We start from the raw sequence: 144,179 nt of genomic DNA on the forward strand, positions 1-144,179 counted from the left end.
ACTTCTAAATTAAAAGCTTTTATGCCAAAAAAAATCATTTTCTTGATGACTTATTGTGTACACATAAAATTGGCTATGAGCAATTAAATATGTTTATTTATTTAATATTTATTCTTCTATTAAATAGTTTTTGATTAATTAAAAATAGGTTTTAAGGGACCCGAAACCCATTTACATACGAAAGATATTCAGGAGAGAAACAAAACACAACGTCTGCAAAAGACCAGCAAAAAAACCAGCAACAGAGAAAAGGACAGCAAGAGGCCAGCAAGAAATTGACCCCAAGCCCAGCATGAAAAGAAATCTAGAAATTCTTCATGGTTTCTTCAGCATTCTGCACCAAGAGCATCATTGCCTTAGCCACTTCCCTCAAGTCGGTATTTTCCTGAGCAATCTGACTTTCTTTCATCTTCATGTCCTTCTCTGCCGTAGTCTGCCCGGTTCTGCGCCTAGGGGTCTGGTGGCTTAGGCTGGAAGTAGGAGCATCTTCAATAACTACCAGGTTCTTCTCTTGGTTTTTCTTTTCCAGATGATTCACCAGCGCATTCATATTCTGGGATGAGACTTTAAGAACCTGGAGGCTGTGGTTCATAAGGCTTTTCAAGGCTTTCTCGTTTCGAGCCATTCGGGCATTGACATTGTCCTTATCCTCCTCCACCCATTCCTTCATGATTTTATTCTTCTATTAAATAGTTAATTTGAAAAGATTAATTTATTTAATTCATTTCATATTCTTCTATTAATTAATTTAATTAATTTTTTTTATTAATTAATTCATTTATCCTTTCTTCTAATCAATTAATTAAATATCTTATATTTAATTATACTTATGTCCACTATCCTATAGTCTCATCAATTAAATAATTTCTTAAATATTTAATCTTCATTTTCCAAATCACCTTCATCTCCACATCACTTCTTCTTTTCCAACTCATCAATCATGTGGCTAAGATATTAATATTTTTAATATTAATATGCATCATTATCTCCAACTTCCAAATTTGTTCTTCAAATAATGTGTACGTACACACATTCCTCAACCTCCCTATATTTTCTGCAACTTTCCTACATCTTTGGAGGGAGTTGAGTTCACTTGTTCTCTTATCCCTAAATCTTCTCCAACTATCTTATATTCTCTCAAGTCTTCTTCTCAGTCAAGGTGAGATGAATGACACTTGACTTCTCCTTCCACCTTTTCCTCCATCCTGTAGGTGTAGGAGGAACATCTTCAACCTTTCTCTCTCACACTCAACCTCTTGCTCATAGCCATCCAAATTGCAAGATTTAATCAAGACCGTTGATCTCTGCCACCTAAGATCATGCACTTAAAAATCTATAAATAGAGGTCTCCTAAGCCATTTTTGAAACTAATAGCTAATCTTATAGTTAATGAGGAGTCTTTATCTTTGCATTCATGACTTTATTTGCTTAGCATTTTTAGAGTTATTTTTGAGCAATTTAGCATAAATCATTATCATAGTTTAGTTTTGCATATCATATCAATTACCAGTCCATTCCACACTTGCCATCTTCGAAGCTACCAGTGCTTGTCTGAGAGTGAAATCATCTGCAATCAAGAACAATGGGGTTAGGACACAATGAGACATAAATCATGAAGGTATAATCTTTTATTTGCTTTTTCATGTCATGTTGTTTCATTGGTTGAAGCTTGAGTTATATTTGTATGATAGACTAATGAGTTTGCAGGTTTAATCTTTGAGGTGAAACTTAAGTCGATAACTTATCAATTGGCCTCATGTACTTCGCATATGTATGCAGGTAGAAAATATACCAATTTTTTTCCTAATTGACCTTTCACACCTCTTCGGGGTACCCATTGCACACCAAGATGCGATTGCTAGTTTTTATATATAAAAAAATACATTTAAAAAAAAGCACAAATCTATTTTTTTTGTTGTTGGTAAATATTGTATTTGTATTAATATAGAAAAAGAATACAAAAACTATAATGTATTAACAGAGATTGATCATCTCTCTTAGAGATCAACAAATTCAAAAGACTATATCTAGTCCTTTTCCCTTGGTTATTTGTCTCTAAACCATCCCAAAAATTTACATTTACACATATACATAAATATATATAATGAATATACAACCATCTCGCCAAAAAATAATATAACAAAAGCCACCTGCATGTTAACAACTATTACCCTACTAGCACAATCGCCTTGCCTTTCCCACCAGAAGACTCCCCTTGTTCATTTGTTGTTCTAAGTTGCTCATCTTCCATATGCGACTTTGGAGGAAAGCCAATCCAAAGGGATTGGCCTGTTTTCTTCTTCTCACCCTTCAGTCTACTACATTGCCTTTAGGTAGTCCTTCACCCCTATCATGCCAACTTGGGCTGAATCCCATTGGACTTCCTTGCTACTGTTTGTGCTCCTAACAAGGAATGGGCATAGGGGTGGGATGAATTCACTCATGTGGATCCATACACCACCTGGGCAGACAAAACCTTGCCCATCTCGCACCATTTCCATGAAGCTTTCAAAACCTCCCCACCATTCTTCTCAGACACAATTCTCCACCATCCGCCAAACTAATTTCTTTGACTCTAACTCAAAGCACCACATCATGATCATGGATGCAACATCAACATTGCAACAATACTTGAAGGAGGCATTCACATATTCCTCACCAAGAATGATCTTGACACACGTCAAGAAATCCTTGTCATCAAACCTGAAGATGTTTGAGAGCCTCTTGTCTAATATCGACCCCCACTAAGCCACCATTGGCTTTGAGGCCATTAGTGAGGATTTAGCCTCCATCGTTTTAGCATAGAGTAAAATTATTTTTCCTACGTCTCACAAGTTTTCTAAAAGGACAATCTGAAATGGCTTCTACCATCTTCATAAGGAAGACTCAAAACCCCACGTACTATCTGCCACCCAAGATCAATGAATGACAAATGCTTTACAATTAAGATCCCACTCATCTGTAGCCATTTAATATCCAACTCGACAAGGTCCTAAAATGGACAAAATATTTCGTGTTAAGCCATCTAGAACATTGACCAACCATAATCCTCCATCACTTGCAAAACCCGTACATCCACTAGGGATATTGCCACCTAAATGTCAAGTGTGACGAAGCCAACAATGTCGCAAAATTCACCATAGGTCACAACAAAATTTGGATTAAATCCCAACGGGTTGGACACCTCAGAGCAATTAATCCACCATCCTTCTTAATGGCCATGAGCCTAGACAAGAGGCAAGGGGAATATTCCAACTCCGAATTCCAATTCAAGCCCAAGCTTCTCAAAACAAAGACCATTTGAAATCAAATTTTTTCAATCGCTTGACTGTTAGGGTAACATCTAATAACTTGTGTCATACCTTCTAGGATTTCAAAAGCTTGATTAGCACAAGCATCCGCCTCCTGATTTCCTTCCCTTCTTATATGGGACACCTGAAACTTTTGAAAGGTGGCAAGTAGATGTCTTATTGATTGGATATCTTTGTTATTTTTCTAGTGTTCAACTCCGCCCTTAAGAGTAGCATGGATAATAATCCGTGAACCACCTTCTAAATGGATATTGGCAATTCCCGATAATCTTGCCAATTGAACAAGGAAAGAAGCTTTAGTCTCCACAACATTTGTTTGTACCCTTTCCTAGGTTTTGGAAACATTTGACAATCAAATTTCCTTTGTCGTCTCTTGCAATACATCCTACACTTGAAGGACTCAGGTTACCCCTAGCCGCACCATCAAAATTAATATTGACCCATCCTTGATCTGGAGGTTTCCACATTGTCTTGCTGTCTAAATTGTGAGAAGGATTAACCCTTGAAAGCCCATTAATGAGCTAACACAAATCTATTTTAATCACTATTTGTTTTTTATTAGAAAAGCAGGGATTAAAGGCCCTTACCCTTTACATCGAAGATGGGTGCTCACCCCAAAAATCTATTTTAATCACCATTTGTTATTATAATTCAAAAATTACATATTATCATTAAAATTTTGGAATTTACAATAACATATATTTAATTAATAGAACGTTTACTTTTATAACAAGAACGCAAAGCGTCAAGTTCCTACCATTAGAAAAAGGAGAGTAATAGATAAAGAGATAGAAAGATGTAGAGGTAGAGGTAGAGGTAGAGGTAGAGATAAAAATAGAGAGATATAGATAAGAAGATAGACATATAGGGAATAAGATGTATAGGGGGAGATAAAAGTAGAGAGATATAGAGAGAAATAGATAAAAAGAGATAATTGTATAGGGAGAGGTAGAGATAAAGAGGAAGAGATAGCTACATATAGATGGAGAAATAGAGCTACATGTGGTACTATGATAGAAGAATACAGAGAGTCGACTAGAGCGAGAGAGAAATATAGGTAGAGAGAGAGGAGAGGGGGAGAGGAGAGAAGTTATTGTTATCAAACTTTAATCTAAGTAGTGAAATTAAATTAAAATTCCTTTTTAATATTTGAAAATAATATTACCAAAATTTAGTTAAAATATTCTCGTGGTTGAAAAGATTTATTTCTAAATATTGAAAATGAGTGCTACTAGAATATAAAAAATAATGTTTTAAAATTTTATCCATAATTCAACTAAAATTAAAAATTTATTACAAAATTTATATAATATGTTGATTGAGTTATCATGTCACTATATACATTGGAATATTTGTAAATGGATATATAGAATAAACTTATTTATAAATTTAATCTTTCAATTGTTAATTTTTTTTTATAAAATTACAAATTGTTACTTTCTAATTATTCATTTTTAAATAATTAAAATAGATGTTAAAATTGACTATAATTATTTTTGAACCACAATTCTTAATAAAGATGAAAATTAGTCCAAGGGGTTGAGCTTAATTGGTTAAAACAATGGGTTCTCACATCCAATCAAACATAATAATAATAATAATCGGCTTCGCCCTATTACCTACCAAAAAAAAAAAAAAATGAAAATTAAAAAATAATAAATTAATAAATCAATATTAACAAATTATAAAATATTATAAAATTAAACTCTACTCCAAACAGAACATTTTAAAAATATACAAAATAAAATTTAAATTTAAAATTATAAGTAAAACTAAATTTTAAAAAGTAAAAAAATGAAATACAATCTATCAAAAAATTTAAAATAAATATTTTTAAAAAGAATATAATGAAAAATCAAATATTTATATTGGTTAATTTTTTTTTAAAATATAATTTAATTATTAGTAAAAAATTATGAAAATAAAAATATTTATTATAAATTTAACTATAATACAAATGGAATAGAGGTGGCTTCATTTTATAGATGAAGTACGTTTTGGTTATTAATGAGAGTTAAATGCATTTACGTAAGGTATGAGCAATTGGAACGTAAACCGAGATTAATAATTGAAGTAAATGTCTAAAGTTTGGAAACTTATTATTATTTTTAAATAAAAGCAAATAAATATAATTTTTACACTACTGTTACTCCTATTAGCCAATAAGAAAACAGACAAATAATTTTATTTAAATCATTTAAATATACATAAATATAAAAACTATAGAATGACACTCAAATTTTTAAAACTCTGGAAAATGATTGAACAGTTAAAAAGGGAAAATGCATCGAACGGATGCATATGTATCCTGCTCTCGGCAGGAACAAATAATAAAAATAACAATTTATAAATTTATTAGCCTATAGTATATATCATTTTTACCATTCAAATTTCCCAAGTAGCAGCTTTCACCGGGGAAGGTGTCTCACGCCGGGGAAAACAACTTTCACGCAGATGAAACATTCTTCGCCCCACGCCTGAAAATAAAGTATAATTCGCAACCAATAGCTTCGTTTAAAAGGCTGCAAAAATCTTGTCTTGAGGCAGCAGCTGGAGGGAGAGTGGTTCTGATTCGTTTCATTTTAAAACAAATTCTGCTCTGGTAGGATTTCGTAATAACTTTCCTGCAACTCTGCCCATTATTTCACATCAGCATCGTTGACAGCACAACTCAATTTGTGAAGAATCTTTAGGTAAGTCAAAACAATTCTGTTGTTATCTGTTAAATAAATGGCATTAGTTCTGTGGTTTTATCTATGGCTATTTTCATATATGATATTATATAATACCTAGTGCTATATTCCTATTGATTTCTTCACGTAGATATATTTTGAACTGTGAAATGAATTTTACGTTTATTTGGTGGTTTTAATTCTAATTTTTTAAATTTTGTTTTCCTCGCTCATGAGGTTATTTTCGTGACAATTTTCCTTGAGAGAATTATTTAGTATTGAATGGATATCAGCTACTGCTGATGCTGCAAATGCAATCGTTGCCAGAGCTATTATCACATAAAGTGAATAGTAAAAGATCAGATAATTTTTGTTTGTTAAATTTATCACATTCTTCTTCACAAACCTTATACATTGTACAGCATATTTCTTCATAGTTTTGTGCCATTATACTGGCTCTTGTAATTTAAAGACCGAATGTCACTAGGCAAGGGGTTGGTGTGTGTAATGCCCCCTTCTTAAGCACTATTAGCTTGTTGACCGTTAGCCTACTTAGCGGGGCAGGTTGCTGTAGGCTAATGAGTTAGGGTTAGGGAACTGTTGGGGTTTGTTGACCATTCAATCTAATTAATCTGGTGTTATCAAGTGTTGCTTTGAGCTCTATCAGTTAAGATTTACATGATGACACATTCTGAACACTTTGTCCGTTTTTACTATTTTTAGTTAATGATAGTTTGGACACCAACTTGCTCAGTTGGCAGTGTTATAGTCGGCAATTGCATTAAATGATGGCATTATTTTAAATAATGTTAAAATATTAAAGTCAAATTAAATAGTTAATTTAATATTTTTGATTAAGGGATAAATAGGTTTTGAAGGGGCCCCAAAACCCTTTACAAGAGACCACAGTGGGTTAACTGCAACATAAGAAAAGATAGGAAAAACCAGCAGCACAACAGCAATGAAACAACCTACCACAAGGCAGGCTCCAAAAAAACAAGAGCCAAAGGCCCTAAACAACTAACCAGACACCCAAACAAAGCGATCAAGCCTCCAGCATCCTAAAGAAATCAAACAATTAGAAAACTGGAGCAGTGGGTTTTGAAAAGGCTCCCATAACCTTTAAATGTAAAACTGGGATAAGGGCAGTAAAAACCCCCTTACATCAACTCCTTGAAGCATAAATCCTTGGTATCAAGAGCCCTCTCACAAAAGCTTAGACCAAAAGAGGGTAGAGCCCAACAAAACCAACAACCCCCATAAAGAATCTCCACCTCTATAGGAGAATCGCAATTAGACTCTGGGGATAGGATGATAACATCCTTCTTACAGCTAAACCACAACTACATAGGCAAAGTCGAGCGATCAAACCAAAGGGAAAAGAACCAGCGAAATGAGGACCAGCCCTTAGAGGAAACCTCCTCTATGTCATCCTCCTTAGGCCCCTCAGAGGCAACCTCCTCTATGTTAGCCTCTAGAAAATCTTCACCAAAACTAGCAAACTTCATTTCACCAAAAACACCATCTTCTTTAGCACTCAACGCAAACCCAAGCATCCAGGGAGTATATTTAATTCAGCATTATTTAATTTAATAAAGCGACTTATATTTGGCACCTAGGGAGTAATGTAATTTTAAAATATTAAATAAATTGATCACTTAAGAGTGGGCGCCAACATGGGAGACATAATGTGATAATAAAGTAAAATAAAATTTTACAAACCCTAAAAGTGGCGTGGGGTCTTGGGGTGAATAAAAAGGCATTTTGGAGCTCATTTTTTAGTATGTATGATTTGGAATTTGATAACAAAACTCTGTTGGAGTGAACTTGTTCATCCTTTGGCTTTGTGAGGACAAAAACATTAACAAAAAACTTCTTCTTCATTTGTGAAAGATCTAACCTGAAAGATTAATTGGTGGTTTCATGCAAGAATCACATTTGGGCTTTATCTGAGATTATTTTGCTGGTATCAATAGAAGATTCAAAGTGCAAATTTCCAGAAGCAAGGAGGGCAAATTTGGTTGAATATTTATTGCTTATTTCACCTCTCATTGCTGGCCGCTACTCTTCCCTAGCTGGCCGTACTCTTTCTTGGGGATGTGGTTGACCTAGGCTTGGCCTCTAGGGTTTTGATGTAGTTTTGGCAAAGCAAATGGAATGTCTAGGGTTGGAAATCGATCATGCTTTCTATAGGAGGTGTTGGAGCTGGTTATTTTGTATTTTGATATCATATTTGGTGATTTATTTGCTGATTTCAGACACATATTGGTCTCATTCGGTATTTGCAGAAAATGGGTATGTGTGTATTGTGATTTTGAAGCATTTTGGCTACCTAGGTAGTGTTCATTTTGATGTTATATTGTAATCCAAATTCTGAAATCAAATCTGAAACTATTTCTAGTTGTGTGTATTTTGAATATTGTGATTTGAAGTGTTATTTCTTAAAAAAAAGTTGCAAATAGTCTATTGCAACTGTTAATGTAATAGCGACGGTCAGTATCCTTCAGGCCGACATAGAGAACTAAATTGTCTAGTTGGCCTATCGGCCTTGGACAATTTAGTCATAACGATTTGCTAATGTGCTGATTATGTGTGTTATGTCTAAACCACCACCCTTGGATTATAAGACTTATTAAGATGTAAACTTTCCCTAACTAAAGTCGTGTTAATTAAATATAAGTGAAGAGATATGATTGTTAATAAGGAGCCAACTCTTGAAGGAGACGTGTTGGTTGACATATCCAATGTGTGGGTATATAGTTCGGTTCTTCTTCTCTTCCAAGACATACAATCAACAATCATTTCCAGCAGTTCATATCATCTTCCTACAGTGGCTCGAATCATTCAAGAAGCAGATCGTGTTCTCTCCATAAGCATCGAATCATCTTACCTTCAGCAGATTCACAACTCTCCTTCAGCGATTCATATTGTGTATATCTCCAACAAGATCATCTACAGCAGTTTGAGAATTTATCAAGGAAGATCGAGCTCATTGCAGATCATACATTCTATATAGCAGATTGGATTTTCTATATAGCAAATTGTTGTCATACATATATAGCTTCAAGTGTGAAGCAAATTCCTTGTAAAGTCTCTTGACATAACTGAGATAATAAAGACATATTTCATTGCTGGGTTTTTCACCTTCAAGAGGAAGGTTTTCCAAGGTAAATTCTGTGCATTTGTGTTTGATTTACTGTCTATCTAATCTGATCACTAAAATTAACATGGTATTAGAGCCACGATGAAAGAAAGATTGTGATTAGATTTTCTACAACTTCTAAGCATTCTCTCCTCTCTCTCTCCTTCAAGTAGTATCTACTAAGCCTTGAAAATGGTAAACGGTCTTAAAGTTGACGATAGGCTTGAAGGCACATCTAACTTCACCTCATGGAAGTTTAGAGTGCTCAGTGCACTTGAAGAAAATGATCTTCTTCAATTTGTGGAGGAAAAAGATTTATGTGGTCCAATGTCAATTCCATCCCTAAGTGGATGTTTTTATTATGTAACTTTCATAGATGACTACTCTAGGAAGACTTGGATTTATTTCTTAAGGTCTAAAGAGTCTGATGAAGTCCTAGGTAGGTTTAAAGAGTTTAAAGCTCAAGTAGAAAATTTATCTGGAAAGAGAATTGAAGTTTTAAGGTCTGATAATGGAGGTGAGTACACCCTGGGTAGCTTTTGTGATTTCTGTATTGAGGCAGGGATCAAGAGGGAGTTTTGTGTCCCTTACAACCCTCAACAAAATGGGGTTGTAGAAAGAAAGAACAAATCCATTGTTGAAGCTGCAAAAGCTATGATTCATGATCAAGACCTTCAGACTTTTCTATGGGCAAAAGCCTCTAGAACAGCAGTGTATGTTCATAATAGATGTGCTTACCGGATATTGCAAGATATGACTCTTGAAGAAGCCTTTTCAGGGATTAAGCTTGATATCAGTCACCTGAGAATCTTTGGTTGTCCTGTGTATGTTCATATTCCCAAGGACAAGAGGACCAAGTTGGAACCTTCTGGCAAGAGAGGGATATTTGTGGGCTACAGTGAAACCTCCAAAGCCTACCGTTTTTACATTCTTGGTCAGAAGCAAATAGAAGTAAGAAGGGATGTCACATTTGAGGAAGATGTTGCATTTAGAAAATCAAAGGGTTCATGCATGGAGATAGATGATGAAAATCACGACACTCCTCAAGACATGGATGTTGATCATGTTCCTGAGATTCAAAGGAGTCTATAGAACCTGAAGTGAATGATGATTCAATTGAACTTTTGGATCCTACTAATGGGCCTAGAGATATTGCTATGACTCAAAAGAGACCTCTATGGGCAAGAAACACTATGTAGGAGGCAGAACAGTTTGCAGCTCCTAGAGGCACATTTAGAGAAAGTAAAAGACCACATAGATTCTCTAGCTATGTTGCATTGATGTGTAGTCTTATTGAGACTGAACCTTCCAGTGTTGAGGAAGCCTCAAAACAACAAGTTTGGAAAGATGCAATGGATGAAGAGCATCAATCCATTATCAAGAATGATGTGTGGGATATTGTTCCTAGACTAGAAGGGAATTCCGTTGTATCTTCCAAGTGGCTGTACAAGATTAAGCATGTAGCTGATGGAAGCATTGAAAAATACAAGGCTAGATTTGTGGCTCGTGGTTTCTCTCAGAAAGAGGGAATAGACTATGAAGAAACATTTGCTCTTGTTGCTCGCTATACTTCCATCGGGATCATCATTGCCATTGCAACAGCGAAGGGATGGAAGTTACATAAGATGGATGCGAAGACAACTTTTCTCAATGGTGTAATTGAGGAAGAGGTCTACATCGAGCAACCTGAGGGGTTCATGATTCATGGGAAAGAGTCTCATGTGTGCAAATTGAAGAAAGCCCTATATGGCCTTAAATAGGCGCCTCGTGCTTGGTATGAAAGAATTGACAGATACTTAGTGGGTTTGGGGTTCTACAAGAATGATGCTGATCCGAACCTTTACTTAAAGGTATTTAATGGTGATATGTTGATCTTGGTACTTTATGTTGATGACCTATTTGTTGCCAAAGAATTCATAGATGCAAGAAGGAGTTGACTTTAGAATTCAAGATGAAGGACTTAGGACTCATGCACTTCTTTCTAGGTTTGGAAGTTTGGCAGAGGCCCAATGAGATTATTCCAAGTCAAGGAAAATACACCATTGATATCTTGAAGAGATTTGGAATGATAGATTGCAAATCTATGTCCACACCGATGGAAACTAACTTGAAGAAATTGAGGGAAGTTGCAGCTAGTTCAGATCTTGTGGATCCTACTATGTACAAACAGTTGATTGGATCCTTGATGTATCTTGTCAACACTAGACCAGACATTTGTTATGCAGTTAGTGCACTGAGTCAGTTCATGTGTGAACCGAGACAAATACATCTAGTTGCAGCCAAGCATATCTTGAGATACTTGTTTGGCACAATTAGATATGGCTTGAAATACTCTTCCAGTGTGGACCCAAATTTAGAAGGCTATTCTGACTCTGATTGGGCAGGGAGTGTTACTGATCGAAAGAGCACCTTTGGTTGTTGTTTCGGTTTGGGATCTACTATGATTTCTTGGTGTAGCAGGAATCAATCTTTAGTGGCACTAAGCACAACAGAGGTAGAATACATTGCAACACGTGTGGCAACTCGTGAAACAGTGTGGCTTCGGATGCTCCTTGCAGGATTGTTTGGACAATCGTTGGAGCCTACTACTATTCATTGTGATAACCAAAGCTGTGTGAAGCTTTCAGTCAATCCAGTGTTCCATGACAGAACAAAGCATGTTGAGATTTAGTACCACTATATCAGAGATATGGTACAGAGGAATGCTGTTCAGTTGAGATACATTTGTATTGAGGAGCAGACTACTGACATTCTCACCAAGCCTCTTGCCAAAGTGAAGTTTGTGTATTTTCGAGACAAGCTTGGAGTTGTGGAGAATGAAGCCCTTGCTGAGAGGGAGTCTCAGCTTCAGTGATTACTTGAAATGTATTATAATGCATTCTTCTCTACGAGAGAGAAGTTTGAGGTGCAAGCCCTTGTTAATGCATTTTTCTATGTGAGAGAGCAGTTTGAGGTGCAAGCCCTTGTTAATGCATTCTTCTTTGTGAGAGAGAAGTTTGAGGTGTAAGCCCTTGTCCCATCCTCTGCGAGTAGGCATGGTGGATCCACCCTCTGCGAGTAGGTATGGTGGATGTCATGTGAGAGACTCCATGACTTGGCACTTGTGTTTATTCACCCTTTGGGAGTAGCCATGGTGAACATCATCACGTTGAGTGTCTCCGTGATGAGCACTTGTGTTCCTTTGCTTTTCCATACATGGGTGCAGCCATGATAAACCACCCTCTGGGAGTAGCCATGGTGGATGTCACTATGTGACTCAGATATTGAGAAGGATACCTCCTTAGCTAAGAGGGAGTGTTAATGTAATAGCGACGGTCAGTATCCTTCAGGCCGACATAGAGAACTAAATTGTCTAATTGGCCTATCGGTCTTAGACAATTTAGTCATAACAATTTGCTAATGCGCCGATTATGTGTGTTATGTCTAAATTGCCACCCTTGGATTATAAGACGTATTAAGATGTAAACTTTCCCTAACTAAAGTCGTGTTAATTAAATATAAGTGAAGAGATATGATTGTTAATAAGGAGCCGACTCTTGAAGGAGACGTGTTGGTTGGCATATCCAATGTGTGGGTATATAGTTCAGTTCTTCTTCTCTTCCAAGACATACAATCAACAATCATTTCCAGCAGTTCATATCATCTTCCTACAGTGGTTCGAATCATTCAAGAAGCAGATCACGTTCTCTCCATAAGCATCAAATCATCTTACCTTCAGCAGATTCGCAACTCTCCTTCAGTGATTCATATTGTGTCTATCTCCAATAAGATCATCTACAACAGTTTGAGAATTTATCAAGGAAGATCGAGTTCATTGCAGATCATACATTCTATATAGCAGATTGGATTTTATATATAGCAAATTGTTGTCAACTTGTCATACATATATAGCTTCAAGTGTGAAGCAAATTCCTTGTAAAGTCTCTTGACATAACTGAGATAATAAAGACATATTTCATTGCTGGGTTTTTCACCTTCAAGAGAAAGGTTTTCCCAGGGTAAATTCTGTGCATTTGTGTTTGATTTACTGTCTATCTAATCTGATCACTAAAATTAACAGCAATATCTATTTCTGTATCTTTTTCTACATGCAAAGACAAACTTAAATCAGAAAATATACAAAAAATAAAATATAAGGGTGTTGTGATGCCCCCATCAACAACTTTAGTTATAGTAACAATAAAATGATCAAGGGTGGCAACCTTGATAGTAACTTCCATTAGTTAGAAGTTAGCAAGGGTAGTCGTACAGCAGATTAATAGTTAGAATACATGAGTGAAAGAATAAGATGTTAGGAAGCCGCGTGGTCTTGTAAATAAGACGGTGTCCTAGTTACCTTAGGAGGAATAAGAGATTAACGTATTATCCAACCATCAAGGAATAAAGACTTGCAAGCATCCAGGTTCTCGTGATAATGATCTCGCTAACAAGTCTCTCACCATATGAGGATCCAGAAATCAGTTAAAAGTTATCAGTGGTAACAAACGTGCATCAGAGATAAATCCAGAATTATGTACATCCGATTTGTGTAAGCAAGATCACAAGTCTGTCAGCATAGCATATACACATCAGTATGTCATCAAGAGATCTTCAAACCAGCATCCTTAGGATGATGATCAGATCCGTAAAAACTTCAGCACCTTGATCAATGACAAACAAATAATAATCTGCCTGTGATTCGTATCCAGTCATTAACAACCAAGATTGCTGTGACTATGCTTAGTAGATGAAGCATGATGATAACCACTTATCATCAGAGAATTATGCCTTACCATGCAATCCATTAAGGATCCCAAATTATGTGTTAATGATCACTAACTAAGAGTGTGATTAGATATTTATGAGAGGACACAATTGGGAAAAGGTTTATCTGCAAACGTAAGGGCACAACTCTTCACCGTCTCAACCTTCCATCACATATTAAAGGTGTATCACATCCTCACAAAGGTATCGTGGAGTTTATACTTTATTTTTTCATCCAGTATTAGATTGCTCTTTGAGAGCAAACTGCCGTAGGCACAATATCGGGTTTATAAGGACATAGACATCAATCAGAGAAGGCACCAATACATTGCATATTTCCCAAGTCACAATCAGAAACAGCAATCATTCTACATCACTGTAGGTGATAGAAGAAGATTAGCAGCATATTGTTATCACCATATCAGACGCAGCACTCCATAACATTATTGCTATCAGCAAGAAGAAGATCATAGCATACATCTCACGTTGACACACCAGAAAGAGCAGAGATCTCTCTACACTTCTGCGGATACGAATCTCCATAATTTGCACAATTCCTCAAGTCATACCTGATACAGCAGTAATCTACCATCCTAACCACAGATTGTTATTTGCAGAATATATATATATTACTTACATCATTTTACGTTTCAGAATTGATACATTATCATTCTAGTAAGGATTTATTATCAGCAGTATCAGTATTTCATAAGAATTTAGAGTTTGGTATGAAGGAGTTTCTTACAATTGATTTTTGAAGTCAATTGTCCCACATTCCTGAATATTAATATTAAGGGACATTGCAGGTGTATGTTAAATTGGTTCAAAATGAATAAACAGTGACTTGTCTGGGTTTGAGCATCATCCTTTCACACATCATTATAATACCAAAAGAAACAGATCTAATCCAAACTTAGTTGCAGAAGGTGAACAATGAGAAGAAAACATGTGTGAAAGAGATGCGTAAGGGGAACACACAATGAACCTTTTGAATACTTTGGTTAGGGGACAACAGGAGACAAATCAGTGTGCACAAGAAGCAAATCAGCATGCCTAGGAAACAAATCAGCGCATTGCTCAGTTGGTAGGCATGATGGCTCAAAAGTCCAGGGGTACCACCACCACCAACAACAACAACAACAATACTGGAGGCAATAACGGGCATGGAGATAACTCAGTTAACAACAGAAATATAAATCAGCGTGTGGGAACAAATAATTCTAGGCCATTCATGCCGGTCTTTCCTCCTAGAATACAACCTCAGGTTGATAATGAACCCTCAATGAACAATTTGCAAGATCAGTTCCTGCAAGATTTGATGGATGGAGGTCCAAATTTTCAGGCTGCAATATCTCTTAGAGATTACATGGACCTTTAATTGAAGCATAGGCCTCGTGCAGGTGGATGAACAAATAATAATGATTTGCAGAAGAAGGTTGGGAAACTAATTCTTCCTTATTATGATGGATTTGGGAAGACAGCAACGAGAGCTTAGGTGCAAAAAGTGGATACCTATTTTCAGCTTAATCCCATGCCAAAAATGAAGCCATTAAATGTGTTGCTATTCACTTTGATGGTATTTCTCATGAATGGTGGCATCATGGGATGATCACTATGGGACATGATCAGATTACTTCTTATGCAGAGTTCAGTGAGAGGCTTATTGATAGATTTGACAAAAAAGATCCGGAACTGCATTTTAAAGAGTTGGCACAATTAAAACAATGGGGTTCAGTGGATGCTTATGTTGTTAATTTTCAGAGGTTGTTGGTTTTGGGATAGATATCTCAGAGAGGAGACTTGTTGTTCTATTTATAGATGGGTTATTAGATCTTTTGAGGGGATGGATTAAGGAACTCAATCCACCTACTCTCTAGGAAGCCATCAAGAAGGCTAGGAACATGGAGTCTTCCACTTCTAGAAGCAAGCTTTAGTCAAAGGGGTTCCCACACAAAAAAGACAGAGATAAAAAACATTTTCACAGGAAATCAAATCAGTCAAAGCATGAGACAAACAGATTGGATAGTGATTAGTTGAATAACCTCAAGTGGAGGAAACTATGTTTCCATTGCAGGGAGCCATGGGACCTATCTCATAAGTGCAATGTTAAGGAAAAGGCAAAGTAAATAGAATACTTTTCAGCAGATGAATCAGTCTTGGAAAAATTAGACCAACAATTTGATTTTGAGAGTAGTGAAGAAGAAAGTTCATCAGAAGACACGGAAAAAGAACAAGGGTGTGATGGAACCATTGCCTAACTCTCTAGTTTTCAAAAAGTTGGATCATTTAAGGTTAGAGGTGTTCTTTAGGGGCAGCAAATAATAATTTTCATTGACACGGGGGCTACCCATTATTTCATTGATGAGGGCTGTGTGGCCAAGAGGAGACTCCATGCATAAGAATTTGAAGGATTCAAGGTGATGGTGGCAGATGGGTATGAGCTCACTTGCACTTGCAAGATTTCTAATCTGAGCATATAGTTGGAGGAGTATGAGTCGAAAGATGATTTCTATGTAGTGAATGTAGGAGATACCAATGTGGTTCTAGGAATGCATTAGAGGCGGACACTTGTGGAGTTCACAATGTATTTGCATACTATGGAGATGAGATTTGTGTGAAATGGAAAGAAGATAGTGCTAAGAGATGGTTGTCTGAGAGTAGTCTCCCTTAGAAGGATGGAGAGGCTAATCAAACATGATTAGGTGGAATGGACAACATATTGTATCATGATGCCTACAATCATGGAGCAGTAAAGATTTGTTATTACTCGGACAATCAAAAATTGTTATCCAAGCATAGAAAGATGTTCAGTAGCATACCTCTTGGAGTACCACTAGAGAAAGGCTTTGAGCAGGTGATAGAACTAGAGTGTTCTAATCCAGTGGTCACTACACCTTATAGACATCCAAAGAGGCGCAAGGATGAAATAAAAAAGGCCATCAAAAAATTACTGGAAACGGGACACATTAGACCTAGCAAGAGCCCTTTTGCTTCTACAGTAGTGTTGGTCAAGAAGGATGGTATGATGCGTATGTGTATTGATTATAGAGCTCTTAACAAGAAACCTATAAAGAACAGGTATCCAATTTCCTAGATTGATGAGCTGATTGATGAATTGCATGATGCTTGCTGTTTTTCTAAGATTAATATGAGGTCAGGCTACCACTAGATTAGAATGAGGAAGGATCTTGATATAGATAAAACAAATTTTAGATGCAATTTTGGTCACTTTGAATCCTTGGTAATGCCTTTCAAATTGACTAATGCATCGACTACTTTTTTAGTCATTTATGAATCAGGACTTCCACATGCAACTCAAGAAGTTTGTTCAGATATTTTGATCTTTAGTAAGACTTGGGAAGAACACATGAGACATCTTGAGGAGGTATTGAGCATTTTAGAGAGTGAGTCACCATACACCAAGGCGTCTAAGTGTGATTTTGGCATGACAAAGCTTCTCCACATTGGCCACATCATCAGTTCTAAAGGTGTAAGGTTAGGTCTTGAGAATATTAAGGCAATTGTTGATTGGCCTCCACCTATGAATCTCTCCCAGCTTAAGGGGTTTTTTGGACTGTGTGGATTCTACAAGAGATTTGTTAAGGGATTCTCGCAGATTGCAACTCCACTTATAGATCTAATTAAGAAGGGGGCTTTTGAATAGTCAGATGTAGCACAACGATGTTTTGATCACTTCAAATTGGTGATGAGTACTTGTCCAATTTTAGCTGTTCCTGATTTCTCTAAACCATTTGAGTTGGACTGTGATGCCTCAGGAGAAGGAATAGGTGCTATACTTATGTAGAAGAAACATCCAATTGCCTTTGAAAGTGGGAAGTTGAGAGGTGTGGAGAAGAGTTATTCCATATATGACAAACAAATGTTGGCCATTATGCATGCCTTGGCCAAATTTAGACTTTACTTGGTGGGAGGCAAGTTCATTGTTAAGACTGATCACAATAGCTTGAAATACTCCATGAATCAGAAGGACCTAAATGATAGACAATAGAAATGGGTAAGTAGACTTTAGGCATATGATTTTGATATCTTTTATGTTAGGGAATGAAGAATGTGGTTGCTGATGCACTATCCAAGAGACCCCACTTGTGCTCTTTAGTTGAGATTATTGCTAATTGGAGGGAGATGATTTTAGCAGAATATGCTAAGGACTCGTGGGCAACAGGTATAATTGAGGGTACTATACAGGATGAAATGTACACGGTGGTCAATGAGCTGATATTCTTTAAGGAGAGAATTTATTTGGTACCCAATTTAGAAATTAAGTTGAAGATACTGAGGACTTTTCATTGTGCACCTATGGCTGGTCACCCAAGATTCTTCAAGACTTATAGGCAAATCCAATAAAGGGTCACATGGGTAGGACTTATAAATGAGGTCCTTAAGTATGTTTGAGAGTTTCCCACATACCAACAGAATAAGAATGAACATACTTATCTAGTTGGTTTGTTACAACCCCTACCTATTACAAACCAGAAGCTGGAATGCATCTCCATGGACTTCATCGCTGGGCTACCTAAGGTATAGGGTAAGGACTACATATGTGTTGTTGTGGATAGATTAACAAAAAAATCACATTTCTTTGCCATTTCCACAATGTACACAACAAAAAAGCTATTTGATTTATTCTTCAGGAAGATTTCCAAACTTCATGGGATGCCCAAGAGTATAGTTAGTGACAGGGACAACAAGTTCCTGAGCTTCTTGTTGCTGGAACTTTTTAGGTTGAGTGGGAATGAGCTCTCTCCCAACACCAATTACCACCCACAGATGGGGAGATAGAGATAGTGAATAAAAGGGTGGAAGGGTATCTCAAAAATTACATCTTTGGGCAACAAAGAGCGTGGGGTAAATGGCTGCACCTTGACAATTACTGTTATAATTCTACATATCACATGTTTATCAGGAAGTCACCATTTATGGCAATGTACGGGTACGAAGCTCCAAATTTTATCAATTTTCTCTTTGGAGATAGTAGAGTGCCTAAGGCAAGAGACTTGTTTTAGGAAAGTCTGGACATTATGAAACCATTGAAGAAAAACTTGCAATAGGTACAAAAATCAGCATAAATTGTATGCTGATCTACAACGCACAAAGTGTAGCTGTAATGTTCCCTTTTATCTAGCCTAGAAATATAATTAAATAATTAAATTTATGTTTCAATTATTTATTAAGGTCATTAATTCTTAAGATTTAAGCGACCTCTTTAATGTCAATGGAAAAATATAAGAGGGCCACTTTATTATTTTCCAAGCTAAAGTCAATAATTAAAAAGAAAGGGAAATATGAAAAGAGGGAAGTTGAAAAGGAGAATTCAAAGAGTTTCTCAGAAGATTATAAAAAAGGAGTGAGAGGTTCATTTGAGTCATGTTGAGTTTATTCTTTTCTTTGTTTGAAACCTTTATGGTTGCAAATTTGGAAATCGTTTCATCTCAGCCTCTTGAGGATGCAAACCCTCTCGGGAAGATCAATTTTGGAGGTAAAAAGTTCCTTCTTAGCCTGTAATTAGCAAAGTCAATTAGATTTCGCAATTGGAGTTCAATAATCCATATTCAAAATTTTTGTGAAGTCTCATAATGAGATAAATTTTCAGATATTAGAGGTTTATTAATATACATTTGGTGAGTTGCAATTTCCATCTCTGTAAAGAAATGATATTTTATCTAAAAAGGGTTGATTCATAAGTAAAGAGCAGCTACACTAATTTTAGGTCGAAAGGAAAAAAATAAGAATATTTTTTTTTGCCACGACACTTAATAAAAGATTCGCTTTCAAATCATGAGGTAATTTTGGACATGGAATTTGAAAGGATAGCCGATTCATCTTTTTGAAACCGTGGCTTGAGTTTGGGGACATTTAGAAGCACTGGGCAATTCTTCTTACTCAAAGATTACTCAGGAGAGATGTTCATGGGAATTGTGCCTTGGCGCGAGTTTTATTGTAGGATTTTGGAGTTCTTGTTGTAGCCTGAATTTGTGAAGTGGAGTACACACCAAGCCTTGGAGAAAAATACTATTTTTTATGAAAGGCATGGGTAATGTTGTGTGACTATTTTTGAGCGCATGACTTATATGATTGCTTGGAGACGGAAAGGAAAAACTTAGTTGTGCTGGCCGTTTAGTATTTCTGTTTGGTTGAGCAGATGCTGCTAGAGACATGTGAGTAAAGACTTATTCTTGGTGGCATTAGGAAGCCTTTCTCCTAGCTTGGCGTGAAGATTGTTTTGAAGGCTTGTGCAAGTGCCATTATAATCGACGTTAGGATTTTTTGTGTGCAACGATTGGACATAATATGATAGCAATTGCACTTTGAGGTGCGATTTCCCTAAGTTTGGTGTGGAAATATAAAGTTTGGTCAGCTCAAATTAAATAACTTGGCTGGGTGAATATTTCACTCTAACTTGGGCGTGAGCCTTAGAAATCTGTGTGATTTGGTGCTGGGCGTTTGAGTTCACTTGCTGCCATATAAATTTCTTAAATGAATGAAAGGATATGAATGGGCCTATTTCCATTAATTGTGTGAAATTCCTCTTTCTGGCATGTGTTTTTGAAAGTTTATCCTTTGGTTTCCTTGTGCATAAGAAGACATTCTTTGTTGTGTGGCGTATTACTGTTATGTATTAAAGCAAATTGGTTGGTTCAGTTCGTGGAGCTCTTGCAAGCATTAGCGTGAACATCTAAAGATTATCGCAGCCTTAAAGAAGCATCTACTACTATTGTTATTTTGAGACTCAATTTTCTCATTATCGATGCTATTTCTAGTGCTTGCTTCTACCTTCCAATGTGAGCTGAAGTACTAAATTTGCTGGCCACATCATTGTTCCAGTACACCGTAACTTATATAATAGAGTTATTAGCAAGTTATGGGCTTTCATGGTGAAAATATTCAGTCAGCAAGATCATGAGGAAACCTTATATTCTCGTGTGCCTCTTAATCTCATAGTGGTGTGGAGTCTAATTTATATTTGTAGCACTTGATATACTCATTGGATATTGAGGAGATATCTTGAAGAGCCATTGCTATCTGGGCTGCCAATCTTCTTGGAATTTACTTTTGATTTGGTGAGAATTTATGTTTAACGTTACTTCCTCAATATTTTGCAAATCATGGACTGCTTTTGGTAGTGGATGGTTAAGGTTTGGTATCACATCTTGGCAAGGAGGTTCCCTTATGCCAGGAAAATTTTATGTTAATGGAGTCTTCATTGCTGCTATTGAGGTTAGAGATTGAATTTTCGTCATGATATTTGTAGCAGATTTATAGTTACAAATATCTATGTATTCTATTAAATAACAACAGACTCTTAAACTGGAAAATTGAGTAATTATTTGTTGATTAGTAGTTGCAAACTATTTTGTGTTTAAATGCTATCCTTATGAATGTTGTGTGAAACCAATCGCAAGTGGAAAATATATAATCCTGCAAATAAACCTAATCAGATGATTGCAAATTGTTTTACAGAATAATTGTGAAAGGTTAAAAAAGTTGGTCAAATATACATTGGGGATATTATAGTGGTATTAGAGCTGTGCATCTTGCTAGCCTGAGGGGACAAGAAAAATTAGTTTCATAACTATTCTAATCAGTTGCAGCTGGTTTGGTGAAAAAAGACAAAAACATTTGAAGAGCTATTGTTAGAAGACCTGAAAAAATTGAAACAAAGTGTTCAAAGAAGTGACGAGATATTAGCCAAATTGGGTGATCATCCTGAAAGGTTGAGTTCTCTCTTTTCAGTTAAAAATAAAACAACAGATAATGAAAAGAGGTTCATGACATATCATTCAGATAAAAATGGTGCCTTGAGTCATGGGAGCTATGAGACACAGTGTCAAGGTGATTCTTTGGTCATGCAGGTAGTTACCAATGTTGAGTCGGTGCATGAGGAGCAATACCAAACAACAACGTTGGAATCTAGTTTTGATTCATCCGGTTTTGACTTTAAGTTTAATGACTTCACTATTGATCCTAGTGGACCAGATGTCGATGGTAAATTCACTGATGTTGAGCATGGATAAAACAATAAAGATGATGGCTTCAAATCAGCTGATTCTCTATTTCATTTCAATGACATGGGTGGTTTTTGGTTTGTCTTCCAAACCAAGCCTATGGAGAAAGATGTTCATGAAATTCCTTTTGATTCTGTAATATCCCTTGTCTAATCTGACCTTGTTTTGTTTATTTGAACTCCAAGGAATATTGTCAAACACTTGTCTTGCAAAGTTTGTACTTGCTGTTCTTGTTTCAGTTTGTTTGGAATGATGTCACATGTTATTTAAAATTTTAAATGCTTTCAAAAGATTACTAAGATGTCTAGGCAAAGAACTAAAATATAAGTGCGCAATTCTTTTGTCTTTTTGAATGCATATAGATGACCCATGCTATGTAAATATGCATCTACAGCAACTAGACATTAACTCAAACAGTTGGCATGCAAACTATTATGCTGTCTATGAAGATTATAATTTATAACCATAAGCACTAAATAACAACTTTTGCGTCCAAAAAACAGAAACTGAGAAAAACATTTATTTGACTGATATAAATGTTTTCAGACTGAAATATACATCAAATCAGCTTCATACATTAATTAGGTGAGTAGACACATCAAATTTTACATACCCGGATATTATTACTTGAAGTATGACCATAAAATGTAAAGTTTGGAGCTGAATACAATCTGATATAAATTCTGAGAATTCTTGGGACTGATAACAGCCAATTAGAACCCCAAGGAATGTGCCAACCACCTCCAAATGAAGCCGTCCAAGCTAATGATGAGAAATATAAGCTCTATGCTGGATATGGATGTGAAATGAGGCCTTATTGATGGCCAAAACCCTCCCAGAATTCTCTGAGCAAGTCTGATCACAAAATGCAACTTATATCTTCAAACCCTAGTCACCCAAATATAGCAAATTCGTATAAAATCAATAAATCATAGGCTGCTTCGAAAATCATGAAACCACCATCAAAAGGCTTCAACTGCACTTTGGAACCAAAACACCTTAGCTGGAAAAGTTAAATAAATCACTTTGTCCTCCAATTCTGCCTAGGACTTAAATGAGTTCTTACAAATTTAGCACAAATAGAGCCTCTAAATGAAACTCTCCCATAAGCCAAATTCAATGGATATTTCACCACCTCAAATGGCTGCAACACTGAAGAATTATCGTTCTCCAATGGCTGGCTGAAGACAGAAACCTTTAGCTCCTTCTTGCAGAGAAAACTCATGAAATAGATGCACAAAAGAATGAATGAAATCCCTTTTCAAAAGCCTTTATATAATATTTAATTTGCATTTGGCTTCATCTCATTTAATTTCACTTTAATTTCATTTACTTTTCCCTCCATTTGGTGTACAATATAAAGTATACTTTATTAAACACTTATATCTCCCTTAAAATAACACTTTATCACTTATAATAAAGTATACTAAAGCATTTAATATATCATCTCTTAAAGTGGGCCCCCAATATAACTTAATGCACTTTAAACAATTGACTTCATAATTCATTAAATAACCCCCTCATAATAAAGTCAATTAGATATTTAAATGATGCGCACTTTTAAATTAATTAATTAATTATTATTATTAAAGTACAACTTTAATAATAATAAAAATGCCATAACTTCCACAATACTGCATATAATTCAATTCCGTTTGCTCTAGGAGGTAACCCACTGCATTCATTTCGCATCCAACTACCTTACTAAAAATAGTAAGGGTCCCTCTCTAACATCCACTGACTTACTATAAAAAGTAAGTATAGCAAACGGAGCCCTGGAAATACCAAACGAAAGCTAGGACTGAAAACCACTAAACTCTGGAGACGATACAAGTCTTAGGAGACCCTCTATCCATACTCATTAGCCTATGAGGGTCAGAATGATAATGCTAATCATCCAAAATCCATGTTTGCTAAAATGGGGACATTACAGTCCGCCCCTCCTGAAATTGCTTGTCCCCAATCAATCTCGACTGCAAATAAACTCCTCCACCTGAATCCCAATGCAACTGATACTCATATGCATCCACCATAAGGAGATAAGAATAACTGAAAACATCTGCTACACAACATCTCTCTACAACCTCCGCTAAACTCCCATGGATGTGATATCCAACTAAACCATCATGCCTACTGTCACCATAATCTCTCTAAAGCCATGTATCCAAAGATAGTCTCTATGTCATAGGAGTAACAATCTCCACCGGATACACATTAGCATGATGGGAAATTGAACATTGCTCCAGCAAGTAGCCCCCAACAATCAACTGAGTTGGGTACTTGCAACTGCTAGTTCCATCTACTGAAGATGGTAACTCTTCATCCCACAATGGATGGTATAACCTCAAAGCCAATCCACACCGATGCATCAGCAAGTCCTCCATGTGTGGATCAAAAGAAAAGTAATGAGCACTCCTCACTGTGTAGTTGCATTAAAATGCTCCAACCTCGGTCAAGGGCTCATCTCTAACAATACAGGAATCAAGAGACGGCTCCAACCTCCGATCTTGAATAGCTAATTGGGTAGGGGCTTTGATTCCAATGTAAGAACCCAACTGACTCTAACTACTGATATTGGTATTGTTTTGTTTTTGGTTTTGAAGTTTTATAATTGTTTTGTGTTTCGAGAGGGTTTAATATTAAAAAAGCAAATGCACATAAGCTGATAAAACTCATTAAAAATGGATATTCAAAGATTTCTATATGTAATGACAGCTGCAAACATGTAACTTTATTATTCTTTTAAAATATGAAACCTTTACATAGACATGCATACTTGGATGAGAGGATTATCATCTGCTGATTCAATATTCTGCTAAAAAGCAACTCTTGAAGTAGTTCGATCCTTCCTTGTATGTGCAAATCAAACAAAAACTCCCCAAAAAATGGGATGGCTATCCTCTCCAATGCTGGCCAACTTTCTTCTACCCAAATTAAATGTTGTTAAAGGGCCTCCATTAAATCGTACCACTCACAGTGCAAAGGGGTTCGGCTGTAATATATGCTGATGTACGGCCTGCTGTTTGGTGTCAATACTTCGAATTTCAATGATCAAAATCCGCTCTTTAACCTGCTAATAAAATGTAATGTCCCCTAATAAATGTTGTCAAACGTTAAACAATATTAATTATTTTATATTAATATCCCATTCATTAATATAAATAATTAATATTACACGTTCCTATTATTAAAGCATTTTAATAAAGCTTTTTATTAAACACTGTAACTATCTACTTAATAGTTCTTAACTATTACGGGAAATAAAACCAACTTTTGGTAAATAAAAGGATGGCGTTAGAAGATGGAAGGGTATGCCTGGAAGAGAAGATTGGATTCCTATGAGTGTTATTACACATCACGAGATTAACCTGCCTTTCGTCAGTCACTGAACTGACCTATTGGTTGCTCGAGTATGGAAAAGAATCAACGTTGAATACACAGTGTAGTACTGTCGGCAGATCCTTAGTGTGTGTTGCGGGGAGTGCGTTCCTACATGCAAGTCTGCAAATGCGTGGGATATGGGTATGGCATAGCAACGACTTTCACCACATATTCCATGTTATTGAAACCTGAAACATGGCGACGTGTATTACCCACCGTGGCCCAGTGACCCGATATCAGGTTGGAGAGTAAGGTCCGTTATTGCCGTAACAGAAGTTCGTAGTTCCCCAAAACAGAAAAGGAAGGAATAACGAATGTGTAGCACGCCAGGGGATATCGTAACACAAACCAGTATGTGTAAATCGATTTTTGGTGGTATTTAGTTCGGGTGAATCGTTGCCGTTGTGGACATCTCTTTCTACATTGCCTTCGGTGAATATATGAAAACTCCACGAGTTTGGCATCAACAGACATCGCTTAATTATCAGGTGCACTATGAAATACACTTCTTGAATAATGAATGCCCTGTTCTATGTTAATAAATGACATGTTTACCAACAAGTTGGAAGTCAAACTGAGACTGTGCAAATGAATAATAATACTGTTTAACGTTGTTCATTGGTATGCCAATACTTCACTAGCTGTGTTGAAAAATATGTTTCTGTATAACTTGGACATATATCTAATTGTAATCAGTTTTGAGTTAAGGAATTTTACAGTGGTATCAGAGCTTAGAATTCTTGCCAGCTTGTAGGGTGTTTTAGAGTTGGAAATTCATGTAAATCTATGCACAGCGGAGTATGCACCAGGGAAATTATAATTTCCGGAATACTAGGGTCTGACAAAACAGATATCAAAACTCTCCCTTAGCCCAAAGTAGTTCTTCTATTCAGTTTGAAATTGAGGACAGCCATACTGAAATTGACAAGGAGATTATTTTTGAAACAAACAGTATGGGGGAACCAGAAAACAATAGGGATCTCATAACAACTTTAATTAGAAGTCAACAAGATATGCAGGACAACGTCAACAAAATGACTAATTTAATGACCCAATTTATTAATCAACATCAAAATAATGGAAATAATGTTGGGGCAAACAATGGGGGTAGAGATGAGCATTTTGTCAATAATAATCAGCCGGAAAGAACAGGAACAGCCAGACCTTTTATGCCAATGTTCACTGTTAAAAATGTGCAACCAGAAAACGAACCGACAATTAGAGAATTACAGGGTGAGATACACCAAGATTGGTTATTATCAGGGGATGATTTTAGATCAACCATGACATTTAGAGAGTACTTGGATGTCAGAATGACACATAGGCCAAGGGGACAGTGAGGGAATAACAGTGAATTGCAGAGGAAAATAGTTAAGATGTCTATCCTTCTTTTGATGGGTCAGGGAAAACAACAACTAGAGCTTGGATGCAGAAACTTGACACCTACTTCCAATTAAATCCTATGTTGGAAGATGAAGCAATCAAATATGCAGCATTACATCTTGACGGTGTAGCACACGAATGGTGGCACCATGGGCAAGTAACCTTGGGTTATAATCAGATTATTACATATGTTGAATTCACTGAGAAACTTATCGACAGATTTGACTTTAAAGATCCTGAACTTCATCTTAAAGATTTAACTCAACTTAAGCAATTTGGAACTGTTGAACAATACATTTCTGAATTTGAAAAATTGGTAGTTTTAGTAACTGAAATTTCAGAAAGACACAAAATTGTGATACAGAAGACTTGTCAGAGGTTTTTCATAGCTCGGGGCACCGTTGACAGATCTTACCAAAAAGGGGGCATTCTGATGGACGGAGGAGGCACAACAAGTTTTTGAGAAACTGAAAGAGGTAATGAGTTCTTGCCCAGTACTTGCGCTTCCAGATTTTAATCAGCCTTTTGTCTTGGAATGTGATGCATCTGGTGAAGGAATAGGAGCCATCTTAATGCAAAATAAACATCCTATAGCATATGAAAGCAGGAAACTTAATAATCTAGAGAGATTATATTCTATTTATGACAAAGAAATGTTGGCAATCATGCACGCATTGGCAAAATTTAGACAGTATTTGGTTGGTGGCAAATTTGTAGTCAGAACTGACCATAACAGTTTGAGATATTTCTTGGGACAGAAAGACTTGAATGACAGGCAACAAAAATGGATCAGTAAGATCCAAGCTTATGATTTCGAAATTGAATATGTGAAAGGTAAAAACAATGTTGTTGCAGATGCACTATCTAGAAGGCTTGAAATAAATGCATTATCTGTAATAACAGCTGATTGGAAATCTTTATTGCTGGTTGAATATTCTAAGGATTCTTTTGCCTGTGATTTGCTAGATGGTAATACACAAGATGATAAATATAAGATTGTAAATAATGTTATCTATTACAAAGACAAGATTTATTTGATTCCAGGATCGAAGTTGAAAGAGAAAATCCTCCAATCAGTGCATGATGTTCCTTTAGTAGGGCATCCCGACTACTTCAAAACTTACCGGCAGATAAGAGAAAGATTCACCTGGAAAGGACTAAAGAATGATGTCCTTTATGTCAAAGAATGCATCACTTGTCAACAAAATAAAGCAGAGCATACTTATCCTGCGGGTCTATTGCAGCCATTGCCTATACCAGAACATAAATGGGAAAGTATATCTATGGATTTCATTACAGGCCTACCACGATCTCAAGGTAAAGATTGCATTTTTGTTGTGGTTGATAGATTAACTAAATTTGCACATTTCTTATCTATCACTATAGAATTCACAGCTGTTCAGCTCGCAAAACTATTCTTTCGAGAGGTGTTCCGTTTACATGGTTTACCAAAAAATATAATTAGTGACCGAGATAGCAGATTTTTGAGTATATTTTGGGGGAAACTTTTTAGATTGACAGGTACAGAGTTAAATCACAGTACGAGTTATCATCCACAAATTGATGGACAGACATAAATAGTAAACAAGTGGATTGAAGGATACCTTCGTAATTATGTGTCTAGACATCAGAAAGCATGGGTTTGTTGGTTATATTTGGGTGAATACTACTATAATACTACATATCATATATCCATCGGTATGACTCCTTTCAAAGCATTATATGGGTATGATGCACTATCTTTTATTGATCTTGCTTTCGATTAGAGTAATGTACCCAAATCTCGTGATGTACTTCAGGAATGCCAAGATATATTGAAAGCACTTAAGGAAAATTTGCAATGTGCACAGAATCAACAGAAAATTTATGCCAATAAGAAGCGTGTTGAGCGTCACTTTGACATCGGAGATTTGGTGTATCTCAGACTACAACCCTATAGGCAGTCATCTCTCAAGCGTAGCGGGGCTGAGAAATTGAAGCCTAGGTTTTTTGGGCTGTACCAGGTAATTCGAAAGGTTGGTGCAGTGGCATATGAATTAGAGTTACTGGTCGAAAGCAGAATACATAATGTGTTCCACGTATCTTGTCTCAAAAGAGCTTTGGGTCAATAGGTGAAAGTTTCAGAAAATCTACCACCACTGGATGAGGAGGGAAAATTAGCAATGATACCTGAAGTGATTTTGGAGACCCAAGACAGGCATTTGTGGAATAGGACAATCAGGGAATATCTCATTAAATGGCAGAATTTACCATTAGATGATGCTACTTGGGAAAATGAGCAGGTTCTTCAACATCAGGAGTTACAGTTGCTTGCGGGCAAGCAACATTTGGGCAGGGGAGATTGTAATGTCCCCTAATAAATGTTGTCAAACGTTAAACAATATTAATTATTTTATATTAATATCCCATTCATTAATATAAATAATTAATATTACATGTTCCTATTATTAAAGCATTTTAATAAAGCATTTTATGAAATGCCGTAACTATCTACTTCATAGTTCTTAACTATTACAGGAAATAAAACCAACTTTTGGTAAATAAAAGGATGGCGTCAGAAGATGGAAGGGTATGCCTGGAAGAGAAGATTGGATTCTTGTGAGTGTTATTACACATCACGTGATTAACCTGCCTTTTGTCAGTCACTGAACTGACCTATTGGTTGCTCGAGTATGGAAAATAATCAATGTTGAATACGCAGTGTAGTACTGTCGGCAAATCCTTAGTGTGTGTTTCGGGGAGCGCGTTCCTACACGCAAGTCTGCAAATGCGTGTGATATGGGTATGGCATAACAACGGCTTTCACCACATATTTCATGTTATTGAAACTTGAAACATGACGACAGCATGTATTACCCACCGTGGCCCAGTGACCCGATATCGGGTTGGAGAGTAAGGTTCGTTACTGCCGTAACGGAAGTTCGTAGTTCCCCGAAACAGAAAAGGAAGGAATAACGAATGTGTAGCATGCCAGGGGATATCGTAACACAAACTGGTATGTGTAAATTGATTTCCGGTGGTATTTAGTTCGAGTGAATCGTTGCTGTTGTGGACATCTCTTTCTACATTGCCTTCGGTGAATATATGAAGACTCCACGAGTTTGGCATCAACAGACATCGCTTAATTATCAGGTGCACTATGAAATACACTTCTTGAATAATGAATGCCTTGTTCTATGTTAATAAATGATATGTTTACCAACAAGTTGGAAGTAAAACTGAGACTGTGCGAATGAATAATAATACTGTTTAACGTTATTCATTGGTATGCCAATAATTCACTGGCTGTGTTGAAAAATATGTTTCTGTATAACTTGGACATATATCTAATTGTAATCAGTTCTGAGTTAAGGAATTTTACATAAAACTCCTTCAATTCACCTTAGAACCCTTGTTCAATAAGCACAATTTTGACCTCTATTTGAAGCCAACTTTGAATGCAAACTTCAGCTGATGTTCCACAACTTCAGAATGATGGTCAATGAAGAATGTACGTTCTCCAATGCCTGAGAATGCTTGAAAACCTGCAGAAACCCTTGGTCTCTCTAAATCCCAATGCTCTCTAGAAACAAGTTGAAAGAAATAATCTCATAATGAGTTCGATTTCTTTAGCAAAGCTTCATATTCCTTCATGAAGTTCAATTTCCTCCAAAAAGCATTTTTAAATAACATTTAAATTGTTATTACATTTTAACTTAGAAAATCTTTAAATTCTCATAATATTGGCCTCGTTTTGATGATGACTTGACCCTTAATTATTAAGTTAAGTTATAACTTAATAATATAACCTTTTAATTAATAATTATCACTTAGGCCAATTAAATATTAATAACTCCCCAAATACTTATTATTTTGCTATGCCGTTTGAAATGGGAGTCAACATTGCTAATCACCATGTGACCAAAATGCCCTGCTAAAAATAGAAAGGGTCCTTCTCGATCAACCTGTGGCTTACTATAAATAGGAAGTATAGTAAATGAAGTCCAAATGAAGCCAAACAAACGTCAAAACGAAACATACTAAATACTGGAGAAGACAAGAACTTCTTGTTGTGACGTTTTCACACATCGCCCCATTGCAAATGGGGACGCCCTACTTTTTTAGGCCCTCCCGGTCTTTTGGCTTGCGTTTTTGGGGTCTTTTCGCAATAGTCTCGTCAGTCTCTCTGCTTTGAAGGTGTTTGAGGGTCATTTGGGTTTAATCTGCTTTTCGTTTGAGCGAGTTTGGTGAAGTCTAGGGCTTTTTTTGGTCCTTTTTTAGGGTTTCTGCCTTTTGTCCTAGATTTTAGGGGTTTCTGTTAGGGTTTTGGAGAAACCGAACATACGACTGGAATTAGGACCCTTCAAGGAGCCTCCCAGCAAAATTTGAGCTAAAACAGAGGAACTTTCTATTTTTAGAAAGCCCCTATTTTTTAGGGATTTTTCTGAGTCCCGAAATGTCATCATTTTGCCAAAAATCAAACTTACTGTTTTTAGTAAGTTCTTATTTTAGTAAGTGCTTTTCTGACCTATTTTGCCCAAACCTTGACATTTTGAAACTCTTACTATTTGGGAAAATCTATTTTTGGCAGGATCTTCACAAGAAAACACTGAAAGCTGAATATCTTTGAAGACGTTGAAGACTGAACGTTCCTGAAGACCATTTCTAAATCCGGAAAAGTCAAAAGGCAGACAAGTTGGATCAAAAAATGGTTAAGTTAGGAACTCCTATTCCAGAAGAGGAAAGCATGCAAAATCATCCAAGTCTAGAAATTCACATCAATCCACCAATGTCATCCTGATCCGAAAATGGCCTGAAATTTGACTGTCTGAAAACTTGAAAGACTTCTAAAATCCAGAATTTGCATTATGATTCCTATGGACCTGAAACCACTCTCAAACATCCTGACAATATATATGAAATATAACTTAAAAGACATATTGAAGATGCCACTTATACTTAAATGTTATATTTCATATATATATCCCGACGAAGAGCCTGAAACTTGTGAAAAGCATCAAAATCCTCCATGCATGAAGAATTCCGCCCAAGGAAATGATTGGGTGCTAGATGAGGTAGGTTAGGAAATGTTTGGAAATTCATGAATCCTCCACAGTGGTGAAATTCCGCCCAACTGTGGACTTGGGCACTAAAAAGGTCTCAAGGATTCACAAAAAAGTTGTGAATTCCTCCACTTAGTGAAAATTCTGCCCTACTCCAAGGGAGGATGCCAAAGTGGAGTGCTCAAGGAGAATGGAGAAAGTTTAGAATTCCACGCCGAAAGGAGATTAGCGCCCAAGGCATGAATAAGGCACTGAAATGAGGTCCTCAAGGAATTCATAAAATATGAAGAAATCCATTGCATAGTGAATTATAGCAAAGGTATCCATGGAGAGCAGGAAAGAATAAATATCCTCCATCAAAGTCAAAATTCCGCCCAAGATGAAGGATAGGTACCAAAACCAAGGAGGCATGGAGGATTCACAAATTCACTGAATCCTCCACCAAGTCAAAATTCCGCCCAAGATGAAGGACAGGCGCCAAAACCAAGGAGGCATGAAGGATTCATTCACTGAATCCTCCACCAAGTCAAAATTCCACCCAAGTTGAAGGACAGGCGCCAAAACCAAGGAGGCATGGAGGATTCACAAATTCACTGAATCCTCCACCAAGTCAAAATTCTGCCCAAGATGAAGGACAGGCGCCAAAACCAAGGAGGCATGGAGGATTCACAAATTCACTGAATCCTCCACCAAGTCAAAATTTTGTCCAAGATGAAGGACAGGCACCAAAATGAAGGAGGCATGGAGGATTCACAAATTTCATTGAATCCTCCACCAAGTCAAAATTCCGCCCAAGATGAAGGACAGACGCCAAAACCAAGGAGGCATGGAGGATTCACAAAATTCACTGAATCCTCCACCAAGTCAAAATTGCGCCCAAGAAGAAGAAATTCCAAGAAAGTGAAAAAATTGGCAATCATGAAAATTGGCTAAGGCATGAAGAATTTCCTTCCTCAGGGTAAGGAACAAATTCCTTTCCAAAGGAGAATTCCTCCACAACAAGAAATCACACCCAAGGATGAATTGAAGATAAAATTTCTAAGGCAAGGAAGGAATCAGGGATGAACTGAACAAGAAATTCCCCCCCCCCCAGGGAAAAATTTGAAAAAATCTATTTTCAGGGCTCAAATGACCTCCAAATTTAGAAATTTTTGAAGATATAGATACGTGAGAGAATTCTCTCTCTCCTGGACCAAAACCCTAAAATTGTGGAAATTTTCCTAAAAACTAGGAGATGGTGAAAATTGATGGAAAACCTTCTCCAAGCAAGGAAAATTGAAGAGACTTAAAGAAAATTCTTTCTGAATCAAAATTTCTCTCTCCAACAATTCTAGATGTGCAAGAGTGAATATACGATGGCAGGGTCGACTTGCATGGCGAGGATCTATTGAACGCATGGCAGTATGGTGGCGCATTCATTGTTGGAATATTTGACCAGATGGCGACCCGGTCATTGCATGTTGAATTTATGGCAGATTCCTTTTGCATGCATCCACCGCATGTGGAGATGTTGGTGCATTTATGGCATCATGGGGCGATTTTGCGTAGAGGCATATTTATTGCATTTATGATTTATTGGGCGAGCTTGATGGATGATGGTGCATTCAATGCACAATGGATGCCATTTTTGGCAGGAATGTAATTAATTGTATATGGGCATAATGGGCATTTATTGTTTATTCCCACCTTGTTGCATCTTGAGTGGAGAATCTTTTAGGGAAAGCCCTAATTAGGGTTTGCATGTTATCATAGCCTGAGCCTATATAAAGGGGTGACCCCCCTCATTTGTAAAGAGAGGGAGCTTTGCATGAAATTGTTGCGATAAGTTTTTGAGAAAATAATAGTGAAACATTGTTCTTTGATGGTGTCCACTTAAGTTATTTTTTTCAAAACTTGCATGGTTTCACTTTCCTTGCTTAGATTAGAAATAGTAAAGTGCTTTGATTTCAATGGAGAATGTAATGGTGTTTGATGAATTTCCATGGTTCATACTTTTTGCATCTTCCTGATTGTAAGTTGCAGTGTAAAGTTAGCCTGAACCACCTAAATTTGTGCTAAGTTCGATTGTAGATGGTCATTTGGATTGCATCGTTTTTTGGGTATTCAAATGTACTTTTTTGATTTAAAAATCCTCTAGCATCCCCAGAAGATTGCACCGGTTCTTGCAAAGTTGTAGTTAATCTTGGCGAAGCGGAGCTTGGTTTATTTGGAATTTGTCCACTAGAGCACTATTCATTGTTATCACTGCCCTTAGCAGTAGATTTAGATCCTTCTAACCCGTTCCCTTTTACTTTCAGTTCATTTTAGTCCCTTCGAAGTAGCAGCATCGCAAAATTGCCATATCCGATGATGGAGTTCCAGCCACAACAAAGAAGTGTAAGAACGATGCAAACGTAAGGCCCCTTGGATTACCAACAATCACATTAGCCAACTGAATCACGTCCATAGCATAAAGGAACCTTGGAGTCGATTGTTTGAACTTCTTGCAATCTTAGCATGCAATCGTACTTTGATCAAGAGAGAGTGAAGTGACCATTAGGCAACTTTATTCTATGTTCGACGTAGTCATAAAAAACACGTCAACACCTCTGTTGACCAAGTCTCTGCCTCAGAAGACCCTCTGTCCACACTCATTAGCCTACGAGGGTCAAAATGATAGGCTAATCTACCTGACACTGATGTCTAGCTAGAAGGGGACATCATAGGTTCTAATGCTGTTCTTACTTCATCTCAAGAGCCATGCATTGAGGATGACATTGAAGGAGCTAATTCTATTGAAGACACATCTGATTTTTCCTTGCTTGAAGCTGATCTAGAGTGAAATCTTAGTGGCCTTGATGATTCAGATTCTTAGCTTTCTATTGAAGAGGAAAGGGAAGAGGCACAACAAATTTGTGACAGCTATAGAGAAACAGTTGAGAGGAATTCTGATTTCTTCATGCAACATAACAACAATTCATGATCTTTGTGTGATCATGATTGGAAAAACCATTTCTTGGTAACTGCTCAAGATGAAGTGCAAGTCATATCAAGAGTGGATGACACACATAGGTATGTGGAAAGCTTAATTCAAAACACATCAAGAAGTCAAAATGAGCTTAACATTACCATTGCTGACTTGCAAACAATGAAGAACACTATGGAAGAAATCAAAACAGCCTACTTGCACACAATTCATGATAGATATATGGCTACTAAGGTTGCAAATGAGGCCGTAGATTCATGCAAAGGAACACATGCCAAATTGAAGGATGTTCAAATGACACTACAAGAAACTGAAAATTAGTTTATTGTTATTGATCATTTCAAGGAGCAAGAGAACAAAGGAAGGGTTGAGGAGATCAAGGAGGTGACTAAGGAACTTGACAACATATAGGAGACCTATGATCTAGACCATTGTCCCAAAAGATTAGGTAATAGAATTTTGGACTAGGAGGAACATTGGTATGAGTTTGGAGTTAAGGATAATCTTTAGTTCATTGATAATCCCATGTTTGAGGTTTAAGCTGATGACTTATGATAATCCACTCTTTGAGTTGGATGATGGATTTCCTTCCAATTCGAGTGATGAAATTGAAGTTGATCACAAGATTTGGGACATAGGTGTAGAGTCCAACAATATGGTGTTGGGATATGATTGGAGTTGTGGGCCAAATTTCAATGATGCTACCGCTGCCCACTTCTCAATCGGTTTTTACAAGACTACAATTCGTGGTATGCAGTTGAGTGGGATTCCCTCTTTTGACCAGTGGTGGAGTATTGTATGGATGAGTCTAGTTGGTAGAGTTCATGGGTTGATAGATTTTGGGTTGAGTTAATCCATTTAAATACACAATTATATTGTGATTTTCATGTGTTATAAAATAAAAGTTATTTGTAATTATAATTGTTCAAGGAGAACAAGCAATATATGTTAAGGTTTGTCAAATTTTGATTGGTGATTAAAGAGTTAGGGGTATCTAATTGGTGTAGGTCAAGGAAAATTTAAAAAGTAACAATTTTTAATACTAATGTTGATATATTTGTAATGGTGAAATTTGTGTATATATGTTATTTTTATTTGGTGTTGTGTTTTTTTTAAGGGAATGTTTTGATACATTTATATTTTGATAAGTGACCTAATTTTGTGCAAATTTAACCTTAATTTGTTTCCTCTCTTGTCCACTCTTTTCTACTATGCACTAATCAAGTTGTACTCTCTAACATATTAGCTTACATGTAGTTTTCTATGGGTGTAACCATTGCGCCTCCTTTGGATGCAAGTGCTAGTTTTTATAAAACAAAAAAAGAGTGACATTTAGAAAAAGGAGATTTTGGGTTTTGTAAATTGCACAAATGCCATAAATGTTTTGCCCATGCATTTGGCACAAATGTGATTTGTTAGTTTTGAATCCCTTTGTTCTCACATTTTGTGCTTGCAACTATAAATCCCTTTATGTAGATATGTAGAGTGGTTTACAATTAGGATCTTCTAGCAAGATAGGTATTTATCCTTCGCAATTTTTGACTGTAATTGCATGTGGATTTATGTTTTTCACGTAGTTGAGTATGACTAGGAAATTAGGGTGCATTTTTGATGAAACTCAACTGAATCACGACAAATATATGGAACAAACTCAACAAGTTAGCTATGAAGGATCAATGTAGTTCAAGTTTGTGTGAATTTTCCAACTATGACGTGTACATGAAGCTTCTAAAGTAAGACAAAGACAAGGGTCTGTGCAAATAATAAAAATGCACAATAAAACTACAATACAACCCATGTGATTGGTATCGTCCCTATGTTTATGTCTCACCACATTGGTTTGGGGTCATGCATCTTTTGATTCAAAATAAATTCTTGGTAATTGATATTGTTTGACCTCCACTTACTGGTACGTGTCACTTGCTAGAGAATTTCTCTTCTAGTTGGGCTTTGAATTGAAGCATTCCACTAAGCATGCGTTATCTTCAAGACATGCTTCTCTTGAGCTCAATAAAGCAACAAAATTCATGTGATGCTTAAATTGTTGAACCACTATTTATTTTTTGTTTTGTTCAATTTAATCTTTGATGAATGCCTAGTTGTTGGAAATATTGCTTTGTGGTTAATGATTTTTTCAATCTTATCAGCTATGTTGTACCCCACCCTTTTACCCACCTTCAATTGGTTTGGGTCTGCGTGACATGGGTACACCTTGGGTATGTCTGAGATGTACGTAGGATGCCCAGGGTGTGCCTCAGCTATGCTTAGTTGTACTCAATCCCCAAAATGCCCATAAACAGACACAAAACTAGAGCTGAAAACCACATGCAAAAAAGTGCATGGCTAGAGTCTCATGCATGTAATCTACATTCTTTTTCCAGTCAAACATGTTGTACTCATATGAAACTTTCAATAATAAACTCTTTTGTGTATGTTTTGTCATGATTGTGTTGAAGTGCTACATGCAAAAGTTGCATGGCATTACTTCATCGATGATCTAGGTTTTTGCTTATTTTGTTATGAGAAATGGTTGCCATCATTCAAGATTGTTTTGTTTGTTTTCCAAGCTACAATTGAAGTAGGAAATGATGAAGGGTAGATTGGGAGATTGTAAAAGTAGCAAAAAATAATAGTAGTTGATATAATTCTTCCAAAAGCATACCAAGCTTGGGGACTTGTCTTTAGATAGTCAGACACACTTGAAGTAGGTGCCTTTCTATGAGAAGTATGACTTTAAGTGACAAGCCTTGTCAAAATGTGCACGTAGGAGGTGAGTTAATGATTGGATTGAGCTAGATAGGCGCCTATGAAGTCCTTAGGTAGACATAACATCCTACATCCTACATTCCTAGGATTAGATAAGACTCTCTAAACCCTTTCCTTTTGATCTTTCTTTGTTAGATGAGTTAGTTTTGAGTTCTAGCAATGTCCAAGTATTCAAGTATTCATGTACAACGTAAGTCCCCTTGTGATTCCAGCATTATCACATCAACCATTGAGCTTATCCACAAGTCAAGACCCGACATTTCGTAACCTTGGAGTTGTCTCATTTGATCGCAAAGCATAGCATTTGAGAGACTTTGTTCAAGAGAGGATAAGATACCTTGGTATTTTATTCTGTGTTCGTATGTGCATAAAACACACATCAACAATACGAAGCAAAATGACTTTTTCATTCAACATAGGAGATGTAGTATTGAATTGTTTTGCAAAAGAGAGGAGTTGCAATTGAAGCTCTTCCTTCAATGAATATACATAGAACTAAAACAAACAATTGAATACCCACACGTGCATTAAATTTCAATGCAATTCAAACACCCACCAACACTATATCTTTGAAACTATATATATAATGGACACCTCCTACCATGATTTAAGCATTGCTTTCTCTGTCAACACACCCATGGCACCTTTAGTGGTGATAGTGTGAGGTATCCTTTGGCGTAGATGCCGTGACTAAGAGCTATCTATATTGTCAAAGTCACCGAGGATTTGCTATTGTAGTCATCTTTTGGGTACACAATATCTATAATTGGATGCAATTGTGTACCAGTTTAACATTTAAACCTGTAACATGATTCTTGCTGATGAACATGAGTCTCCACTATGCAAACCATGATGATTGCCAGTGCTAGTTGATATGATTTTTATCGACTTGTTTATCTAGAAGAGTAAAGAGGAGACTCTACCCAGTTTCTCTTTAACCTGTGCATGTGTCTTTTAGTTAATGCATACCATATACAATTGCATTTGCATTATAAGCTTAATCTGTTTTCTAAATTTTTACATCAGCTTAGAATTGATTTCATGTTTTATGGATAGGCTGAAGTTGGTTTTTTATGAATTGAACATACAATATTCAGGTCTAAAGCATCCTTGACACCTGTTATAACCTCTTGAGGGAAGGGAAAGACAAATTTTCAGAGAAAAGGGAACAGATGTATTATTGTTTAGTTCATATTGTATTTCTTTTTTATGTTTATTGGGATATGAATCCTAATAGATATGATTATTATCAGCTTATTTATTCTGGAGTAAATAGGGGATATTGCCCAGTTTCTATTGAACCTGTCTATTCATCTTTTCGCTAATGTGTAAAATATATTTTCACATTTGCATTGGAAATTTAGTCTTTCTAAACTTCAAGTTCTTTCTACTCATCCGGTTTGCAGAAGAATAAAATTTAAATGTATGAATTTATTCAATTTATTTTTGATGGGCTAATTTTGATTCTTAAAATCTAATAGTACATTGTGAAGGCGGTTTTTAGTCAGATTATTCTATTTGATTGTCTCATATGTTAGTAGGATTGAATAATAAAGAATGAGATTGAGAGAGCAACGAGGCTTGCACAGTATGTTTGGGCCCATTGTTTATTTATTGTATCAAAATGGGGAGTTACATACAATGGTTATAACTTAATGTTATAACAAATATGTACAGGAATATTAGATTAGAAATGTTTATATAAACAATTTAATGTGTGTTTATGTAAACTTATATCATTTTAATATCATATTGACTTTAGATTTTGGTCTGGTTGCAGATTTTGGGTCCATATTGTTGCATCTCTGAATGAGACAATGTTTGGTTTCTCCTATGGAGAGGTGCTGCTACTTTTAGGAGCAACCGTTGCTGTTATTGGTGGGAGAAATGTCCTTCTCTTGTATATTTTCTTATCATGGTTTCTTATTAATTATGGTATCTCTAAACTTCCTTGTCTGGTTGCAGGGCCAAAAGATTTTCCGAGGATTGCTAGAGCGGCTGGCAGGTTAGCTGGTAAAGCAGTAGGCTATGTCCAAAGTGCTCGAGGACAGATGGAAACTGTCTTGCATCAATCTCAAGCTACTCAGGTCCATATTCCTCTATTTGCAAAACACTTTCTTTTCATACTTTCTGGAGGAAATATTTTGTAGTGGGATGGAATGACTTTGAGCATGTATTTCTTAGTATTTGCTTGCAGTTTAAGAGATTACATCATGTGTATTTCTGAGTGGCATATTTATTAAATAACATTTTCTTTCTGATCAAAGAAAATTAATGTGCATGATGCATTTTTGGGAATGTTGATGTGGCTTTTTTAATACTCTGAAATAGTACGTAAATGACTCGTGCTCACCAAAGACACGTCCCTAGGAGGGGCATAAGAATTGTGACCTCTCCTAACTTAATAACCTATCAACTTTAAAACTAGAAAAACCAAAATAGCGAATCCTATAAGAGTAGGGGTCTCAAATACCAAACTGTACTATAAACATTATCTTCTAACATTGACGATATAAAACATGCAACAGATGTATATAAAAAAAGTTAGACCAATCTATAAACACGCTGTAATGTATTCGCAACATTCAGCTTGGCTTTTTTATAGGTAGGAGTATACCATCCAACTATGACACCTAGTAAATCTCTAGGAAGCAATGCAGGAATGATGCTACAGATGGGATTTGCCATGCTTCCATTGGTAGTTAGCATGTCTGAAAGTTGAACAATGCAAAGACCTAACAATCAACACTTCAAGATGCTCTATCTTTAAACTTTGAATTAATCCATTTCATTGCAGGCTCTAAATTGCAGGGAACATTTAAGATAGACAACCATTTATTTTTGGCTAAAGAAATGATATTAGAAGAAAAAACTACATATTAGTGATCATCATGAACACCATATGATATACAACATAGTGAGCTCTTCAATTATGGCTTTATTTATGAATATCTATCATGAGTCATGCTGATCACACTTGAAAACAATTGTTCTCTCATTTTAATTGTGAATCACTGCAACTGATTTGAGCCAAGATCTCCCTATATTGCATTGTAAGATCTTTCACTGTATAGCACAATTACTGCAAAATCAATTCCTTAGAGTTAACTGGCACCAAGTAACAGTTGTTGGCTTAAGCTTCTTAAAGGATGTTTTCTGAAGTGTTTGTCATTCTTAATTTAAATGGCGAAGCTTCTAAAGATGGTTTATTTATTTTAGTCAAAGTCTGTTTTGATCATAACAATTTTTCTTGTTTCATCATATAAAACAGCACAACCCAATTGGTTCCAACTATATTAACCAAACTAAGGACATTGGCTAACAGACTTGTCAAATCTCCAACATAATTATTGGCTCATCATCCAAAAGCATGACATCAATATTTTTTTCATGTTCCACTAACTTAAGAAATGTGTTTCTGTTAATTTTCAGCAGCAGCCCAATTGAAACTGCTATAGTGCTTTGATAGTTTGGTTGTAATTTTTTGTGGCTTGCGGTTGCATCCCATCCATTCATCTAATTATATAGTAGTTCTTTGAATGCCAGGAGCTTGAACTTTGGTTGACATGAACTTCTTTCTCAACCAAGGATCATCTGTCCTTATCATTCCTTGTCTTCTCTTAACTTGTTCCTGTATCATGTTTGTGGACATTAAATTTTTCTTAACAGCAGTCAACTTCAGATCCTGGCCCTCTGAAAGAGCAGATTTTAACCTCTTGAGTGTTTATTTAAATGAAAATTTACTTTCATATGTTCACTTTATTAAACAAATGAGATTTCTAATAAAATGCAACACTAAGAGGAATATTCAGATCTGATCTTATATATCAAAGTGTGTGAGCTTTGACAGGTATAAGAAATGAATTAAACTATTGAAATAAACTGAGAATTAGGACAGATCATGTTTGGTCAAGAAATGAATGCTGGAAATGGACTCAAGAAGGCTACAGGATCATCCTTGACAAACTTCAACTGATATTGATAACTTTGGTCCCGGGGTTACTGGTGTCCAAGTTTCAGGTGCTTGTGTTCTGATACTGGGCACATGTGTCTAGGTGTTGGGTGTTTGTATCCTCAAACACTCGTGTTCATGCCTCCAAATGCGATGCAACTGACAGGATCTGCTTGTGTGATGTCCCCATCTAAACAATCAAAACATGATAATGCCGCTCTAAAATAAAATTTAATAATAAATAATAATACAATTATAATATATATATATCCAAATAAATAAATAAAATGAGCTAAATAAAATCTTAATAATAATAAATAAACAAGATTTAATATATAGCTTATTGGCATAACAGTGAAGACTTATCATAGCTGAAGATAATTCCTATTGATTAAACCATTAGCAAACACATAGTTAGTGGCAGACCAGATCTGACGCATGTCAGATCTGTCTGCCTTTGCAACCATTAATTATTAATGCATGCATTAAAAGAAAGACAACCGTTTGTACCAAGGGGAGATGGCTAATCTTATAGCAAGCCACGAATTTCAAACTAGATGACATTGTAACAGATGCTACAACATTAAATCGACAATATTGGTTAGTATTGAAGAGTGTGACTGGGATAACAACTAACGGTGACTGAACAAGGAAGATAACTAATAATTAAGTGTATATAACCATTAGTTACGGAAATGATGAAAGGATATGATCAAGGAAAAGATTTATCTCTTAATGTCTCAGGGGGTGTAACCCTTCAATATGCCAAAGTATATATGGGACGTATATTTTCCAGCAAAGGGGGGAATTAATTCTCATATTGGTATCATAGATGATTCTGCTCTTTGGGACATTCAGGGTCATTGGCATAAGTCTCTTGAACATAATTCGGTTACATAATTCAAAGCTTTTATTATAGACAACACCATTGTCACAAGCACAAATTACAGAGATCAGACACAACTTTGTTACAGGTTATTGCAGAATCGTATATATCAATGTTAATATCTGAGACAACAACATATTGCTACAAGCGATATTAACACCACTCCCTCACTTTGCAATAACTGTATCCGTTTATGTTAGATATGGTAGTATTCAACACTCAATATACCTATATCATTCTGTGAATAATACTAATACATAAATCTTATCATTTGGATATTCTATACATCCAAGTGTCATCATAAAACATAATTCTTAATAATATTTGAGACCTGAAGGAGATAAATCTCTTGCAATTGGATTTTGTAGCTAGTTGTCCCTATTTTGTGAGTTTGGAAATAAAGGGGACATTACAGCTGCTTATTATTTTGATACTTTCCATCTTTAAATATTCTTGATGTCTATCTTCAATGCTGAGGAATTTGTAGTAGAACTTTTGGTGGATGGAGAAATTGGTTTACGCTTATGCGGAAACTACCTCATCAAGTCCCCAATTTGTATTATTTCAGCTTCCACAGTAGCACTAGGATTGCTGGGTGTGTGCCTTAAATGTTCACCCCTGATTTTTTTTGTCTTGGCTGATGTAAAGTTTAGCATGCAATGGTTTACCTATACAAAGGAATTGCAAGCAATAATCTGATCTGATTGTTTCCCAAGCATTCAAAGCAAACATGCATCTATAGAAAGCAACTTAAACCTCAAATCCAGAAGCTCAAATCACATTCTACATGGACTGTGGAAACCTGATGTCTACAACTTGAACCTCATCAAATCTGAAATATAAGAGCTACAGGTCAGAAATTTTTGTCTTTCAACTTTGTATTACAACAAGTAAACACTTGACAAGAAAGTCTAAGCATGAAACACCTTTAGAAAGGTAACTCTACTCACTGTATTAGGTCTGATAGACCTACAAAATCTCCTTCAAAATGCTCATACAAGTAGCTACAGGTCTGCCATGAAGTTTCCAACTTATCAGCAATCATAAACACAATAACCAAGGCTCAAAATACTCAGAAATCTATCTCAGTAAGTCTGCAACAGCAAGCTGGAAGCAAGAAATCCACAGGGGCGATTCACCAATGTACATCAATCGAACTAGGCTCTAATAGGCATGCTTTGAGGACCTAGACGCCACCCTGTAAGAAGAATTTACAGACCACAATGCTCAGAAATCTTCACAATCAGCTCCCACATGCCAAGCAAGAATGGCGCTTCTCCCTAGGAGGGCAATTTGCAACTATAAATCAGTTCTTGACCAAACTGGAAAAACTCAATACCCACTTCACAAAATCTCAAAGATCTTGATATTTTTCAAAAACATATCATCACCTGCAAGCCAAAATCACTGTAATCTGTATCTCAACACACCATCTAGCGAGGGTAGATGTTTCACCACTGAAACCAGCAACATAGTAGAGGGTTTTCCTCCTCAACCAGCAACAAGAGAACTCTTAGAGTTCATTCCAGCAGCATCTCCTTAAGTTGTCAATTCTGAATGTCCAAATGAGAGCTCAAAGTTTGACATCAACAACCTTTGTCATCAATGCAATATTTCCAACAATGTCACTTTGACATCAATGACCATATTGTTGATGTGTTTTTTAGATAAATGATCAACCAAGATGACTCCAAGGTTTCTATAGTCAGGTCATGACGTGTAGATAGCTCAATTGGTTGATGTGATTGTTGGTAATCCAAGGGGACTTACATTGAATATTTGAATGTTGAACGTTTGGATGTTGTTGGAACTTAGATTCTAACTACTTGCTTGGAAAATAAAAGAGAAAAAGAGATAGGGTTCAAGAAATATAACCTAATCCTAAGAATGCAAGAGCAATGGACAACCTTTGGTGAAACTCCACTAAGCATTGCTTTGACATGCAAAGCAACAACTCCACAAAGCTTAGTGTGATCTTCTAAGTAGAGCAAAATGATGTTTAAATCACTATCAACAACAAGGATACCATCAAGGCAATGCATATCAAAGTGTGAATAGCAATTGAAGTTAAGCTCATTTAAGGATTCCTGTTGACCACACAAAGCAAATTTACAATCAGCAAATTGCTAGTGGTATGGATATATGATTTTCACCATTGATCATGCACAAAGTTCTTTCATTCATCTAATTATTATTATCTAACATGAAAATCCAACAAGAAACCATGCAATTGTAGAAGAAACAACACATTTCATCATAACTTCAATGAAAAAGAAGTTTATTTACAACTTTGGCAACCATTTCTGCTTTCTCTTCCTATTCTACTCTAGCTGCTATCAGCTATTATTGAACTATTGTAATGTCCCCTTTTTAGTAGTCATGAGGCAATTTGTCGTTAGCCCGTTTTGCCAGGGTCCCAAGGGCTAACCAGGACTTTACAGGGATCGATGAAGGATTTGGCCTAGGCAATTTCAGTTTCAGGCCAATCGGAGGTCTTTTGACAGGGTTTCCAGATACTTACTATTTATAGTAAGTCAACTGTGGCTCAGTGTCTGGTAAATTTTGAAGCATTTTTGTTTGTCAGCATTTTGGTGCATTTAATTCTTCACCAGGTTGGCTAATTTAATGAGCCATTAATTTATTGGGCGATTAAATTAAAAAATTTTAAAGTTAAATTTCAATAATTAACTTTAGTGATTATTTAATGCCGAGTATAATGTTAAAGGGAAAAATTTAAAAGTACCCTTTCTTTGTGGAGACATAAGGGGATAATAATATTTTATTATATCATTCATTTATCCCACATTTGTGGTGTCTTGGAAAGTGTGCCCAAAAGAAGTCATAAATATGAGCATTTAATGCTGAAGGAGTTATCTTGGAAATTGGGAAAATTCTTGGTATTTGAGTTTTTCTGGAAACTAGTTTTGGAAAGCTTTGGCTTTTGGGGATGAAATCCCTCATTAGCAACATTTCCTACACCTGTGCAATACCAGGCCTGGGAAATCTTTAAAACAAATGGCAGAGATTGAATATCATGGTTTATTGGGTTCTCCACAGGGTTGAAGCTCAGTTTAAGGAAATTCGCAGGAGTTTATTGGCTGACTGAAGAATTCAATGAAGAAATAGGAGGATATTGAAATTTCAGTTCGAACTGATTTAGCTTTGCTAAAGGGAAAAATCGCAGAATATAGTGTCTGGAGTTCTTTATTACACAACGCTGAGGTTGATTACAGGGAGTGCGAATTGGAAGGAGTCTTTGCATTGCTATAATGCAGTCACAGTTTGCTTGGGGTTCTCATTTGCTAAACGTGGCTGCTGTTCACTCAAACTGGGACGTAGCAGCTAATAAGGTGCCATGAATCCCTTTAGTTTGAACATTGGAGCTGCAGAGTCTTGTATGTGGATTGCGGCAAGAGTTTGAGGGATAAAGACGACCAGGTTAGTGCAAGCTACCCGAACCACATAGTGGCTGGACGTGTACACAGGAGAAGAGCTGGGCACGATTTGCAGTGATTGTTATCTCTGCGACTGGGCATTGTTCTTTCACAGCGCTGCAAACAGGTTCTATTTGTTCTTGATGGGGTTAATGTAAGCTTGTTTGGAGCTGCATTATTCATAGAGTTAGAAGGTAGCTGTAATCTTTTAGAAGACAATTCAGATCTTGTCTTATGGCATTGTAATAGTTTAAGTTGTTAGTTTTAGATTGCATTTGTTGCTATTTGTATGTGTTTTGGAATGTTATGTATGCTTCAAGACAAAACACACCAGGTTTCAACAAAACTCACACCTGTACATTAAGGAAAGAAATTGAAATCAGTACATGGGTTGAATGTATGCCTACTGTTTGTTGATATTCCTCATTGTTCGTTTGGAAGAGTTTGTGGTAAATAGGGTAGCCTATTACAGTGGTATCAAAGCTTTAAGACCTGCCAACCTGTGAGGGTTAATGAGTGACAGAGATAGAAGATATTATCAGCGTGAACTAAGAAAAGAGTGGCAACCAGCATTAATTCCAGAAGTACAAACTGCGTCAGGTATTTTGGGGATTAACTGAGGTTCTTCTTCACAACAGGGAGATTCCATTCCCATTGTCACTTACCCCAACGATCTACCTGTTTTTGAACAAACAAGTGATCCATTCTCAACAAAAAATATGGGTGAGAGAAGAGACTTGGGTGAGGAAAGGTTTATACAGCGATTAGACACGTTGGTACAAGGGCAACAGTTAGCAGAACAAAGAGAAAAACAACAGAATCAGTGTTTGGACTTGTTGACACAATTGATAGCACGACAGATTGGTATTAATGTGAATAACTTAGGTGGTGGGCATAATGTTGGAAACAATCAACAAGGGGGTAATAATGGACAAAATGGTGGCAACAATGGGGGAAATAATGGAGGCAACAATGGTGGACATAACGGAAATGAGTGACATGGAGGAGGACAAATGGGTGATAATTTTGGTCATGTAGAACAACCCACTAGGACAACGAGTTCTAGGACCCTCTTGCCCACCTTTCCACCTAGAGTTACAGCATAGCCAGTTATTGAGCTACAAATTATAGATCTATAGGATCAGTTTAGAAGAGATTGGGAGAGTGGAGGACATGACTTTCAGGCAGCTATATCTCTACGTGACTACATTGATGTGAGGATGAGACATATGCCTCATGCAGGTGACAGGAACCAAAACTACGACTTAAGGAAGAAAGTAGGGAAGTTGTCTTTACCATATTTTGACGCTTTTGGAAAAACTTCAGCATGAGCTTGGGTTCAAAAGGTGGACACTTACCTTCAGCTTGATCCTATGCCTGAAGAAGAAGCCATTAAATATACCGCTATACATCTTGATGGAGTTGCACATGAATGGTGGCATCATGGCATGGTGACTATGGGACATGGACAAATTACTTCCTATGTTGAGTTTACAGAAGGATTGATTGAGAGGTTTGACACCAAGGACCTATTGATGTGTGTTCTATGCACATACAAACATCATAATAAAATACCAAAGTACTTTACCCTCTCTTGAACAAAATCGCCTCAGATGCTAAGGATAAGATCAACTAAAATGATTCCAAGGTTTCTACAATCAGGTCTTGACAAGTGGGTAACTCAATGGTCGATGCGAATTGCTGTTTTCACTTGGGGATTTACACAATTGTTCGAATCAACTTCATTTATTATGAATGTGGAATGAGTGTGTTGATAACTTAGGATATGGCAATGTAGTTTTGGACTAGACTTTCTTAAAAAAGGGAAAAGGGCATAGGGATCGGAGTTCTATTCTAAACCTAGAATGCAAGAAGTGAGGAACAAATTTAGTGGAATCAAACTAGGCAAGGTCTCACCATCATGTCGAACAATTTTTGACACAAGCTTAGTGCAATCATCTAAGGTATATTTCATAGATTTTCAAATTATTACCATCAAGCAATGATACCACCCAAGTTGATGCATAACAATAGATGTATAATAATCGAAGTTAAGTTTGCATAAATTTCCAGTTGACCACGCAAGGCACACTTACAATCAGCAAGAAGCTAGTGGTATGGATAAAGGGATTCCACACAAATACATTCAACAATTCTTTCATTCAATCTAACAAACATGAAAGCAAATTCTAATCTAAAATTCTAATCTAACTTGGAGGAATTGAGAACCTTGAATGCCAAACAACAATTAAACAAAATCACCATCAAGTCGAACAATGGTTTATATTCAAATCTGTAGCATCTACCAACAATTCTAAAAAATCTCTCCCTTACAAATGAGAGGCAATGAAGTATATATAGAGTCTCATACAAAATGGATGGCCAAAATTCAATCAAAAATCAAGGGCCAAGATCATGCCAACAAAACCCTAGAGTTGCCCTAATTAGGGTTTACATAAAAAATGGAGCCACCAACATATCGCCCAATAGAAAGACACCTAGTCATCAAATAGGGAATCTTCTAGAAGATTTCGCCCTGCATCTCTTTCCCTCACAGCATAATCCAAGAATCTAGCTAATATAGAATCTAAATCTATGGAAATGTTGGGTAAGGTATCCTGCTGTAAATCAATCATGTCCAACACATTCGAGCAAGCATCCAAGGTGTTCTCCCAATCTGGCATAAGCTTTTGCGAATTGTGGACATGAATCAACAAAGAGACCAAATCATCTATCCGACTCTTCTTCAAAGAGTCCAACTGCTTGAAGTACATGAACTTCATCTTGTCTCTCAATTCTGCTAAGTGTAAACCACTGGCTTCACTGACATCAACTCCCAATAGCTCCTCAATTGAGGCAAGGATCTTCGACTGAATATCATGAATTGATCCTTCCATCTCTACACAACTCTTTTGTGCGCTCTCATAAGTTGATTTCTTCATGGCTAATGAACAATACTAGCCATGGAAATCATATCTATCTCCATTATGCACAATATTCTCGTTGATCAATGTGGAGGTAGGAACTTTCTTCAAAGCTCTGAGGTGTGGAATAGTCTTCTCTTGAATAGGTCGGAATTCCTCCCAAACTCCCTCCAAATACTGTATCTTGAATATGAGCTCCGTTGTCCTGCCATAAGCCTGGACAAAATGAGTAAGGAAATCATCTGCCTGTCTCTTTGTATTTTCAATCCATTTCTCCATCTCCAAGAGTGTATCTCTTGCTGCCTCATTATGTGAATGTATTCCACGATAAATTGCAATAGGGGAAATAAGGGTGAGATTCTCACGCCTTATCTCTGCAATGTACTCTCTAAGTCTGATATTTTCTTCTTTGTTCTTCTCTCTTTTCTCTATCTCTCTATCCAATCTCGCACTGATTGCCTTAAGAGTATCACCAACCTCCTGAAATTCCTACTCTTTTGTAGTACGACCAAGGGCAACTGAAGTAATCTGAAAATCCATGGGAGTAGCAATGTCCGTCGTCACATCTCCAATAGGAACAACCACATGCTCAATTCGCATTCCTGTTTCATCTCTAGCTATATGTGACAAAATCTTAGCTTTCTTAGGTTCTTTCTTCTTGTTGCTCCTAGCTAAGTAGTCATCAATGTCATCAATCGGTTGTGCCTCTACCATCTTCTTACTTTTCTCCATACTCCTCATTAGCCAATCACGATTAGTGGCCATCTCCATACCATCATCGAGACATATCTCTCGATCAAGCTCTCTCAATGCCGAGATAACATCATCATCATCGTCAGGATCATCTCTGGTCAAATCGTATACATTCTTCCTCAAACTAACCTCCAAAAGGACAGTAGGGGATCCTGACTGATTATCATCCTCATTAGGTGGAGAAGATGTAGCTGTGGCATGTAAATCCTGAACATTCTTTGGTAATGTTACTATGTTAGAACATTGCTCAAACTCCTTGTTCTGTTCGGGCAGTTCAACTTCCTTGATTGATGAGACACTGAGGGAAGGTGAAGGAATGATAGTCTTTTGTATCTTCTTCTTAACCTCCTCAATCTTCTTCCCTCTAGCCTTGACTTCTCCTGGTATGTTCTTCCTTCATTTGGGAGCTTGACTCTCCTCATCTACATGAATCCTTATGTCATTGATAGTTCTTTGATCATCCTCGGAAGAGGATTCCTCCCATTTCATCTTTTCATAAGTGAAGGTAGCACCCATGTCAACTAACCTGTTCATCTGATGGTCCACCCATGCTCGGGAGAAACTCAGGACCGCTCTCATCAATACATTCAAATCTGTCACTTCTTGTTCTAACTAATTAGGCAGTAGAATCGCTCTCTTCATTTCATTCTCATATTGTCACTTATGATTTTTGACCAATTTATCAACATTCCTTTCAGACAAGTGGGCTGGAAATGATGATTTTCTGAAGACAACCCCTGATCAATGGAGTTTCAGACCTGCAACAGCGTGTAAATGGCCTGAAAATGCACACAAAACTCCACAAAATTTCTCCAATTGCAAATCGTCTAGGTTGGAATTGGCTGGGCAATGAAAAATTAATTTTGAAAATTAGTTACCGGCCAACAATGGAGGTCACACAAGTCTGAAAATGATGCAAATCAGGTCTGAGAATGATAACCAACAAGCTCCCAACAATGGTGCCACCACCCAAGGAGATTCAATCACCAAAATGGAGGTAAAACCTCCCCAAAACAAAAATCACCTCTCCTAAAATGGCGCCATCCCTCAAAAAATCGCCAAAGTCTGAAAAATATGCTTCAAACACACTCAAATGGCAGCTAAGAAAAATCGCCCTGGGCTGGAAATGAGGAAAAATGATCAATGGAAACAATCTTCAGCCCAATGTGTCGACTTGACACATCACCAAAATTCACTAGCTGGAGGAAAAATTGCCAAAGTAAACACACACTTGGCAAATATAATAATATTATAATGCTGGCCTCTCCTTTTAAACTTGTTTTCACCTTGTGTTTTCACCACACAAGCAATGTGGGATAAAAGTTTGATACTTGTACTTGCTTGGGGAAATTCGATTTGCCTCTAGAAGGAAAAAATCATTTAATATTCATTGCAAATCATTTATTAATTGTTTTTATTTTTTAAATAATTGTCAACATCGTTAAAAACAATTAAATTTGGGTCACTTTATTAAAGATTTTAAAATATAGATAAAAAATGACCAACAGGGGGAAAATCGATTTCAATTGGGATAAAAATCTCAATAAAAATTATTAAAAAATCATTAAAATACCTCTCTGGGGAAAATCGCCCCATGCTGGGATAAAAATCCTGACAAAAAATTCATCAACTTTGCACAAGAATGGGTCCAAGGGAAAATCGATTTGGGCCTGGATTGAAAATTCCAATTCAAACCTCATCATTCGGCACAAAAAAATCACCTTGGGGGAAAATCGACCCCTGTCTGGATAGTTATCCGGACGTAAAATTATCAAAATCATCTCTAGTGGAAATTCGCCTAGGGTTTGGAATCACTATCCGCATTAAAATCCATGAAATCTCGTCATAAAAGTCCTGGTGGAAAATTGATAGGCATCAGGAATCATCATTTTAGTCCTCATTAAAGTCATCTGTAGTCTTGGTGGAAAATCGTGGGTTGCTAGGAAGATTTCCCACACTTAGTCAAATTTTGAGCATCCTGGTGGAAAATCGTCCCATGTCTAGATAATGAGTGGGGGAAAAATTAGGTCCATTAGGAATCCAATGGAAATCCACCACTAGTCAGGATTTTGAGGGGGGGGGAAATCATGGGTCATCAAGAATGTGGGGGGAAAAGCACCTCCTGTCAGGAATTTTGACATTTTGACCCTTAGAATATGGATTTTCATCAAGAATTTTACAGTTTAACCACTCAAAATCATCTGGACACTTAAAATTTTCAATAAAACGCATTGGGACTTGTTGTGACCATTTCACACATCGCCCCATTAAAATGGGGAACCCCTCTTTTCGCTTTTGTTTTGCCTGTTCTTCTCTCTGCTTTTAGGGTTTTCAGTGAGTGAGTGGTCTGTTTGGGCTAAGGCTAAACCTTAGGGGTTTCTTTTGGACATTATTAAAGCTAAGTCCAGTCAAATTTTGAAAGTTATTAAGCATCCTTCCGAGGATTGGGATTGTCAAAGTAAGGTAAGTCTGTTAGGGAAGTCAGATAGGTCCCAGGTTAGGTCTAGTCAGGGTTTTTTGAGGGAAAATCCAAATTTTGTCTAAGTGTTAGCATTTTGAAGGTGAAATTGTGTATTCTTGCCTAAGTGAATTTGGATCCTTTTTCGGAGGCAAGATGATGCCTGAAACAGAGAAATCGCCCCTGTCCTTCACTGGAGGCCTAGGGCGAAATTTATTCTATGTACAATTTCTTGTTTTGAGAGGACTTGCTAACTGGTCCCTGACCTTGAAGATGACCTAACTCTGCCTTGTGAAGTGATTGGAGACTTGAATTTTGAATATTTTAGCCAGAAAGGACAAAAAGCGCTCCTGTCCCTCACCAAGGGACCAGGGCGAAAATGTTATTTTTTGCATATTTGTCACTGACTTTTCTATTTTGTTTTGTGCAGGGTCTCCAGGAGTGATGATCGAACGTGACTTGGTACTTTTGAAGATTTTGAAGGCACGAAAATGGTGAATTTTGAAGGTTAAAGGGAAAAAGCGCTCCTGTCCCTCACTCAGGGTCCAGGGCGAAATTTTGAATTTCCTCATCTTGCAGTGAAAATAGGCTAAGTGTTGGATATGAATGGAAAACAAGCGATTTTCGCCACCCACCTGAAGAGGTTTTAGCTTGGAAAGGTGAAGGATTTTGTTTGAATCATCAAAAGTGCTCCTGTCCCTCACTGAAGGACCAGGGCGAAAAAACTTATTTGAGTCATTCCTGGCCTTGTTTGGTCAAATTGAAACATCAAAGACATGGTGGACGGCGAAATGAACATGATAAAGCATCTAGACTTGATTGAAAGCAATGAAATGATGGAGTTTTTGCCTAGAAGGTCAAAAGTGCTCCTGTCCCTCACTGAAGGACCAGAGCGATTTTCTTTATGTGCACAATTTTAGACCTTTTTGGGACATTAACTCTTATTCGTAGCGTGAAGTAAGATGAAATTTTCCTTGGCAAAGGAATTTCGAGGTGAAAGATGAGGCAATTTGATCATGGTGACAAAAAGCGCTCCTGTCCCTCACTGAAGGACTGGAGCTTGAATTTCAAATTTGCACTATCTTTGCAAGATTAAAGTGATTTTATGATTTGAAGAGGTCAAGGGAAGCATGTTTTGTCCATTGAATATAATTCAAGAGGTCCACAAAGGAGTAAATCAACCCAAATGACAATAGGCGCTCTTGTCCCTCTCCAAGGGACCATGGCATTTTTTCAAGTTTCTCCTCTTTGTTTGATATTTTATGGCAAAACTTGACTTGGATGGGAAGGACGAATGATGTTTTATGCCTTAGATGCGATTGAAGGTTTAAAAGACAAGGAAATATACCATGAAGGCAAAAAAGCGCTCCTGTCCCTCTCCAAGGGTCCAGAGCGATTTTCCAAAAAGTGTAAATTTCTTGCAACACCAAGGCAAGTTTGTGATTGAAATGAATGGAAGAAGACATGATTAGCCCATTGAAGGTAATTTGGAAGGCTAGCAAAGGACAGACAAACTTGAATTTGCAAAAAGTGCTCCTGTCCCTCACCAAGGGACCAGGGCGAAAAACATGTTATCTAGCCTTTCTCGCCAATTTTGGACAAATCTAGGCCAAGGCACAAGTTTGAAAGGATGTTTAAATAGCTTCGAGGTGGAATTGAGATACAAGAGTTGCAAATTTTAATGACAATTGGCAAAAGTGCTCCTGTCCCTCTCCAAGGGACCAGGGCGAAAATCCTTGGAACACTCATTTTGCCTTTCAAAAAACGAGTTGAGCATGCATGGAACAAGTGAAAGAAATCATTGCTTACTCCACAATGAGAATCAACAAATGAAAGATGAAGGATTGAGGACAAAAGTGAAAAAGTGCTCCTGTCCCTCACCCAGTGTCCAGGGCAAAAATGTCCTAAGGCACGTTCCTTCTAAAGATCAAGTGAATTAAACTCAAGACTCCAATAAAAAATGCCATTTTAAAATGCCTAGATGAAGTTTTGAACGTGAAAATGAGGAATGCAAGGCCTAGATTGAGAAAAGCACTCCTGTCCCTCTCCAAGGGACTAGAGCGAAGTCTTTGGCATTCATTATTTTTTACCTTATTTCAACGTTAATATCTTCCAAATCGCATTAGATGCCAAAATCACCAATTTTGAAATATTTGAAAAAATTAATTAAATTGGCATTTAATAAAGCCGCATGGCATTTAATAAATCAATTTTGAGCCTTAGAAAATCGAATTTTTATTATAAAGGCATTTAAAATTAATTTTTTGTGAAATTAAAATTAAAATGGAGCGCTTAGAGGCTTATTTTTATTTATTTTATTAAGTCGGCCTCTCTTTTTTTTGCAAATTTATTTACTTTTTGGCCTATTTTGTCAAGTCGGCCTATGGGGAGGCAAAATGGTGAGCGCCCTATATAATAGGGGTGTTTTGAGCAATTTTAAACAATCATTCATTCATTACTTCAAGTGCGATTTGAAGAGCAAAAGGAAGGTGCGAAATCTGGTCTAGTTGGAGCGAATTACCTCAAGTGTTGAAGACTAGAAGGAGGCGCATTTTGCTAAAGGAAGGACTTCCATCTACATTTTGCCTAGCCAAAATTCACCTTATTTTTTTAGAATTAATTCTCAACTGGAGGTATGGCGTAATCACCTTGACACCATTATTGAAGATTTGAATTTTGCACTTTGTTTTGAAAATTCTAAGTTTGATGTAGTTAATTAGGAAATGATAATTCAAGATTTATCATGAGGTTTCCTAATTAATATCTTTTATTTTCCTTTCTACGTTGCAAAATATATTACTCATTATGAAATGTTGTGCAGGTGTCAAGATGGCGACTCCAAAGGCAGGAGCATCCACTAGTCGTCCAGCTCTCATGAAGGAAGATCAGAGGAATGAAGAATTGGAGACCAAGATCGTGTCCAAGTGGAGCAACATTGGAGATACCAACTTGGGAAACTTCAGTGTGAAGAAGTTTCGAGAGGTCCCTTACATTGGCAAGCCATCACCTGTCGCAAAGAGGATAATTGAAAGTGGCATCATCAAGGCGGCCGGTTTCCCTCCAGCAGTCCAGTGCCATGAGCTGATGATCGAGTGTGCTCGCCATTATGACCCACAATCAAGATCGATTGTATCCAAGGAAGGGAACACTTTGGCATACCTTTCGGAGGAGGCTATAAGTGAAGCTTTTCATCTCCCAGAACATAAAGATATGATTTACAAAAGCCTAGAAGGAGCCAGGTCGATGTATGAAGATGATCCAGACACTTGCTTGAGCATCATTAATAAGAATTGGTTACTCAAAAGTCGTCCTCGCCTGAGCAAGATTCCCAATACACCACATAGGATCGACTTTCAGGAGGAGTACAGAGATTTGATAACTTTGCTCAATCGAGTTACAGGGGCTCCTCAAGCCTTCTATTTTGAGAGGTGGATGTTCTACTTCATCCAAGTGATAGTTCAAGGAAAAGGAACGATTCATTGGGCTAGAATTATTAGCCATTGCTTGGATGTACAGTTGAGAAGACTAAAGCCTACCAAGTCATTCCACATGAGCTCATACGTCATATATGCCTTGATCAGGAGTTTCGAATATGCAGGACTACCTCACAGAGGAGTGATCGGAAGAGGACCCGGAGAAGTCAGAGTTTGTGACTCTTATGTTCATTTGCATCATCCACTTGGAAGTGACTACAAGTTAGTCAATGATACCTTCACGATGAACATCACTAGGATATTGCAAGGCGGGATTCACAACCGACTATCTCTGGATGCACAAGAGCTTGTAAAGAGGTATGGTGCTTGGTTCATCCAGTTTCCAAAGTTTACTTATATTAGAGTTCATGGGTGTCCTTCACCTCCCTACATGTTGCCGAGGTATTTGACAGACAGGATAGTGCTACTCGAGGTGACTAGGCAGTTGGCAGACTATGCGAAGGCATTCAGACACAGGCATAGAAATGGAATTCCCGTGCCCATCATATTGGGGAATTCAGTTGAGGTATGTCCTAATGCTCTAGCCTTGGATGATGCAGAGAGGGAGTTGGCCTCATATTCATTCTCGTTCTTTGCCTTAAGGGAGAATTTTGATCCTTATCGGTATATAGAAGAGACATATGGTAGGAAGTACAAGCACGAATTTCAGGTAGAAGACTTTTGGATGAATCTCTCAAGTGATTTAGAAGTGAAAAGAAAGATGCATTCCAGATTACCTTTAGATTTCATCAGGAAATGCAAAGTCTATAGAGTGGCCGATCAAGCTCAGGACAGTGGCAGACATCTCCAGTCATCCTATGACAGAGAAGACAAAACAATGAAGATAGATTGGAACGAGCCGGAGATTTCAGACTTGAGAGCTTTGATGGGCCCGGTTTTGTCATGTACTCGTAGATGGGTGGATGTACAACATCAAAAGTTAAGAGAACAAAACATATCAATGACTTTTACTTTGGAGGAAAAACCAGAAGGAGGAGGAGCAAGCGCAAGTGAAGACAATTCTCATCCTAGAGGCGCGAAGAGGAAAGAAAGACCTGAGAAAAGGGAACCCTCCAAGAAGAAGCAAGAGGCCAATCGAGATCGCTCATCAGGTACATCATCTCGACATGAGAAAAGGACAAGTCAAGTTGAAGGACAAGAGATGACGATGCCTGAAGTTGATGAATCTATGGAGTCAATGGTACAGAATGATAAACCTAAAAAAGAGAAGGCACCTCAGCATTCGTCAAGTCGATCTCCCCAAGTCAATGAGCTACATGAAGACAAGAATGATGATGAAGTGACATCTCCTCTCCGAGAAGACGAACCATTACCTAAAGAAATACAAGTTAGAGAGACGAGATCCGCCATTCCAGATTGGTTGAAGGAGAGACTGACAAGGGTGATTGTGATTGAGGATGAAGATAATGTAATTGACTTAGAGAGCCTTGTAGGAAATTCTCAGGAAGTAACGGAGAAGAAGAAGGCCACCAAGATGTCCAAGATGATCAGAGATGAGATAGGGTCTAGGAAGTTGCAGATAGCTACACCAGTAGTGGACAAGTATGAAGGTGAAATTCTTGCAGAAGAGTATGATGTAGAAACATTTGAGCTTGGTCCACTCACGGCTGAGCAGGCACTGGATGAGGCAACCGATTCATTTGAAGTACTTAAAGACAAGCTTAAGGAAGAAATGGAAAAGAATAGAAAGCTTGAGAGAGAGGTCGGTGCTTGGAGAGGCTACTTTAGCCATCTCAATCAGCCCTTGGGATGTCAGGATCCGGCAGTGTCTCCTGTGCAAGCACTTCCCCTTGAATCAGTTGGCGAGGCAGAGAGAGTCAAGAGCTTGGTTCAGCTTATGAGCTCTTGGATTGACAAATCCCATACAGTTGCCGTTGAATTCGCAAAAAGAATGATGCAGACAATTCACCGAGCTATCCAGGTCCTTGAGATCGTCCACAACCTAATGATAACAGTAGCCACTTTCGCTCACACTAGAGATGTTATCATTCCTGTTCTGCAAGTAATTAGGCAAACACCAAGGAAGATCCTAGCACAAGAAAAGATAATGGATGGAGGAGCTCATAATTTACTTCAGTGGTCAACTCTACTTCAGATGAAGGAGATTCTTTTTGAGGACATCAACACCAAATGCAATCAAGTTGAGGGTGTCATCCATCCAATTTAGGATAAGGTGTTTGAAGTGTTATGTACCATTCTTGGCAGGAGGATCGAAGTTGAGACAGATGTGGACCTTCAAGAGTTGGAAGAAAGAGTCAAGGTCATCTTTTGCAAAGATGAGAGTGTCATCACAAATGAGCAATGGGATCTAATGTTTGCTACTATGCTCCTGATTGAGAAGATCAAAGAACTCGAACCTGGATGGGATACAACTCTTCTCAAGGCCTTTGATCAGGTTATCCACTTGGAGGAACGAATGAGGAATCTTCCCGAGATTCCTATTGCTGAGATTGAAGGAATTGTGTCCAGATTCATTGCATATGCTAAGAAAGAGCATTGGAAAGGAAATAAGGTTCTAGAAGAGAGGTTGTTGTAGATGATGTGGCACCTTAATTATCATTGGTCTATGTTTCCTAGATTTTTGTACCAATTAAATATTTGGCTATGCATTTAATAATGTTCAACTAAAAGGGAACTTTTTGTAACAAACCCTAATTAGGGTTTAGGTGTCAGAATCTCAGCCGTTGATCTTCTTTTGATCTGGGCCGTTCATTGTAATTGAGGATGCTATATATACCCTCACTCATTTTCATTTTGTCATTAGCAATTAGATATTAGAGAGAAGCAGTTAGAAATTAGAAGATTAGAGCTTTTGGAGAGAAGAAAATTATTTTGTAGCAAGATTGAGCATTGAAGAAAGAATTTCAAGCAATTGTTGTCTATTTTGGCTTTGAGATCAATAAAATATTGAAGTTATGGTGTTTTATTGCAATTTTCATGGCTACTTTCATGGTTGTTTCTTTTCTTGAATCATTCTCAGTCGAAGTAGCATTTTAGTTTGAAGGACTAAGTGTTGGGCTTGATCTTTGGTGAGATTCACGATCCAAACCACTAGCTTCTTACTGATTGTAAGAACGCCTTGTGTGGTCAACTGGAGATATTTGGATTGCTTGAACCTTCAATCATTATTGAACTATTGATATGTACCTTCATGGTAGCGTCTATAATTCTTGATGATTTGAAAAATCACTAATCACCTTAGAAGATTGCATCAATTCCAGTAGAGTTGTAATTCCTTGGCAATACTTAAATTGGTAGAATTTTACCAAGTCTAGCCTACATTGAGTCATTCTTAGGATTAGATTAGAATTCATCTCTTGCAAACCCTATCTTTTGATCTTTTTTTTAAGAACTTGTTAGTTTTAGGAAATTTCTGTTCCTGCAATTCGAAAACGTAAGGCCCCTTGAAGAAACAGCATTTACAACGACCACTGGTGCTTATCCACACGTAGAGATCCTACATCGAAGAACCTTGGAGTCATCCTGATTGATCCTTTTTCGCGACATCTTCAGCAATCAGAGGCTTTACTCAAGAGAGGATAAGGTACCCTTGGGTATTTTATTTTGTGTTTGATAGTGTACAAAATACACGTCAACAGGACTTTAGGCAAATTCACCCAAATTTGAGCGAAGCAAAAGGAAACCTATCGGGATAAAGTGCAAATCAACTTGAATAACTTCCTAGGAGTGAGAAAACAACTCCTAAAGGTCCTGAAACACTTAGGCACTAAAAATCACCGATGAGGATGTTCAAAATCATGTTAACGCTCAAAAGGTTTACACTTAAACAAAACTAGAATCATTTAAAATCTCAATTTTTACGCACTTGATCTTATAACTTCAAAAACCCTAATGCCACTTAGGCATGATAAAAAATCCAAGACTCGGGCACGGGAACTCAAAACTACCCACTCTGCTGCCAAACCCTAAACTAACCAACACGAGAAAGTAGGAAAGAGGGGGTCCCCATTTTCAATGGGGCAATGTGTGAAAAGGTCACAATAGGTTCCTGAGTTACAATTCAAGGAGCTAGCACAACTTAGACAGTGGGGATCAGTACATGCATATATTGCAAATTTGCAGAGGATTGTAGTGCTAGTGACTGATATCTGAGAGAGCAGGCTTGTTGTTTTATTCATGGATGGTCTTTCTGATCCATTACGTGGTTGGGTCAAGGGACATGATCCTTTAACATTATAGGAGGCTATTAAAAATGCTAGAGACTTGGCACCATCATCCTATAAAAGTAAATTTCAATCTAAGGACTCTCATTTTAGGAAGGACAAAGATAAGAAAACTTTCCAAAAGGACACACATCAGTCATGTGAGGGTGGTAAAAAGTTGGACAATGACCAGCTGAACGAACTTAGAAGGAAAAAGCTGTGTTTTCATTGTAGGGAGCCATAAGACCCTTCTCATAAATGTCCTCTTAAGGCAAAGGCTAAGTAGATTGAGTATTTTTCAGCAAAGGATACAACTTGTAATGTCCCCTTTTCACTGATGACCTTCCAGTGGTCCATTAGCCTATTCCTGAGACCCGTAGGCTAGGTGGAATGAAGAATGAGGGTCCAACATTGATGAAACGAGGACTTACTATTTTTAGTAAGTCAGGGAATGGCCATTCTGGTGTTACTGTTCTACTGAGCTCTCCATGCTTTGCCTCTGGAAGCGAAGATCATGCTTTTCTGAGCATTAGTTCTTGACTTACTATTTTTAGTAAGTGGCAGTGTGGCACAATTGTATTTTTGGTAGTTGACAGGGTTCTGATTTTGCAGCAGTTCTGTGGTCGTCTAGGCTCAGTTTCATCCTAGTTGTGATAATAATTCAGTACGGGAGTCATTTGCGACATAATTAAATATTATTCCCTTATCCTAAGGTTAATATTTAATTAATCTGATTATTGGCTACTGGTTTATTAAATTTGGGATTAATGCCTATTTTATCCTAAGTTTTTGGCGAAATTCATCTGTACTTATGGGATGTCGAAATATTTTAGAGGAATATTATTTCACATTGCATCTCCATTATTTGCCAAGTGATTAACGTGGGTCCTCTCCCTTTTGGCGAGTTTTGACTTATGAAAAGTGGTGCTACACTTGGGTCCACATGTAGTGGAATGAAATGCAAATGCAAGGCGTTGAATTTGGAGGAATTGCATTTGGGTTTGAGGAGTGAAGTTATAAATATGAGACTTGGGCTCCCATTTGCACTATCTATGAAAATTGCATCGTTATGCTGCCGGTTTGGCGACTGAAAATCTGAGCTTCGAAGTATGGCTTTTGTTGACGTGTGTTTTGTACACAATCATACACAGAATAAAATACCGACAGGCATCTTATCCTCTCTTGAGAAAATAGTCTCTAACTGCTGAAGATCTGCAAAAAGGATCAGTTAGATGGACTCCAAGGTTCTTTTAGTGGGGTCTCCACGTGTGGACAAGCTTTTTAGTGGTATGATGTGATTTGCTGTTTCCTTCAAGGCGTCTTACGGATTCCAAAAGCTCGAAGATTTTACTAGACTAAAAGGAATTTTCAAAAAAAAAAAAGAAAAAGGACAGGGTTTAAGAGGTCTAATCTAGCCTAACCCTATGAACGACTTAGCATGAATGAGATTTGGCAAGACTCAACCAACTTCAATTTTGCCATAAGATAACAACTTAATTGAAATTAGTGCGATCTTCTAAGGTAATAATGGTATTCAATGCATCAAAGACCAAGGACACTACTACGAAGGTACATATCCTAGATGCGGAAATGCTTGAAGGTTAAGGACTCAAAATGTTTTCCAGTCGACCACGCAAGGCGTTCCTACAATCAGCAAGAAGCTAGTGGTTTGGATTGCGAATCCTACCAAATATCAAATCTCACACTTAGCCTTTCAAATTAACAAACTACTTTGATTGAGCGGGATTCAAGTACATCCAACAACCATGAAGATAACTTAAGAAATTTGTAACAAAACACCATAACTTCAATATTTTATTGATTTCCAAGTCATCATATACAACAATTGCTTGAACTTCTCTCTTCAAGACTCAATCTTGCTACAAAATAAAAATTGCTTACAACTCTAATTTCTCAACTCTATTCTCTATTTTTCTATTGACTATTCTATTACAAATGAAATGAAAAATGGGGGTATAAATAGCATCCCCAATTACAATGAGAGGTCCAGATTGAAAGTAAATCAACGGACAAGATCATGACACCTAAACCCTAATTAGGGTTTGTTACAAATGACCTCCTTTTTACTGAACAACATTAAATACATAGCCAAATATTAAATTTGGCACAAAAATCTAGGAGGTATCAGCCAATGAGAAATAAGATGTCATGTCATCTGTAACAACCTTTCATCTAGAATCTTATTCCCTTTCCAATTCTCTTTCTTAGCATATGCAATGAATTTTGTCACGATTCCTTCGATTTCTGTGCTTGGAATCTTGGGAAGATTCTTGATACTCTCTTCTAAGTGGATAACCTGATCAAATGCATCTAGAAGAGCTGTGTCCCAAGTGGGTTCAAGTTCCTTAGTTCTATCAATTAGGAGCATGGTGGCATACATCTGATCATACTGCTCATCTGTAACATCTGCGTCCTTGCGAAAGATGATCTTGATTCTATCTTCAAATTCTTGTAAATCCACATCTGTCTCGACCTCGATCCTTCTGCCAAGAATGGTACGAAGTACCTCAAATACTCTGTCCTGGATCGGATTGATCACCTCCTCAACTTGACCACATCTAATACTGATGTCCTCAAAGAGAACACTCTTTATATGGAGTAAGGTTGACCACTGAAACAAACTGTGAGAATCGCCTTCCAAGATCTTCTCTTGTGCTAAAATTCTTCTAGATGTATGTCTTATAACTTTCAAGACAGGGATGACAACGTCCTTGGTATGGGCAAATGCAGCTACTGTTGCCATCAATCTGTGGATTATCTCAAGAACTTGGATAGCCTGGCGGGTGATCTTCGACATCCTTGTAATAAACTCAATGGCCACCGTGTGAGATCTATCCATCCAATTACATGTACGCTGGACCATATTCCTGAATCTTTCTGCTTCATTGATTGATTGAAGGGGCAATGCCTGCAATGGTGATCTAACTGGATCCTGACGTCCCAAAGGTTCATTGATGTGACTGAAATATGTCCTCCATGCACCGACCTCTTTCTCAAGCTTTCTATTCTTTTCTACTTCTTCTCTAAACTTATCCTTCAATGCCTCAAATGTGTCGGTGGCATCATCTAAAGTCTGCTCTGCTGTGGATGGTCCTAACTCAATAGTCTGTATATGATAGTCCTCTGCTAGGATCTCATCCTCATACTTGTCTGCTGCCGGTGTAGCTATCTGCAGTTTTCTAGATCCAGTCTCATCTCGAATCATCTTGGACATCTTTGTAGCCTTCTTCTTCTCTGTTGTCATATGTGAGCGTCCAACAAGGCTCTCTAAATCAATTGCACTGTCCTCGTCCTCAATTACGATCACCTTAGTCAATCTTTCCTTCAACCAATCTGGGATATTTGATCTCGTCTCTTGAACTTGAATTTCTTTGTGTACTATTTCTTCTTGTCTGGGAGGAGATGTTATTTCGTTATCATTATCTAAATCATAGTCTTGGAGAGATCCATCGGATGAAACATGCTGTGCCTGTTCCTCTTCCTGTCTATCATTCTGTACCATCGATTCCATGGATTCTTCCACTCGAACTGTTCTATCCTCTGGCCTGGAAGAAGTACCTGGTGTTTGATCTTTGTTGGCACCTTGCTTTTTCTTGGAAGGCTCTTTCTTTTCTGATCTTTCCTTTCTCTTTGAACCTCTCGAATGGAGATTGCCCTCACTGGCACATCGAAGGTTACCTTCACCTGAATTCCTAGGATTAGGATTGCCTTCACTAACACTGGCTCCACCTTCGGCTGGCTTTTCTTCCAAAGTAAAAGACATGGCTATGCCTTGTTCTCTCAACTTCTGATGTTGAACGTCTACCCATCTGCGAGTACAAGACAAGACTGGTGCCATCAATTCATCTAAATCCACGGCCTCAGGCTCATTCCAATTCAAACTTATTGTTTTGCTTTCTCTATCATATGAAGATTGGATGTGCCTGCCGTTGTCCTGAGCTTGGTCGGCCACTCTGTAAATCTTACATTTCCTGATAAAATCCAAAGGCAATCTAGAATGTATCTTACGTTTCACTTCGAGATCATCTAGGAGATTCATCATAAAATCTTCAATCTGGTACTCATGTCTAAATCTTCTACCGACTGTCTCCTCTAAATGTCCATGAGGATCAAAACTATTCCTCCAAGCAAAAGATGAAAAAGGATACAAGGCTAACTCCCTCTCTGCGTCATCCATGGCTGAGACATTGGGACATACCTCAACTGAATTACCCAAAATAATAGGTACCTGAACTCCATTCTGATGTCTGTGTCTGAATGCCTTCACATATGCTGCCAACTGCCTTGTTACTTCAAGTAACACAATTCTATCTGTAGGGTACCTCGGCAACATGTATGGAGGTAAAGGACATCCATACACTCTAATGTAAGTGAACTTGGGAAACTGAATGAACCAAGCACCGTACCTCTTGATTAACTCCTGGGCATCCTGAGATAATCTGTTGTGAATCCCTCCTTGCAACGTCCTTGTGATGTTCATCGTGAAAGTATCATTGATTAACTTGTAGTTCTTCCCTGGTGGATGATGCAAGTGGGTATAGGATTCACAAACTCTGACCTCGCCGGGTCCTCTTCCAATCACTCCTCTGTGAGGTAGTCCTGCGTACTCAACGCTCCTGATTAAGGCATAGATGACATATGAACTCATGTGGAAGGACTTAGTAGCCCTGAGTCTTCTCAACTGTACGTCTAAGCAATGGCTAATTATCCTAGCCCAATGTATTGTACCCTTCCCTTGAACAATCACCTGGATGAAATAAAACATCCATTTCTCAAAATAGAAGGCATGAGGTGCTCCTGTAACTCTGTTGAGCATGGTAATCAAATCTCTGTACTCCTCTTGGAAATCGATCCGGTGTGGTGTGTTCGGTACTTTGCTCAGACGGGGACGACTCTTAAGTAGCCAGTTCTTGTTGATTATGCTTAGACAAGCATCTGGATCATCATCGTACACTGATCTGGCTCCTTCAATGCTCTTGTATATCATGTCCCTGTGCTCTGGAAGATGGAAGGCTTCACTTATGGCTTCCTCTGAAAGGTACGCCAAAATGTTTCCCTCATTGGACACAATTGTCCTGGACTGTGGATTGTAATGACGGGCACACTCGATCATCAACTCGTGACACTGAATGGCTGGAGGAAAACCGGCCGCCTTAATGATGCCACTTTCTATTATTCTCCGGGCGACAGGTGATGGCTTGCCGATGTAAGGGACCTCTCGGAACTTCTTTGTGCTAAAGTTCCCCAAGTTGGTATCTCCAATGTTGCTCCACTTGGACACGATCTTGGTCTCCACTTCTTCAGTCTTCTGATCTTCTTTCATGAGAGCCGAGCGACTGGTGGATGCTCCCGCCTTTGGGGTCGCCATACCTACACAACATTTCATTATAAGAAATAGATTTTGCAATAAATAACGTAGATAAGAGAGATAGATTTTAGGAAACCTCATGATAAGTCCCTAGAGTTATCATTTCCTAAAATACAACGATTGAGCTAAGAGATTTAAAATTCAAAATTTGAAATATGACGACGAATGAATAAAACAATAATAATTAAATCGCCATACCTTGATAGAGAGCTAACTCTAGAATGCAAAAACAAAATTTGCCTAGGCAAAATTGAGGTATAAAGATAATCTTCAATATGATCCCCTCAAATTTGATTTCGCCACCTCTGGAGGGAATGTGATCTTCAATTATCACCTTGGACGTGGTCTCAAATGGATCTTCAAATTCGCTCTTGGTGTGGTCTTCGAATTCGCACCACCTTTGATCTTCAATGCAATTCGCACCTCTTTAAACACACCTCGCACGCCTCACACCACCTTGGGAATGTCTACGCCACCTTTGGTTTGAAGTCGCACCACCTTTGGAATGCCTAAGCGCGCCACCCTTGGTCTTTAATGCAATTCGCACCACCTTTGGAGTGTCTTCGCCACCTTGGATAAATGAAACTCGCACTATATTCGCCTCTTGTCAACTCGCATAAAGGAAGGTAAAATAATGATGTAGAAATGATAACTTTTACCCCCCTTATATAGCGCTTGCATCCTTTACCCCTTAGGCCGACTTAATAAAAATAAAACCATTTTTTAAATGATTTGCAATGACATAACAAGGCCGACCTCCATATATGAGCGCTCAAATCGATTTTTTTATTAATTAAATAATTAACTATTAATGCCTTGCGTTTTTAAATTGTAAATTTCGATTTTTAAATAAGGCAAAAATAATTAATAAGTGTTTAACGCCACATTAAATGCCAAGAAAAAATGGATTTTCAATTTTTTAAATTGATTTAGCATTTAAAGAAAATTCGAATTGTTTTAATTTGGCGCCAAAATATGAAAATAAAGGGACGTACCTCATCGCTCTGGTCCCTTGGAGAGGGACAGGAGCGATCCATGATTTTTGGCATGATTCTTGCGTTTTCAACATTCAACCCCTTCATTTCCACGTCCCAAATCGATCATCTGGTGGTCCTTCGAACTTGAATTTCTTCCTTGTGCGAGCAAATGCATCTTATGACCATTATCGCCCTGGTCCCTTGGAGAGGGACAGGAGCGATCTCCATGTTTTTGCTTGAAATTCTTCATTTTGGTACGATCCTCTCCTTGCATCATCTTTTGAATGTCATTTAAAACCCTGTGCGTCCTTGTCTTAACGTGATTTTCAAAAATATCATGTGTTTTGTCTAACATCGCCCTTGTCCCTTGGAGAGGGACAGGAGCGATCTCCATGTCTTCACGTTCACCTTGCATTGTTGACCTTCGAAATATCATTGCTCGTGTCCTTTGCGCTTATTTCCATTGGCTTTCATTATGTGTTTGGATGCATAAAAGGGACCATCGCCCTTGTCCCTTGGAGAGGGACAGGAGCGATCCATCATTTCTCCTTGATCTTGGCGACTTTTAAACTTCGATCTCCTTTGCAATGTCCTTCAAACGTTGTCCTTCGCATTTCCTATCCTCATTTCGCCTTGATCCTTGAAGGAACGTGAGTGTTTTGATAGGATCGCCTTGGTCCTTGTCCAAAGGACAGGAGCGATGGGAGACTTTTACCTTGATTAGCAATGTTTGGACGTTTAAAACTCTTGCAAATTATCTTCAAACGATGTCCTGGAGCATATGTAACCTTGTGTATCTTTGTCTTTACGTAAATCTTGCATGGATTAATCTCATATATCAATATCGCTCTAGTCCCTTCCTGAGGGACAGGAGCGAAGTTCATCATAACATGCTTGTTCTTGTTTGTACCAACTTGCAATCATCTTCATTGCGTGGAATGATGTCCTTTCGACCCTCTTGGTAACTTGAAACTTGTTTGCCTTTTGAAATTTACGCCATTATGTAAATATCGCTTTGGTCCCTTGGAGAGGGACAGGAGCGATCTAGGTTTTTAGAGTGCAAATCCTTCCATGTGATGACCTTTGCAACGCTGCGCTTGATGGAAATGCCTTGAAATGTCCTCGCCACCCTTCGTCCTGGCTTGGATCGGCCTTGAACCTTGGAGGGACGACCTTGAACTTTGGAGGAACGTATCATCACCATTGTATCGCCCTGGTCCCTTGGAGAGGGACAGGAGCGATCCTTCTTTTGTGGCTTTCATCTCACTTTGCCATGCTCTAAGTTTATATTCAACGGATTCGTCCTTCTTTACTCGATCCGTCCATGCCTTGACATTGTTTGTAATTTTGCAAAAAAGGCAATTATATCAAAAATCGCTCTGGTCCCTTCCTGAGGGACAGGAGCGAACTAGGCATTTAGCATTGGTATGGACGTCCCAAAAATCTTCAATTTATATTCAATGCATTCATCTCATGTTCTCCTTCGTTTTTGAACGTAAACTTGCCTTGACCCTTGTCTGGATTTTGCAAAATGGAGGAAATCGCTCTGGTCCCTAGGAGAGGGACGAGAGCTACAAGGTACCTCGCCCTGGTCCCTTGGAGAGGGACAGGAGCGATTTAGTCAATATAGGTCATTTTCCTTCGTTTTTTGCATCTCAAATTATATTCATTTGGCAAAGTATCTTCCTTCGGACGTCCTCAAATCATTAAGTTTTCAAAATCTTGCAAGGACAAGGCGAAATTTGAATTGTAGCTCCGGTCCTTCACTGAGGGACAGGGGCGATTTTCCTCCTGGAGGCATTTCTGTGCTCATGAAAATCTTCAATTTATATTCAAATGAAAGATCTTGTCGTTCTCTATCACTTCAAACGTAAAATTTGTCTGGACTCTGCAAGGACAATAAGATATTTGAAATTGAGCTCCCGTCCTTCACTGAGGGACAGGAGCGATTTTGCTCCTACAGGCCAAAATAACAAGATTTTTCACATTTTAACACTTCACGAGGCGAAAACAAATCAATTCCAATGTCCAGGATCAAACTTCAAAAAAAGTCAAAATTTGGTCAAAATATTCAGTCAGACAAAAATTCATATTGACGGTCATCATTTAGACAAGTTTAAGCTCTGCATGAACATTCCAACTGAAAATTAGACCATTTTGGCGAGATCATTGCATTCAAAAATTTGCATTCTAGAAAAGAAGCTCAAAAAGCTCTCAAAAGTGACTGGATTTTGGCTTGAAAAGGCAATATTTAAAACCCTAAGGCTTGGCCCTAAATCCAGACAACTAACTGACTAACAAAACCTTAAAACGAAAACGAAAACGAGCAAAAAACAAACAAAAAGAGGGGGTCCCCATTTGCGATGGGGCGATGTGTGAAATGGTCACAACAGCTTCCTAGCTAAGTCTCAGTTTCGTACTTGCAAGATAGTACCTAGCTGTGTCCTTGTATTCCCAGTGCTGTTGGTGAATGAGTTGCAGATTGTGGAGTGTTCTATGTGGGATTTGAGTGTTTTTTGGTTGCTGGTCGCAGGACTGCTGAAAGTATATTTTGCTCACACCTCTTAACCAAGCAACTCCATCATTCTAGGTACCGGCTCATCCTTCCTTCCTAGCCATGGCGATACATTGTGTAAGTTTTTAGCAAGTTTAATTGAGCAATGATTTTTCTAGACAGAATCGAACTTCCTAGGTCTAGCGTTGGATTTTGTGCTTGCATTGTGATGTGTGTCAAATAGTTGTTGGGTTGTTGGGGTTGATTGGTTGCTGTTGTGAGTGAATTATGGTGGGTTTGGGACTGGTTTGAGTCAAATTGGATGAAAAATGAGGGGGTTATGAGCATTTGGGTGTTTCCATGGGCTGCTGTTTTGTACTTTCAGCTTGCAAATTGATTGTAACAGAAAATTATATTCTTGCTGTAGAAATCTGCATTACTCTCCTTCTTTCATCTCTAATTTTGGAAGGTTGTTTTAGTAGTACTGATCAATCATTCTTGCTGTTCTTATTTTGTAATCCCCATTGCATAAGTGGAAGAGGATGGCTTAGCCGCCTTCTTACTTTGAAATTTCAGTTTATGTACTCAGTCCTCCCACTGAATAAGTGGTGGAGTGATAAGTTTAATGCAATTGTCCTCCCGCTGAAATATGCGGTAGAGTGATAGTTTAATGTAATGTCCTCCCATTGAAATATTCGGTAGAGTGATTGAATTTCAGTTTCTTGTCTTTTTTGCTTGGCCGGTTTACCGCCAAGAGTTTGGTTTCTATCCTGCTGGATAAGCAGAAGGGGTTGGCTTGCCGCCCAGGCATTGTAATTTCAGTTTGATTATTGTTGCTAACGATCTCCAGAACACCGTATGCTCTGACCCTCCCAGACTGGGCTCTTGGTGAACAAAAGGTGGAAGGGTTCTCTTTTAGCAGTTTGGATTATTTCTCTAACCTTAACGGGTTGTGGTGATTGCTTGTATCTCTTATTGTTAAAAAATGAAAAAATTTTTTACTAGGATATTACAGTGGTATCAGAGCTAGTTTTCCTGCCAGCCTGTGAGAGTCAGTGGGTTCAGAAGTCTCCATGAGTGACAGAGACGTCAGATACTACAACAGGGAGGAGAAGAGACAGCAGTTTCAGGTTCTGATAGTGCCGGAAGAGGACACTTTCTCAGAAGTACTGAGAAACAGAGGAAAGGATTTAGATACTTCAGATTCAGTGGATTCAATGGCAGATAGGACCACAGACCCGAATGAAGCACTTGATAAGAAGGCATAGAGACAATTTGCTGCCATGATGGACATGATGTCCCTACTGCTGGCCAAGCTTAACCAGAACGTTGTTGGGACCCCTAATCAACCCAACAATGGCCCGGAAGCCAACACTTCTAACGCTCCTGTGGGCAATGGGAACGGGAGTAACAATGGAGGTTCAGCCCCAAGGCCTTTACAACCTGTCTTTTTGCCAAAAGAAGTACAACAAGCTGAAACAGAGATACCCACAACTAATGAAATAAGAAACAACTACATGGAGTATGCTTCCCTTCCTGGTGAGATCCGAGATATCCTAAGTCTGGATCAATTCATGAATCAGAAAATGAAGAGAGGAAGGAGGAATGACTACAAGTCTGCTGCCCCAAGAGATTTCCAGCAAGCTCTTGGAAGAGTGACCTTAGCACACTTTGATGGAAGCGCTAAGAGTTTAGCTAGAGCATGGGTACAGAAGTTGGACAATTACTTGTCCTTGAGACCAATGCCGGAGGAGGATGCCATCAAGTTTGCTACCTTGCACTTGGATGGAGTGGCCCACAAATGGTGGTACCATGGGTTGGTCACCCTTGGTCACAACTTAGTCACCACCTATGTTGATTTCACCAACAAGCTGATTGAGAGATTTGACACCAGGGACCCAGAGGTGAAGTTTAGAGAACTTGCACAACTTAGGCAGCAAGGTTCACTGGACACTTACGTGACTGAATTCCAAAACTTGTCAGTCATGGTGAGTAGCATCTCAGAGAAGCGGTTGGTTGTCCTTTTCAGTGAAGGACTTGAAGAACCATTGAGAGGATGGGTCAAAGCTTTTGATCCGCCCACCCTGGTAGAAGCTATCAAAAAATCTCGAAGCATGGAGTTGGCTGCCCCAAAGAGTAAAACTCAGTCTAAGCCTTTCCCTTTCAGAAAGGACAAGAAGTTCACGAATCAGAGCAAGAGGTTCCCTCCGCGTATGGATGATGGGCTCTGTCAAGAGCTCTGGAGAAAGAATCTATGTTATTCTTGCAGAGAACCTTGGGTTCCCGGACATAGGTGCCATGGAAAAGGGAATTTGCATTAGATGGAATGCTATTCAAAAGATGGATCAGATTCTGAAATTTTAGAACAGCAAACTGAAGTTGAGGACAACAAGTATGAAGAGGCTCCTGAAGGGCTTGAATTTGGGTCAGAAGATAGAGGAGTGGTTGCTCAACTCTCAAGCATTCACAAAAATGAATCCTTCAGAGTTCGGGGTGTGATTGGAGAGCATCGTGTCATAGCTCTCATTGACACAGGTGCAACACACAACTTCATTGATGAAAGGATTGTTGCAAAAAAGGGACTAGTGGCAGAGGAAGTTGAGGGCTTCAAAGTCATGGTAGCAGACGGCTCCACTATATCCTGTAACCGAATGATTTCCAACATGTCTCTGAAGTTGGGGAATCATGAAATCAGAGATGATTTCTTTGTGGTGAGCATTGGAGGGACTGATGATGCAGTCCTCGGGATTCAATGGCTGAGGTCTCTTGGTGAAATCACACTAAACCTACAAACCATGGAGCTGAAGTTCATGTTTGAAGGGAAGAAGGTAGTGTTGAGAGGAATGTCGCATGGGGGACTTAAAGTGGTGTCCTTGAAAAGAATGGAAAGGCTGATCCACCATAATCAGGTGGAGTGGGCAGCAAAGTGTTTGATAATGCCTTCCAATCCATTGGTAGATAAGGGCAGTTATTCCTCGGATATTTCAGCAATGATCAAGGATAGAAGCAAGATCATGGTCATGCTTTTAGAACCACAAAAGGAGCACCAAAATTATCCTGAAGACATTCAAGCTTTGATAACCAAGAGAAGTAAGGTGTTCGAAAATCCATCCTGGCAGGCCTCCTGAAAGAGGTGCCGAACACATTATTGAGCTTGAAGAAGGAGCTAAGCCAGTCATGACTACTCCTTACTGATATCCTAAGAAGCAGAAGGATGAGATTGAGAAAACAATCCAGGAATTGCTTGACATGGGTTACATATGGCCTAGCAAAAGCCCCTTTGCTTCAGCTGTTGTTTTGGTGAGAAAGAAGGATGGAACCATGTGCATGTGTGTGGATTACAGAGCCCTGAATCAGAAAACCATCAAGAATCGGTATCCTATTCCGAGGATTGATGAGCTCATTGACGAGCTACATGGGGCAGTGTTCTTTTCCAAGATTGACCTCAGGTCGGGGTACCATCAAATCAGAATGAGAGCGTCAGATGTGGAGAAGACTGCTTTCAGATGCCACTTTGGGCATTTTGAGTTCCTAGTCATGCCCTTTGGTTTGACTAATGCACCTGCTACATTCCAGTCATGTATGAACAAAATCTTCCAAGAACAGTTAAGGAAGTTTGTTTTGATATTTTTTGATGACATACTAATATTCAGCAAATCTTGGAAAGAACATTTACAGCAGTTGGATGAAGTGTTGAGTATGTTAGAATCTGAATTCCTGTTTGTCAAGGAGTCCAAGTGTGAGTTTGGGATGGAAGAGTTGCTTTACCTTGGTCACATTATCAGTGCGGGTGGTGTGAAGGTGGATCCTGAAAAGATTAGAGCCATCATTGATTGACCTACTCCCGAAAACATAACACATTTGAGGGGATTTTTGGGATTGTGTGGATTCTATCGGAGGTTTGTGAAGGGATATTCTCAGTTGGCTGCCCCCCTTACAGATCTTACAAAGAAAGGAGCTTTTCAATGGTCCGAAAAGGCACAGACAACATTTAAGCAGTTTAAAGGGATCATGAGTTCCTGCCCTGTTTTAGCATTGCCTGATTTCGCCAACCGTTTGAGTTACAGTGTGATGCATCTGGAGAAGTTGTTGGTGCGGTCCTCATGTAGGATAAGCATCCTATAGTCTTTGAGAGCAGAAAGTTGAGAGGTCTTGAGAGACTGTATTCCATTTATGACAAGGAAATGCTTGCCATAATGCATGCCCTTGCAAAAGTCAAACAGTATCTGGTGGGGAGTAAATTCATTGTTAAGACTGATCACAATAGTCTTAAACACTTCATGCATCAGAAGGATCTGAATGAAAGACAACAAAAATGGGTGAGTAAGCTACAAGCCTACGATTTCGATATTGAGTATGTTAAGGGTAAAAACAATGTGGTGGCAGATGCCTTATCCAGAAGACCCCATTTAAGCTCACTTTGTGAGCTTACTGCTGATTGGAGAGAGTTGTTGCTTGCTGATTATGCCAAAAATCAGTTTGCAACCAGCCTTATAGAAGGTACTTTTTATGATGAAAGGTACAAATTGGTTGAGGGATTGATCCTGTACAAGGGAAGAATCTTATAGTAGCTGAATCTAAGTTAAAAGAGAAGATTTTGAAGACTTTCCATGACATCCCCCTTGCTGGTCACCAAGGTTATTTCAAAACATACAGGCAGATCCGGGAGAGATTCTCTTGGAAGGGACTTAAAAGTGATGTTTTGAAGTACATTAAAGAGTGTCATACATGTCAGAGGAACAAAGATGAGCACACTCTACTGGCTGGTTTGTTACAACCCTTGCCTATTCCCGGTCAAAAATGGGAGAGTATTTCCATGGATTTCATCACAGGGCTGCCTCGGACTCAAGGGAAGGATAGTATCTATGTGGTGGTGGACAAACTTACAAAGTTTGCTCATTTCTTCGCCATCACCAACTCTTTTACAGCAACACAAGTTGCTGAAGTGTACTTCCGGGAAGTGTTCAGATTACATGGGTTACCGAGGAACATTGTGAGTGATAGGGACAACAAGTTCCTAAGTGCTTTTTGGCAGGAGATTTTCAAATTGTGTGGTACTGAGCTCACTCCAAGCACCAGTTATCACCCTTAAACTGATGGGCAGACCGAGATAGTGAATAAGTGGTTGGAAGGTTACCTTAGAAACTATGTCTCGGAGTAGCGGAATACATGGGTAAGATGGCTTCACCTAGGGGAATATTGTTACAATTCCTCCTATCACATGTCCATTCGGATGTCACCATTCATGGCACTATATGGTTATGAAGCTCCTAGCTTCGCAGACTTGGTATTTGGTGATAGCAAAACCCCTTAGGCAAAGGATATGATGCAGCAAAGTCAAGATATTTTGAGGATTTTGAGGGACAATCTCCAGCACGCACAGAATCGGTAGAAAATATATGCTGATCAGCAGCGAATTGAGCGCACCTTTGAGGTGGGCGACATGGTTTATTTGAGGCTCCATCCCTACAAAAAGTCTACTCTCAAGAAGAGTGGGGTTGAGAAATTGAAGCCTCGATTCTATGGGCCTTTCAAAGTCAGCAAAAGGGTTGGAGAAGTGGCTTATGAGTTGGAATTACCTGCAAGCAGCAAGATCCATAATGTATTTCATGTGTCTCGCCTTAAGAAGGCTCTGGGACATAATGTTGTTGCTTCAACTGAGTTACCTCTGCTTGATGAGGAGGGAGAGTTGGTTTTGGTTTCGAAAGCTATCCTTGAATTCAAGGAACGATCTTTGAGGAGAAGAGTGATCAGGGAATACTTGATCGAATGGAAGAATCTACCAGCAAAGGATGCTACGTGGGAAAATGAGGAAATTTTATTGCATCCAGCCTTACAGTTGCTTGAGGACAAGCAATTTTGGGGAGGGCGAACTGTAATGTCCCCTTCTCACTGATGACCTTCCAGTGGTCCATTAGCCTATTCCTGAGACCCGTAGGCTAGGTGGAATGAAGAATGAGGGTCCAACATTGATGAAACGAGGACTTACTATTTTTAGTAAGTCAGGGAATGGCCATTCTGGTGTTACTGTCCTACTGAGCTCTCCATGCTTTGCCTCTGGAAGCGAAGATCATGCTTTTCTGAGCATTAGTTCTTGACTTACTATTTTGAGTAAGTGGCACTGTGGCACAATTCTATTTTTGGCAGTAGACAGGGTTCTGATTCTGCAACAGTTTTGTGGTCGTCTGGGCTCAGTTTCATCCTAGTTGTGATAATAATCAGTACGGGAGTCATTTGCGACATAATTAAATATTATTCCCTTATCCGAAGGTTAATATTTAATTAATCTGATTATTGGCCACTGGTTTATTAAATTTGGGATTAATGCCTATTTTATCCTAAGTTTTTGGCAAAATTCATGTGTACTTATGGGATGTCGAAATATTTTAGAGGAATATTATTTCACATTGCATCTCCATTATTTGCCAAGTGATTAACGTGGGTCCTCTCCCTTTTGGCGTGAGTTTTGACTTATGAAAAGTGGCGCTACACTTGGGTCCACATGTAGTGGAATGAAATGCAAATGCAAGGCGTTGAATTTGGAGGAATTGCATTTGGGTTTGAGGAGTGAAGTTATAAATATGAGACTTGGGCTCCCATTTGCACTATCTATGAAAATTGCATCGTTATGCTGCCGGTTTGGCGACTGAAAATCTGAGCTTCGAAGTATGGCTTCCTAGCTAAGTCTCAGTTTCGTACTTGCAAGATAGTACCTAGCTGTGTCCTTGTATTGCCAGTGCTGTTGGTGAATGAGTTGCAGATTGTGTAGTGTTCTATGTGGGATTTGAGTGTTTTTTGGTTGCTGGTCGCAGGACTGCTGAAAGTATATTTTGCTCACACCTCTTAACCAAGCAACTCCATCATTCTAGGTACCGGCTCATCCTTCCTTCCTAGCCATGGCGATACATTGTGTAAGTTTTTAGCAAGTTTAATTGAGCAATGATTTTTCTAGACAGAATCGAACTTCCTAGGTCTAGCGTTGGATTTTGTGCTTGCATTGTGATGTGTGTCAAATAGTTGTTGGGTTGTTGGGGTTGATTGGTTGCTGTTGTGAGTGAATTATGGTGGGTTTAGGACTGGTTTGAGTCAAATTGGATGAAAAATGAGGGGGTTATGAGCATTTGGGTGTTTCCATGGGCTGCTGTTTTGTACTTTCAGCTTGCAGATTGATTGTAACAGAAAATTATATTCTTGCTGTAGAAATCTGCATTACTCTCCTTCGTTCATCTCTAATTTTGTAAGGTTGTTTCAGTAGTACTGATCAATCATTTTTGCTGTCCTTATTTTGTAATCCCCACTGCATAAGTGGAAGAGGTTGGCTTAGCCGCTTTCTTACTTTGAAATTTCAATTTATGTACTCAGTCCTCCCACCGAATAAGTGGTGGAGTGATAAGTTTAATGCAGTTGTCCTCCTGCTGAAATATGCGGTAGAGTGATAGTTTAATGTAATGTCCTCCCGCTGAAATATGTGGTAGAGTGATTGAATTTCAGTTTCTTGTCTTTTTCCCTTGGCCGGTTTACCGCCAAGAGTTTGGTTTCTATCCTGCTGGATAAGCAGAAGGGGCTGACTTGCCGCCCAGGCATTGTAATTTCAGTTTGATTATTGTTGCTAATGATCCCCAAATCACCGTATGCTCTCACCCTCCTAGAGTGGGCTCTCGGTGAACAAAAGGTGGAAGGGTTCCCTTTCAGCAGTTTGGATTATTTCTCTAACCTTAACGGGTTGTGGTGATTGCTTGTATCTCTTATTGTTAAAAAATAAATAAAAAATTTACTGGGATATTACACAACTTCAGACAGTTCAGAAAATTCATTAGATTCTGGGGATAGTGATAGAAAATCAACAGCTGGAGGGAATGACAATGATGACAGGGTGATAGCGTGCTTGACAGGTACTCAGAAGGCTATTACATTTAAGGTTCGTGTTGTGATACAGGGGCAGCATGTGATATCCTTGATTGACATTGGCGCTACTTATAATTTCATTGATGCTCAGATAGTGGCGAAGCGGGGTTTACAGACAGAGGAGCATGATGGGTTTAGAGTCATGGTGGCTAGTAGACACAAAATTTTATGCACGCAAAAAATTTCTAACCTGCATATGAGGATTGGTGATCATGAGTTGGTTGATGATTTCTATGTTGTTGACATGGGTGATTATGATGTTATACTAGGCATGACTTGGATGGCTTCTCTAGTAGAGTTCACATTTAATTTGGAGAAGGTGGAAATGAAATTTGAACATCAAGGCAGGAAAGTGGTACTTCGTGGCTTATTAGATGGTGGACTTAGAGTGGTATCACTTAGGCAGATGGAGAGGTTGATTCATCATGACCAGGTGTAGTGGGCCGTAGAGATTTTGGTGATGCCAGAGGTTACTAGACAACAAAAGCAAGAGTTTCCTTTACAGGTCTAGACATTATTGACCAAACACTCCAAAACGTTTGGTGATATTCCACCAGGTAGACCTCCTGATAGGGGATTTGAGCATGTGATAGAATTAGAGGAGGGGGCTAAATAAGTTATTACCACACCTTACAGGCATCCGAAGAGGTAGAAGGATGAAGTTGAGAAGGCTATCAGAGAGCTTCTTGAGATGGGACACATTAGGCCTAGTAAGAGCTCATTTGCCTCTTCAGTTGTGTTGGTTAAAAAGAAAGATGGAACTTTCAAGATGTGCATTGACTACAGGGAATTGAAGAAAACAATTAAAAATAGATATCCGATTCCTCGTATTGATGAACTCATAAATGAGTAACATGGAGCCTGTTACTTCTCCAAGATAGATTTGAGATCCGGTTACCATCAAATTCGGGTCAGGGAGGATGATGTGGAGAAGACATCTTTCAGGTGTCATTATGGACACTTTGAGTTCTTAGTCATGCCCTTTGGCTTGACTAATGCACCAACTACCTTCCAGTCCTGTATGAAGAGGACATTTAGAGATCAATTGAGGAGATTTGTGTTGATATTTTTTGATGACATATTGATTTACAGTAAGACTTGGGAGGAGCATTTGAAACACATAGACATTGTGTTGAGTATTCTTGAGCGTGAATCATTATACGCAAAGATGTCTAAATGTGCTTTTGGGATGACAGAGTTTCTATATTTGGGGCACATCATCAGTGCTGAGGGTGTTCGTGTGGATCCAGATAAGATTAGGGCTATTATGGATTGGCCATTGCCAAACGATATTTCTCAGATGAAGGGATTCCTTGGTTTGTGTGGATTCTGCCGCCGCTTTGTGAGCGTTTTTTCTTAGACTGCTGCCCCCCTTACAGATTTGACTCGGAAAGATGCTTTTGAGTCCCCCTTTACAGATTTGACTCGAAAATATGCTTTTGAGTGGTTAGACAGAGCTCAACAGTGTTTTGACAGATTTAAGGAGTTGATGAGCACATGTCGAGTTTTGACCATTCCTAATTTCAGTAGACCTTTTGAGTTGCATTGTGATGCTTCGGGCGAAGGCCTTGGTGCGGTATTGATGCAGGGTAGTGTTGACGTGTATTTTGTACACAATCATACACAGAATAAAATACCTAAAGGCATCTTATCCTCTCTTGAGAAAATAGTCTCTAACTGCTGAAGATTCGCGTAAAGGATCAGTTAGGTAGACTCCAAGGTTCTTTTAGTGGGGTCTCCACGTGTGGACAAGCTCCAGTGGTATGATGTGATTTGCTGGAATCACAAGGGGACTTACATTGAACTTCCGATCTGCTTTGCTGGACACAGGCTCTTACTAACTTAGATTAAAAAAAATGGAAAAAGGATAAGGGCGAAGAGAGGATCTAATCCTAATACTAAGAATGTAGGAGCAATGATTTGATTTTTGATGAAACTCTAACTAGGTCTTGTTTTGACATCAATGGAACATCTACACAAGGCTAGTGCGATCTTCTAAGGAAGCTTTATGATGTTCAAATCATCACCGCAGGCATAGATACCATCCAAGTTGATGCATATCAATGAAGAGGCAACAATTTGAAATTGAGCTTAGGCTGAATGATCCAGTTGACTACGCAAGGCAAGTTTGCAATCAACAAATTGCTAGTAGTATGGATGTACGAATTCCACCATTAATCAATCACACTTCCTCCATTCATCTAATTATCTACCATCTAAGATTGAAGACTTCAACAAGAAACCATGCAAATTGCAAGAAAACGACATATTTCACCATTACTTCAATGAAAATAGAGTTTGTTTACAATCAATGGCAACAATTTCTTGCCTTGTCCTCCTATTCTACTCTAATTGCTATTCTATCAATTATTTTCTAACTCTTCCAACTATTTACAACTCTCTCTAATCCTCTTTTACAAATGAAATGTTTGGGCTTATATAGTGCCCACAATACAATTTGATGGCTTAGATCAATTCAAGATCAATGGCCAAGATTTTACAATGAAAACCCTAATTAGGGTTTGTTACAACCATTACATAACATTTAATGTTTGACCAATGATAAAATTGTATTGCTTGGACACATGTCCCTTTTAGAAAAATTGACCAATGGAAAGCCAGGGTAGGTACATCGGAGTTTGTGCCACCTTCCATGAGTTAAGTACATTGAATCTGGACATGCTGAGATGGACTTCACTGATTGGAGAAATGATGACTAGGACGCCACCTCATCTGACACTTGAAGCTTGCTAGATATTCAATTTGATGTCGTTGAGAGGCTATCTTTAATTAACTCTTGTTCTAACTCCTTTTGTCCTTGATGTGCAGGATGACGATGTACCTCGCCTTGGAACGCTGGATTGGAAGAGGTCGCCCTTGTCTTGGCTTGATCGTCCTGGCGAAGACCGTCCTTGATCCGGCTTGATTTTCCTTGAAGAGACCTCCATTTGACGCCTACACAACATTTCAAAATTAGTAACATGATTTTGCAATACATAACATAAATTAGAGAGCAATTTTTTAGGAAACTTAATGATAAGTCCTTTATTAACCATTTCCTAAAAAAGACTGAGCTAAGGAAAAACAAAATTTCAAAATCCAAAATTAAGGAAATGACGATCAACGTTCGAAATTAAAACAATAAATCCATATCGTCATACCTCTTTGAGAGCTTAACTCTAGAATGCAAAATAAAGGAATTCGCCTAGGCAAAATTTGAAATTCGATAGTCTTGATGTGATCTTCAAAAGAACGTTCCTCTTATCAACTTCGCCACCCTTCAAGTCTTGGACGTGATTTCCTCTTCAAGTTAGCAATTTCGCCATCTTTGATATGTCCTTGACGTGATATCCAATGCCTTGGACAAGTTCGCACTTCCTTGGATAGTACTAACGCCTTCCTTTGGATATAAATTCGCACCTCCTTGAATACAACTTCGCACTTCTCCCTTTGTCTTCCTTAAATCGCACTTAAGATGATAAAAATGATGATGTGAAAATAAAAATCTTTCACCCCCCTTATATAAGCGCCTCTCATCATTCACCCTAAGGCCGACTTTTGTGAAATAAAGCAATTTTAAACGATTTTTAAATGATTTAGCAAGGCCGACCTCCAAGTATAGCGCTTCAATTCGATTTTTTCTATTAATTAATTAATTAATTATTAATGCCTTACGTTTTTAATTTGCAAATTTCGATTTTTAATAAAGGCAAAATAATTAATAAAAGATCAACGCCACATTAAATGCCAAATTAAATAGGATTTTCAATTTTTTATCGAACTTAGCATTTAAGGAAAATTTGAATTGCTTATTTGGCGCCAAAACTATGAAAATGAGAGGGACGTACCTCATCGCCCTGGTCCCTTGGAGAGGGACAGGAGCGATCCATGATTTTGTCATGATTTTTGCAACTTCAACGTTCAACTCCTTCATCTCCACGTTCGATATCGACCATTTTGTCAGGTTCTTCGAATTTGATCGTCATGTATGCGTTCATGAGCGCCTTTAGATGTTCATCGCCCTGGTCCTTGTCCAAAGGACAGGAGCGATCTCTATATTTTTACGTAGACCTTGCATCTTCGATCTTTGATCTTTCATTGTGAAGCGAATAACATCTTTGCTCGTTCCTTCTATGCTCGTTCCATTTGCTTGCATGAGGTGTTTGGACGTTTTAAAGGGATCATCGCCCTTGTCCCTTGGAGAGGGACAGGAGCGATCCATGTCTTTCTTCATAATCTTAGCAACTTTAAACTTCGATCTTCGTGGTGATGTCTTCCAAACGCCGTCCTTCACCTTGTCCATCCTCGCCTTACCTCAACTTTGAAGGAATATGAGTGTTCTTGCAATAATCGCCTTGGTCCTTGTCCAAAGGACAGGAGCGATATGAGCTCTTTAGCATGTTTGACAATGTTTGGACGTTCAAAACATTTGCATGTCATCTCAAAAAAAAACTTTGGACCCCGTATGACCTTGTGAAGCCTTGACTTGGCATGGACTTGAAGCAAAATGAAGAGTCTTAAGTAAATCGTCCTGGTCCCTTGGAGAGGGACAGGAGCGATATGGTCCCTATGTTCATCTTGGTGATTATTTTACGTTTGAAATTTTCATGCATCACCTTCCTATCATACCATGGACCCTCTAAGACCTTGCAAAAGCTTGACCTCACGTAAATTTCGCATGAATTGGCCAATATATCCAATATCGCTCTGGTCCCTTCCTGAGGGACAGGAGCGAAGTTCATCTTTTTGTGCTTGTTCTTGTTTTTACCAATTTGCAATCATCTTCATTACGTGAAATGATGTCCTTTCGACCCTCTTGGTTGCTCGAAACTTGTTTGTCTTTTGAAATTTATGTCATTATGGAGATATCGCTCTGGTCCCTTGGAGAGGGACAGGAGCGAACTGGGTCTTAGAGTGCAAATCCTTTCATCGTGACGACCTTTGTAACTTGTGCTTGATCGAAAATTGCCTTAGGACGTCCTTTGCCGCCTTGTTCCTGACTTGGATCGGCTCTAAACTTGAATAAGACGCAACATAACCACTGTATCGCCCTGGTCCCTTGGAGAGGGACAGGAGCGAACTTGCTCTTGTGGCCTTCATTTCATTTTGTCAGCTTCCAAAATTATATTCAACGGATTTGTCATGCTCTACTCCATTCATCCAGGCCTTGAAATCGTCTGCAACTTAGCAAGAAAATCATGTATAACAAAAATCGCTCTGGTCCCTTCCTGAGGGACAGGAGCGAACTGAGCATTTTGGGACCCTTGTTGACATTTTAAAATATTCAATTTATATTCACTGAGTTCATTTCACCGTCTTCCTTGCCTTCAAACGTAAACTTGTCTTGATCTTTGCCTGGATTTTGCCCAATGAAGAATATCGCTCTGGTCCCTGGGAGAGGGACGAGAGCTATAAGGTACCTCGCCCTGGTCCCTTGGAGAGGGACAGGAGCGATTTGGTCAATATAGGTCATTCTCCTTCGTTTTTGCATCTCAAATTATATTCATTTGGCAAAGCATCTTCCTTTGGACGTCCTCAAATCATTAAGTCATCAAAATCTTGCAAGGACAAGGCGAAATTGAATTTGTAGCTCCGGTCCTTCACTGAGGGACAGGAGCGATCTTTCCCCTGGAGGCATTTCTGTGCTCATGAAAATCTTCAATTTATATTCAATGGAAAGATCTCGCCTTTCTCCATCACTTCCAATTCGTAATTCATCTTGACCCTGCAAGAATAGTAAGATATTTGAAAACGAGCTCCCGTCCTTCACTGAGGGACAGGAGCGATTTTGCTCCTACAGGCCAAAATATCATGATTTTACACATTTTATCACTTCACAAGGCGAAAACAAATCATTTGAAATGCCTAGGATCAAAATTCAAAAAAGTCAAAATTTGGTCAAAAATATTCAATTGGACAAAAAAATTCACATTTCATCTTCAACTCTTAGACAAATTTAAGCTCTGCATCAACATTCCAATTGAAAATTAGACCATTCTGGCGAATTCATTTCATTCAAAATTTGCATTCTAGAAAAGGAAATCAAAAAACTCCCAAAACCGACTGGATTCTGGCCTGAAAAGACGGTAATTTAAAACCCTAAGGCTTGACCCTAAATCCAGACAACTAACAAACTAACAAAACCCTAGAAAAAGCAAAGCGAAAACGAGCAAAACGAGCAAAAAAACATGGGTCCCCATTTGTAATGGGGCGATGTGTGAAAACGTCACAACAGGTAGACACCCCATTGCATTTGAGAGTAGGAAGTTGAGGGGTGTTGAGAGGAGGTACAACATATATGACAAGGAGATGTTGGCGATAATGCATGCCTTGGCTAAATTCAGACAGTACTTGGTTGGCAGTAAGTTTACAGTCAAGACGAATCATAATAGTTTGAAACATTTCCTTGGGTAGAAGGATTTGAATGATAGGCAATAGAAGTGGGTTTGCAAACTGCAGGCTTATGAATTTGACATAGTTTTTGTGAAGGGCAAGAAAAACATAGTTGCTGACGCTTTATCCAGGAGACCTCACTTGTGTGGTGTGCTTTGGGAGTGTTGGTAGATGATTGGAGGGAGTTGATTTCTGCAGAGTATGTGAAGGACAAGTGGGCTACTAGGATTGTTGATGGCACTATTCAAGATGGCAGGCACACAGTAGTAAATGACTTGATCATTACAAGGAGAGGATCTTCTTAGTGCCTTGATTTGCTATGAAGCAAAAGATCTTGAGAGCTTTCCATGACTCACCCACAGTAAGACACCCAGGTTTTTTCAAAACTTACAGGCAGGTGAGAGAGCGCTTCACATGGAAAGGGCTCAATATAGAGTTGCTACAGTATGTGAGGGAGTTCCTTGTGTGTCAGCAGAATAAGCATGAGCACTCTTTCCCAGGTGGATTATTTCAATCCCTACCCATTCCCGAGAGGAAGTGGGACAGTGTGTCAATGGATTTTATTACGGGTCTACCTAAGGTTGTCTTGTGACTTGTTTCACACATCGCCCCATTGCAAATGGGGACCCCTAGTGGTTTGCTTTTTTAGGGTTTTGGTCTTAGCTCTGCAGTTTCATAAATCTTTTTTTAAGAGTTTAGAGTTAGAGTTTTTTAAGAGTCACTCCGAGCCAAATAGAGAAATCATGCCTCGATCAATGTCTAGACATCACCAAAGCACTTAGAAGGACGAACGAATGAAGATAGCAATTGCTTTGGGTCAATTCTGCCACCTTCCTATTTTTTAGGAATTCTGCTTTTTTGCTTTTTTGCTTTTTGGCACTTTAGGACCAATTTGGGAAGCAACCTTTTTGGCTTGCTTTTTTGCTTTTCTTTTCTTTTTTGAAAGTAGACCTAGGGTCGGGTTCCCCAGGTCGTGATGTCAGTGCCCATGTCTTCAGAATCGAAAAATTATGTTTTTCAAGGGTAAAAAGCAAGGAAAAGGCTTCAGTCTAGGGTTTTGTTCCAGAAGATCAAAACTTCAACATGGCAGATCAAAACTTGATTACGACAATGGAAGAGAGTTTGGAAGGTAGCGCTCAAGCAAGACATGTCAAATCAAACTTCGAGTCCACCTTGGGAAGTATGTCCAATGGGCCGCAAACTTCGACCAACAGCTAAGGATAGTCCAAGATGAAGCAAAGTGCGCCTAGCTCAAAGAAGACATGTCCAAACATAAGGTAAAGTCTGCCTAGCATGGTAGAAGGTATTGTCTAGACACCTATCAATGTCCGCCATGGCAATGTAGTCTCTAAGTTCGCCTTGGTCAATAGAGAAGGATGGCAAGGCAAGTTGGAAGTCCGCCATGTTTTGGCAGGACATTGGCAAAGTCCACCCAACATATAAGAGGGAACATCGACACACAAGGCAAGTCCGCCTTGTCCAAAGTTAGTTAAAGTCTGCCCAAGACATAAGGACATGGCCAATAGAGGGGTGAAGTCCGCCCAAGGTTAGAAAGATGTTATGACAAAACAAGTTGGAAGTTCACCTAGGCAAGGTAGAAGGTATGTCTAAACAGCTGCAAAGTCTGCCACCTTCAAGCAAGGTTGATTGTCCAAAGGAGTATAAAGTCTGCCCTTGCACATGCCAAAACCAATGTCAAGTCCACCTTGGCCTAAGCATAGATGAAGTCTGCCTAGGGAGATTGAAGAGTATGTCTTAACAAGTTGGAAGTCCGCCTTGGAAGGAATGAAAAGCAAGACAAATCAAACTCCAAGTCCGCCTTGGCTAAATGACCTCAAGGTCCGCCCAAGGTGAAGTGTGAAGCTGACTTAACCAATGCCAAAGTCCAACTTGAGCATATTGGCACAAAAGGTATGAAGTAAAGCATGTCCAATTGAGCATGAAGTTTGACCTGCCTAACAAAGGGATATGTCCAAGCAAGAACAAAGTCCGCCAAGGAAAAAAATAACACAAGAGTTGGATGTGCCAAGAAGAGGTAAAGTCCGCTAGGCATATGAAAAGATGTCCAAACACAGGATAAAATCCACCCAACAACCATGGCTTGGAGAAGCTCAAGATCGCCTAAGGGTAAGTTGGTGGTCAAGATCGCCAAAAGAAGAAGAAAAAAAATGGCTATAAGAATAGATAAATTGGACAAAAGCACATTTAATTCACCATCAATGAAGGGTCGACCAAGATTGAAGGGGGTTGGAAAAATAAAAATTCAAACACTTAGAATATTTTTTATATTTTTCCAACACTTAGAATTATTCTCAACACTTAGAAATTTTTTCAAAGAATTCAATAGTTGAAAATTTGTGGAATTTGAGAGGGTTAGCTAGAAGGTTATATGCCAAAATCACCTTGGGTGAAAAATAAAAGTTTCCGTTTTGAGAAAATAAAGCAAGGCTAAGTTCAATGAACCTAAGGAAAAAACCAAAAAAAAACCAAAAAAAACCAGGAAGCTCTTAAAAATCGAATTTCTCAACTCTATATCTATTCAACTTGTCACTTTCAAATTCATTATCAGGTTTGAAGATTGGAGTTTAATTGAAGAAGTTTCTCTCTCTCTAAGTTTTGAAGGATTGATTTTTGAAGAATAATTTTTGAAGGAGTAAAATTTTCCAAGTGTTGAGAGGAAAAATAAGTGCTTTTCTGAGTTTAGACAGAATTTTCAGAATTAAAGGTAGATTTTCGGTCACAAGCAATTTTGAAGGTTCAGAATCTGAGTTTGACTGATTACTTCCACCCTTCTTCTGTCTGAACCACTTATTTCTCGAAATCTGCTTGATACTTAGCCACATTTTTCCACTTTCAGTCTGATTTTTCACCGAATTATAACCTTTTGACAGGCTGAAAGTGAAATTTTCAAGTTAAAGTTCCAAAATCAGGGTTAAAATCTTCAGTTTTCACCAAAATAATGTTAAATTTTCATGTGTTTAGCAAGTTAATGACTACCAAGGGAGCACCTTCGAGGAAAGCCCAGATGAAGTTCGTCAGTAAGGGGTTACAACCAGAGTCAAAAATCATTTCCAAATGGAAAAATATCAGACACCAACCTCGGGCACGTAGACTTCAAAGAATTCAGAAAGAGAATGTACGGGATAGATGGATTTTTGCCAACACCCATTGCTCGCCGGATGATGAGAAATGGCATCGTCCAGGCAGCTAGATTATCACCGGCCATGGAATGTGCAAAATTGATGGTTGAATGCACCATACACTACAACTCATAGGAGAGAGAAATATTTGCACTAGATGGAAGAGTCTTGGCTCGTCTTGGAGAACTAGCCATTCAGGAAGCATTTGGGATTCTGAGCTACAACACGACTTTCTATAAAACTAAGGAGCAAACTAAAATACTTTATGAAGATCAATCTGAACTGTGCATAACAAATATCAATAAGTCATGGTTAGAAAAGCCAAGACCCAGTCTCAAGAAGGTGCCAAAGAGGTTATTCCGCACTAATTTCAAAGAAGACTACGTCGATCTCATCTTACTCTGAATAGAGTAATGGGCAGCCCTTAAGGTGCACCATTCAAGACATGGATGTATTACTTCATTAATGAGATCACTTTCGGAGTAAAGGTGTTTAATTTGTTTAGAAAAATCAGTGACAACCTGGACGAACAGTTGAAGAATTTGTAAAGGACAAAGTCCTTTTATATGAGCTCCTACATCGTCTACCTGTTAGCAAGAGACTATAGATATAAAAGACTAATTTGCAGAGGCACTATAGGCAATGGCGAAAATGAGTTCAAATCTTATGACTGTTACCCGCAGTTGCAACTAAGCGAGAAGGCCCACTTTAGGCGGGCACATGATGCTTTCTTGATGTATATCACCAGAACGTTGCAAGGAGGAACCCACCAGAGGCTAACTTCAGAGGCCAAAATTCTAATAAGCAAGTATGGATCCTGGTTTATCCAGTTTCCTAGATTCACATACATAAGAATCCAGGGGTTAACCAGATGTCCTTATCGGCTTTTGATTTATCCCACCAAATAGAATGGTCTTGCTCGAAGTCCTTAGGCAGCTAGAAACATATCAGAACTTCCAAAGATCCAAGCAAAAGGCGGCTATTTCCTTTCCATTTTTCATTGGAAATATGCTAGAGTCTTGTCCAACAGCACAGGTAGTTGAAAGTGCCATATTGGAAATGCAGTGGTACCCCTTTACACTCTACCAATCCCGAGCTGATTTTGATCCTCATAATCATATTGGATCAGTAAATGGAGAAAAGTACAAACATAGAATTGACTTGGAAGATTTTTGGGCAAATACTGCAAATGAGTTTGAAGTTCGGAAGAGACTTTGGTCTAGACTACCAGTAAGCTTGATCAGAACAACTGAGCTCTTCCAAGTGCCTGATCAATTGGAGGACAATGGAGAATACACTCAACCGCACTTTGATAAAAAATGGCCTCTTCCTCTTGTGAAATGGTCCGAACCAGAACTCGCTGATCTAACCACCTTGATGCGGCCAGTTTTCAAATATTCACAATTGTGGGTTGACCAACAAGTCCAAGGGCTGGAGTGAAGAGGTGTGACTCTCACATATAACCTGATGGGCGCCATGGAATCATACTCTTCCAATGAAGAAAGTGCCAGGCTAGTTGAAAGCATCAATTCAAGAAAGAGGAAGGAAGCGGTTGATGACCTTTCAAGATCATAAGGGAAGGAAGTTGTGAATGAGGAAATTGCTCAAAAGAAGTAGAGGTTAGAGCCACCCCATTTTGCTACATCTAGGAATTTGGAAAGCCTAATGATTATAGAGGATCATCCACTTGATGAAATAGAAATTTCTTCTCCAATCCATGGGGGAAATGCGATGATAGTCCAACAAGAAGATGAAGAACCTCCATCTCTTACAGGCACAAAAATATTGGAGTCAGATAATGAAATGGAGATTTTGGGCAATGAATTTCAGGAGGGAATGATTTCTGCTCTTCGAGGAGGGCAAAATGTGCCATGTGAAGAGAAGAGAATGATCAGGAAGAGGAAGGCATTGAGCAACCTACAATTCCTGATTGGCTAAAAGAAAGACTGAAAATAAAAGCACAAGTGGAAGTCTAGGAAGAAGAAGATGACACTACCGATTTCTTGGCTAGGTTAGGCAAAGTTACTGCTAAGAAGCCTACCAGGAAGTTTTCCACAATCCAAAGAGATGAGATAGGCTGCTGTACAATTCAAATTGTTGTACCAAAAGTAAACAAGTCAAAAGAAGACACAACTCATCATGAATATGACATTACCACTTTTGACTTGGGACCAACTACCAAAGGTCAGGAGGTGGAAGACGTAGACAATTCAATCGCTTCTGGACCAACTACCAAAGGTCAGGAGGTGGAAGACTTAGACAATTCAATTGCTTTCATGAAGACAAGAATAGACAAAGAATTAGGAAAGAAGAGAGAGTACAAAAGGGAGATTGAGCACTTGAAGGAATACATTTAGAACCTGACCACTAACATATATACAACTTGATCAAGGAAACTAAAACAAACTAAAACAAGAGAAAGAAAATGAAGAACAAGAGAAGAAAACATACCTTGATCAACAAAAACGACCTCCCAAGAACAAGAAGCAATCCTTGAAAGAAGAGATTGAATCTCTTAAATAGACAAAAGAAGACAATTCAAACCCTAGCCACGTTTTTCAAAAACGCCATATGCAGCAAAACGCCTAACAAATGCATGAAGAATCGGTCAAATGAAGCTTCCAATCTCCACGTCTAGGTAAGAGAAGCCAAAACGACTAAGGAGAAGGAGGATTCGTGGTACTTTCATGAGGTAAATCGTGGCATTTGAAGAACATGTATTTGCTGTTTTAACGCCTTTGAACCAGCAAAAACGATCACCATGTGGCACAAAAAGAGTTTCAAAATGCATGAAAATCGATTAGGATTTAAAACGCTTTCCTCCTAAAATCGATTGAATCCTTCAACAAATTCAACTTCAATATCTGTTCGGGTTCTTGGAGAAGGGCAACAAGTTTAAAATTTGCAAAGAACATATGAAATTGAGTGTCTAAAACCCATTTGCAAGTTTTAATATGTTCACTTTTCATGCATTAAGGCAAAATCGGGATTGTGAGAGAAAAATACAAGTTTAAAATACATGTAATAGGGAAATAAAACTCCCTTTACAAGTTTTAAACAACTCAACAAAAGACTAGTAAAGGGAAAATAAAATTCCTTTAACAAATCACAAAAATAACTAACTTAAAAATAAAACTTGTAATAGGGAAATAAAATCTCTACTGCAACTTAAAGTGACTTTATAAAAATTGTTAATGGAGGAGAAAACCTCTACCATAACTTAAAATCACTTAAGTGAAACTTTTTAAATAAATTACAAGTTTTATTTTAACTTTATAATTTAAAGTTCACTTGTAATATGTTCAAAAAGTTCCTACAATGACTTAAAAGATAAAAAGGAACAAGGGGGAAAATGAAAAGTAAGTTACAAGTTTAAAAATTACATAAGGTGCACTTGTAATTGACTTAAAATTTCCCTACAACACTAAAACAAGAGAACATTAAAACTTGCAACTTAAGGAAAATTTCCCACTTGCAGTCAAGGAGAAGAAACCCGAAATTGAAGGAAAAACAAAGCAAACGAACTCGAAATGCGATGAAATTCGAAACGTGGTTTGAGGATGGACTGAGGATTAGTCCAGTCTAGGGTTAAAGCAAAATTCTACCTCGGAAAGTGTGCCATAGAGTAAAATTTTCATTTTTTGACAAAAATTTCCAGTAATAGTCCATTTTTTAAAACAAAAATGAGGACAACATATGGCACACATGTACTTCACATCTTGCCAAGTTCTATTTCCTCATGAACTCATGTTTACCACTACAGGGTGATTCTGATTTATTTGGTGAAATTGCCCCAAAAAGGATCAAGTATTTATACTTCATGAAATGCTTAGGATAGAGGTCAGCTTTTTTATTGTAGGAAATTTTTTAGGGTGGTATGGGACATCCCTGTGAGCTTTGGTGTGTGAGGTCTTTGAAACTGAGCATTTTGTTTATTTGGCAATATCGCCAATTGCAACAGGTGACAAACATGCAAATGCAATGGTGAGTTTGTCATCTACTGCTATGAATTTTCTTTGACTACAGTAAGTACCAAAATGCCTCTTTTGCTGAAAGCAGCAAAAAGGTCATGCTTAGTTGTGTGCGTCCAATTACTTTACATTTTTTCCCCTCATTTGACATGATTTCTTGGTTAATTGAGCTCCCTAAAGCAATCTAACCCTATATATCTAATATACGGACATGGAGACAACCAATCTTAGTTGCTTGTAGAGCATTTAAGAGGGCTGTAGATAGAGTTTCCATGGTTCATTCTCTAAGTATGTAATGTCCCCATTTTTACGCCATCTTGTTTTGTGAGTGTTGGCTACTTTTCGGGGTTTTCCTTAAGTTCCTATGTGTGTGAGAAGTGTTCCAATGTTTTTGAAGAGCTTGGGTTACAGTTTCTTGGCTTTTGGCAACCGTGTTTGTTAGTTCGTACAATGCTCTTTGTAACGTTCTGTTTTTTTTTGGATCTTTCTAGGTTTGTTCTCTTCAGCTCTCAGAGAACACTAGTATTCATATTAAGTGTTCATGTCGGCATTAGTCATCATCTTTCAGCATTAGTTATGTTCTGCATTATCAACTATTTGTTTCTGGTATCTGGGTGAGTTTCCTTAAGCTGATAGATATTATTTTTATATTTGCACTCAAGTAATAAAGTGACATTTTATTATTCACTTTAGTGTTTAAATATTAAAGTGTTATGTTTTGATCCCCAAAGTTGGATGCCCAGGTGATGTGGTGGGAAGGGGGGAAGACTAAGCTGTTTTTAAATCATATTGAGAGCTTCTAAAGGGAAAATAAAATATCTGAAAAATAAAGTGCCCTAATTCCCTCCAAAACTCTATAAATTGGGGTTTTGGCATTCATTCAGATTCACAAATGAGGAGATGTCGGAATGAACAAAAGAGTTCATCCAGGTTTTGTTGAGGACGAAAATTCTCTTAAATCTTGCTGATTTTGGTGGTGCGAGACCCACCCTAGCTGGTCTGGTATTTTCTCTTAGAAAATACATTGGTTTTCAAGAGGTTTTGGTGATTTGGGGTTTCGAAAAATGAGGATTTATTTGGTTTTTTAATCTCAAATTGTGGAGTTTGTGTTGATGAATGCAGGGATTTTTAAATGTGTTTTGCAAGTTTTTTTAGTGGAGATTTTTTCTTGGCTATATCCTTCATCGAGCAGACCGTACACCTTTTTCTATGATGCCCTGGTTGCTGGGTTGATCACATGTTTATAGATATTGCTCTAAAGGATTTTCCCAGGTTAGGGGACGACTTTGCATGTGTTTTTTGAAGGGTTTCGGGTGTTTCTGAATTTCTATCGCCCAATTTGTAGGCCACCCTTTATCAGAGGTCACACATGTGGACTGTTTTTGTGCTCATAAGTTGTTTGGGGTGACGATTTTGCCTTATATGAGGTCGATCAGATGCTTTGAACTGCTGCAGATCCTTTCTGAGGGTATTTTGGACAATCTGTACCGAGTTTGGAGATTTTAATGCCTTGCCGATCTGTTACAGGTTTAGGAAGACAGTCTTTGCTTTGTTGGATGTGCTCAGAAAGTGTATACCTACTGGGTGACCATTGGATGAGTTACAGGTCAAAGGGCTGAGCAGTTTTCTGAGTAGATTTCAGACTGGTGGGTGGTAGTTTTCATGTATTGCGAGTGTCAAAAACAAGTCTGCGAATTTTAAGAGGGTTGGTTTATGTGTGAGGAGGCCTCCTGACTTTATCCCTGCCTTGGAGACCTTGCAAAATGACTATGGAAGCTGATATAGTAGGGCTGATGATAGTCCACTTCCCAGATCTTCTACAACAGGCCTAAATGGTTGTATTGACTTGAACTTGAAGGTATTTAATGACTGTATTGTTGATTTGAAGTTTTAACTCTTTCAGGTTGCAATGAATGCTTCAGAAAACTATATTTTCAAGAACTTCGTAATCAGCATTTTGAAATGAGCATTGAATACATTTCAATCAGTTTCCTATCAGCTATAATCAACTTGTTGCACTTGTAAGTTTGTCCTGTCTATTGGCAAAATTTCGGGGAAAAAAAAAGGGGCATATATTACAAAGTAGACATGACTGTTGCCTGTAGAGGCAGTGGAATGGTTCTGAGAGCTTTTTGAGGGATTGTTACCAGGACAGCAGTGTGTTAGCTCTGTGTATAAACCCACATGGCTTCTATCTCTTGTAAGTGTCTTTTGGAGTGCATAAGTGTGAATTTGCACACATTTCAGTTGGAGTTTTTACTCACAAGGGATTTTCCTGGGTATCTTGGTCTCCTTTCAATGGTGTTTGCTCTTCTTCTTCTACTTTTTTCTTTAACTGTTTATGCAAGTTCTGTTTTACCTTCTTAAGCTAAGATTTGAATCTGGTGTTGATGAGCTAGTTCAGGAATATCCTTGCTAGCTTATGGATCAGAAATTGGGGACAATTTCCTCTAGCAAAGAGGAAACAATGGCATACCATTCTTTTAGAAAGCTAATTATAGTCCACATGATAAAGTTAAAGACAGCTGTATAAGTAGCTAAACATAAGTATTTGACAGCTGGAACAGCCTTAAAGGACAGATAGAATTCAATGTAAAGGTTGGTGGACAGCTAGAACAGCTTTAAAGGATGGATAGAAATCAATGTAAAGGCTGGTGGACGGCTGGAATAGCTGCAAAAGGCAGATAGCAATAAAATAAAAAGTAGATTGATAGCTTGAACATCTATTAAAAGTACGTTGACAGTTAGGAACATGAAATGATATTATAAATTTTTTTGTCGTCTATACGTACAGGTGCCTCTCAAATAATGAAAACATGGAGAAACAGACTCAACAATCTAGTCATATCACATATAAGTTTCTGCCCAATTCAACATCATATGCAGATGTTAATTCTTTCCCACTAGAAGTGCTTGTTTATGGGTTGCCAATGGCTCAGCTCTTTGTTAGTGAACCAAAAACTTATCAAAACTTCTTGGAACTTGCTGAAACTAAAGTGGATGTTGACAATGTGTATCGAGTTTCAAGGCTCTCTGTTACCATTTCAGTTGAAAACTCCAAAGGATCTTCTTTGGATGAATAGTCGATCAATAGTCATTCTTTGTCATCATTATTCACCATGCCTTGCTCAATTGACAGGATGATATTTTAACCCGATGAATGACTTATCTGATCTGGTATGGACTAGGCGCTAGTTTCTAAAGTACCCATGCAAGTAAATCAAATAATAAACACAGTTAATATGTTATTGTGAGTGTATGGAATGGCCAATATACAATGAGATTTCTTATTTTTTCAGTTGCAGCTATTGTGTTTTGTAACCTAGAGGGTATGGCTCTATGATATATAGAATATATGATTCTATAGGTTAATTATGTTGATGTATGTAGCTAGGTCGGAGCCCTTCTAGGGCCGACCTTGCGCGCCTAGCGTGCATGTGGCCCTGCCGGCCTTAGAAGACATTAATAGTCGGGCCCTAATTGGGCGTCATATGTAACTTGTGACTTGCAACTAAGGGAGACTCATATGTAACTTGTAATATAGGGAGACTCATATGTAACTTGTAATATATAGGTCTAACCCTAACCTTGGCACCAAAAGTATATGGCTGATTTGAGGTCCATTAGGAGGTATTGATTCATATATATGCAAGGTCGTGAATTGAATAACATGAAGGACATGCAGTGTGCTCGGGGGTGACTATAAGAGCTTATCGTCTATGGTTGGGATGGCAACATATCTGATGTTTGCCTGCAGTTAACGAGCACTACCATAAAATCAACATGGTATCAGAGCCAGATCCAAGCTAGGAGCCTTAAGCACATGAGAGGTGTGGCTTAAGGGGGGGTGTTGGTATTGGAAATAAGCCACACCCAGACCGACGATGGACAGGTCCAAGAGGGGTCAGTAGCTCAGTGGTAGAGCACTCCAATAGCGTATGGAAGGTCCTAGGTTCGAGTCTTAGCTGGTCCATGTCTCAACATGGTATCAGAGCGGGTTCCTTCTATAGAGCCTAACCGCTTGAAGGTAGATCCCGTGCTTTTGTGAGGGATCTGAAAACGGAGTTTCATAGTTTGGACTGTGTGTATGTCTGGCACGCTTTTTGTGGTTACTGGGGTGGTGTGTGCCTTGAGAGTACACAATTGCCGACTGAAATTTTGACCCCAAGGCTTTCGCCAGGGTTGGAAACTACCATGGAAGATCTGGCTGTTGATAAGATTGTTAACAATGGCGTGGGCCTCGTTCCGCCAGAGCGTGCTGCGGAACTTTATGATGCATTGCACTCGTATTTGTCCTGGGCGGGGATCGATGGCGTGAAGGTTGACATTATTCATATTTTGGAGTTGCTGAGCGAGGGCCTTGGCGAGCGGGTGGAACTGGCTAAGGTTGATTTTAATGGGCCATTGTTAAGATTGTTAACAATGGCGTGGGCCTCGTTTCGCCGGAGCGTGCTGCGGAACTTTATGATGCATTGCACTCGTATTTGTCCTGGGCGGGGATCGATGGCGTGAAGGTCGACATTATTCATATTTTGGAGTTGTTGAGCGAGGGCCTTGGCGAGCGGGTGGAACTGGCTAAGGCTGATTTTAATGGGCTGAGCGAGTCTGTGAGGAAGTACTTCAAGGGAAATGGAGTGATTGCCAGTATGGAGCACTGCAACGACTTTGTGTATCTGGGCACTGAGCAGATCACCCTCAACCGTGTTGGACAAATCAGAGATTGCATTCAAGGAAGGAAGATTGCTTGCACTTCTTTTCAGAGGAAGAATCGACATTCAGGGGAAGTCTGATATATCGTCAGAAGTAACCTTGGACGAAGAGGTCAGAAGATTGATTTCAGCTTCAGAGGGAGCTTGACATTTCAGCTTCAGAGAGAGCCTGACATTTCAGCTTCAGAGGGAGCCACATCATCATGAAAATTTTGTTAATGAGTTCTTCTCCATGAGGGAGAAGTTCGAGGTGCAATCCCTTGTTAATGCATTCTTCTTTGCGAGAGAATTTTGAGGTGAAAGCCCTCGTTCCACCCTCTGCGAGTAGGTATGGTGGATCCACCCTCTGCGAGTAGGCATGGTGGAGATGTATTCTTCTCTGGGAGAAGTCTGAGGTTAGAGCCCTCGTTCCACCCTTTGCGAGTAGGCATGGTGGTAATGCACCCTTCTCTGGGAGAAGATTGAGGTGAAAGCCCTCTTCCACCCTCTGCGAGTAGGCATGGTGAGCCCACCCTTTGCGAGTAGGTATGGTGGGTATCCTGGAAGAAATTCCATGATGTGGTTGTTCACCCTCTAGAAGCAGCTATGGTGAACATCATCCATGGGAGTAGCCATGGTGGTTGTATTCACTTACATTTTTCATGGGAGCAGCCATGTATCTCGGATCTTGAGAATGTCTTCTCCCTAGCTAAGAGGGAGTGTTGATGTATGTAGCTAGGTCGGAGCCCTTTTAGGGCCGACCTTGCACGCCTAGCGTGCATGTGGCCCTACCAGCCTTAGAAGACATTAGTAGTTGAGCCCTAATTGGGCGTCATATGTAACTTGTGATTAAGTTAAATGTAACTTGCAACTAAGGGAGACTCATATGTAACTTCTAATATATAGGTCTAACCCTATCCTTGGCGCCATAAGTATATGGCCGATTTGAGGTCCATTAGGAGGTATTGATTCATATATATGCAAGGTCATGAATTGAATAACATGAAGGACATGCAGTGTGCTCGGATGTGACGATAAGAGCTTATCGTCTATGGTTGGGAAGGCAACATATCTGATGTTTGCCTACAGTTAATGAGCACTACCATAAAATCAACAAATTCTGTCAGCCATCAGTGGTATTGATTAAATTAATCTATCTTAGAAGCCAAGATGACTAATATTATCACATGCTTATGTGAGTAGATCTTACTGGGCTTGGTTTTTTTTATCGTTTTCCATAATCTGAGCTAGAAGTTGCTCATTTTATGTACTAGTTTGCTCATCAATTAGTGTTCAACATGTGGGGCTTGGAAATCCTTGGTATTACTACCAGAAAAAACTAAGATACAATCATGCTGCATAAACTATGATGTCAGTAACATACTGATACACATATTGAGTTGTATTAATGAACATATAGAAAAGAGAACATTTGAAGAAAGACTATAAAAGTAAAACGCTGAATAGGTTTAACAACAAAAGAGCAAGTTCTGGAGGTAAGGAAGAAAAATTCGAGCATTTACTCAGGAAAAAGTGTATTTCCATTAGTAAGCACTAAGCAGTAGACAGTGGAAAAAGTGGAACCTTCAGTATCTGTGTGATAATCCGTTTCAATTTCATTTTTCCTTTTGATTTGAGGACTGATCATAGGACATCATCTGTATTTCATTCTCCGACTTGCCATACAGTTTTGCTATTGTTGATATTTAATATAATGATATAAATAAATTTGATAGACATACCATAAATTACTTTGAGATCAACTTTGCTAGATGTTTTTTGAAGTTATTACAGAAGTATTTCTCAATGCATGGAAAATGCTAATGTTTGTGTTTGGTTTGTTTCAAATTAAAAATTTGTAGATCCACAAGGAGCTTCAAGATGCATTGGCACAGGTGGAGGCCATCCGTTATGAGATTAGGAGTGTATCTTTAATGAATCCTGGCCCTATGACACGGAGATTTGTTGAGGGTTCAGGGCCAGTGCTTACTTCTGATAATCCTCTTAACAATGGTACACTCAAACAAATCCATATTTTATTTTCTGAGAGGTCTATAAGTAGGTTTTCTAAAAATATTAATTTTCAAATTTCAAGGTTTGAATTTTCTTCTTTTGCATGATAAAACATGGATAACTGAGAAGTTAGCTCACTAGTTTAGAGCATTGTAAATCTGGTATAATGTCTCAGAAGTGTTTAGCAATGTGTCGAGGGCTTGACTAAAGTATGTCAAATATATCCTGTTCTACAATATGTATTATGAATACACATATCAAGAATGAGCTCAGTGCTGAATGAAAAGTGGGAGCAAAGAGTACTTGATAACTTCTGACATTTTCTTTGTGAAGATCGATGTATTTTTGTGAAGATCTCTAGGATAATAATACTATTTTGATGATACTGAAAGCAACAAGGTTACACGAGTTAGCAGGTCTCGCTATTCCAGACAGTACAGCATTTAAAATTTGGTTACCACTCATGACCTTGTAAGATCAAGCCTTTCAAATTTGAATAATTCTGTTTGCAATGGTGATTAATTTTTTACTCATGATAGTGACTATGCATATTTTAATAGGTTTATGCTGGGAGGAGTTAGAGTTAAGTTCCTATGATATGTGAAAACCTATGTTTCTAAAGGATGTGGCCCTTCCATAATTTCATCCCACCCCTTATCGTGGAAGTTCTGGAGATAGGGACAGGTAAGAAACATCCCCAACCATACCTGATTTCAGAAAAAAAAGGAAACATTGTAGGGGTGGATTTTTTTAATGAGAAAACCCAGGGGACAGCTATTTGTCTCCTACACCCCAGGCAGTTTTATGCTCACTTTTAGAAAAAAAAAACATAGCTGAAAAACGAAAGGGATTGGGGGGGTTCCACAAGAATCCCCACACCCCTTTACACTAACTCTAAACCTAAAACAGGCCCAATAACATCTAAAAACAAAAAACAAACCCATTTTGCAATTAAGCAGTTTGTGAAGAAGAAGACAAAGAGAGAGAACAGCAGGGAGAAGAGAACAAAATAGCAGTGGGAAGAAGACAAGACAACATCAAATCTATGTCATTTGAGGTAAGCTTACTCTCTATCATTCATTTGCTCAAATTATTTTGCATTTTTTTTTGTTTTTTTGAAGTTTCGAACATTTAGGGAGGGGTTTCTGTTCTATATTCGCATTTGCAGCCATGTTTTGATTTTCAACAAAAAAAAAACAGTGAGCAGCAATGAGGTTAATGAAGGTGAAGAGGTTGAAATTCAACAAAGAAGTCAGAGTGTTGCTGGAGGTTCTTCTTGTAGTGGAAGTATTGTAGGGATTGTGTGTTCAAGTGACCCATTTATGTTCCTCAAACATGATGCAAGAGGTCCATTTAATCCAAAAAATCCTCTTTTACAATTTACAACAACCATAGGCAACGACAAGAAAAAAATTCAAGGGGGAGTTGAGTATAGCCATGCCATTTGTACAATATAGACTATGGAGGGTTCTTCTTGTAGTGGTAGTGTTGTAGGGATTATGGCTTCAAACAACACATGTATGCCTTTTAAACTCGTCAAAAACTATGCAAAAGGTCCTAATAAAAAAAATCATCTTTTATAATTTACAACAGCCATAGGCAATGACAAGAAAAAGAAATTCAAGAGGGAATAGAGTATGGCTATGTCATTTGTGCAACATAGACTATAGAGGCAATTTTATAAGAGTTTATTCTAATTTTTCGTGCACAACGGGACTAGGGTTAAAGGGTTGTGAAAAATCAATCTCGTTGAAAAGGCTAAGGTGACTAGGTGTAATGTCCCCACTTTCAAATAGAATTTAATAATAAATAATAATAATAAAATTAAAATATTAAAAATTAAATTATAATATAAAGAATATAATTAAATATAATTATTAAAATTTAATTAAGTTAATGAATGGTTAAAAGACATGGAAGGAAAAGTTGTGACTCCCTCAACAATAAGATATAAAAGGGAGAAGAGAACCAATAATGAAGAGTTGCACACTTTCAAAGGGTGTTAATGATGAAAGGGTGTGTCTCTTACCAAAGGGCATACATGATGAAGAGGTATGACCTCTCCCTCACATTGAGAGATATAAAGAAAAAGGAATCAAAGCATCTAGTAACATCACCATGGATCAGATCAGATCAGAACTGTTATTAAGTTACAGGCAGTAACATCCTTGTTCTTGGTGGTATGCATGGGATTTGTTTAATAAGTATGCTTAATATATAAAGCCCAATAATGTTCTTATGCGGAAATGATAGTAATATTAATATGGACTGCAATATGTATGACAGACATACGCAATTTCACATATATATTCATAATACATAAGAAATATTTATACTTATAGTCTAAATTATGTTATTACTGTCTGTATTTAAGAAGATGGGAATGAGATGTTCCAAAGAGGGGCAGTCTAAATCCAAGCAATAGGTTAAATCCCAAGATAGGGTGGGGATCAGTGACCCATAAGCCTTGAGGGTATAGACCCAAGATAGGTAAGGGCTTGGATCTGTAAAGTTTGAGGGAACCTATTGTAGTTGGTTTCTAAGCGCTTTGGTAACATACATAAACCCTTCTCCCTTAAAATTGAAGTAGTAGCAAGGTCTGATAGCTATATTAAGAACTATGAATAATGAAATTAATCATCTAATGAGGAAAATAGATAAGCACTTGATATTAACTAATTGAAGAATGAAATGGGCACCCCCCTGTTCGGCACTAAATCTGTCCTTTTTACTTAGTGTAATTTTGTCAAACAGTTGGCTTGCAAGCTGACTACTGGATTTTTGGTTCTTGATTTGCAATAGGATAAATTGGATAAACTGATATTTATTGTAAAGCTTTCAAAGTTTACTCAATATAATAACAACCAGACATATCAAATACCAAAAACAAGAAGATTAATGCTGATGGTATTTATTTAATTCCAACTCCAAGCATACAAATCAGATTTGAAGAATATTACAGACCATATGATAAAAAAACAAATTCAAACCTGAACTCCACAAGTATAGAACCTGCTGAAAACACTGTTCACGCACTGTAGCTGCACTATTCACGGCACTGTAGCATTTTTACTATTCACGCGGCACTGTAGCAAAACACTATTCACGCGGTACTGTAGCAAAAACACTATTCACGCGGTACTGTAGCAAAAACACTATTCACGCAGCACTGTAACAAAAACACTATTCATGCGGTACTGTAGCAAAAACACTATTCACGCGGTACTGTAGCAAAAACACTATTTTCAAATCTGCACTTTCCAACCCCTGTAAAAACTTCATGCGAGAGCACCAGATGAAGCCCAATGTGTTTCCTGAATGAAAACACCATTAATCCTCCTGACTGTGTCTTTCAACAGCGAAGAGAATGCTAGCAAAGAGGGATTCCGTCCTCCAAGCCCAATAATCAGATCTCTACGAAATCCAACAGCATAACATTAATCTCATCCCCAACATATCCCAAAAGAGAGCTCTCAACCTCCATTTATATCTTCTTCCTGGATGCAAACACTTCATTTCCTCAATGTGGGATAATACATTTTAGAATAAAATATTATTTCCCACAATGTACACATTAAAGGGAACTTTTAATATTTTAAACATTACTTTATATTCCCAACCTTATAATATAACGATAAAGTTAAATATTTAATTTAACTTTACACTTTATCGTTAAATATTAAAACCTTGTTGATAATCCCTTTAAATCATTGTCGCCTTCAAATATTTTCTACTGATAATTATGCCAACCAGGGAAACACTAAAAATTCCAAGTCACTGCTTGGAGACTAACTTACTATAAATAGTAAGTGTCTAGAAACCCTGTCAAAGCAGCACCGATTGGCCTGAAACTGAAAACACCTAGGCCAAAACATCTCGGGATCCCACCAATGTCCTTGTTAGCCTTCGGGACCATGTCAGAATAGGCTAACGACACCCCATATCATGTTGCGCTAAAAAGGGGACATTACAGTCCGCCCCCCTTGAAATTGCTTGTCCTCAAGCAAATTCAGTCCTGAATGTTGCAATACCTGCTCATTCTCCCATGTAGCATCCTCATCTGGCAGGTCTCTCCATTTCACCAAGTATTCCTTAACGATTCTGTTCCTGAGTGTCCTTTCCCTGACATCCAGAATAGCTTCGGGTACTAACACAAGCTTCCCCTCCTCATCCAAAGGGGGTAAATCTGCAGAAGGCACTACACTCTGACCAATGGCTTTCTTAAGCCTAGACACATGAAACACATTGTGCACCCGACTGCCCTCTGGAAGCTCAAGCTCATAGGCGACTTCGCCCACTCTGCGAATCACCCTGTAGGGACCATAAAATCTAGGCTTCAATTTTTCAGCTCCGCTCTTCTTGAGTGATGACTGTCTATATGGTTGTAGCCTCAAGTAAACCATATCCCCTACCTCGAAACTGCGCTCTATTCGGTGCTGATCAGCGTACAATTTCTGTTGATTCTGGGCCTGCTGTATATTCTCCTTGAGCACTTTCAGGATGTCCTGACTATCCTGCAATAAGTTTTTGGCTTTGGGCACTCTGCTGTCCCCCAAAACTAAATCCATGAAGCTAGGTGCGTCATAACCATAGAGTGCCATGAAAGGAGTCATCCTGATGGACATATGATAAGTGGTGTTATAACAATACTCTCCCATATGCAACCATCTGACCGAAGCCTTTTGTTGTGCAGTTACATAGTTCCTCAAATATCCCTCCACCCATTTATTCACAATCTCTGTTTGCCCATCTGTCTGCGGATGATAACTAGTACTAGGTGTAAGATCTGTACCACACAACCTAAACAACTCCTGCCAAAAAACACTCATAAACTTACTATCCCGATCACTGACAATGAATCTAGGCAACCCATGTAACCTGAATATCTCTCTAAAGAAAAGATCTGCCACCTGTGCTGCTGTGTAAATGGATGGAATAGCAAAGAAGTGAGCGAACTTCGTCAAGCGGTCCACCACCACATAGATGCAATCCCTTCCCTGCACTCGTGGTAAACCAGTGATGAAGTCCATCGAAATACTTTCCCATTTCCTATCTGGAATGGGCAAGGGCTGTAATAAACCTGCAGGAAATGTGTGCTCTCCCTTATTCTGTTGACAAACCGCACACTCCCTAACATACCTCTGAACATCATCCTTGAGGCCTCTCCATGTGAACCGCTCTCGGATCTGCCTGTAGGTCTTGAAGATCCCCGGATGCCCAGCTGTGGGTGCATCATGAAATGCCTTAAGTATCACCTCTCTCAAATGTGATGACGGAATCAAATAAACCCTGTCCTGAACTCTGATCAATCCATCTATCACCTCATAGCGATCATCCTGTATAGTACCTGAAATCAATCCAGAAGCCCAAGCATCTCCGACATACTCTGCTATAATCTGATCTCTCCAATCTCGTGAAATCTCTGCCAGGGCACATAAGTGAGGTCTTCGAGATAAGGCATCAGCCACCACGTTTTTCTTACCTTTGACAAACTCTATGTCAAAGTCATAAGCCTGCAATTTAGTAACCCATTTCTGTTGTCGGTCATTAAGATCGCGCTGGTTCATGAAATATTTAATACTGTTGTGATCAGTTTTGATCACAAAACGCCCACCTACCAAATATGATCGGAATTTGGCCAATGCATGCATTATGGCCAACATCTCCCTGTCATAGATAGAATAGCTCCTCTCAACACCTCGGAGCTTCCTACTCTCGAATGCAATGGGATGTTTCTCCTGCATCAATACTGCCCCTATCCCATCACCTAAAGCATCACACTGAAGTTCAAATGGCTTCGTGAAATCTGGTAGAGCTAAAACCGGACAAGATGACATCACTTGTTTGAAGTGGTCAAAACATCGTTGCGCTGCTTCTGTCCATACGAAGGCTCCCTTTTTAGTGAGGTCTGTCAAAGGTGCTGCAGTCTGTGAAAACCCCTTAACAAACCTCCTGTAAAACCCGCATAAACCAAAGAACCCCTTAAGCTGTGTGAGGTTCGTGGGAGTAGGCCAATCTACTATAGCTCTAATCTTTTTAGGGTCTACTCGAACTCCATCTGCACTAATAATATGCCCAAGGTATAGTAATTCTGTCATACCAAACTCACACTTAAACTCCTTGGCATATAAAGACTCTCTCTCTAAGATAGATAATACCTCCTCCAGATGCTGTGAATGTTCCTCCCAGGTCTTACTGAAGACCAAGATGTCATCAAAGAAGATCAAAACAAATCTCCTCAACTGCTCCCTGAATACCTGGTTCATACAACTCTGAAATGTAGCGGGTGCATTGGTTAGTCCAAATGGCATAACCATAAACTCAAAGTGGCCATAGTGGCATCGGAAGGCTGTTTTCTCAATGTCCTCTGCTCTCATCCTGATCTAATGGTATTCGGATCGCAAATCAATTTTGGTGAAGAAACATGCCCCATGCAACTCATCAATCAGCTCATCAATCCTAGGAATGGGATACCTGTTTTTTATTGTTTTCTTATTCAATGCCCTATAATCGATGCACATGCGCATTGTCCCATCCTTCTTCTTTACCAGAACTACAGCTGAAGCAAAGGGGCTTTTGCTAGGCCTGATGTGCCCCATTTCCAACAATTCCTTAATTGCCTTCTCTATCTCATCTTTATGTTTCTTAGGATGATGATAGGGAGTGATCATCACTGGTTTGGCTCCCTCCTCGAGCTCAATAACATGCTCTGCACCCCTGTTAGGAGGAACCCCGTGAGGAATATCACTGAATACCTTGGCATGCCTGTCAAGAATCTCCTGTATATCTGGCGGATAACTCTTCACCCGAGGCTCCGGTGAAGTTGGCATAACTAAGCACTCTGTCGCCCACTCTATGTCATTATGTCGAAAAAGTTTCTCCATTCTCCTCAAAGAGACTACCCTGCAACTCCCATCTGAAAGTCCCCTGAGTACAACAGTCCTACCCTCATGTTGAAACCTCATTTCCAACTTCGCTAGGTTGAAAGTGAACTCAACCAGCGATGCCATCCATGTCATACCGAGGATGACGTCGTAATCTCCCATGTCCACAACATAGAAATCATCCTTCAACTCATAACCATCTCCAAATCTAATGTGAAGATTTGAAACCTTCTGAGTACATAATAGCTTTTGGCCATTAGCCACCATGACTCTAAAACCATCATGCTCCTCTGTCTGTAAACCTCTCCTGGCTACCAACTGTGTATCTATAAAGTTATGTGTAGCCCCAGTGTCAATGAGAGATATCACTTTCTGCCCCTGGATAGTGCCCCTGACCTTAAATGTGATTGCCTTTTGGGCCCCTGTCAAGCGTGCCAACGATCTATCATCCTTAGGAATGCTGCTCTCCTCTATCGTGTTACCCTCATCTGAATCGGAGTGTTGATCCTCCCCCTCTGACTCTGACTCCTCTGCTGAAAAATACTCCATTTGATTTGCCTTAGCCTTGAGAGGGCATTTATGAGATAAGTCCCAAGGCTCTCTACACTGGAAGCACAATTTCTTCTTTCGAAGTTCATTCAAGGTTTCACTGTCTAGTCCTTTTGATCCTTCTTTGGGTTTGTTATACTCTTTCTGAAATGGTTTTTTGTCTTTGTCCTTGCAGTAGGAAGAATCTGTTGAATGGTATTTTCCTTTGTATACCGAAGGGGCTAAATCTCGTGCCTTTTTAGTTGCTTTTGCTAAGGTGAGTGGATCATGTCCCTTCACCCAACCACGTAATGGATCAGCAAGCCCATCACAAAATAACACCACCAATCTCCTAGGAGAGATATCAGTAACAAGTACAAACAAACGCTGAAACTCGGCGATGTAAGCATCCACTGAACCTGACTGTTTTAACTGTGCTAGCTCCTTGAAATGTAACTCGGGATCCCTAGTGTCAAATCTCTCAATCAATCTTTCCGTGAATTCCTCATAGGATGTAATCTGATTATGCCCCAGAGTCGCCATGCCATGATGCCACCATTCATGCGCAACGCCGTCCAAATGCATAGCCGCATACTTGATAGCCTCATCCTCAGGCATAGGATTAAGCTGCAAGTATGTATCTATCTTCTGCACCCAAGCTCGTGCAGTCATCTTCCCTGAAGCATCATAATAAGGCAAGGAAAGTTTTCCAACTTTCTTCCTCAGCTCAAAATTCTGATTCCTCCCTCCTGCTCTAGGCATATGTCTCATCCTCAAGTCCATATAATCTCTGAGGGAAATATCTGCCTGAAACTCGGGTCCACTGGCCTCCCAGTCCCTCCTGAACTGACCCTGTAACTCAGTAATCTGCGGTTCGTTCACTGGTTGAACCGGATCCCTAGGTGGAAAGGTGGGTAGAAGAGGTCTCGAGCTCGCTGTTCGAGCTGGGCGTGCAATGTGTCTAAAGTTATCCGCCTCATTCCCATTGTTGCCATGTCCATTATTACCATTAATATTATTCTCAGGGCCATTGTTGTTGCCTCGGCCTCCATTATTATCATTGCCCCTATTGTTATCGTTTCCCCTATTGTTATTGTTTCCATTGTTGGCATCACCTGGATTAATATTAACGCCCATCTGTCTAGCCATAAGCTGCAACATCATGTCCATTTGCCTATTCTGCTCCTGCTGCATACGCTGCCCTTGCTCTAACGTACCCAGCAACTGTCTGAACATTACCTCCCCCTGATCTGGAATGATATTCCTCTCATCTCGGTCACCCATACTGCTGTCCTGATCGAAGAATATTTCCTCTATGTCTGTATGACTGGATTCTATGTCCACCTGCACGGATGAACTAGACTGCTCACTCTGACTATCCGGATTTCTATTTTGTCTGGCCCTGGTATTGCGAAAATTATAATGCCCCTGTCGCATGCTCAATCATACATTCTGGACCTGTTTTATTTCTGCAATATGTTTTGGTGAAAGTTTCCCACAAGATGGCAGGATCTTCTGCTCTGATACCACTGAAATGGGCACCCCCCTGTTCGGCACTAAATCTGTCCTTTTTACTTAGTGTAATTTTGTCAAACAGTTGGCTTGCAAGCTGACTACTGGATTTTTGGTTCTTGATTTGCAATAGGATAAATTGGATAAACTGATATTTATTGTAAAGCTTTCAAAGTTTACTCAATATAATAACAACCAGACATATCAAATACCAAAAACAAGAAGATTAATGCTGATGGTATTTATTTAATTCCAACTCCAAGCATACAAATCAGATTTGAAGAATATTACAGACCATATGATAAAAAACAAATTCAAACCTGAACTCCACAAGTATAGAACCTGCTGAAAACACTGTTCACGCACTGTAGCTGCACTATTCACGGCACTGTAGCATTTTTACTATTCACGCGGCACTGTAGCAAAACACTATTCACGCGGCACTGTAGCAAAAACACTATTCACGCGGTACTGTAGCAAAAACACTATTCACGCGGTACTGTAGCAAATCACTATTCACGCAGCACTGTAGCAAAAACACTATTCATGCGGTACTGTAGCAAAAACACTATTCACGCGGTACTGTAGCAAAAACACTATTTTCAAATCTGCACTTTCCAACCCCTGTAAAAACTTCATGCGAGAGCACCAGATGAAGCCCAATGTGTTTCCTGAATGAAAACACCATTAATCCTCCTGACTGTGTCTTTCAACAGCGAAGAGAATGCTAGCAAAGAGGGATTCCGTCCTCCAAGCCCAATAATCAGATCTCTACGAAATCCAACAGCATAACATTAATCTCATCCCCAACATATCCCAAAAGAGAGCTCTCAACCTCCATTTATATCTTCTTCCTGGATGCAAACACTTCATTTCCTCAATGTGGGATAATACATTTTAGAATAAAATATTATTTCCCACAATGTACACATTAAAGGGAACTTTTAATATTTTAAACATTACTTTATATTCCCAACCTTATAATATAACGATAAAGTTAAATATTTAATTTAACTTTACACTTTATCGTTAAATATTAAAACCTTGTTGATAATCCCTTTAAATCATTGTCGCCTTCAAATATTTTCTACTGATAATTATGCCAACCAGGGAAACACTAAAAATTCCAAGTCACTGCTTGGAGACTAACTTACTATAAATAGTAAGTGTCTAGAAACCCTGTCAAAGCAGCACCGATTGGCCTGAAACTGAAAACACCTAGGCCAAAACACCTCGGGATCCCACCAATGTCCTTGTTAGCCTTCGGGACCATGTCAGAATAGGCTAACGACACCCCATATCATGTTGCGCTAAAAAGGGGACATTACAAAGAATATCAATCAATTTTAATATATTGAAATAGATCAGGTAGGGGACATTACAAATGGTATCAAAGCTTTGATCCTGCCATCTTGCAAGGTAAAGAGGAATCGATGAATCATTCTAGTTGATAAGAAGGAATGTAGCAATACAAGTATTTGCGTGTATGAATATATCCATGTGTATGCTTCGTGTTTTTATGTGTATTCTCCATGTTTGGTTCATGCCTGATATGTTTCCAGCATGTTTATTCCATGTGCGTTTCCGAAGCCATTTCATATTGGAAGTCATTTTGAACACTCCATGATCATTGCTTGAGGACAAGCAATCTTGGGTGGGGTGGACTGTAATGTCCCCACTTTGAAATAGAATTTAATAATAAAATTAAAATATTAAAAATTAAATTATTATATAAAGAATATAATTAATTAAAATTTAATTAAGTTAATGAATGGTTAAAAGACAAGGAAGGAAAACTTGTGACTCCCTCAACAATAAGATATAAAAGGGAGAAGAGAACCTCATTTGGGAGGGAGATAACTTGGAAATCAGAAGTGCAGGTCTGATTTAAATAAGAAGTGCAGGTCTGATTGTGGAAGGTTGTGTCCCTTTCAAAGGGCAGAAATAATGAAGAGTTGCACACTTTCAAAGGGTGTTAATGGTGAAAGGGTGTGTCCCTTGCCAAATGGCATACATGATGAAGAGGTATGACCTCTCCCTCACATTGAGAGATATAAAGAAAAAGGAATCAAAGCATCCAGTTACATCACCATGGATCAGATCAGATCAGAACTGTTATTAAGTTACAGGCAGTAATATCCTTGTTCTTGGTGGTATGCATGGGATGTGTTTAATAAGTATGCTTAATATATGAAGCCCAATAATGTTCTTATGCGGAATTGATAGTAATATTAATATGGACTGCAATATGTATGACAATCATACGTAATTTCACATACATATTCATAATACATAAGAAATATTTATACTTATAGTCTAAATCATGTTATTACTGTCCGTATTTAAGAAGATGGGAATGAGATGTTCCAAAGAGGGGCAGTCTAAATCCAAGCAATAGGTTAGGCCCCAAGATAGGGTGGGGATCAGCGACCCATAAGCTTTGAGGGTATAGACCCAAGATAGGTAAGGGCTTGGATTTGTAAACTTTGAGGGAACCTATTGTAGTTGGTTTCTAAGCGCTTTGGTAACATATGTAAACCCTTCTCCCTTAAAACTGAAGTAGTAGCAAGGTCTGATATCTATATTACGAACTATGAATAATGAAATTAATCATCTAATGAGGAAAATAGATAAGCACTTGATATTAACTAATTGAAGAATATCAATCAATTTTAATTTATTGAAATAGATCAGGTAGGGGACATTACAAATGGTATCAGAGCTTTGATCCTACCATCCTGCAGGGTAAAGAGGAATTGATGAATCATTCTAGTTAATAAGAAGGAATCTAACAATACAAGTATTTGTGTGTATGCATATATCCATGTGTATGCTTCGTGTTTTTATGTGTATTCTCCATGTTTGGTTCATGCCTGATATGTTTCCAGCATGTTTATTCCATGTGTGTTTCCAAAGCCATTTCATATTGGAAGCCATTTTGAACACTCCATGATCATTGCTTGAGGACAAGCAATCTTGGGTGGGGTGGACTGTAATGTCCCCACTTTGAAATAGAATTTAATAATAAAATTAAAATATTAAAAATTAAATTATAATATAAAGAATATAATTAATTAAAATTTAATTAAGTTAATGAATGGTTAAAAGACAAGGAAGGAAAACTTGTGACCCCCTCAACAATAAGATATAAAAGGGAGAAGAGAAACTCATTTGGGAGGGAGATAACTTGGAAATTAGAAGTGCAGGTCTGATTTAAATAAGAAGTGCAGGTCTGATTGTGGAAGGTTGTGTCCCTTTCAAAGGGCAGAAATAATGAAGAGTTGCACATTTTCAAAGGGTGTTAATGGTGAAAGGGTGTGTCCCTTGCCAAATGGCATACATGATGAAGAGGTATGACCTCTCCCTCACATTGAGAGATATAAAGAAAAAGGAATCAAAGCATCCAGTAACATCACCATGGATCAGATCAGATCAGAACTGTTATTAAGTTACAGGCAGTAACATCCTTGTTCTTGGTGGTATGCATGGGATGGTTTTAATAAGTATGCTTAATATATGAAGCCCAATAATGTTCTTATGCGGAATTGATAGTAATATTAATATGGACTGCAATATGTATGATAGTCATACATAATTTCACATATATATTCATAATACATAAGAAATATTTATACTTATAGTCTAAATCATGTTATTATTGTCCGTATTTAAGAAGATGGGAATGAGATGTTCCAAAGAGGGGCAGTCTAAATCCAAGCAATAGGTTAAGTCTCAAGATAGGGTGGGGATCAACGACCCATAAGCCTTGAGGGCATAGACCCAAGATAGGTAAGGACTTGGATCTGTAAAGTTTGAGGGAACCTATTGTAGTTGGTCTCTAAGCGCTTTGGTAACATACGTAAACCCTTCTCCCTTAAAACTGAAGTAGTAGCAAGGTCTGATATCTATATTAAGAACTATGAATAATGAAATTAATCATCTAATGAGGAAAATAGATAAGCACTTGATAATAACTAATTGAAGAATATCAATCAATTTTAATATATTGAAATAGATCAGGTAGGGGACATTACAAATGGTATCAGAGCTTTGATCTTGCCATCCTGCAGGGTAAAGAGGAATCGATGAATCATTCTAGTCAATAAGAAGGAATGTAACAATACAAGTATTTGCGTGTATGCATATATCCATGTGTATGCTTCGTGTTTTTATGTGTATTCTCCATGTTTGGTTCATGCCTGATATGTTTCTAGCATGTTTATTCCATGTGTGTTTCCATAGCTATTTCATATTGGAAGTCATTTTGAACACTCTATGATCATTGCTTGAGGACAAGCAATCTTGGGTGGGGTGGACTGTAATGTCCCCACTTTGAAATAGAATTTAATAATAAAATTAAAATATTAAAAATTAAATTATAATATAAAGAATATAATTAATTAAAATTTAATTAAGTTAATGAATGGTTAAAAGACAAGGAAGGAAAACTTGTGACTCCCTCAACAATAAGATATAAAAGGGAGAAGAGAACCTCATTTGGGAGGGAGATAACTTGGAAATCAGAAGTGCAGGTCTGATTTAAATAAGAAGTGCAGGTCTGATTTAAATAAGAAGTGCAGGTCTGATTGTGGAAGGTTGTGTCCCTTTCAAAGGGCAGAAATAATGAAGAGTTGCACACTTTCAAAGGGTGTTAATGGTGAAAGGGTGTGTCCCTTGCCAAAGGGCATACATGATGAAGAGGTATGACCTCTCCCTCACATTGAGAGATATAAAGAAAAAGGAATCAAAGCATCCAGTTACATCACCATGGATCAGATCAGATCAGAACTGTTATTAAGTTACAGGCAGTAATATCCTTGTTCTTGGTGGTATGCATGGGATGTGTTTAATAAGTATGCTTAATATATGAAGCCCAATAATGTTCTTATGTGGAATTGATAGTAATATTAATATGGACTGCAATATGTATGATAGTCATACGCAATTTCACATATATATTCATAATACATAAGAAATATTTATACTTATAGTCTAAATCATGTTATTACTGTTCGTATTTAAGAAGATGGGAATGAGATGTTCCAAAGAGGGGCAGTCTAAATCCAAGCAATAGGTTAAGTCTCAAGATAGGGTGGGGATCAGCGACCCATAAGCCTTGAGGGTATAGACCCAAGATAGGTAAGGGCTTGGATCTGTAAACTTGGAGGGAACCTATTGTAGTTGGTCTCTAAGCGCTTTGGTAACATACGTAAACCCTTCTCCCTTAAAACTGAAGTAGTAGCAAGGTCTGATATCTATATTAAGAACTATGAATAATGAAATTAATCATCTAATGAGGAAAATAGATAAGCACTTGATAATAACTAATTGAAGAATATCAATCAATTTTAATATATTGAAATAGATCAGGTAGGGGACATTACACTAGGTTTCACATGGAGGAGGCAAGAAATAAAAGAATGTCGTTAGAAACTATGCAGCCTAGTGTGTTATTGCCTACTCAAGCCGTAGATGTTGGGAGTCAAAGGGAGAGGGTTCTACAAAGGAAAAGAAAAGAGCTACTATTGTTGTGGGGTTGCTTATCGTGCAATCACAAGAGGTGGCTAAGATTTCTATTTCTGATTTTTTACCTTTACATGTGGCACACTGTCTCTATCTCAAACAAATGTTCAAATATGTAATTGTTGTTGGTCTCTCACTTACCCCCTAGAGAACATAAGCTATGCACTTGCTAGGAACTTATGTTTTTGATGCACTTCATACATAGAATAAAATACCAAGGTATCTTATCCTTCCTTGAACAAAATCTCCTCAAATGCTGAACTAAGTGATCACTTGAGGTGACTCCAAGGTTCCAAATGTCAAGTCTTGACGTGTGGATAAGCTCAATGGTTTGATTTCATATTGCTGGAATCACAAGGGGGACTTACGTTTGTACTTGAAGTATGCTGGAATGTGGAAATTTACTTAACTTGGAAAACAAATAGCAAAAGGGATTAAGGGTTAAGAAAGCTAATCTAATCTACTCCTAAGATCAATGATAGCATTGGATCACACTGGGATGGACACATTCCTTAAACTGAGCTTTGCTTCGCGACATTGCTAACAACTACACGAAACTGATGCAATCTTCTAAGGGAAATGAAGCTTTTCATATCATGAACATTCATCCAAATATCCAATACACTGGCACAATTTGAATAAACATATCCACAATTGAACTTAGCACATTTTAAGGTTTAGGCTAACTACGCACTGTAATTGAAAATCATCCAACCACAGATATTATGAACCAAGGAATTATCAACATCCACACATTACTCCATCACAACCAATGAACTTCATCTAAGATGAGGACACAACAAGAAACCATACAATATGCAAAAGACACACCCCCATTCACCATGAATTCAATAAAAAGTATGTTTATTTACATGCTTGGCAACAATTTCTGCCTTCTTCTCCTACTCTACTGTTAACTATCTAGTTGCTAACTATCTATTATCTATTAACCTTACAAATGAGAAGAGAAAGTTCTTTTATAGAGAGCTCATTACAAATGAATGGCCTGGATTGAATCCAAATCAATGGCCAAGATTGAAAGATAGAAACCCTAATTAGAGTTTGTTACACCCATTACATAATATTTAATGCTTGAGCAAGATTCGAATACAATAAATAGGACATGTCCTTTGAATGTTGACCAATGAATGATGAGGATAGGTATGTTGAACTTTGTGCCTCCATATGTGGTAGTTGTCCTCCTTGTTGGATGAGTCAAGTGCATTGAATCTGGATGCTTTGACTTGGAATGGTGCGATTGGGTTGATGATGACTAAACACCACCTCAGCTTCTTGCTCCTCTTGTAGATCATCGCAAAGAAGAGTTTGTGATTCGAGCAATATCTCTTGATACTCAACATTTCCAAGCCTGTGATGATGATCATATTGCTCAAGTCGACCTTCTAATTTTATTTGATTCTTTTAATTTGTATTGATCACTTTCATAATTTCTCTTTCTTGTATGTTGAACTTTCCTCTTGCACTTAACATTTGGGTATCTTCATGATGTACTAGCCTTGCATCTTGGATTAGACCTAAATTCCTTTACCCGATGCCTTTGTCTTGGATTACTCTCTTGTTGTATTGGCAACGATTCTTGGATTTTTGGAGGAAATTCAAGATTGTTCAACTTCTTCCTCATTGTGAATGCCAAATCCTCTTTGTATGACTTGATTCTTGCAACCACCTCTTGTATTCTTGAATGCCTTTATGACGGGCATATCTTTCTTCTTTGACGGATGAATGTAATCCACCTCCATCTTGTTGTCTTCTTCATACCCACTTTCAGGTTGGTGTTGAGTCCTCTTGTGGCCTGATTTTGAGATGCATTCTCTCTTGCTGAAGTGCCGTAGAGAGAGCTTTGGTAAAGTCTTTCCCTTGAAGTGCATCCCTGCCTTGATGTTGCTTGCAGCTGGCTTCTTCATTCTCTTCCTTAATCACCTGCAAAAACAAACAAGATACCATCAAATATACCTGATATATACTGATTTCACACATTTTTCAAAATTACTAATCTGATATGCCTTCTTGATGGGGGTGAAATGTGTTCTGATTTCTATTCTCATGTCTGATTTTACTCACTTCAGGTCTGATTGGGGTTTTAAGTCTGAGATTTTTAAAATTTTGAAGTCTGATTGTGGATTCTACCAAGTGATAGACAAACTTCCCCTTCCACCTCAAGGTCGTGGATCTTAGCAACTAAGAAAAAATGCCTTTCCTTGGTCGCAGATTCTAGCAAGTGAAGGAAAAATTAGATCATTGTCATGGATCTTAGCAAGTAAGGGAAAGATTCTTCCTTGGTTGGGGATTTTAACAAGTAAAGGATAAATCTCACCTTGATCGTGGATTTTAGCAAGTAAAGGATAAATCTCATCTTGATCATGGATTTTGTCCACCCAAGGATGAACTTGCTTACCTCCCCAAGTTGTTGATCGCATTAATCACCTTCATTCTTCATCAAACTCAGCCATTTTGCTTGATCAAATATCATGATGTTGCATTTACCTTTGCCAAGTCATGGATTTCCATGGGTCGTGGATTTTGATGACCCAAGGAAAAACTCATTGACCTCCTCTCCAAGTTGACCGCTTCATCATTTGTCTAAGTTGATCATTTCATTGTCTTTGCTTGCAAACTTGAAGAATTCAAGGGGTAAACTTATTCATTATCATCTCCATTTAGCATCTTCACTAAGTCCCTTAAGATCGTGGATTTTGGTAAGTCATGGATAACTCACCTTGACCACCTTTGCTTGTTGATTTCACCAAGTGTTGGATAACTTGTTCGTGGGGTTGACTTGGTGTATTTATTCTCTTCCATCATCACTTAGACCTTCAATCATATTCATCAATCGCCTTATCTCAGATTGCTCATAACCTCTACACTCCAACCTAAGGGTGTCCAATTGCTTGTTTGACTAAGACTCATCACGCCTAAGGCATTGCATTCCCTCACAAGCACGAGGTTAAAGATACCAAAATTGCTGCCAAGCTAGACAACTAAGCAAAAGAACTAGGCCACCAAGCAAAAAGTGGGGGTCTCCATTTGCAATGGGGCAGCGTGTGAAAATGTCACAACACACACCATAGCTGATTAGCAAATAAGAAATTGATTAAAAAGGTGTTTGTTGGTTTTGTCTTAAGATTAACACATTACATGCCATGAAGGCCTGACTATCCTAGCTTTGCAAGCCTATCCCAAGTAAGAGTTTGCCCCTTGGGTGCAACCCACAAGAAAATATTTTCTTTTGGGAGGCCATGATTAGTTCAAATTTTTTCATTGGAGATGTAATGTCCCCATTTTAAGCGAAATTGATTTGTGAGGTGTAATGTTGAAACTTGAAAATGTTAAAATGTCAACTTACTGTAATAATTTGTTATAAATGTGTTTGAAGTGTGTACATAAAATTTTGTTAGGCTCAAGGTGATGAAAAGTGGTCACAAGGACATTTTATATTATTTTATTAAGGAAAATTGCTTTTAAGAAAAAAAAAAAACAATGAAAAGAACAAGTTTTTTCTTTTTTTAAAAAAAATCAGCAAAAAAGCATTTGTTGAAAAGAGTTGCAAAAAAGAAAAAAAAAACACTTTTTTGAAAAAGCAACAAAAAAAGCAATATTTTTTTTTATAAAATAGATCTCAAATGTTGTAAAAGGAGGTTGATTCTTGATAAAAAGGGCTAGACTAAATATTGTATTTGCATTTTACTTGAGTGAGAACTTGAGTTCTCATATTTCTTGAGGACAAAAACCCTCTTGAAATACCAATTTTGGGGACTAAAACTCTCCTAGATGGATAAGTGATTTCATTCATAGATCACCATTATGTTGAAGATATTGGATTTTGGGATGAAAACCCCCAACATCCATTGAAGCAATTTCATATAAAGATTGCTGTGGTGCTAAAAGTGAAGTTTTCTCAGTTTGGGCTGCATGGTTAAGTTTTATTTTCCAATTGTGTTTTAATGGGGATTTTGAATCTTTGATCTATTTTGACATATTTCTGGTGTGCAAGGGTATGATGCAAGATTCAAGAATTTGTACCTATTGTACCTGCTGTACCAGCAGTTAAAATACTCCATTTCAGACCTGCACTAATCTTATTTTTAATTAAATACTTGAGTTTGAGTATGTCTGGTGGGTGTTTGGAGTGAGTTTGATGTAGGTTTTCCAATTCAAATGTGTTGGGAGGTGTGTGAGGCATGCTGGTTGTGAATTTTTCAGTGTTTACCTTGCTATTCTGACATGTTTACCAGTGATTTTCTGTGCAACAATCATAGAGATCAGTAAGATCAATTGGGTTGTGTTGGTTTGCATCAAGATAGTGTCTTCAGTTGTGTGGATGGCATTTCTAGTGAGTTTTCAGTAGTGCATCAATCCGATTTTGTAACAGAAATGTTCTAAGTAGCAAAACAAAGTGATAGTCGACTTACACCAGCCTCTTGCATCAACTACTAGAGGTATACTTTAGTTAGATTAATGATTTGATGTGTAGGAATGATATTCTATGTTTAAACTGAGTCTTTGGGGTAGATTTGTCTTCTTGCAGCAGTGTTATGAGTCTGATCATAATAATAAATCTATTTTTGCAGCAGTTTCATATGATTTTGTAATGCATATGTTAATCTTGTAAACCCTGGATGGTAGTACTGTCAGAGGCTATCATTGTATACATTTCAAAACAAATTTCTAAAACTTCGGATGGTCCAACCGCTAAAGGGTTTAAAATCACATGCACATCATATTGTAAAACTGGATGGTTTACTGCCATTTCTTATAGCATTTCATAATCCACCATTTCTGTGTTGATTTAGCCAATTTTAGCATCGAATAAGTTGGTATTATCAATCATTTTGGTCTGAGTCAAGCTTAGACATTCTACCAGTGGCTTGTTTTGTATTCACAAAGTCTGCCAAAGAGGTGTTGATTAAGCTAGCTATGCTGCCTGCATGCTTTGGTCGACTTGTCCATCATTACTTTTGTAATTTCCTTCATTTAGATAGCTGTGTAGTTGGAAGCACCATATGCTCACACCTTGCCCACTTTGGGATCTTGGTGATGAAAAAGTGTTGAAGACATTGCATTTGCATCTTTATATTGTACAATTTCAAAAAAAATAATGGTGGGTTGTTATAGAAGGGAGACCCATTTATAGGAATCTTAGCATTAGGGACATAGGTGTCTTGAATTATGACTTGTCCTATTGAGCACCTATTCTACACTATCTGATCTTCCTTTTTGCTAGTTGGGGTAGGCCATTTTTGGAATAGGGATGTCAAGAGGTTGCAAGCATTATTGAGCTTCAACAAGGGTAGTTGTAACTTAATCCACAACTTATTGCTCCCAGGATTTTCAATTTAGTCTTGGACATGAGAAATGTGCATCCTTTCATAGAATGGGGCAAGAGGACTTACAACTTCATTCTCTATTAATGATTTATTTGAGAGCCATGTATCGATCTAGAAGTTGACCTTTTCACCCCTACTCATCCTCCATCTCAAATATTTTACTAGCAAAGATCTAAAAGATTTGAGAAAATTCCAAATTCTAGAACCAAGAGGGGGGTTGTATTGGAATAATATTCTTCCCTCTTGATTATTGTCTACATACTTTGAACGCACTAACCTATGCCATAGTCTTCTTCTTTCTACATGCATATGCCTAAGGATTTTTATGGCCAAGGCATTATTTATCTACTTGCAAGTTGCAACCCTTGAAGTCTAGGCCTCCTATCTTCTTTTCCCTACACACCATCTCACATTTTACAAATTGTACTTCTTGTTTTCCTCTATTCCACTCCAAAGGTAATTCCTTTATATATTTGATATTGCTTTAGCAATCTTCCTTGGCTTTTGAAAAATAGACATAACATAAATCAAAATAAGCTGAAGTAGAGGATATGATCAATTGGATTCTTCCAACAAGTGATAGCCATTTGCCTTTCTCAGAGGATAGTTTATTTTGCACTTGATCTACCAAAAATTTCCATTCCTCTAGAGTAGCTTTCTTTTCAATCAATGACCTTCTTAGGTAGGAGCTTAGAAGCTTCACAATACCAAAACCAAAGATGTACTGGATATTCAGGAATCATCACAATGATCCTTGAGAAAGCAAATTCTAGACTTTTGAAAATTAATTTTCTGCCCGGCAACCTTCTCATAGTCATCAAGAACTCTCTTGATAGCTTTATCTTCCTTGATTGAAGCCTCTCCAAATAGCAAGGTATCATCTACAAACTATAGATGAGTTATGTTTTCAACTTTTGAAGAGATTTGTAGTCCCCTAATGTTCTTCCTTGTAGACCTAGCTTTCAGAGCTTATCTAAGTGCTTTGCAACAATGAGGAAAAGGAGTGGAGAAAGATGATCCCCCTATCTTAGCCCTCATTTTTCAAAAAAAATAAAATACCCCTTTTGCGATTTCATTAATCAACACAGAGGAGGAAGCCAAAAATTATACTATGGTACACAGGGACACGTCCTCAGGGGTTTCTGCTCGTGTCCCTGTACTAGGGACAGCTTGGGGATGTTTCCTCAAGTCTATCAGTCTAAACAATACATCCTTTGAGCAATTATTGGGGTTTCAATGAAGGTATATAGACTAACTATTCACAAGAATGCATCCAATGTTTGATAACATGAAGATTGTTGTGTTTTAAGGATTCTATAATGTATATGTCAATATGATGAATGATTCTATAAAGTATATATATTTTTATATAGCTGTCCCCTTTGCCATCCCCTGCCATCCCAAAACACATCCCCCCATCCCTACGTCCCCTCATCCTGGAAACTTGGTGGAATATAGCAAAAGTATGCAACTATAGATCACCTCTACCAATTTTCAACAAAATCAAAATTTCAATGATTTGAAGTAGAAAATCCTAAGACACTATCATATTATTTATTCATATCTAATTTTAATAACAAACCTTCTTTTTGTAAGATCCAATGACCTGTGCGTTCCTTGTGCCCATTTTGTTATATGTTAGGCTAGAGGCCTGTGGACCTTCGGATCTTAGTTGTGACCAATGGTGGCCATGTTCCAATGGGGAGTATCATGTGCTTGTTATGTTTGGCTACAAATCATTCACTAGAGATCTTATGAGCCTAAGGGTGTGTGCACTCGATGTTCTTATGGTGTGGGAGGGTATGTTGATATAGAATTATGATGCATTGTGAGCTTAAATGATTTCTCTTGGTCCTCTGGACCAATTAGTGATATCATTGCCTATGTCTACGTGTTCTCAAGTGAGTAGGAAGGTGCCATATGGGTGTGATGTGGCAGTCTTTGATTGCTTAGTTTTGAGTTGGTAGCTGGCTGTTTTCATAAGAAATGATCAATACCCATGCTGTGTACCAAGAAATTTACTGCAAGATCAAATCTCCATTCAAATCTTCATGCCATTGTGGTGTCCCAACATTTAGTTATGATCAGATCTATATGCTAAAGCTTGGTGGTTGTAGGAAGCTACATGCAAAACGAGGAGAATGGTAGCAACAACTGATTCTGCAAGCTTTTGTTGGTAGAAGTTAAGAAAAAAATGGATGCACATAAAGCCTACAATAGTGTGGCAGGGTTTTCTGCAAATATCATCTTTGCAACACATCGTTTATTATTTTGCATGCATTGAATGCACATTCAAGGTTATTTTATTCTCATTGTGGGCTTGGAGGAAATATTCTTGGCAAGTATGTAGACAACAACATAGAATTCCAACTTGGGATGTTCCTAGTTTAGGATTAGATCATTTTCCCCTAACCCAAAAGAACATGGAGGACCTCCAACATCCTAAGAGCCCTTTCAAGTTCAAGTATATGTGGTTTCATGATCATTCTTTCTTGGATCTAGTTAAGGAGTGGTGGGTCAACCTCCCAAAAGGTGAAATGAACAAAGATATACTCTCACTAAGAAATTGGCTGTACCATAATCCATTCTCAAAGAATGAAATCTAGATTGTTTCAAAATTACTTTCAAAGAGGAGCAAAGTGAAGAGGAGCTATTCATCCTCAACGAGGAAGTCACTGCACATGGAATGAATTAGGATTAGTATTTGAAGGAAAAGGCAGGCATTGCTTGTAGAACTTGTTGACATCCAAGCCAATGAAGAAGTTTTGGTAGCAAAAATCTTGAGAAATTTGGTTGAGTGAAGGTGACAAAAACGCTAAATTATTTCATCATTCCACCAAGGCTAGGAAGAAGTGTAACAAGATCACCAAACCATAAATTCATAGGAAGGTAAAACCTCACTAATCTAGACCTTATTGAGGCAGACGTAGTTACTTATTTCAGAAACCTCCTTGGCAACACTGAGGTAATATCACTCCTAAAATGGTCTTCTTTCCTACAATACATCCCTAAATTGTTAGTAAAGTAGATCACTAGATACTCACAGCTGCCTTCACCAAAGAAGAAACTAAGTTGGCCCTCTCTCAGGTGCATCTAGATAAGGCCCCAACTCTAGATGGATTTACTGTGACATTCTTGTCAAGGTGCTAGAGTTAGGGAAGAACTGGTGGCTGCATGCAATGAAGCCAAAAAATATAAGAAAGTTCTAAATATTCTTGGGTTTGAAAGCTAAAATGACTTCTGAAAAATGAAATGAGAGGAACTTGTTATTAAAGTTAATTTATATTTTTAGTAGTATCTGACCAGGTAGCTTGAAATATATGTGCAGAAATGCTATCCACTCATCAATGGTGATTTGGAAAATATGATGGGCATCGAAGTCTTGGAATCATTTAAGCATTGGTTTACATAGTGTAGTATCAATTTTGGGGGCTGTATAGTGTAATGGTTTAGCATTCTTTACTCTTCCCCCCTCTTATATTGTCCTGTACCAATTAATTTTTAACCTTATTGGTTTCCATGCTTCCCAAGCCCCCATGGCACCCTTTGCTTCTTGCTAATTCTGCAATCTCTTTTATCTTTTCTTCCTTATCTTGATGATGGATCACAGTGTGTTATCTAAAATGTTGATGCAAACTGAAATTCACAATTATTTTCAGAAGCTTTCTCACTTAATCACATGGACTATGAAAACCTCATGTTCTTAATTAGTGTAACCTATTTGAATCAAGAAGATAATACCAAAAATAATGGTTTTGTGTAATTGGTGTGAATCCAGAAAGAATACTGAAATAGCATTGAGTTCCATACTTGGAAAAGAAAAGAAGATTTCATCCTTTGTTAGATCTTGATTTTTAGAGTGTCAGAAGAAACTCATTTTGGCGTTAATTTCTACTTATTCTGGTTATCTGATTTTCAGGTTCGAATACATTACAAGATACTGAGAGAATGGCACATACGGAGAGCAACTCCAGGGTACGTTGCCAGAGAAGTTGATCATTTCAGGAAGAAGATTGATTAATAATAAATAAATACTAGCTTTTCTGTATGATAGCTTCTCGATATGAAATGCTTAGACAATTTACCAATTCATTGACTGTAGGTCTTTGAAATGGGTGCCTCAAGTTCTGCCCAACTACAATCTCAAGCAGCAGCTTATGCACTCCTTGCAGGATCCCAAGGCACGGAAATTAAAACTGTAGGAGCCTCTGATGATTTTTCTGCCCGGCAACGTGAGAGTGGGCATTTGCAAAAAATTGACAAGACTGTAGTTTTACCTGTCTCTGCTGAATTAACAGGGGTTTTAACAAAACACAAAGGTATAAAAAAGTCAGGATGCTAATTTAGAACTATTTATTTGTTGGTATGTCTAGTCCTTAGAAAAGCATTACTTCATATCATAATCAAGATTTAACTGCTTGACTTTGACTATTAGATGAACATTTGCAGATTTCGCAGGTTCGGATATTGTCTTAGAGGCCATTTTGGAGGCTGATGTGGCACGTCATGCAAAAGAGTTTTTCAAGCAACCAGAAGCCCAAAGTTTGTCTGGTTCTGTTGAGAGCGTTCAAAAGTGATGTTTTATGGTGACAGCAGTGAAAGTGGAAGGCACATCTAGTATCTAGTTAAACATCCATTAGATGCTTTGGTAATAACTACTTATTTCAATGATTCTGAGAACTATTTTACGAGCTTCCAAGCTCCAAGCTGGTTTTGAATATGAATTAACTTGTAATCAAGCATTTCCTTCAGTACAGAGCTTAGGTTAAGAGGTTTTATTTTTGGTTGAAAAAATACATCTTTGTATATATACAAATGGGAGAAACGAAGTTGCATCAGCTGATAGTTAGCACTTCAAGACTGTGGTGCCCATCCCCCGGGTGTACCAAGGTTTTGAGAATGGTTAAGGAAAACCATAGTTTTTCATCTTTATTTGTTTGCAATACAGTTTCTTTTTCTCCTTACCCCCTTCAAGTAAATTGAGGCTATATTGTTTTAATGTTCCAGCCTACAAAGTTAAAAAGCCCAGATATTGAAAATTTTGATCTTCCGAATGCATCCTTCCAACAACGGGATCCTCAAGTGTGAATATATTTGATATGTATTTAAAAATCTATATCCTTGATAAGGGTGCTATGAGATGGAATTGGAATTGGGTTGTATCTCTTTCTCATTGGCAGTTGTACTAAAGCCAAATCTATATCACAGGGTAGAGGTATTTATGAAATACAGAATGGGTGGATAAGAGCAATATGAGCGACATGTTATAAACTTTGTTTCTTAGATTTTCTATTAAATATTTATATGAATAGGGATCTTAAAATGGATCCTATGATATATTGTTGTAATCCTCTGGTAGGCTGTTAGAATTGCATTTTAAGATCGTTTGGGCCAGGCAAATTAATTGAAGAATAAGATTTGATTAATGTGAAGAGGCGCCCTTTGAATGTCAAAGAATTACATCTTTGTATATTCACAACTGGGAGAAACAAAGTTGCATCAGCTGATAACTGGCATTTCAAGACTGGTGTCCAGCCCTGGGTGCACCAGGGTTTTGAGAGTGGATGAGGGAGGAAATCCATAATTTTACATCTTTATTTGTTTCCAATACAGTTTCTTTTTCTCCTTATCATTTTCAAGTAATTTGAGGCTATTTTGTTCTAATCTTCCAGCCTACAAAGTTAAAAAGCCCAGGTATTGAAAAATTTGATCTCCCAAATGCTTCCTTCTAACAGTAGTATCCTCAATTAAGAATATATTTGACAGTATGCAAAAATCTGTATGCTTGATGAGGATGCTATGCTGATGCATATAGAATTGACGTTGGGTTGTATCTCTTTCCCATGGGCGGTCTTTAGCCAAATCTATATTAGAGGGGGTTGTGGTAAATATGAAACACAGAAGGGGTGAACGTGAGCAACATGGGGGACGTGTTAGTAGTTGGTTCTTAGATTGTCTATTAAAGATTTAGATGTTCAGGGATCTTAACATAGATCTTATGATATATTGAAATCCTCTTGGGCTGTTAGAATTATATTTTAGAATTAGTTGGGCCAGGTTATTTAATTGAAGAATAAGATTTGGCTTATATGAAGAGGCAACCTTTGACTGTTTATCAAGTAGTTTCTTCCATAGCAGCAAGTCTTTTGGGGAAAAACTTGCAAACCAAAAGCATACAGTTTTTTCTTAAAAATCATGATTTAATTGGGAAAAAAATAGTTTTTTAAAATAACACAAAAAGGAGACAAATGTGCTGTTTTTTAAAATTTAAAGGATATGGAGCAAATAAAACAGAGTATAAATAATAACTAGATGCTAATAGATTTCAAATTTTCAATTACACTACTTCATGCAAAGTTAACCTACAAATTGAATACAAAGTTCAAAATAATTAAATGTAGCGAATGATGTGCTGCTACAAAGAGAGCTACACTAGATGGCTGAGGTTCTTATGATGAAGCTGCTAGGTCAGCCTCTTTTGATTTGTTCAACCACATCACTATCATATTTGCATTCCTTGAGGAGATCATAATCATCACCATCACCAAGGACATCATTATTTAAGAGAAATAGTTTAAAGAATGTTGTTTGAAATCAAAATTAATTGTTATAGTTTGTATAGAAAGGTCATACTTGTGTGCAATGTAGGATTTTACACCATTGAAACAAGGAAGATGTTTCGCCAAATTCTATGTAAAATAAAAAGTTCATCCAAAGATTATAATAGTTCACAAGGTTTGAACAAAGGAGACCCAAGTCCTCTTTGGTTTGCTATATATAGTGAGAGGGACAAGTCCTTCACTTTACAATATCATAGTTCATGTGGTCTATGCAAAGGAGATCCAAGCCTTCTACAATATCACATGAACCATGCTGTATATAATGGGAGAGGATCCCAAATCCTTCACTTTACACAAATAAATTATGCTTGTTTAATATTACATTAAAGTTCTAAAAGAGAGGCAAATATAAAATTACAAAAAAATAAAATAGAACTAGATAAATCAATTACACTCTACTTCATGTGAAGTTAACCTACAAATTGAATACAAAGTTCAAAATAATTAAATGTAGCGAATGATGTGTTGCTACAAAGAGAGCTACACTAGATGGCTGAGGTTCTTATGATGAAGCTGCTAGGTCAGCCTCTTTTGAGTTGTTCAACCACATCACTATCATATTCGCACTCCTTGAGGAGATCATAATCATAATCATCACCATCACCAAGGACATCATTATTTAAGAGAAATAGTTGAAAGAATTTTGTTTGAAATCAAAATCAATTGTTATAGTTTGTATAGAAAGGTCATACTTGTGTGCAATGTAGGATTTTACACCATTGAAACAAGGAAGATGTTTCACCAAAATCTATATAAAATAAAAAGTTCATCCAAAGATTATATTAGTTCACGAGGTTTGAACAAAGGAGACCCAAGTCCTCTTTGGTTTGCTATATATAGTGAGAGGGACAAGTCCTCCACTTTACAATATCACATGACCCATACTATATATAATGGGAGAGGATCCCAAATCCTTCACTTTACACAGATAAATTGTGCTTGTTTAATATTACATTAAAGCTCTAAAAGAGAGGAAAATATAAAATTACAAAAAAAAAAAAGCAAAAAATAGATTTAGATAAATCAAATTCTTTTGGTAACAATATTATTTCTTTCAAACCCCAATTTTGTTTATCATAAATAAGTTGATTTAAATTTCATATCGATATGAATTTATGCTTTATATAAATATAATATACCATATAGGATCATGATTGATAGAATATATCATATAAAAAATAAATTAAAGGAACCCACATAATTTTATCATTGATTGCCTATATCTTTAAGTTCATCACTAGTAGGATAGTTATATAAATAAATTATAAGAGATACCATATAATTTTATTGTTGATTAGATATATCATAAAGTTTTTAATGGTAAAAAAATAGGATTTTAGTAGGGTCCAAACCCTTACACAATAGCAAACACAAATGGTGAGAAGAATGAGTCTCATGAGAAATGGAACAACTAAGAAAGCAAAAGAGGTAATAAGTTCGAAAACAAAGTAGAGGAATAACATAGAGCCAACACATATAGAAAAGAGAGGGGGGAAGCATAAGAGAGAGAGCTCGCTTAGTTGGGATATTCTAGCTTTTGAAATTTGGATGTAGTTTGCCACTCATTGGTAACAAAGTTAACTTGCTTCTCAAAAGAACTTTCTAGGTTCTTGTCATCTAGATTAGTAATGTGTAACTTGATGGTAGAGGACTTGACCCTTGTTCTACTAGCAAACTCTTCTTTGGTAACCTTTCTTTCTCTCTTTTGCATTACGTTTGGAAGACAAAGAAACCAATAGTTGAGTTCTTAATAGCATTTTTTATTGAATTTGATTAACTCAACAACAATATTGTTTAAATCTTCCTATTTCTACAACATCAATGTTCTCTAATATAAGCTTTCTTGATGTTGGAACATTGTGGAAAATTTATGTACTTCCTCCCATAATTCCTCATAAAAGCAACATTATGATTAATACCTCAAGTATCCTTCTTGTGAATATTATTGTCCATATTCTATAATCGAGTTTAAATATTTTGATATTTCTACAAAACCAACTTAAGAATAGTGTTTTGGAGGTAAAAACACTCTTCTAGAACTTGAATTGTACTCTTGATGCCAACACAATTTTGACAAGTTACAACTATGTTTAAGAGCATTATCATGAAATTGTTCTTTAATAGGAACATCATCAATATTGGAGTTTGTTACATTTTCGTTGGCATATTAATTAACAAATATTGCATGTTCAACAAGGAGCTAGACGAAAGACCTAAGATAACATTTTTATTTTGTTAACCATTGAAAAGGCAAGTATATTGACTATAGGGGTTTCCATACTCTGAGAAGGTTTTTGAGGAACCAAGATCTTGACCATGATAGAACTATCTTTTTTCTCAGGGTCTACAGTCTACTTAGGGCTCTTTGAATTATCTATTACCACAATTTTGGGTGAAACAAGGGAGAAAAATCAGCCTCTAGGGTAGCATGATCTTAAGTTGGAAAGGTTGGAGAGGTTGGAGTATAAAGAGTTTGAGAATCAACAAGAAGAAGGGTAGTAGAGACCTAAACATTTTGGGAAGAGGACCCTTTTTTGAGCTTAGGAGGAATTTTGTTAGTTTTGACAATTTTAGGCAAAAGACTAGGAGTGGGTGCTATTGCAAGCTCAAACATATATAAATAGTAGATTATTTCTTGTGTAGTGGCATGTCAACCTCACCCAAGAAAATAGTTACCACAAATTGCTCTAGGCAACTTATTAGAAAAATGAGAAACTCGTTTTAATCTTGTACCTTTAAGTGATTTAACATTGGAAAATGGTACAAATAAACTTGCTTGTACCTACCCTCTGGGGAGAAATATCTTATCAAAGAAACAACTTCTCTTGAGGATTTTGGCAAATCATCCTTTTTGAAACTATGTGATCTTTTCTCCTTTCCTTGGGAAGGTGTCCATTTGTTCGTAGTTTCTAAACTTGTAAGACTTTTATAATTTTAATCCTTCTATATGTAGCCTTGTGGCTTGGGCAATTAGTTCCCTAGAGATGGAGAACAAAATTTCCCTCACACAAACCAACTTGTGTTTTCAAGATCTAGCAAAAAAATTGAACAAAATAGGATCAAATCCATTCATGGCTTTTAGGAAGGTAGAAAAACCCCATATTGAAAGTATTCTAAATGGTTTCATTTTTGTAAACTAACTCACATGAAGATGACTTAATATGAAGTTGCTCACCTCTCATTTCTCCATTTTTTCTAAAAACCCAAAGTTTGTTATTAAAGTCCTAGAAAAAAACCAAATTATAATGGAAATGAGATATGTCTTTCTTGAGACAACTACCATATTGAATAGTCCCAATCTCACCAACGGGAGTCTTCAATATGTCGATACTCATATTAGTTTCATTGTAATTGGAAAGTTAGTACTCAACAATTGACAATTGTTGATGGTTGGCAATTCTCAACAACTATTGACTATTCTATATATTTCTCATTATACACATGATTGGGACCACATATGTGAAAATCTCATGAATGAATGGAAATATAGATATTTATGAAATCATTGTTGTGAATTATTATAGTGCATGTATCTTTTATTTTATTTCATTAGCGAGTAAACATTTGGCATTGTTGCCTCTTATAATTCTAGTAAAATATAAAGTGCCAACAAAAATCATGGCGATATAATGCGACATCACATGGATGAACATGTACAAGCCAACAAAGAAAGGGAAGACTAGCTTACACAAGATATGGTGAAATTGTGGGATATTTCACTAAAAGAATATGTTCAGAGGAACCTCACAAGAGAGAGGTCCTTCAAGACATCATCTCAGACAACCTAAGTATTAATGAGGAAGATGATCGCCTTCTACACAGATTGTCAAGGCTCATTGCATGCCATTTCATCATCCTACAAGATCTTTGAGCCAAAAGGACCAAGAACAATGCAGACAACAAATACTACAAAGATAGAAACAGAGAAACCGAAAGGAGGAAGAGGAACATGTCACTAGCAGAAGATGTACTCTCGGGAATTAATGTCTGTACAACTTAATAAAGACGAGAAATGATTTTCAAGCAGTCATATTAACATAAGAAACGGTAAGAAGATCCCTACGGATAAGAGAGCAAAGAGAACGACGAAGGAGATTGAAAATAATTGTCAAAAAAATTAAAGGACATTATATGAAAAGTCTAAGCTCACTGAGAAGCAAAAGCTTCACGACTAAAGAACACATGAAAGGAGAGTGGGAGGAGATAGAAAGACATCTGGTGCTCTTCAACGAAGCATACAAAGACCTCGTCGACCAAGTGGGAAATTCATTCGTTTTGTCATTGTCAGACAAAGAGAAAGGAACGTGTAGAGATAAACTAAAATATTTAAAAATAGCATACATTATATCAAAGACGTACCTATTGATTTTAGAAGAACGAAGAACTTAAGGAAATAAGACGAAGACCCTCGAACGAAGGGAGCGTAAAAATGATCCTAAGGGCAACCATAAATAGAACAGATGTTGGAGGCCGAAATAATTTTCAAAGTCACGACTAGCGATTGGGTTTCTCCAATAGTGGCATCTCTGAAAATAATCTAAACAAATTTAGATGTGTGAACTTTAGAAGTTTCAATGCAGGTATGATTAAAGATCCATTTCCAGTCCGCTTCATTGACTCAATCTTGGAAGAGGTCGGAGATCATGATATCTATTCATTTATGGACAAGCTCTTTGGGTAAAATAAGCGTACAGGAGAAGGATAAGCTAAAGGCTACATGTGTGGTCAAAGATAGGGTATATGCATATAACCGGACACCCTTCAGACTATGTAATGCTCCAATCATATTTCAAATAATCATCATTCACATTTTTGCAAATGGGGTTGCAAGCTGAGTGGGTTTAACCTTGGAGGAAACTCCATGGTTAAGTGTGTTCGAGTTGGAGTAGTATTAGGATGGGTGACCTCCCAGGAAAGCCCAATGCTTCACCTCTGTGAGCATCACCTAGATGCAATGAGTGCTAAGTGTACCATTCATTGTCATGGGAGATGGGTTCTTCTAAACCACTACTCATGAAACATGGGTCAATGAGTTTGACTCAAAAACTATAGAGTTGAATCGTGATAGCAATATCATAATTTGACTTGTGGTGGAAAATATCTCCTACTTTTCACTTGATGAGTTAAATGTGCTCTATAATGAATGGTTCATAAGGCAAAACACTTGCTAAAGGTTTTGCAAATAGGGTTGCAAGATGAGTGGGCTTAACCTTGGAGGAAATTCCATGGTCAAGCACACTTGAGTTGGAGTAGTATTGAGATGGGTGACCTCCTAAGAAGGCCCAACACTTCACCTTTGTGAGCATCACCTAGATGCAATGAGTGCTAAATGTACCATTCATTCTCATGAGAGATGGATTCTTGCGAACCACTACTCATGAAACATGGGTCAATGAGTTTGACTCAAATGTTACACAGTTGAATCGTGATAGCAATATAATTTGACTTGTGGAAACTATCTCCTACTTATCACTTGATGAGCTAAAGGTGCTCTATATTGAATGGTTCATAAGGCACAATATTTGTTGAATGTTTTGCAAATGGGGCTGCAAGTTGAGTGGGCTTAACCTTGGAAGAAACTCCATGCTTAAGCGCACTCAAGTTGGAGTAGTATTGGGATGGGGGACCTCCCAAGAACGCATAATGCTTCACCTTTGTGAGAATCACCTAGATGCAATGACTGCTAAGTGTACCATTCATTCTCATGAAAGATGGGTTCTTGTGAACCACTACTCATGAAACATGGGTCAATGAGTTTGACTCAAAAAATACAAAATTGAATTGTGATAGCAATATCATAATTCACTTTTTTGAAAAATGTCATTCAAGAATTTTAAAGCATTCTTGGACAATTGGTCAATCTATAGTGATGAAGAAACACACATGAAAGCTCTCAAGAAATGCATATAATGATCTAGATCGACATGATTGGCTCTGAATTCTAAGAAGAGTCTATTCATGGTATTATAGGGTAAAGTACTTAGGCATATAGTGTTGCAAGGTTGATCACAATGACCTATTCATGTGTTATCATTGATGTCAACATGCTTCAAATGGTTGTCATTAGTGAATGGTTGGTATAATTGATGTTGAGTTCTCTATGCAATTGTGTTGAGAGATTCATTCCAAATATCTTCTATAATGTACATCTATTCATGCAGTTTGGATATGTTGTTAAGTAGTGTTTAGAGATGTTATATTCTGGATTTGGTACTCCGAATTTCTCTGCTAAGGAAGTTGTGTTTACCAGTATGCTTGACAGTGTTTCCATATGAAATGCATGCTCTGCATTTCTCCACATTATGGTTTCTTGTGTTGTGGTTTTGGAGTTAACTTGTTAATGTCCCCAGCTTCATTCTATTCAATTTGCATGAGTTCTTGGGCTTTGGAAGCATGGTTTCAAAGTTCGATGGTGTTTACTCTAGGTTTGGCCAACCTCGGGTGTTTACATTTTATAGTATTGCTCTGATAATTATGGATCAGTGTATAACGTGTTTGATGTTCATTTTGGTCTCAGTTAAGATGTGTTGCAGTTCATCTTACATTCTTTTCCACCACAAGAATGTTTAGTGTCGACCTAATTTGAATTGTGTTCAGTTAAGATGCTTAGCCGACCTTGGGAGAGTTTGCAAATGTAAGGATGATATAAATAAAGGATAATTTGATAAGGAGGTGTGTGCATAGAGATAATGAATGTGTGTTGTAAAAGAAAGTTAATTGCGATGAAGGTGTATGAAAGAGGATCTATCTCCCTAATTGTTTGATGTGTTGTTTGAGTTGGTGAAAAGTGTTGAGCAGTGTGAACTTTCATGTGTTAGTTACTAGAAGCAGTGAGCTAAAGGTATCTACAGATCTTACAGTTGTATCTAGGTGCACCAGTGGTGGATTCTTTCTCTTTTATTCTTCTTCATTTTGGTAGTGAGCATTTATTTATTTCTTTCTCTTGGGTAGTGAGCCATTTGGCAATGAGTCTCTGACAATGAACCTTTCTTTGTAAAAATCACCTTAATCGGTGTCACCCTAATAGGTGTTCATATATTAAGAATAAAATTCCCCATAGTTTTTCCCCTAACAGGGGTTTCCACGTAAAATCTAGTGTTTCATCGTGTATGGTGTGCTCTGGTTTTCATCTTGTTTCATGCTCATATCTTTCTATGGATTAAGTGTTAAAAGTTAAGTTGTTGTGGATCTGATTTAAAGGAATAGATTTAAGATTTGTTTATACAACTAATTCACCCACCTCCCCTCTTAGTTGTCTTGTGCGTTAGAACATTCAACAATTGGTATCAAATCTTTGGTCCTTGGAGAAGAGCTTAACCGCTTGAGGAGTTCCTGATGGCACACAAACTGACAATCCCTATGTTTGATGGATCTGACTATGCTTATTGGAAAGTGAAGATGCAAGGTTACCTTATTTCTCTTAGCTATGAAGTATGGAAGTGTGTTAGACAAAAGTACATTAAAATGCAGATTGGGGCGAACACTCCAGATGAGATCAAGGAATTTGAAGACAATGAAAAGGCAAGGTTTTCTATCTTTAGTGCTCTTTCTAAGACTGAGTTAATAAAGTTGTATTTTTGGAATCTGCTTATAAGGTTTGGGATAAATTAGAAAATACTTATGAAGGACATGATATTGTTCAACAAGCTAAGTTGCAGAATGTTAAAACTAAATATAAATGCTTGCAGATGGATGAAGAAGACAATATAACTAGCTACCTACAGAAGATAGATGATGTTGTAAATGAGGTCAAAGGTCTTGGAGGCAACTTACTAGAAGATGAAGTTGTGAAAAAGGTACTTAAAACTCTTACTAAACCCTATAGCTCTAAGATTTCAGCAATAAAAGAATCACACAATCAAAATAAGTATACTAGAGAATACTTATATGTCTCTTTACTTACTTTTGATAAGACAAAATTTGGTACTACTCGTGCAAGAATAGAAATTGCATTTAAGGCTACTAAATCAATGAAAGATGAGGAATCTGATGAAAAGAACTTTGATGAAATTGAGGCGAACTTTGTGAGAAGGATGAAGAAAGGAAGCGAAAAGTACAAAGGTAAATTGCCCTTTAAATGTTTCAGTTGTGGAAAGATAGGTCATTATACTTTTAGATGTGATGATAGAATTGCAAATCAAAAGAATAAGGAATTCAAAGGAAAGTTCAATAGGAAGACTTATTATTTTAAAGAAGTTGCAAATATTTCTGATGATGAATCTAATTATGAAGAAGATAGTGAATGTTTGTTCTTGGCGATAAAGGAAGAATCTTGTTTAGTTGACCCTGGCAAAATTGTGAAGGAAAAAGCTCTGGAAGATGTTGCTAAAACATAAGGTACTGTTGTATCTACTTTTAATGCTAGAAGAGATAAAGATGAATGTGTTGGCATATGATGAAGCGGTGACAATGCATGTTGTCATTTATGTCAATAAGTGCTCAAGCAGAAGTACCAGTATGCACCGGTATGAAGATCAGAAGCGGTTATGGTCAATCGGGATGGAGTGGACCGGTGTCGGGGTTCACTAAGTGTGACTACCGGTTGGTAGTCTCTATTCATCTCTAGGGTTTCTGGTGTGGCTTGTGCGGTGCAACCAATGGTGTTTTGTGAACCTTAAGGATAAGGATCAGGATGCCATGTCAGCTATGTGCACGTGAAGGATTTCCTTGAGGATTATGCGCATGGAGATCGAATGTAATGAATGCCTACCTCGGGAATGCATGATCTTCTGAGTGGTGGGTGAAGAGTGCATGATGGGTTACCATTTTCCAGATGCAGTGAAGATCAAACGATGCAGAGTGACTTGAGATCTATTTAGATTGTTTCATTCTATGTAATGTGTTTGGACGGTTAGGATTGGACTGCTTGAAATTGTAAACCTAAAATACTTAGGGCTTAGGGTTTATGCTACCGACCTAATTTTTGTCTATAAGGTTGATGAGTTTATTTATTGTAAGGGTTGGCAAAAGTTGTGTTTGAGTCCGCATTTGATACTTGCCAAACCAGAGTGAGGAGCCTGCAGAGTGTGATTGCAGAAGAGAGGAACTGAAAAGGATATGCCTTAGCAAGGAGTGTTGTTATCAGATCAGAGTTTTACCTGTTGTCTTCTAACCATTTCAACAGAAGGTAAATCCCTTAACCAGGTAGCTTTAACAGGCTTTGCTGTAAATCCTCTAACCAGGTGGCTCAAGTTCATTGAGTTATTTAAATCCTCTAGCGAGGTAACCTTTAAGAGGGTTTCAAACATTAACAGGGTATATAGCCATTCCTTAACCAAATGATGCCTAACAGGATTGGTTCCTAACATAACCTTATTGTAAAGTCTTTAACCAGACTAGGCTCCTAATAGAGTAGACTTCAAAAGAGTTCAAAATAAGCTTGTGGGTATTCATCCCCACCGTGGTTTTTCCTATTTGGGTTTCCACGTGAAAAATCTATGTGTTATGGGTTGTGAGTTTTTCATGTGATGATTGTGTGTTTCAGATTAAGTTAGAAATGTATGTTGTGTTAAATGATTGTGGTTTTGCCGATACAACTCATGCATGACTGTATCGGTGAAGTAGCCATCAAGACTTGTGATCTGTTGAATGCAGTCTTAAGTTCTTTTGTTTAACCGATTTAACTGTCTGAAGTATCTGTGCTTAATCGGTATAGCTATGGTTAAGTTCAGTGATGAAGACAACCTGTCAAAGAGGTTTTAATATGTAAATGTGTTGAGAAGTTTTTGTGAGTACTGATTCACCCCCCCTCCCGTCTCAGTACTAGATAGGACCTTAGTTGCTCATCATTATTCATCAATTGGTATCAGAGCACATCCAGGTCCTCAGTGATATAAGCTTAACCACTTGAGGCAAAAGATCCTGTTGTGATGATGAGGGAAGGTCCTAAGTTCAATAGGCACAACTTTACAATATGGAAGGACAAGATGAAGATATATATCAGAAGTTTGGGTGCTCAACACTGGAGCTATGTGGAGAATGCCTATGTAATCCCCATTGGCACTCTGAACAATGATCAGAAAAGAGAGATACAAGAAAATGGGCAAATCATGGAAGCCCTTATTAGCAGCTTGTCCGACATAGAGTTCATTGATTTTCAAGACAAGGACAATCGAAAAGATGTATGGGACAAACTGGAATCCATCTATGGCGGTGATGAACATGTCAAGCAGGTTAAGGAAGAAATCCTTAGAGGAAAGTTTGAAGACATGAGGATGATTGAAGGAGAGACCATTCAACAGTATGGCATAAGAATCAAGACAGTGGTTGGAGAAATCAAGAGCACTGGTGGAACGATTGATGATGCCACTATTTTCAGTAAAGTTCTGAGATCACTCTTACCGGTCTATGCAATCAGGGTTGCCACTATTCAGGAGCTAAGGTCTATCGACAAAACAGAGGTATCCTTAGACTCTATTATTGCTAAACTGACTGCAAATGAATTAAATAGCTATGATGGTAGTGTTCAGAAGACTGAGTCTACCTTTAGAGCATCTGCTTCCACTGTACCGACCAGGAAAGGAAAAGAGGTCAATACCAGCTATGAATCCAAGCCAAGCAGAGATATGGACGATGAGGAGATTCTGATGGAGTTTGAAGCTCTTCTTGCTAGGAGACTTCTGAAAGGCATCGATAAATACAGAGGTAAGATTCCTCTGAAGTGGTTTTCCTGCAATAAGATAGGACATAAAGCTGTTAACTGTCCTAACAATGACAATAAGGATAAACCAGAAAGGTTTAGAAAGTATAAAGGAGGAGGTAGGAGAAATTGTCTTTTTGCAGTGGATGAAGGTGTTACTGATGAAGAATCTGAGGATGAAGAGAGTGAGGACATAGTGTTTGTAGCTATCAAGGAAGAGGTGTCTGAACAGAAAGCCCTTGTCTCTCGCATTGACAACTCTAATGAGTGGATTATTGATAGCGGGTGTTCTCACCACATGATTGGTGACCGGAGAAAATTTCTAACTCTGGAAGAATATGATGGAGGTGTTGTCCAGTTTGGCAATGATGCAACTTGCATGGTAAAAGGAAAAGGATCCATCTCACTGAATGTAAAGAGCAGTGCAGATGATTTCTACTGGGTGGAAGGCCTTAAGCACAACCTTTTGAGTGTTGCTCAGCTGAACGAAAAATAACTCATTATGGAGCTCAAAGGTGGAGTCTGTAGAATAATTGGAAAGAGTGGTGAACTTATTGCCACCAGTAAGAAGACCAGAGGTAACTTGTTTCAGCTGAATGCCAAGATTAGTCAGTGCCCGATGACAAAATTTGATGACAGTTGGATATGGCATAGGAGACTTTGTCATATGAATTTTGACAATATTGTAAAGGCAGTAAGAGGATTGCCTTTGCTAAACAAACCGGAGAATGCTCTGTGCAGAGAATGTCAACTTGGGAAGATGTCTTCCTCAACATTCAAAGGTAAGTCTTTTTCAGTAGAAAACTTACTTGATCTTGTGCACACCGATCTATGTGGTCCGATGAAAACAAGAAGTATTTAGGGAGATCGGTATTTCATGATTCTTACCAATGACTGCTCAAGAATGATGTGGGTCACATTATTGAAAGAAAAGTCTGAGGCGTTTGGAAAGTTCAAAGCCTTTGGAGAATTGGTTGAGAAGGAGAGCGACAAAAGAATAAAATTCCTTAGAACTGATCAAGGAGGTGAATTCACTTCTAATGAATTCAACAAGTACTGCGAAGAAAACGATATCAAGAGGTAGCTGTCTGCCCCAAGGACACCACAATAGAATGGTATAGCAGAGAAGAATAACGGGACTGTAGTGTAAGCGGCTAGAACCATGTTGATCCAAGGAAATGTCACTCACACATTTTGGAGAGAAGCGGCGAGCATTGCAGTCTATACCATGAACCGGGTACTCATTAAGAAAGGTAAAGACAAAACCCCTTATGAGTACTGGAATGGAAGAACTCCTAATGTGAGTTACTTCAAAGTGTTTGAGAGTAAATGCTATATCAAGAGAGGTGAGCGTCTAAGTAAGTTTGATGAAGGAATACTTCTGGGATATTCCACTAAAAGCAAAGCTCTCAAGTGCTACAACAGAAGGACCCAGAAGATTGTTGAGAGTATCAATGTCAGGGTTGATGAATCCCTTGAGAAGGCTGAGGAAATCGACAACAAGGAAATGAAAGATGAACCAGGTTAAGCCTTCTGGGAACCGGTGTAGAAAGAAACTAGTGACAAACACTGCAAAGACCTCAGTGTTTCCATATCGATAGAAGCTTCAGTAGGCAATGAAGAAGATGAAGTGGAAAAAGAAGAGGAAAAGCAAGTGGAACCTGCTACAGTCATTCCTCGGCATGTAAGACTGCATCATGATCCGAAGCAGATCATAGGAGACAAAGATACAAGAATACTTACAAGGAAAAAGGTGAGAGAAAACTCTTGTATGATTTCAGAGTTTGAGCCTAAGACCACTAGAGAGGCACTTACCGATGAAGATTGGATAAAGGCAATGGAGGAGGAGTTGGACCAGATAGAGAAGAATGCCATATGGTCCTTGGTACCGAGACCGAAACACAAGAATGTAATTGGTACCAAATGGGTCTTCAGGAATAAGTTGAATGAAGGAGGCACGGTGGTAAGGAACAAGGAAAGACTTGTTTGCAAGGGGTAAGCTCAGGAAGAAGGAGAAGACTATGGAGAAACCTTTGCACCAATGGCTAGACTGGAAGGTGTCCGAATGCTACTTGCATTTGCAACATTCAAGGGATTCAAGGTATACCAGATGGATGTGAAGTTTGCCTTCTTGAATGGAATCCTAGAAGAATAAGTGTATATTGAGCAACCAGATGGGTTTGCTTTGTCAGAAGATAGTAACATGGTGTGTAGATTACACAGATAGGATTTCAAATAACAAGTGAGGACAACAACATCTACCTGAAATCTGAAGGTGATCAAATACTGATATGTGAAGTATTTGTAGATGACATAATCTTCGGAGGAGATGATGAAATGAGTCATGCATTTGTAGATGAAATGAAGAAATATTTTGAGATTTCTCTGATTGGAGAGATAAATTTCTTCATTGGTCTACAAATCCAGCAGATGAAGGAAGGTATCTTCATTACCCAGTCCAAGTGCATCAAAGAGGTATTGAAGACCTTTGGCATGGAGGAGAGAAAACCGGTTGGAATATTGATGGCGACCGATTGCAAACTAACAAAGGCTGATGATACAGAGTTGGTGGATGAGAAGGAGTATCGATTGATGATTGGTAAGCTACACTATGTGGTGCACAACAGACCGGATATTACTCATGCAGTGGGCATAGTAGCCCGTTTTCAGAAGAGTCCAAGAGAATCCCACTTGGTAGCGGTAAAGAGGATTATTAGATACCCGAAAGGGACAATTGATTATGGATTGTGGTATCCATACAATGGCGACTTTGATCTCAAAGTGTTTACCGATGTAGATTGGGTAGGTAATGTGGATGACCGGAAGAGCACAACCGATGGAGCGTTCTTCCTTGGTGGAAGACTAGTCTCGTGGCCGAGCAAGAAGAAGAGCTGTATTTCCCAGTCTACAGCTGAAGCGGAGTATGTGGTAGCATTCATGAACTGCACTCAGGCAATTTGGATGAAGCACGTACTGAATGGCTTCAAAGTGACTAAATCTGAACCGATGAGTATTTTTTGTGATAATACTAGTGCAATAAATATTTCCAAAAATCCAGTATTGCATGCTAGGACCAAGAACATTAAGCTCAAGTATCACTTCTTGAGAGAAAAGGTTCAGAATAAGGAGGTTGTATTAGAACATGTTTCCAGTAAGGACCAGCTAGAAAACATATTCACTAAGCCCTTACCGAAGACTACATTTACCTATTTGAGAGGTGAATTAGGGGTTTTGCCCCTTAATGAAGTAAACTAAAGTTGTGTGGTCCACATCAATCAGGTACTACCGTGTCAGATCTTACAAGATTGATGTGTTGAAGGATGCTAGTCCATAGGGGGAGCAACATAGTGGAGCGTGGAAGCTTGTGCCTCCACTTTGGCATTGTTGTCAAAGGGGGAGAAGATATCTGATGATGAGGATATATGGGAGAGTGCACACTGAACCAGTATATGTTATTCAAAATGATGCAGATATTGAGCACTGAAAACTGAGTATTGCCATCAATGTCAAAGGGGGAGATTGTTGGCATATGATGAAGCGGTGACAATGCATGTTGTCATTGATGTCAATAAGTGCTCAAGCAGAAGTACCGGTATGCACCAGTATGAAGATTGGAAGCAGTTATGGTCAACCAAGATGGAGTGGACCGGTGTCGGGGTTCACTAAGTGTGACTACTGGTTGGTAGTCTCTGTTCATCTCTAGGGTTTCCGGCGTGGCTTGTGCGGTGCAACCGATGGTGTTTTGTGAACGTTAAGAATAAGGATTAGGATGCCATGTCAGTTGTGTGCACGCGAAGGATTTCCTTGAGGATTTTGCGCGTGGAGATCGAATGCATTGAATGCCTACCGCGGGAATGTGCGATCTTCTGAGCAGTGGGTGAAGAGTGTGTGATGGGTTACCGTTTTCCAAATGCGGTGAAGATCGGACGATGCAGAGTGACTTGAGATCTATTTAGATCATTTCATTCTATGCAATGTGTTTGGACAGTCAGGGTTGGACCGCTTGAAATTGTAAACCTAAAATACTTAGGGTTTAGGGTTTATGTTATCGATCTAAATTTGGCCTATAAGGTCGATTAGTTTTGTTATTGTAAGGGTTGGCAAAAGTTGTGTTTGAGTCAACATTTGATACTTGCCAAACTAGAGTGAGGAGCCTGCAGAGTGTGATTGCAAAAGAGAGGACCTGAAAGGATCTGCCTTAGCAAGGAGTGTTGTTATCAGATCAGAGTTTTACCTATTGTCTTCTAACCATTTCAACAAAAGGTAAATCCCTTAACTGGGTAGCTTTAACATGATTTGTTGTAAATCCTCTAACCAGGTGGCTCAAGTTCATTGAGTTATTTAAATCCTCTAGCGAGGTAACCTTTAACAAGGTTTGAACTTTTAACAGGGTATATAGCCATTCCTTAACCGGGTGATCCCTAACAGGACCAGTTCCTAATAGAACCTTATTGTAAAGTCTTTAACCGGAGTAGGCTCCTAACAGAGCGGACTTCAAAAGAGTTCAAAACAACTTGTGGGTAATCATCCCCACCGTGGTTTTTCCCATTTGGGTTTCCATGTGAAAAATCTTTGTGTTATGGGTTGTGAGTTTTTCATGTGATGATTGTGTGTTTCAAATTAAGTTAGAAATGCATGTTGTGTTAAATGGTTGTGGTATTGCTGATACAACTCATGCATGACTGTATCGGTGAAGTAGTCATCAAGACTTGTGATCTGTTGAATGCGGTCTTAAATTCTTTTGTTTAACCGGTTTAGGTATCCCAAGTATCTGTGTTTAACTGGTATAGCTATGGTTAAGTTTAGTGGTAAAAGCAACCGGTCAGCGAGGTTTTAATATGTAAATGTGTTGAGAAGTTTTTGTGAGTACTGATTCACCCCCTCCCCCTCTCAGTATTGGTTAGGACCTTAGTTGCTCATCATTATTCATCAGAATGGATTATTGATAGTGGATGTTCAAATCATATGAATGGTGACAAGAGTAAGTTTGTAAAGATTGAAAAATTTAATGGAGGAGTTGCTAGATTTGGAGATGATTAGACAACTAGGATAGTTGGAATTGATTCAATCAGTTTTGATGGCATACATAATACTGGAAAAAAAATTATATGTAAAAGGCTTAAATCATAACCTTTTGAGTGTTGGTCAAATGTGTGGAAATTGATACAATCTTGTTTTTCAAGATGATGAGTGTGAGATTAGAAAAAGGTCTAGAACTGTGATTGTAGCAGGAAAGAGGATAGATGAAAATGTTTATCAGTTGAGGATTGTTGGCAGATACTGCCTTATGGCACAAATTAATGAGAGTTGGTTCTAGCATTGAAGGATGTGTCACATTAATTTTGATAATCTAGTGAGGATTATTTCAATTCAAGCTATGAGAGGCTTGTCGAAGATTACAAAGATTGCTAATGCTATTCACAAAAAATGTCAAGTTGGAAAGAAAACAAGGAAAACTTTCAAAGTTAAGGAACAATCTTCTACTAGATTGTTGGAATTAGTGCACACTAATATTTGTGGTCCGACGAGAACAAGAAATCAACAAGGTGATAGGTATTTCATGCTCTTAATTGATGATTGCTCTAGAATGACATGGGTTATTGTAATGTCCCCTTTTGGCTTAAGATATAATTAAATAATTAAAATCACGTTTAATTATTTAATAAGCCATTAGTGTAATCATTTAATATTGTTCATTTTTAAAAGTGCATCATAAGGATAATATTACAAAGTGAGAATAGAAAAGAAAATGAAAAGACAAAAGGAAATGAAAGGCCAAGGGACATTGAGAAATTTATAAAAGAACTGACAGAGTACATTTGAGGATATGTTGGGTTTATTCATTTCTTGGTTGTAACCTTGTGGGGTTTTGGAGATTAGGACTTGGTCCATATCAGCCTTCTTGAGGACAAAATCCCTCTTGAAGAAGATTTGCTACAGTGGTGAAAGATCTACTCTGATTGGTGTTTGCTAAAGATAACAAACATATTTGTTGTTGGTATGTGGATTTCTAATCCTTTTGTACATGTTGTAACTATGATTAGGAGGTTTCCTATGCATCCAATTGTTCTGTAAGTTCTATGGCTACGATTGGAAAGATAATTTTATTGTTTTTCTATTGAATATTGTAATGATTTATCTTATTGATGATAATATACAGATCTCTATTTTAGTCTGATATTAAATGATATTCAATATAATTAGTTGAATGAATAAAAATAAGTTTTCATGTAAACTGTTTGTTTAAATTACTTTGGAACATTTGGTAAAATATGGAGCAAATATCCATAGGGGATATTTCAGTGGTATCAAAGCTGGTTATCCTGCCAGCCTGTGAGGATTCATGAGTAACAAGAGATGCTTATGGATTTTGAATTGATGAATTTGAAACCTTAGTTCTTCTAAATGGTAAATATGTGACAGAGTCTACATCAGTGCTAAATTTGTGAAGTCTTCTCTGAATACAAATTTGCAGTATTAAAAAAGTATTTGTGAATTTGTGCTAAAATAAAAAATTATATTCTAAATATTCATGCCAATTGATATTATATTATATTTATCGGGTGGAAGACTATGTGTTGTGAATAATATTCCTGTGCGAGTTTTGAAATTAATTAAATTTTTGGGTCAGTTGTCTAATGATTGGGGTTGAGATTAAACCCGAATATTTCAATGGAACCCGATTTATTATATTTCTATGAGGTTTTTATGGCATCGTGGGTTTTGATTATTATTTAGCTTCTGTTGAAGGACATAGTAAAGAAGAGACTAAATATTGGCATCGAAGGTTTAAATTTTCTATCGACACTATGGGAATATTGATATAATCTAAAGTATTATCGACACAGATTAGTAAATTGTTGGCAAGTTGAACTATGGTGGAAGGCTAAACATCAAATATCGAGCTCTATCTTATTTTGGACGATCTATTAGTATCGTTGAACGTTTGTTTCAAGAACATAATCTTTCTTGTGGTGTTAGTCGCCAAACTCTTCCAAGACTGAGCTTTCTTGTGACATGTGAAACAACAGGATTGGGTTTTGGTCATACTTCAAGAATGCAATGTAATGACAATATTGAGTATTTGCAGACTTGAGTATTTTGTGTGTTTTTGTGTGTTCCTCACAGCTCATAGTTGATGTGCTAAAGTCATTTCCTTATGTGGACGAATGTTGAAGTTTCTGGGAGTCTTCGTATGAACATCTAATCTTGGTCGCAAGTATTGAATTCCAACTATTGCAGGTTGCACATGGAGAACGCATCTATTATCGAAGGGAGTCTGAATAATTTTGTTTAGTCAATATTATCATAGTTGGGTGCAATGCATTTTTTATAGAAATCGCAAGCCATACCCGTGTTTGAATTTCTCTTGTTTGACTTCTAGTTGTATCAAAAACAAAGCTCATCACTGGGAAGAAGTAATTTAGAACTAGTGAATGATTGAGAAGAGTAAATTCCCATCTGGGTTTCTGTCGTGTTGGTGTTGCTGGGGAGCGTTTTCACTAAATGTTGTATCCATTGGTATTGTGCTTGTCCATTCTAAAGATGGGTTAAGAGGCAATTAGAGAATAAAACATCTAGTTTCAGTTGTAGCACCAAATATATGACCTTCTCTTAAATTCCCAATTGTATGTTATTGTGTTCAGTCATATTGGAGTCATGTTGTGAATCTATATATTTGATTTCATTCAATATCGGGTTGAGAATGTGCAGATAATTTTGACAGAACACAAGGATATAGTGAGTCATCACAGGGGTGTTTGGCAGCATTTCAAGAGGGCAAAGAGATGTTTGCTCCTGCAATTTCATTCCTTCCAATTTGTTGAATCATCTCCATACCTCATCATAGTCAACTTTTCTCTCTTTGAGGCTCAGAATACAAGGCATAGACTCATCCTAAAGGTGGAAACATTTGTTGAGCGTGGAGTTTGGGACTAGCCTCAAAGTCGAGCCACCTTGCATTCAAGTCATGGTTAGTTTGGAAGCTATCTAATGTTTGGTGCGAAATTCATATTATCCTGCAAGTGTTGTGCATGACTTCTCAAGGTTGTTGAACAATAATTACCAATATTAGTGGTCTATGTGTGGTACGAAGGGGCCAAGAACCAATTCTGGTAGAGTTGAAGCTATTAGCGCAACTTAACATGCAGTCTTCTCCATGATTTACGGTGATTGTGATTTGCATTGTTGCTTATGTTTAAGCTAACCAAGGAGTTCTTGTTTTTAACTCCCTCTTCATCTTCTAGTTCTGTTTCATGCAAACAGTTCTTGATCTCCAGAAATTCCATGCATCTAATGCATAATTTCTGCTCCTGTGATCTATAAACCAATTGTAATGCATTCAAGTTTGAATATGGTAATGAAAATGGCTTTATTGCTTTCATTTGTTCTTCTAATTTTTCTTCTGCAAGTTTTGCTCTTCTCTTCTTGCTAGATCCATATTGTGCAGGTTAGAAAATTTTACAGAAGCATTAGGGAGGCAAAATTGTTGATGTTGTTCATTTCAGTATTAGAGTGGATTTCTACTATGGGCTTTATGTGTTCAAGTTGATTGGAAACTTCTGGGAAGTCATGGCCAGGACTAACTCTCTTTGCAACCATTTCTTGTGCCACTAAACCATGTTTTTATATTAAACTTTGTATTCGTTGGAGATTTGCATTTCTGAGGAAATAAGTGTTTTCAGAACTGGTTTGATGCATGTGGTTGATATGTTCTCTGAGTTTCTGCTTTGTAATGATTTTGTATACAAGTTTGTATGACATATGCACAAATAGAAAGCAAACAATAACATCAAACTAAATCTGTTAGTGAAACTAAGATTTGAATACATTCATTTTGATGTTTTAAGGAAGAAAGTGTCATATCTATTTGGGAAAATCAGATAACAGTAAGTTGTAAGCCAAGTGTTTGATGGAATGACAAACATCCAAAATTGAGAAAATCAGAGCAGAACTGGTTGGGTTCTTATTGTATAAAAGATGAAGTTGGTTTAGGTTGCAAGAACATTCTTGAGTCTACTTTTAAAAGGGGACTGATTATCTGAATTGCCAACCTGAGGCCCACTAAAAAAAATTAGAATTTCAAAAGATTCACATTATTAGATCCACAGTGTTGTTAGAGTTAAGAGTTTTGATTTTGAAATTAAAGCATGGCTTCAACGTTAGCAAAGGCTTTATGAGATGTTGGTATCAAACTTAGTACACAAACTAAATTAGGAGATGTTTTCATTACTCTAAATCGATTGGAAGGATATTTAGGCTTAGTGGGATAGTCACCTTCAAATGAGTTGGAAAAGGCTTTGGTTCCAACAATGACTTTTCTAAGTCAGTCTGAATGGTTGAGTCATTTAGATGAGGATTTAAGAATAATGGTTGCAACTTGTTTGAGTGAAATCATGAGGATTCTGGCACCTCAATTTTTGTATGATGATGAAGCAATGAAGGAGGTATTGCACTTGATTGTAGATAGTTTTCAAGATCTTGACGACTTCATAAATGTTCACTATTCAAGAAGAATTGATATACTTAAAATATTTGTAGGAGTTAGAATTAGCAATCTTTTAATAGATTTGGAAATGCATGATTTGATCTATGATATATTTCATCATTTCTTGGTCACATCCAATGGAAGACATGACAAATAAATTATTGCAGCTATGAAGACCATTATGGTCTTCTGTATAAATGAGAGTGATGTTATATCTCAACCCCTATTATCCATGCTAATGATTGTTCTTAAAAATTAGTGGGTTGTCTCTTCCATTGTAGGTGTAGTAGTCAAAGGTGTGTTTTGTTCTTGTGAGGGAAAATTGAAGCCTATTTTGAAAAAAGAAGACCAAAAAATAGAAGATGAGAGATTCAGTTCAGAGAACAAAGAGAATATCTTGCCTCAAGATGAAAGCGTATCAATTCTTCAAAATGTTTCTTTTAATGTTCATGCACCCATTGATACAAACTAAAAATGAAAGTAATGAAGTGGTCAAGCCAACAACCTTGATTGCCCAAGAAGTTTATAAAAATTTAGAAATAGTGAATGCACTACCTAAGGTTAGAAATGCAGGTGTTGGATCCTTTCATTTCAATGACACCAGAGGTTTCTGGTTTGATTTCCAAAACAAGTCTTTAGCTATGCAAAATGAAATTTATTTCCCTATGATTCATGTAAACAACTAATATTGGAAGTGTTGATTCATGTTTTAGATTCTCAGCCTCTTGTTGTAAAGATAAAGGAGGAGGCACATATAATAAGGGACAACTCTACAATTGAGAAAAATTATGATTTCCTCATACATCATGATAGTAGTTCATCATCCTTGAGTGATCAAGATTGGGGAGGACACCTCTTGGCATCAACTAAAAAGGAAGTACAAATTTTATCTACCCCTATCTTTAGTGTTACTACAGACACTCAACAAACCATTACATAATCAACCACTTCAAATCTCTCATTTGTCATCTTGTTCTTGTGCCAATGTTGAGAGCACACTTCAAATAACAACAAGATCTTGAGGAGGAGAAGAACAAGGGAGAGAAAAGGCATTGGAGAACACAAGGAATTAATGTTCATTTGGTTTTTTTGTTTTCCCCTGAGGGGTGTGTGTTTCAATAGTGCATAACAATACAGAAATGTAGGAAATATGACAGTATACATCAATGCAAGTAAAC

The 144,179-nt window shown here is 37.9% G+C and overlaps 1 protein-coding gene across 1 annotated transcript; it reads left to right on the forward strand.

Moving 5' to 3' along the window:
- Positions 1-5,663: 5,663 nt before the first annotated feature.
- On the forward strand, positions 5,664-121,219 carry LOC131029537 (uncharacterized). The gene is made up of 7 exons (XM_057960045.2): positions 5,664-6,004; positions 39,210-39,307; positions 39,395-39,516; positions 96,313-96,463; positions 120,175-120,230; positions 120,358-120,574; positions 120,705-121,219. Exons 2-7 carry the CDS (start codon positions 39,247-39,249, stop codon positions 120,830-120,832), a joined length of 735 nt encoding a protein of 244 aa, XP_057816028.2. The 5' UTR covers positions 5,664-6,004; positions 39,210-39,246; the 3' UTR covers positions 120,833-121,219.
- The last annotated feature ends 22,960 nt before the right edge of the window (positions 121,220-144,179 follow it).

Source organism: Cryptomeria japonica, chromosome 5 (genome assembly GCF_030272615.1).
Source record: "Cryptomeria japonica chromosome 5, Sugi_1.0, whole genome shotgun sequence".
Taxonomy (NCBI): Eukaryota; Viridiplantae; Streptophyta; class Pinopsida; order Cupressales; family Cupressaceae; genus Cryptomeria; species Cryptomeria japonica.

Excerpts from the sequence above, each read along its gene's own strand:
- LOC131029537 (XM_057960045.2), top strand. The coding sequence starts at position 39,247 with ATGTTTGGTTTCTCCTATGGAGAGGTGCTGCTACTTTTAGGAGCAACC. Across the intron at positions 39,517-96,312 it reads ATCAATCTCAAGCTACTCAG|ATCCACAAGGAGCTTCAAGA; the intron begins GTCCATATTCCT and ends AAAAATTTGTAG. Across the intron at positions 120,575-120,704 it reads GGTTTTAACAAAACACAAAG|ATTTCGCAGGTTCGGATATT; the intron begins GTATAAAAAAGT and ends GAACATTTGCAG.